The 144,179-nt window shown below is 40.7% G+C and overlaps 1 protein-coding gene across 2 annotated transcripts; it reads right to left on the bottom strand.

Annotated features, from left to right (window-relative positions):
* Window positions 1-35,896: 35,896 nt before the first annotated feature.
* Window positions 35,897-108,521, bottom strand: PTCHD4 (patched domain containing 4). 2 transcript variants are annotated; one of them, XM_070737940.1, is made up of 3 exons: window positions 107,958-108,521; window positions 76,257-76,737; window positions 35,897-37,772 (listed from the first exon to the last, which is right to left on the bottom strand). In XM_070737940.1, the coding sequence occupies exons 1-3, from the start codon at window positions 108,504-108,506 to the stop codon at window positions 36,139-36,141; spliced, it is 2,664 nt and encodes an 887-aa protein (XP_070594041.1). In that variant the 5' UTR covers window positions 108,507-108,521; the 3' UTR covers window positions 35,897-36,138. The 2 variants fall into 2 exon arrangements, with proteins under 2 accessions (XP_070594041.1, XP_070594050.1); XM_070737949.1 differs by having other exon boundaries at window positions 108,132-108,521.
* Window positions 108,522-144,179: the final 35,658 nt, after the last annotated feature.

Here is a 144,179-nt window from a genome sequence, read left to right as displayed (position 1 = left end):
TAATTTAGCTAATTTAATTTAGCTGAGCTAATCAATTAAAGACTTAATTAAATATTAATTATTAACTAAATATTAATTAAATAATTAATCAATCGAGAATTAACTCCACAAAATGTCCCAAATTAATATTAATATTAATATTAAATATTAATTATTAATTAAATATTAATTAAATAATTAATCGATTAATTAAAGAATTAACTCCACAAAATGCCTACTGGGTGAAGCCCCTTGGGCCTCTCTATACCCTATACCTTTGGGAAAGTGAGGGGGGTGTTAAACTCCCCCTAAACGCATGGGGGGGGCTGTCTTACTAACCCCTGACGCAAACAAAATCCCGTTCCTCGATGAAATTTTTAAAAATTAAATTAATTACAAAATAAATGAATAAATTAAAGAATCAGAGGCCAAAAGGTCTCTGACTCCCCAAAATGCCTACCGGGCGAGGCCTCCTAGGCCCCGCTACGATCTACACCCCCACACCCGTCGAGAGAGTAGGCTGCCCTACCCTCTCATTCCCAAAGTAAAAGAAATAAATAGTAGAAAAGAGTCAGAGGCCTGCAAGCCCCTGACCCAGACAAGCCTGAAAAGGGAGGCCTCGATAGGCCCCCACCACGTGGTCCGAAGATCGAGCAGCCAGCCTCTGGACGCTCTCCTGCTGTTCGCTGCAAAGCGCAATGGAGGTCCCTTCCGGATCGCCCTTTAAATAGGGCGATCAGGGATCCGGCAGAGCAAGCCGGCAGCGCGCTTTTATTGACACGCTGCCAGAAGCCGAACTTCCGGGTTCCGAATGAACCCGGAAGTGCTGAGCCCTGAGAAGAGCTGGCTCAGCGTCGCCCCCCGCCCTGTGGCAATTTCAGCTGGCGGCTTTAAGAACCGCCGGCTGGGCATTTCTTTTGCTAAGCAAAACAGTTGGGTGAGTTTTGCCCCATTTTACAAACGTTTCTTGCCGGAGTTGTTCAGTGAATCACTGCAGTTGTTGGGTTGTTGAGTTGATTTGGCTTCCCCTTTGCCTTTGCTTCTCAGAGGGTCTGAAAGGCTGATCACATGACCTGACATTAAATTATAAATACATGCCAATTGCCAAGCATCTGAATGTTGAGCACGTGACCACGGGAATGCTGCAATGGACATAAAGGTGATAAACAATCATGGGTAACTATTTTCAGTGCTGTGGTAGCTTCAAATGGTCCCTAAAAGAAGGACTATCAGGATTATCTATACCCAGTCCGGAGAGAAACTACAAGTCCAACTTCTCTCATTCAACAACATGAAATTTAATGTAAAGAAATCAAAGTTTTACATCTAGGCAGGAAAACAAAGGTACAAGTACAGGTTAGGCGAAATTTGACTCAAAAACAGTAACTGTGTAAGAGAGATTGGAATCCTAGTGGACGATCGCTTAAACATGAGTCAGCAGTGCACAGCAGCAGCCAAAAAAGCTAATATAATCCTTGGTTATACAAACAGAGGCATAGAATCAAAGTCACAGGAAGTATTAGTACCAATTTATAAAGCCTTAGTAAGACCATACCTGAAATACTGCATCCAGGTTTGGTCACCACATTACAAAAAAGGTTTTGTGACTTTGGAAAAAGTGCAGAGAAGAGCAACTAAGATTATTAAAGGCCTGCAGACAAAAACATATGAAGAGCGGTTGTAGGAATTGGGTATGGCTAGCCTAGAGAAAAGAAGTACTAGGAGTGACATCATAACAGTATTCCTAAGGACTACCACAAAGAAAAGGGGGTCAATTTACTTTCCAGGCACTGGAAGGAAGACAAGAAACAAAGTATGGAAACTAATCAGGGAAGAAGCAAACTGGAATTAAGGAGAAACTTCCTAATAATGAGGACAATTAACCAGTGGAACAGCTTGCCTTCAGAGGTTTTGGGTGCTTCACAGGCGGGGGTTCCAACTTACTGCGACTAACGGTGCTGATCTGTGCACAGCTCTGGGTAACCAGCAAGCATGTGCATCCAGTGGGCACATGCATGCCTCAGAGTGAGATTTGGCTTCTGCTCATGCGCAGGAAGCAAATCTCGCAAGAAGACATGCAGGCATGTGAGATTTCAGTTATTTTTTTGCTTCTGAGCATGCACGGAAGCAGAAAATGAACAAAAATTGCCAAAATTTCTTGCACATATCCTCTCGCAAGATTTTGCTTCCTGCAGATGTTCAGAAGCTAAATCTTGCTCCGATGCCTATGCCCGCCGATCCCTTTCTGCTACCAGTGCAGCGTCCCCCCCTTCTGGTAGGAACCTAATGCTGGTGCTTCATTACTGGAGGCTTTTAAGAAGAGACTGGACAACAACTTGTCTGAAATGGTGTAGGATCTCCTGCTTGTGCAGGGGGGGGGGGGGCTGGATTAGAAGACCTCCAAGGTCACTTTCAGCTCTATTCTAATTGATTAATCAACTGATTCCATTAGATCTGGCAGAGAGGGTATATGTGGTCCCTGTCTGCTCACAGCTTACATTTAGCAGTTCCCAGGAGGTGGGCCTTCCCTGCTGTAGCTCACACTATATGGGATTTTCTCTTCCCCCCACCCTTGGAGTGAGGCTCACTCCACCCGTTTCTGTTCTGGAAGTGTCTCAAGAACTGGCTTTGTCATCAGGTCTGTACAGTGAAGAGCTACCAAAATATTTACTACCACACTGTGGGCGTGGCTTATGCAGGATGCCCTACATTTTCTTTCAACATCTTTCAGTGCAAATTGGATGAACTGGGGTGGAGCTCCATTTTTGCTACCCCATTGTGCTCCCCCCCAGTCTGGTCAGCAGCCCACCCCTGGGTCTGTAGCTCCCGGGCAGGTGGTGACATGTAAGTTGGCTCCACTATTGCAGTTAACATTCACCCTCCCCTGTGGTTTATTTTCTTTATTTTAATCATTGTTGTTATATTTTAATATCAAATATTAAATTAATATAAAACATTTTAATATATGTATTGCTCTACTTTATTGTTGTATACTGCCCAGAGTGACTTTTTGTGAGATGGGTGGCCATGTAAATTTGGTAAATAAATAAATGTTGGATGAAACAAATCTAACTTGCAGTCAGCCTCAGAGACCTGGTTTTGCTGAGTAAATAAAACCTCTTCACCTTTTCTTGCAGAATTTACAGTGACTTTCATTTCAGTACTGTCAATTTGTAATGTCTATATGTGCAGAGTATTATTTTAGATTGTTAGAGAAGAGTTTTAGATATACAGTGATACCTCAAGATACGAACCCCTCGTCTTACGAACAACTCGTGATACGAACTTTTTTCAAGTTACGAACCAGCACCCCCCGAACCCCGAACCCAGGTTCGGGGGGGTGCTGGGAAGCCCCCCAGGCCGGCTGCGACCTTTTAAAACAGCCGCGCCGCTTCCCATCTGTCTCCTGAAGCCGAACGGCAAAGCCGAACTTCCGCGTTCGGCTTCAGGAGACAGATGGCCGGCAGAAGATCGCTCTTGCCCGGCTTCCCCGCGAGGCATCAGGTCAGCATTCTGGACGGGCGGGCGGCGGGCGAGGATGGGGGAAGCCTCGTGGGGAAGCCGGGCAAGAGCGATCTTCTGCCGGCCATGGGCGAGCGGTGGGGAGTCGCCCATGGCCGGCAGAAGATCGCTCTTGCTGACCTGCTGCCTCGCGGGGAAGCCGGGCAAGAGCGATCTTCTGCCGGCCATGGGCGACTCCCTGCCGCTCACCCATGGCCGGCAGAAGATCGCTCTTGCCCGGCTTCCCCACGAGGCAGCACGTCAGCATCCTCGGCGGGCGAGCGGCGGGGAAGCCGGCGGCTGTGGCAGCTGCTGCAAGAGGCTTCCCCGCCTCCTCAAAGCAGCCTCCCAAACCCGAACTTTCGCTGAGAAGCCCTGCCGCCCATCTGTCACCTTTTAAAACAGCCGGGGGGCTTCTCAGCAGCCTCCCAACGCCGAAGCCCCCAGGCTGTTTTAAAAGGTGACAGCCGGGCAGCAGCGTTTTTTTGCGGGGTTTTTTTGTTGTTGCACGGATTAATTGACTTTACATTGTTTCCTATGGGAAACAATGTTTCATCTTACGAACCTTTCGTCTTACGAACCTCCTCCTTGCACCAATTAAGTTCGTATCATGAGGTATTACTGTAAAAGCTAGGTCCGTCTACTCCTTCATTTTATACATTGTGATCATTTCCCTCCCTTATTCCTGGTACTATTTTACTTCCAAGTTTAGTGTTCCAGTTTCCTATAGTCAGCGCAACATTATTTTAAATTGTTGGTCTAAAAGGTATTGCAAATTGTTGCAGAACTGTTCAGTTTCCCTGGAATCTGTGATCAGAGTACAGTGGCACCTCTACCTAAGAACGCCTCTACTTATTAACTTTTCTAGATAAGAATTGGGTGTTCAAGATTTTTTTTACCTCTTCTCAAGAACCATTTTCCACAACGGAGACTCTGAAACTGTAACCAGAAAAGGCAGGGAGAAGCCTCCGTGGAGCCTCTCTAGGAATCTCCTGGGAGGAAACAGGGCCAGAAAAGATGGGGAGAAGCCTCTGTGGGGCCTCTCTAGGAACCTCCTGGGAGGAAACAGGGCCAGAAAAGGCAGGGAGAAACCTCCGTGGGGCCTCTCTAGGAATCTCCTGGGAGAAAACAGGGCCGGAAACAGGGTAGATCACTGTGTGACACAGTGGCCCACCAATTGTACATGGGGATCTTGAGCAGAAAGAGAAAGCAAAACCCTCCCTTTCCCTTGACCCCCAACAAATGGTACTTAAGGGAATCCTGCCTTCCTTAACCAACATAGAGGCGGCACATGGACATCCGTTTCAATAACCACCGATACACTTGGCATCCATGAATCTGTCTAATCCTGCCTTAAAGCTATCAAGGCTGACAGCTGTCACAATCTCTTCTGGAAGTGAATTCCATAAACCAACGACCCTCTGGTTGTTATGAAATATTTGTAAACTGTTTTACATTGATATAATATGTAGTACATTTGTATTTATAAGGAAGGGGAAAATTAAATTCAATTGTTTTTGTCATCTCATCCCAACAGAGAAAATTCTTTTTGAGGTCTATTAGATAACACCTGATTTATTATAGAATGTTATATAATACTTAAGGAATGTAACTGGTATGGAAATAGCTCTATCATTAGGGAAAATATCTCTTCCTTTTTTTCCTGGGTTTTTACCATAATTCTTAATGATACTTTCTATATCAGAAAGCATGTAATTATTATAAAATGGTGGATGGTTCAATAAAGGCAATTTAGCTTTGGGCTTTCTGGTTTGAATATTTTTCTTATGGCCCCTTGTAAAGCTAAAGCTAAATTTCTAATTTGTTAAACTCATAATATAATACATGCTCAACTCTTTGGTAAAATAAAAAGTGATATATAAACATTTAAATAAGCAAATAAATGTTGAAATTATCACGATTTCTTCGAAGACTGCATGGGGTTGCATTTTGAAGACAGCTGAAAGTGTTAGAACTTACATAAATATTGTGTAAATATGGAACAAAATTGAATATGAAGCCAGTTTAAGTCTTTTGATCTATAATGCAATCACACTGTATGTATATGTATATTTTCTATTTCTTTTATTTATTTATTAAACTTATACAGTTGTGAATGCTCCAACACTGGAAGTCTTAAGAAAGGCTGGACAACTATTTGTCCAAAATGGTACAGTATAGGGTTTGCTCCAGAGGCAAATATTATAACAGTAGAGGTTGTCCTGCGGGGAGTCACCAGATGACACTCCCCAATAGACAGGAGGTGGACATGTACCTCTATGCATGTATTCATGTATGTATAAATATAATATGCTGAAGAGATCTCATCCTGCAATGGATAGACAATGGCAAAAGAAGGAGAAGGGGAAGGGGAAGAGGAAGAGGAAGAGGAGAAGAAGAAGAAGAAGAAGAAGAAGAAGAAGAAGAAGAAGAAGAAGAAGAAGAAGAAGAAGAAGAAGAAGAAATGTATCTCCATTATATATTATGCAAGCCCATTTCATAGCAGCAAGATATTTATATCAATGAAATGCACTTCCCACAGTAGTTTTGGAGGTTACAAAAAATACCATATGAGCTTGAGACTGTGCCCCAGTGGACAAGGAACCATTAAAACTACAGCTGACATTCTCTATGCTTCATCTTCTATAATTTATAACACCTCACCTAATAAAATGTCCAGGAAATACTGGTCTTTTTATGTGCAACTATTGTTATCAGATCAGTATGGAGTAGTTTCTCTGAATGTGGCCAAATTTTGCTATGCTGTATATAAAATTAGGCAAACTTTAACTGCCCAGTGCCTACTATTAATCCACCACCATTTGCAGTATATTATTCTGTTTTTGATTTTTATTCTTTGCTATAATTATTGCTTTTAATGGTTTAACTTGCTGGCCTGTGACTGTAATAAAAATTGATTGATTGAATTTCCATTTATTTATTTATTTGAAAGCAAAAGCTTGGGCTGATAACATCACCCATTTTCTGTCTCTATTTATAGTCTCTCATTTCATTGTCCATGATTACAGGGACTATATTACAAAATACTATTTTACAAACCATTAAGTTTCATTCAAGCATTTTAAAGCATAGAACTGTTGATTAAATTCTATTATGAACACAATGAAGCTCTGAATCATTGTCATAGTTCCCCTGGGATAGTGTAAGAAGGACATCGTAGTAATATTGATGATCTGCTTTAGCAGCATAGGCTTAACTCATTGTTATTCCCTTATTATCATTTAAATTTAATCTTTAATGAAATGTGATATATCTTCTTTTTGCAGATCAGTAGAAAAGCTTTCCGTGGTCCTCAACAAGAGGTGCTCCAGATGTGCTCAATGGTATCGACTGGAAATTATAATTTTCAAAATATTGAGCGGACTAAATTGGGAAAGGCTATGCTATATATATACTAGAATGCATCAACATCTTCTATAGATGGATTTGTATCTGCTTCTTGTTCTTTTTCCCAAAGCAAGCCGCTTAAGTTTGAATATACTTGGAAAGGTGTACTTTGTGAAAAGATAAAGATACATGCCTACTAAGCTAATATTAGCATATGTGTTTCTTTAAACATTTTCTCACAAAGTTAAAAAAAAAAAGGTTAATGTAAAATTGAGATCTTCTGAATCAATTCCTGAAATCAGTCATCCTGGGTTGATTCAATTGTGACCTGGCTGTTCTTTATATAATTAATCTCTTTTTTTGTAATATCTTTATATATTAATCAGGTTTGTTGTTTCTTGTCAGTACCCATGGTGGTGCAGTGCCTAGAATACAGTATTGCAGTTTCTGTCTACTGCCAGTTGAATCCTGACCAACTCAAGACTGACTCATCCTTCTATCCTTCTGAGGTTGGTAAAATGAGGACCCAGATTGTTGGGGACAATATGCTGACTCTGTTAAAGGACTTAGAAAGGGTTGTAAAGCATTGTAGAGTGATACATAAATTTAAGTGCTATTGTTATTGTTATTTTGTACCAACGCTGTGATCTGCTGAGAGTGTTTTTTCTTCTTATATAAAACTAATGCTCTACTTGGATGCCATCTTCCTGATATTCCCAGTTAAAGATCTGAAAACCTTGTCCCTGTTACCTGTGCAAATATTACATCTGCAGATGACATATTGTGAAAAGCTGCAATTGACTATTATAACTCTATGGTGAGCATAGCAAGTAAGAATCAGAAGAGATTCTTACTCAAACATCACTGACCTCTTAGGCAAGTGCCCATATTTGGTTACTGAAGTATGGCACTAAGAAATGCAGTTTCTGCAAATAACAGCCATGTTTTTAACTGTCTTAAAAACCCATAGGATAATCCATATAGTAAAAATTAAATTACGCAAGAACATGTTATATTCCTACTCATCGCTCTCTGCTTCTCTAAACAAAGGCACTTTGTCACAATGTATTTTTTGTTCTTTGCAAAGCTTCAGAGGTAGAGCTCTTGTTGACTTAAACTAATGTGAATGGCTCACTCATTCAAACAATGAAGATATATAACTTGCCAAATATAAATAATAAAAGATTGCATTTTTAGGAGTTCATCACAGAAGGCAATTTACAACTTCAAGCATAAAAATATTTTTTCTCCAGATATGTGGTAATAGTACAATTAAATCTTCTGTAGATTGTAATCTACAAATGATTAATGCAAAGTTCAAGGAACAAGCAAGTATTCAAAGTTCTCCTGAATAGAGACAGATAAGTGAACTGTAATTCGAATGTGATATAATAATTGAAATATTTAATGGACTTTTCTCCCTCTTCCCATAACTTTATAACTTCATTATGTGGTTGGGGCTACAGTTGTCAGCACCCAAGTAGCTAAATAATTAACATCCACTCAGAATGTTCTCAGCATTAAGACAGAGGAGACATGGAAAAGAAATTAAGCAGAATCAGAAGTACCCAAAGCATAGAATAAGCACTCCATCTGTAAAACATAATCACTTCTACTATTTATTTGTTTTTGTTTTTCTCCTATTACATCTGGAAGCCCACAATATGGATCAACAGATATATACTGTGTTAGCAAATACTTCAAAAGAAAAGGATTTAGGGGTAGTGATTTCTGACAGTCTCAAAATGGGTGAACAGTGCAGTCAGGTGGTAGGGAAAGCAAGTAGGATGCTTGGCTGCATAGCTAGAGGTATAACAAGCAGGAAGAGGGAGATTATGATCCCGCTATATAGAATGCTGGTGAGACCACATTTGGAATACTGTGTTCAGTTCTGGAGACCTCACCTACAAAAAGATATTGACAAAATTGAACAGGTCCAAAGACGGGCTACAAGAATGGTGGAAGGTCTTAAGCATAAAACGTATCAGGAAAGACTTAATGAACTCAATCTGTATAGTCTGGAGGACAGAAGGAAAAGGGGGGACATGATCGAAACATTTAAATATATTAAAGGGTTAAACAAGGTCCAGGAGGGAAGTGTTTTTAAAAGGAAAGTGAACACAAGAACAAGGGGACACAATCTGAAGTTAGTTGGGGGAAAGATCAAAAGCAACATGAGAAAATATTATTTTACTGAAAGAGTAGTAGATCCTTGGAACAAACTTCCAGCAGACGTTGTAGATAAATCCACAGTAACTGAATTTAAACATGCCTGGGATAAACATATATCCATCCTAAGATAAAATACAGAAAATAGTATAAGGGCAGACTAGATGGACCAGGAGGTCTTTTTCTGCCGTCAGACTTCTATGTTTCTATGTTTCTATACCAATGGATTAGAGGAGACATTTTCACCTGGCCACGATAGCAAAAATGGATGAAGAATTCCAATGTACTATTTATTATTCAGATTTCCCCATATTTCAAGATTTGGAAACCAACACTATTATTCTGGGAAGAATTTGAGGTTACTATCCAAGATGAGAGAACTAGAATTTCCCAACATAAAACGATACAAAACATTGGCTTAATACTTCAGAATGGTAGAAGAAACAATACAAACATATGCATTTTGTTATTTTAAAAACCAGTTTATTGTTTTCATACAAAATTATGCAAACTAATAAATCCTGGCAAGATATAGAGAATAATTTTTATTTTAAATAACACAAATATAATAAAAAAAATAAAATAATTGACAATATTCATTATATTATCATTTCTCCCCAGCCTAATCAGTTCTGATACAAAATACATATTGGTTAACCACATCTACTGCTAATAATAGCTTATGTATGCTTATATTAATATTTTAAAAGTCAATGGTCATATTTTACACTTACTAATAATTTTCAATGTATCAGACAACTAATTATTACAAAACCCCAAAAGCACTAGTAAGAATGATAATATTGTTATTATGACCCACATAAAATAATATAAAGACATGTGTGTCAAATAGGATTAAAATCAATGAAATTCAATATTTTTCAAATGGGGATGTTACACTGAAATGTCTCCTGGTTCTTGGCTGGGCTGTAACTGAAGAGAACGCTATGTTTTGAAAGATAAAGTTAAACCTAAGTGTGTCTATCTTCCTTTTTATTCACAAAATTATCCTGTAAAAATTATGAATACTGTTTCAGGAATCCCATTCTTGGATGGAATGGATAGAGTTAGCCTATAAATTGCGTGGAAATGATGACTCTGAAGGATCACACCAATGATTTGAAAAACACAATTTTCTTTTAGGAATACTGTACCTTTAAATATTATATTAAGTTAGATATTAACCTTAATGTCCCCCATCATTCTATAATTCTTCAATAATCTCTATGGTTTGGATTCCCAAAATTACAAGTGACAAATTGGGGACGACAGTAGATTAAAGAAGACAGAAGAACTTGTTAATTGTATATTATTCAGTGCTTCCTCAAGTATAGCCTAACAACTGTGCTGATTATAGTTTCTAAATCTTAACCAAGAATCCATCTGTCTGTCTATCATCTGTATAACCCCCCCCCCAACATATTTTATTTCATTCATAGCAATAGCATCTAATTTATACAGCCAGATGAAATATGAATCTTGTTTTGCACAGCACTTTTGAGAATTTTGAAAAGAACAACTGGGTGAAAATTTTATAAATATGTTTTTAATGCATTGTGTCACACTTAATTGCAGACATCTGGCAAATGGAAGATGTATTAAGGAGCTGCACAAAGATGCCTAAAGAATGTCAATAAGAACTGATTGCTCTGATGAAGCAGACTCATTTAAGGATTGGAATTTAGTTATTGTTGAGTTTTGAACACACTTCCATAATGATTTTAAAAGGGGGGGGGGTTCAAAATGCATATTTTGAAAAAACATACATCTAAATATTGTACTAGTACACATTTTAAAAGAAGAAAAAGAAATTAGTGCAGGAAATGGATGAGTGAAAATAAGCAAAAGTGACAGCATGTTGAAAGGTAGATTTCTCCCTACCAAACTAGGTTGCAGTGCCACCAGGCAGCAGCTTTCATATTATCAGGTATTCAAAGCATATAGTTAGACTTTTGCTTCTGCTTGCTTGATCCTTATAGCTCCCTTCTATCATAGTTACTACAAACAGACGGCCTTTCATCCTGAATTTAACTGAGTTTAGCTGAAAATAATAATTGCGGCTGCCTTTAGGGAATGAGTTAGTAATACATTTAAAGGTGATGTGACTTGCTTCCCATATAAAGTATTTGTGTTTTCTATGTGTTCCCATCTAAATGTTGTTTAATGTTATTCTAAATATACCTTCTGGTTTTTACAGTATTTTGGCACTGACCTGTGATGAAGAACAGAATTTGATTCTTGCATTTTTTTAAAAAGCTAGGAGCTGCCGAGGCAGTTTATAAATAAAAAATAGAACACAAGTGAGAGAATGGCATAATATGCAACATTATATAATTAGCATCAAAGCAGGGTCCAGCTTTCTGTTCTTTAAAGGAAAATAAGATGAAAAAAGGAAGCCAGGGATAATCCTTCCACAAGGGCTTTTTCAGAACCAAGGCACTGTAGCTGAAATGCTAGGATTTCTACTCAGGAACTTCACAGCTAAGGGGCTAAAGAGCAGAACCTTAGCTGTTGAGCATAACCCATGATGAAAAATGTTTTAGATTACCCACCAAAACATACATAGCATAACTCCTGCCACTTGAATTGAATCCAGAAACAACATTCTCAACCATTTAAACTAGAATCTGGTTGGAATTTTAGCTAGTAAACAGGAAGTCAAAACTCTGTTTCTGAACCTTTTCCAGGTGATGCAGTGTAGCAGTGCTGACCTGAAACTAGAGGAAGCCTTAAACTGAGTCCAAGTCTCCACTTAAGTGCAACATACATTTGGTGACCCTAAGCTAGTCAGCAGCATAGGATATTGGGCCACTATGGAGCTGAAGAGGACAGAAGAAGAGTTTTACTACCCAGGAAAAAAAAAGATTGGGCAGGATGTGTTCTGCCGGCTCCTGGCACGAGCCTTCAATTAAATGTAAAAGTAGCAAAAACAGAAACACACACACAGGACAAGGCAACAATAGTTTCTTTATCCAAAGAAAAATAGAAGAAAAAACCCTCTTTTGAATTCAAAGGGCTCACTTGTAAAAACAAACAAATTGAATGCAGTGAAAAAACAAAAACAACAAACTTAAGTCCATTAACCAGTAGCTGTGATTTCGTCACAGCTATTCCTTTTCAGACGTTGTAAACTCACTATGATTTATAGTCAGAGTCCTGAAATCCAAACACAAGGTCCTGGGAAAATCCAGAACGGCAATGCAAACTCCACAAGCACGATCAGATAATCTTCCACATTGCGAGGCCAGCATGCTGCTCATTTAACAGCAGCACTAATTACTTGAACCCCACCCAACCACAGGTGGACTCTATTATCTTCTGTAATACCTGCGAAGCTGTTCTCTTCTATGCATAGCTCTACACATGCATGGGTCTATCACAGTTTCCTCATCAGAGTCTATCGAAGATAAGGAAGATGATTGCACCCAGCCGGCAGACTTCCTCCTCCTCAACTTCGCTGCCGACCTCCTTTTCCGCAGCGGCTTTCGGGTTCTCTGGCACCGCTGGCACTTTGGCCGTTGCGTTCACCGAGCTATCCATGGCTGCCAGAGATTGTGTGGAAAGCTCAAAAGCACGAGCTTCAGCTAAAGCTGTCTGAAAAGTCAAATCCCGGGTGGCCAGCAAGCGGCGTTTAAGGCGGCCATCCCGGACTCCGAACACTAGCCTGTCCAGCAAGTAATCATTCAAATCCGTAAACTCGCAATATAATGCAGCCCGGCGGAGAGCGGCTGAAATGAATGAGACTCAGACAGGAGTACAAGATGGTTCCGTTTATTCAGCTCTCTCGAAAGTGACTTCAGCAAGGAACGCATCTGAGCTGTCAGTGTCAGAACAGCCCTTTTTATACCTTTAAGGCTCGCGCCTAAAAGAAACGGCCGTGCGTCTTAGCCAATCAGACGCGGCCAAGGTTTATTCATAGTTTAAACAGTATTTACAAGGCATTTTCTTTTACAGATTTTACATTGGTTATATACAGACTTAACACCCCTCCCTCATTAGTTGAGACAACTGTCACTCAGTGAGCCAAGTGACGTAGTCCTCCAATCGATTGGGCCGGCGTGACGTGCGCTCAGACCTGCGCAGATCATTACCGGCTGGTATGTCTATGGTGGAGGTTGGCTCGTCGTTGTCTCCTGTCCGCGGCTGGGCCCAAGTTGGGGCTCTGGCCTGCGGAGATAAGTATGCTGATGGTGCACCGTGCCCAGAAGAGGAGGAAGGCTCGGCGTCGCTGGAGGAGGCATCTGGCCGTGGTAAGTCCTTTTGTAATTCCAAAAGTTCGAGTTGCGAATTAATGTCTGCTTGGGGGGAAGAATTTCCGTTAGCGGCCGGCACTTCATTTGATGTTATGCGCCCCCTTAAATGATCGATGTGCCGCCTCCATGTGCGGCCATCTTCCAGTTGTACCACATAAGACTTTGGGGCTGTTTGTTGCAATATTTTTCCTTTCAGCCAACTCAACCCCCCATCAAAATTTCTAGCAAAAACAAGTTGCCCTAAGTACATATTTCTTTCAGGTGTTATACATGTTTCATTATTTACATTTTGAGTACAATATCGAGGGTGCAACCTGTCCAGGGGGGACCTTATTTTTCGACCCATTAAAATCTCTGCTGGGCTTTTATTTGTGATAGAATTTGGGGTGATGTGCTGCATCAATAAAAACTGATCTAATTTGTGTTGTATTTCCCCTGGGCCTGCCCTGCGCAAGGCTTCTTTGGCCACACGTACATAACGTTCTGCAAGGCCATTAACCCATGGCGAGTAAGGGGATGTGAGTGCGTGTCTGACCCCCAAGTTGCTCAAAAAACACTCAAATTGTCTGGCAGTCAATTGTGGCCCGTTATCTGAAACTAGGATGTCTGGGCACCCATGTGTGGCAAACAAATGGTATAGTGCCTTGATGGTGGCACAAGTAGTAATGTTTTGCATAGCAATGATCTCCACCCATCTGGAGAACGCGTCTACCACAATTAGAAAGTTTTGGGTTCCAATAGGCCCTGCGAAGTCAATATGAATGCGGGACCATGGCCCAGTGGGTCTTTCCCATTCCAGAGGTGTTGTTTTCGGGGGATTGGGCCGTGACTCCTGGCAAGGGTCACAGTTTGCTACCCATTGCTCAATGTCCCTATCTAAACCTGGCCACCACAAATAGCCCCTGGCCAACCCTTTCATTCTGACAATGCCTGGGTGGCCTGCATGCAACATACTTAGTACCTTCTGTTTTAAGGTATTGGGAATGACCACCCTGTCACCCCATAACACGCATCCCTTCAAGTAGGATAATTCCAACCTTTTAGATTTGAATTCTGACAGCCCAGTTTCCTCAGAGTCTCCCAACCATCCTTTTAGAATACAATTGATTACTTTTAACAATAGTAAATCCTTCTTGGTGTGCTCAGCCACCTCTTTGGCAGTGGTCAGGCAGTTTTCCTCAAGGTCAATTAGTAAGACATCCTCTGTGGGGGTTGGATCTGAGACTAACTCGGGCATGGGGCATCTACTTAACCCGTCAGCATGATTTATTGATTTTCCCCCCTTATGTGTTAGATGGTATTGGTATCCTGACAGGAAAAGGGCCCATCTTATTAATCTGGGGGACATGAAGGGAGGAGTTGGTTTATTGGCAGCTAGAAGACCAAGCAGGGGTTTGTGATCTGTTATTAGTTCAAAACTCCTCCCACAGAGATAATAATGGAATTTCTTAACGCTAGAGACTAGGGCCAATGCCTCTTTGTCTAATTGGCTGTAGTTTCTCTCTGCCATGGACAATGTTTTAGAAAAGAAGGCGATTGGGGCCTCTGTATTGTTTGGCATTATGTGAGCTAATACCCCACCAACCCCATACGCCGAAGCATCGCACGTGAGCCTTATTGGCAAAGTTGAGCTATATTGAACCACTACGCTTTTAGAGGTCAATAACTGTTTTATTTTATGAAAAGCTTCGCGCTCCATTGTGCCCCAGGTCCAGGGAACTCCCTTCTGCAGCAGTCGGTGTAGTGGTTCTGCTGCCGTTGCCTTCTGTTTAAGGAAGACAGAATAAAAATTAAGGAGGCCCAGAAATGCTTGGAGTTCTGTCTTATTATTTGGCTCGGGTGCTTTGGTTATGGCCTCTAGTTTGTCTGCTGTGGGGTGTATTCCCTCACTGTCTATTCTATAGCCCAGAAATTCTATGCTACTTGCTCCCCACACACACTTGTCTGGTTTTACTTTTAACCCCTTAGCTTGCAGTCTAGCCAATACTTCTCTGATGCGCATGTTTAATTCTGTTTGGTTTTTTCCTGATATAAATATATCGTCAAAATATGGGGAGGTTCCTTTTATACCTGCCAATAATCATTCCATGAAACTTTGGAAAATACCTGGGGCGGTACTGACCCCAAATTGCAGGCGGGTGCACCTAAAAGCACCCCTATGGGTCACTATGGTCTGGGCCAGGGATGTGGCCTCATCGACCGGAAGCTGTTGGTATGCCTGTGCCAGGTCGATTTTCGAAAATACTCTCCCTTCCCCCAAAGAATGAAGCAATTGTTGGACCACTGGGATCGGGTATGGATGGTGTTGAAGGGCCTTGTTGATAGTGGCTTTGTAGTCTGCACAGACCCTTAAGGAGCCATCAGGTTTAACTGGAGTGACAATGGGGGTTTCCCATGGCGCTTGTTCTACAGGGACTAAGATGCCCTGGGCAATCAATTTGTCCAATTGGATATCTAGTTTAGGCAATAGTGGTAGGGGCACCCTGCGAGGCTTAAGTCTGACTGGGGGTACCTTGGGATCTAGAGAGAAGGAGATAGGGGCCCCATTATAGGTGCCCAAAGTAGGGCTGAAAACCTCAGGAAATTCTTGGATAAAGTTAGGAATATCAGGTTCAGCATTTACATGACAAAGACCCAGTATTTCAATTCCCAAAGGAGACATCCATGTTAACCCCAGGAGGGAGTGTTTGGCTCCCTCAACCACAATCAGAGGAAGAAAATATTCACAATTTTTAAATTTCACAGGCACATCTACTTTCCCCAAAACAGGTATGACATTACCTTGAAAATCCCTTATTATTAAAGTTGAGTTAACAAAATCAGTTTTAAGAAAATTTGGCATATACATTTTGAATTTGTCCCAAGGCATAATAGAATGCTTAGAGCCTGTATCTAATTCTAGGTTACAAGGCTTGTTATTTAAAAGTAGTGAGATGATAATCTTGTTCCCTCCTTTAGCAGTTGCGCAATTTACGTAAGTTTGTGCTTTACCTCGTGCGTAGTCACGGTTAGCGGTAGAGTCGTTTCTGCGATTGAAGCCTCTGGAAAATTTGTTGTCTCGCGGTTGTTGTGCCTGGTTGTTGAAACGTTGTTGGCGGGGTGTAGAGAAGGACTCCTCTGGAAGGGGCGCTCTGCAAGCCTCGGCGATGTGCCCGCGTCGATTGCAGCGGCGGCAAACGGCGTCTCTGAAGGGGCAACGCTGTCGTGGGTGATTTCCTCGGCAACCGGGGCATGGGTTGGAGGGGCGTTGGTATCTGGGTTGTCTGGCTTGCTCGGAAGGCAGCAGGAGACAGGTGTCGTCGTCCGTGGCAGCTGGGCTGAGGTCATCTGTGGTTTCGGCGCGGGAAACAGCAACGGAGATTTTGGAGACGGTGTCTTTCTTTTCGCGTTCCTTGAGTTCTTTGGCGGCCGCGTCAGCTACTTCGGCTGTTTGAGCCAGCTTGATGACTGACTGAAGCGTTGGGTCGTCCTCTGTTAGGATTTTGTTCCGGACGGTCGCATTCTTCATCCCAAAGATCAGAGCGTCTGTGAGGCGAGCTTCTGGGCTGTCAAATTTGCACTTTGACAGCACCGTGCGAAGTCTCGTGGCGAATTGATTGATTGTCTCAGACTCACGCTGGGTCATCCTGGAAAATTGATGTCTGTAGACTACGGCAGGCTTCGTTGGCTTGAAGTGGTTTGCCAGTCTTGCTTGGAGGTCGTCCCACGGAACGGATTTAGCTGGAAGCGGGTCGGTAAGCGTTTGGACGAGGTCAAAAATCTCAGTCCCGCAATAGTTCAAGAAGATCGCCCGCTTCCTGTCGTCTTCAGCTTCTCCCATTCCTGCCGCTTCCAGGAAGATTTCAAATTTCGCCATGTAGGCGTCCCAAGACGACTTCTCGGGGTCGAAGTAGTCGGGAGCCCGGCCGATCTGGAGGTGATTCATGCTTGACTCGTGGATTCTTCGTTCTCTCGTCGCCAGTGAAATGAATGAGACTCAGACAGGAGTACAAGATGGTTCCGTTTATTCAGCTCTCTCGAAAGTGACTTCAGCAAGGAACGCATCTGAGCTGTCAGTGTCAGAACAGCCCTTTTTATACCTTTAAGGCTCGCGCCTAAAAGAAACGGCCGTGCGTCTTAGCCAATCAGACGCGGCCAAGGTTTATTCATAGTTTAAACAGTATTTACAAGGCATTTTCTTTTACAGATTTTACATTGGTTATATACAGACTTAACAGCGGCCACAAACTCATTAATGGATTCACCCTCTGCCTGGTTTCTCTGACAAAAAACGTAGCGCCGGGCACAACGGGACGGGGCTGGGGCATAATGATCTTGGAGAGTTGACAGGAAAGTCTCCCAAGGCACATCGTGGATAGAGACTGGAGCGAATAAAGCTCTGGCCGTCTCGAACATTTCGGGGCCGCAGAAACCGAGAAAATAAGACCTTTTACGGTCCCCAGAAATCTCGGTATACCCGTTTGAGATTAGGAAGCAGTCGAAGCGGGCAACGTAGGAATCCCAGGTCTCCCCTTGTGGGTTGAAAGGGGGAAAAGTAAGCTGTACAGACATTGTCACTTACTGCAGACACAGATGCGAAATGGAAATGCAGGGCTGAAATCTCGTCGCCAGTATAATAACTGAGGCCTTTAACCAGAACATGTGAGTTTAATCAGAACGTGCCAACTGGGCAGGTACAGGCTTAAGAACCAAACAAGAGTACACAGACTTATATACAGGGCGCCTTCTGAGGCAGCTACCAATCACATACAGAGGAAAGTTCCCGCTTACAAGTAACTGGGCTTACGCGCCCAATCAGCACCCTGGAGAGGGATACGCGAGCTAGATTCTGACAGCCGGCCAAGGCTTCGGTGGCAGAGCCGTTGCATAGGCTTCTGGACAAGCGGTCTGCTTGGCACTGGGGGGAGCGGGAAGAAGCTTCTTTCAGAGGGGTCAAAGGAATACTCACCTCAAACAGTGTCCTGGCTCAGTATTCCCCTAGTCTGCCATTAGTTCTCACCTGTGACGCTTCCAGGTACGGAGTGGGGGCAGTCCTCAGCCACAGATTGCCAAATGGCTCGGAAGCCCCTTTGGCGTTTTTTTCTCGGACTTTGGCCACGGCAGAAAGAAACTATGGGCAAATAGATAAGGAGGCATTGGCCCTAGTGGCGGGAGTTCGCCGTTTCCACGAGTATTTGTATGGCAGAAGGTTCGAGTTAGTAACGGACCACCAGCCCTTGTTAGGGTTACTCTCAGGTAACCGCCAGAGTCCAGCTGTGTTGTCTCCGCGTATGACACGCTGGATTGTCTTTTTGGCCAATTACACCTACACGTTAACATATAAACCGGGTCGTCACATAGCACATGCCGACGCACTCAGCAGGTGCCCAGTACATGAGGAATTAACAGACCCTGCACCCGCCAGCTCCGTTTTTGCTCTGACAGACGGGCCATTAGTATTGGCTGCCCCCGAGGTATCTAGAGAGACAGGGAAAGACCGCATTCTGGCCCAGGTAAGGCAATGGGTTTTGAGGGGGTGGCCACTCTCTACCCCAGCTGACCAGTTCATTCCGTTTTTCCGCTGTCACACGGAGTTCTCAGTAGAGAGAGGAGTTCTTTTAAGGGGTGGCAGAGTGGTTATACCAGGCAAGCTGAGGAACCAGGTATTGTCCCTGCTGCACAAGGGGCACCCTGGAATAGTTAGAATGAAGGGTCTGGCCAGGGATTACGTGTGGTGGCCAGCATTAGATAAGGAAGTAGAGCAGTGTGTGGCTAACTGTGCTGTTTGCCAGGAGAGCAGGTCTTTACCCCCACGGGCTGAACCTTTAACATGGGAACCACCAGCTAGCCCCTGGACACGCTTGCACATAGATTTGGCCGGTCCCTTCATGGGGCAAACATTTTTAATCACCGTGGATGCATACTCCAAGTGGGTAGAGGTGGCCCACTTGCAGTCCACTCAGTCACAGGCCATCATAGAATCTTTGATGACCCTATTTGCCACACATGGATTTCCGGACCTGCTAGTCTCGGATAATGGCCCGCAGTTCACATCAGTCCTATTTGAATCATTTTTGGCTACTGCTGGCATTAGACATGCCTTAACCTCGCCTTGGCATCCGGCCAGTAATGGCCAGGCGGAACGGGCAGTTAGGTCGATTAAAGAGTCCCTCAAAAGGTTGCCCCAGAACTCTTGGAAGGCTAGATTTGTTGATGTGCTCATGGCCCAACATACCACCCCATGTGTAACCACGGGAAGGACGCCAGCGGAGCTTTTAATGGGTCGCAAATTGCGGATTATACTTGACAGGCTGCACCCAGGGTATGCGGGAACAGTACAATGGCCAGAAGCTGCCAGACGTGAGGTGTCTGTAGGAGACGCGGTATTTGCCCGTGCCTATTCGGGCCAAAAGAATTGGGAGAAAGGTACAGTATGCAGGGAACTGGGGCCTCGTTCGTTCGAGGTAGAGCTAAGGGACGGGCGAATTTGGAAAAGACACCTGGATCAGATTAGACTTAATAGGGAGGATCGGCATGGAGATCGGGAAGCCAATGAGTTCCAAGGGGAGTGTTTTCAGGAACCGCCCACGGCAGCAGAAACTTCAGGAAATCCTTTCTCGATGTATAGCAGGGAAGAGGAGGTGGGCCAGGCTCCCAAACCGATCCATCCGGCCGAGATCGATGGTTCAGAGCATTCCACAGAGCCCCGGCGCTCCGAGAGAATCTGTTGCAGACCGGTGTATTTAAAAGATTATGTCTGTGTCAGCCGAAGGGGCAGGAGTGCTGTGTCTGCATAGTAACAGCCGGCTGTCAGAATCTAGCTCGCGTATCCCTCTCCAGGGTGCTGATTGGGCGCGTAAGCCCAGTTACTTGTAAGCGGGAACTTTCCTCTGTATGTGATTGGTAGCTGCCTCAGAAGGCGCCCTGTATATAAGTCTGTGTACTCTTGTTTGGTTCTTAAGCCTGTACCTGCCCAGTTGGCACGTTCTGATTAAACTCACATGTTCTGGTTAAAGGCCTCAGTTATTATAATGATGACTGGCTTCTTCCTGGGCTGCCTGCCAGGCCCCCCTCTGAAGGTCCCATCTCACAGACACTCCCTTCTTCAGAGGATAATTTGCTGCCCGAAGCTGTCAGCAGCAAAACAGGCCTGTGAGATTTGGATGTTTCACCCATATCCACCCCCACAGTCCTTGGGGCAGGAGCTGGCCCAGAGCTAACCACAAAACGATGATGTGAGTGGGAGAGAGAATGACATCAATTTGGGTAAACTCTTAACTGCAAGCTAAGAAATAATTTAAACTAGGAAATGGGTAGAATAGGGCATATACAGTATATTAAGCTCAGATCCTAATCTACATATACAGTAAATGGCAGACAGTCACGGCCCTACTGGAATGTTCGGGATGGGGGAGGGGGAGGGGCTGCGTGTACACACACATTTATTTATTGGATTTGTATGCCGCCCCTCTCTTCAATTTCTGACCAAAGCCGTTCCGCCCAGGAGATACCAGCGGGAAGAAATCCTGTAGGAAGGAAAGGATTTCTTCCCGCTGGCAGCTCCTGTGTGGGATGGACTGCCACCGCTGCCACCGCCATGCAGGAACCAAGCCCCATGGCTGATGGCAAAGGCACTCCATTTAGTTCTGTGGGGGAGCTGCCAGAAGGAAGAAATCTGGGACTAAATGGGGTACTTTTGCCTTTGCCGGCAGCCACGGAGCTGGGTTCCTGCATGGCGGTGGTGGCGATTTCTTCCCACTGGCAGCTCCCGGGTGGGATGGACCACCACCGCTGCCGCCCGCCACACACACCCCTCCAGGCCCACCCTGGAGCATTTTTTCTGCTGACAGCCACCTCTCTGAGCTGCTTTATGCGCTGGCTCAGCTAGGAGATGCACCCGGTTCTCTGCCTGCTCAAGCTGCCTTGGTCCCACGCTGGCTGTGGTGGGGCAGCAGTCGTATCTCCTGGCTGAGCCAGTTTGAGATGCAGCTCAAAGAGGTGGCGGCCGCCTACCCACCAGGCCAACCCTGTAGCATTTTTTCCTGCTGGCAACTCTGGGGTGGAACTGACAGGCCGCCGCTGCAGAGGTCAGCAGGAAAAAATGCTCCAGGGTGAGCTTGGCGGGTGGACATGGTGGGCGGCGGCCACCTCTCCAAGCTACTTCTCGAGCTGGCTCAGCAGGAGACACGCCCGGTTCTCTGCTGCTCAAGCCGCCCCGGTCCCACACTGGCTGCGGTGGGGCGGTAGATGCATCTCCTAACTGAGCCAGTGCTGAGCCAGGCAGCTCAAGACTTCTCTCCAAATGGCCCCAGCAGCAGCGGCAGAAATGCCCCATGCCCACTAAGCAAGCATTGCGTTCTCTGGTCCCACCTAGCAGTAGGTGCTGTCACTGCTGGCTGGCGCGGCAAGATTTGGCTTCTGCACATGTGCAGAAGCCTAATCTCACATGCATCACAGGTGCATGGTGGGTGGCGATGGATAACAGTGGTGGAACAGTGTTCCACGCCGTCCTGCCAGCAGCCCACCTCTGGATATATGCAGATGATGTAGATTTGCAGATGCTCAGAGTTGGTTTAGCTGAGGTTTTAAGGATAGGTAAAGGATGTCTTCGGAGAGGGGCGGCATACAAATCTAAGTAATAAATAAATAATAAATGTCTTCTCTGACAATTTAAAAAGCAAATGGCTGGGCTGGGAGGAACCGACAATGAGATGGGGTGCAGTTAATTTCCTAGCCTCAAGTGAGGCTAGGAAAACATTATTTTTGCTACTTACCTTATTATGGTTCCTAGTAAAAAGAGGGGAAAACTCAGTACACTTAATTGCTCATGGCTATTCTGCAAGCATTGATAGAGATTATTCCCACATAAATGTTTAGGCAGCAAAGCAATTCTTTCAGGGCCCTTAGGCTGTAGCAATCACAACAGCTATCAAAATTGTAGCTGCAGAACAGGCCCATTCACGTCAAGCTGTTTAAGGTTTTTCAGAGTTCAAAATTGTAGATCTTAACCTGATTGTGAACAAATTACTTGGAGGGCCTCTTTTACCCATATCAATGAGGTCCTTCTTGATTGTTTGTCTTTAAGGAATAGTTGGGAATGAAAGAGGGGTTTGGTTTTTTTGCAAAGCATCACTGCATCTTTCTGCAGGTATTCAGAAAGAAACTGAAGATCTATTTCTTTTCTTTTAATTTTGTTTTGAGCTATATTTTACTAGATGATTTCTATCTGCATTTTAGCATTTCTTTGAGCTCAGATTTGTTTACTTGTTATTTCTTGCTGTTATCCTTTTATCAGATTTTACTTCCCCTTACAGTCATTTATTCATAAGCATGGCCTAAAATAGTTGAAATAAATTACTGTACATTAAACTGATGAAAATATATACCAGTTTAAGCCCTATTGAATTAAGTGGGATTTTTCCATCTGAAAAGGCATAGAACCCTGTGATTACAGTATACTAAAATCCCAGGTATTTATTGCTAATTGAAAATATGTCAGAAGAAAGAACTGTCTGTCCTATATTCTTGCATACATAATTGTTTCCTCCTCATTTTTATTTTCAGAGGACTCTAATATTTCAGCTCACTACTCTAAGGTAGAAAGACTGATTTATGGTGAAATATAGCAACCCACTATTAAGTCCTAAATCTATAAAAAGAGAAGTTAAATATGGATGTTAAAATTATTTTATCACATCCTGTCTATTGCAATAATTATGTCATATAAATTATATTATAAGGCTGTTTAGAGGTCTGGAATTGAAGGGCAAATGTGATTTAGAGCATAACTAGGATGCATGTCAGGAACATCTTAAAGCAACTTTGATTTTTTTTTCCTGGGCTTGCTCGGCTACTCTCTGCAATTGCCTCCCAATCTTGAACATCCTGGCTGTTCTTTATTATGGTCACTTGACCAAAATTCTGTAAATCCAGAAAGTAGAGAAATAATGTCTGTGTAAAAGAAATTTAATTATATTATTAAGGTGATTGATGCATGAAGGGTTTAACTGATAGGATGACAAAATATTGCCAAAAATGACGCCAAAAATCAATTTCTCATTCTACAGTATTTTAATTATCAGGATTGGTGATAAGCAATTGGAAAGAGGGAGAGGGAGGGAGGGAGGGAGACACACACACATACACACAGAGAGAAAGAGAGAGAGAGAGCACTTGGGAATCATGACAGAGACTGGTAGCAGCTGCTTATTTAAAGAACCTTTCTGGAGACCTGTAGCTTTGCTTATTTTGAACAATGTTTCATATTCCTCCACTCCTGTATCACCTGGCATTCAGAAAAGCATTTTGCTGCCCTACGTGCACAGACTGAGGAATCGTTTCCAGCTCTGGAGTTGGGCACCATCTCTTCAGCCACATGATCTCTGTTCTGAAATCAAAGACATGCTTTAACCATCCAGGCTAAGGAAGGCTCCTGATCCAAATTATATGATTTATGCAACTGTAACAGTAAATTGAACTGGTGGGCACTTGTACTAGTATCCTCATTTATGGCCATTGATAATTCCATCAAACTATCAAAGGATTGGACTTGGTTCTCATAACTCCAATCTATAAGAGCAGCAAAAGGGTTGATATTGCCAATTTCTGTCCTCTCAATCCATTGAGCCAAGTCAATAAAATGTATATTAAAAATCTGAAAGTTGAATTGCTAGATTGCATTGACTCTGAATACATCTTGAGAGACAAACAGGAAGAAGTTGAAGCATGCACAATTACATTACATTGTTCTATAATGCTGCAACATCTGTTAAAAATATTTATTTAGTCATGTTTATTCCTATTTGCAGTTTTCACTTACAGTACTTTAAATCTGCAATCAGTTAAATTTCTAGGACAAACTTCTAGGGTGCAGCCTAATGACTGCGCAATTGATGAGCTTCTGATTCTTCTACAAATATTTAAATACATGAAAATATGAGTAAACATAGATATAATTCTCAAGGACATCTAATCAAACGAATACCAAAGTTATGACCTACATCTTTGCTTCAAAACTGTTTAATTTATATATAAATTTACATTCAGTAGGCTAGCATAAACATCTTAAATTTCCACCCCCTAATCTAATTCAACAGCATATCAATTCATTCTTATAGCTGACAATGTAGTTCCTTTGTCTTTGACTTCTATTGGCCTTAAAAATAGCTTTGCATGCTGTTTTATTTCACTGCAGTAACAAGGACATAGTCGTAGATATTCTAAGATTCTCATATTTTCCAAACTTCCAAAACTATTGAACTAGCTTTCTTTCTGCTGTGAAATTATATTATTTGTAGCTAAGACTCATGCCCAGTTATTGTACAGGAGAGAATTAGGATATTCATATTCATACAGTATCTCATATCCTGAGATGGCAATGTTAAAGAAAATCCAATCTAATTTCCTGAAAAATATTTTCCTGTTCTCTCATTGAGTCCAAGTTATGCTGCTTCAGTGACAAGCAGGGATCACAAAGGTCAAATAAGGCATCTGGATTATTTCTGGTTGCCATTATTATACAACATAGATGGATTGATCACATAGAAAATAATTTTGAGTCCTCTTGGAAAAAAGCCATTTCTAGGAGATTACATTTTTATGGCTTTTCCTTGGATACTATTCTGTCATTGAGTTGCAGCTTAAATTTAAAATAAAACATTTCTAAATGTAGAACATCAGTTGGATTACGGGATATATTTATTTAATAATGAGTTCCCAAATTTTAAATCAACTAGTTTCCAAACAGGATCACTGTTTCAAAAGCCAGAAGACCCTTATCGTTGGACCATTTTGATGCTTTCCCACAGTTGGAAGAGACGTGTAGGAAAATTCCTCCATGCTAAATGACATTATCTCTGCGATGCAGTGGTAAAGCTCAGTTCTAAAGTTATTCTTGTTTGCAGCTGATTACCCTTCTTTCTAAATTCTGAAGCCAGTCCGATTTGCTTCATTTTTATTTATTTATTTTTATTTTATTTACTTGAATCCCACCTTTATTATTTTCACAAACAACCCAAGGCGGTAAACATATGCATCTTCTTTCTTTACTTTTCCCTACAGCAACCACCCTGTGAGATGGGTTGGGCTCAGAGGGGTGACTGGCCCAAAGTTACCTAGTTGGCTTTCATGGCTAAAATGGGATTAGAACTCACAATCTCCTGCTTTCTAGCCTTGTGCTTTAACCATTAGATCAAACTGGTTCTCTTTTTCATTTATTATATTTTATTTTACATTATGTATTAGACAAAATGACAATTTTAGGCATAAAAAGGTGCTTTTTAAAATTGGCTGCGTCTTATACATTGAATGCTGCTGAGGCCACCCTGCAGCCCTTGGCGGTAGTCTGGCAGCCCTTGGTGGTAGGCTGGCAGCTCAGCCCCAGAGATGGGTGAGGTGCCGGGTATTCAGAGCAGAGGGCGGAGCAAAGACACACCTTTCCCAGACCAGCAGGCATTGGCTGAGGAGCCCTCCCAGCAGGCCGAAAAGAGGCTCGGGCAAGTGGCTCTGCACCACACCAGGTTAAGCATTCTAGCAAAGTGTCACTTTCCAGGGCTTCCAGCTGGCAGGGACAAGGCGGGCATGCCACCCGAATTAGCTGGTCCTGGCATGCCCCAAGCCCCTGCTGCCACTGCGGCCACCAAATCGCAATGCTGAGGAGATCAACGAACAGGCACTGAAGGGACAGAGCCATCATCTGCACCGGCACTGCATTGTTGGGTTGTGGGGTCGTTCCGGGCATGTGGCTGTGGCTGGGATCGAGCGATCAGGGCCACCTAAGGCAGCTTCCCTCTGGCCAGAAACACTCCCAGTTGACAGCCAGACACAGAGTAGTAGGCGTGGAGTCCCCAGGGAGCCGAACCATCATGGTGCCAGCTTCCCCAGAGGAGGAAAAATTGTCTCCCAAGGGCAAAGGCTCCTCCAGCCCCAGCGCCCACAAAGGAAAAGGGCAGATTGAGAAAAGGAAGCTGAGGGAGAAAAGATGCTTGACAGGGGTCATGAAATATCCCGGCCACTGAGGTGAGTCAGCGCTGGGTCAGCAGGGCCAGCACTGAGGAGGAAGGAGTGGCCTAGCCTGAGAGGGGAGCCATGCCTTTCCTTCGGCTGCACCTGGGGAGTCTGGTGGCTTGCGAGGCGGAGGCCCCTCCCTGTCTCTCGGACTTGCCTGGGCTGCCTCAGTAGTGCTTGAGACTGGTTGCCCTAGAAATTGCTTTGCGGCAGCGTGAGGCCGCTGGAATGAAATTGCCCAAGGCGCAAAGTGCTTCATTCATATCTTTGGTTGTGTTCTTGTGGCTTGAGATTTGCCATCAAATCCACCTTAAATGGATAGAACTGGACTTAGCACGCTGTAAAGTTGGGGCTATTAAAGAAGGGAACCTTGGGTTTTTATTCTGTTGATATGAAGTGACTTAAACTGCTTGAATCTCGAACAGCCTTAATTTTCCTCTTGCAGGTTTCACAGGCTTTTCCATTTAAAGAGTTATTGCCACATGTTCATAACTTTTGCAGCATTGTCTTGAAGCTGTCAAGTTTGAAGACCCCTGCAAGACCAGGCAATTTTCTGTTTGCTGCAAGGAGGCAAATTGCTGGGAGGCAGAGGGAGATTTTTTTCTTGTTTTCCTCCCCAAAAACTAAGTGTGTCTTATATTCCAGATCATCTTATAGTTGGAAAACACGGAAATTTGTTCTGAAACATTAGCTCATTAATGAGACTCTGTCCCCCTTAAGTTTCTTAAATGTCTAGTTGCCTGATGCAGTGTTTCCCAACCTTTTTTGAGCCGCAGCACATTATTCACATTTACAAAATCCTGGGGAACATTGAGCGGGGGGGGGGGGTTAAAAAGTTTGGACAAAAAAACCTCTCTTCCTCCCTTTCACCCTATTTCTCCCTCCCTCCCTCTTTCTTTCCCCCTCTCTCTCCATCCCTCTTTCTTTCTTCCTTCCTTCCTCTCTTTTTTGCTCTTTCTCTCTCCCTCCTTCCCTCCCTCTTTCTTTCTTGCTTTCTCTTGCTTTCTCTCTCTCTCTTGCTCTTTTATTCTCTCTTTCTCTCTCCCTTGCTTTCTCTCTCTCTCCCTTGCTTTCTCTCTTTCTCTCTCTCTTGCTTTCCTTCCCTTTCTCTTTCTCTCTTGCTTTCTCTCTCTCTCTTTCTTTCTCTTTCTGTTTCTCTTTCTTGCTTTCTTTCTCACACACACTCTTTCTCTTTCTCTCTCTCTTGCTTTCTTTTTCTCTCCCTCTCTTTCTTTCTTTCTCTCCTGCTTTCTCTCTCACACACACTCTTTCTCTCTCTCTCTTCCTTGCTTTCTCTCTCCCTGTTGATTTCTCTCTTGCTTTTACTTCTCTCTCTTTCTCTCTTACTTCCTCTCCTCCTTTTTCTCTCTCTCTCTTTCTCTATCGTGCACCACACCAGCAACAGAGAGAGAAAGAGAGAGAGAGCGGAGACAGAGTGGAGGGCGGCTTGCTGGTCCGCGATCCCCTGGATCAGCAGCCCCGCATGGCCCCAGCACGGATTCCACCGTCGCCTTCGCCTCCGCCTAAGAGGCAGCAGCCACATTCACCCCTTCGCCCTCCCAGGTGTCCATGGTGCTCAGCGCCCGGCCATGTGCCACCTCCGCCTCCTGGTACCTCGCCTGACTGCTACCTCCAGGAACGGGTGGTGGGGCGCCATGAAGGACGGCACTTGAAAGCCACCACGGCACCATTGTTGTCATCATGGCGCAAAGCCACACAGTCCCGGATCACTTGCTTCTCCGGCCAGCAAACCAGCTGCCTGGGAAAGCGGCGCGCTTTTAAAACGCGTGTTTTTCAAATGCGCCGCTTTCCTAGGCAGCAGACTTTGCTGGCCGGAGAAGGGAGCGATTCAGGACTGCGTGGCTTTGCGCCACTTCAAAAATTTCTGCGGGGGGGTTTCGTAATGGCTGTGCGGGCGCCCGCCCACGCAGCTTAGAAGCAACAGTGGCCGGTGCCCTCCCACCGGGCCCCAAAAGCTCACGCCGTCACTGCTAGGGAAGCTCCAGCCAGGCTGGGCTCGCGGCACACCTGACCATGTCCCGCGGCACACTAGTGTGCCGCGGCACACTGGTTGGGAAACACTGGCCTGATGTATATTTGTAATGTTCTGTCTCACATGGCAACTGACCAGTAATTAATTTCCAATTAATTCTCAGACACAAGGTTTCAAAATGAAATGATCAATTTACAATAAGGTTTGTTGAGAAGCACAAACTAGAACCAAATAATGTCTTTCCATTGCCAAAGTTCAAGTGGGAGGCAGAGTTGATAAGACAGATTCCCAAACAAATGGTTTCACAGCCAAGAATTAATCATAAGATTCTTTAACCCTATAATTGTCTAGAACTGCAGCAATGTTTGTTTAAACAACAGGCAAAAACTCTTCACGTGCTCTCTTCCTTCAAAGGATCAAATGTTGGTTTTCTACAAAGGGAACCTCCCAACTCCTCCCCCTTGTATACACCCTGGGAGTACAGACTGCACACAGCTGTGCTCAAGTTCTCCTTCTGAGCATGCGTAACTGCATTCTTCTGACCCTTGCATCCAGGATAGGATCTCTCATCTCCTCTTACTCATCAGACCCAGGCAAAACCCCAGTTGGGGGTTGCAAAGCCCAGTTGGGGTTTCTATAGCCTCTGCTGGACTCTCGCCCTCTATCTCTCCCTCCTCTTCACTGTCTGACTACTCTGACAGTCTCACAGGCTTACCATGCCCAGATGGACCTGGGTCATCTGACTCGGAATCTATTGCCAGAGGACCTGGCTGCGATCCAATCACAACAGTAAATATCATGCATGTAGGTATCTTAGCTGAACATGAATATACTGAGAAACACGTATTATTGCATGCATTCAAGTAAGCAGAAGTCTATTTCATTTGCTCAGACATGTTTGATGGCCCAGTCAATAACTGTGGTTCATTCCAAGTATCTCTGATCTCAAGGCCAGACTAGATATAACAGCAAATACAACACTTTAAATTGTACAAACATTGCCAAATTATATGAATGTTTAAGAAAAAAGTCAAAATCAGGACAGTAAGATTCAAAGAAAGGAAATTAACCCTTTCCTTCCCTGTTACTACTTCAATAAAAATTTTCTTCAAGTTCCAAGATGCTAATTTTATTGAGAAAGCAAATCCAGGGAATTTTTTAAAAGAATATATGTTGTTTTACATTTAGGTACATCACAGAAACCTTATTTTTTAACCCTGACTTTACCATGACAAAACATTAACAACAATAATTCTATTGACGATCTGAAGGTTTCATGTTTTTTCTCACATGACCATAAGGTCAAAATGAAACACTGATTTGCAATTTATAAGACTTGAAATACTACAAAGAATTTTCAGATACAAATCAACCAAACCTTCTACTAAATTAAAATTTCAATTTTAATATGAATATCATTGCAGATGAGTGTCAACATAGTCCTGTCCTTGTAATACAGTTTTAAAAGAAGCTTATGACACACAGTAGTTAGAGGACTTAAAGGACAGGAATGAAAAAAAAAAGAATAGACATGAGCAGTTTGACATAAGTCTATGAACATCATTTTTGAAATTGTAGCTGACCATTCTCCTATAGCAGTGATGGCAAATCTTCTTTTCTTCAGGTGCCAAAAGAGCATTCATGTGCACTATCTGCATGTGTAAGTGCCCACACCCATAATTCAGTGCCTGGGAAGGGCGAAAACAGCTTCCCCCAGCCCCCAAAGGCCCTCTGCAGGCTGGAAATGGTCTGTTTCCCAACTTCTGCTGGGACCAATAGACTCGTGTTTCATGCTCCCCAGGCTCCAAAGGCTTTCCTGGAGACAGGGAGAGGATAAAAATGCCCTCCACCAAAAGCATCCTCCCAGAGCCTCTGTGAGAGCCAAAAATCAGCTGGCCAACATTACACATGCACAATGGAGCTGAGCTAGGGCAATGGCTCGTGTTGCCATCCATGCCATAGGTTCACCATCACTGTCCTATAGTATGTATGCAATAAATCATAACATTTGTAGCAATAGCACTTAGATTTATATACCGCTTCACATTGTTTTACAGCCTTCTCTACAGAATCAGCCTATTGCTCCCAACAATCTGGGTCCTCATTTTACCCACCTCGGAGGGAGGAAGGCTGAGTCAACCTTGAGCCTAATTAGATTCGATCTGCCAAAGTGCTGGCAGCCAGTGATCAGCAGAAGTAGCCTGAAGTACTGCACTCTAACTATTGTGCCATCATGGCTCTTTATACCCCCACAGCATATATTAAACTATAGTTTGGAGGTAAAATAAAACCATTGATAATATTAAAAAGTCTGTTGGGTTTTTGGCACTATAAAACAAGGCATCGTTTTTAAAAAAATACTATGATAATTGTTTATTAGCAAATGCAAAAACATGCAAAAAGCATTGTCACAGTTATTACGTGATTGTAAATGGCTCAAAATACATAACTTACAGTCATCTGCAAACTATGCACATGCAACATTGAACACTTGACATTTATTCTACCACATGTACATTTGTCTAGCTTTTAGACAGTCACAAATTTTAAGCCATTGAATGGGAAAACACAACAGGGGCATTGTGGGTGCATGGATTCATATTTAAAAATGCATGACTGAGCCAACTGAAAAGTTCCATCCTGCAGGATTATACAGTATCATAACACACGCAAGCAATATATGAGACTTTGTTGAGGGGTCTACATTGTTGGAAATTGAAGCACTTGAAATGTGTTGCTTTGTTTACGCCCACCCCCATTCAAAAGTCTTTCATATTTCTCCTGTCTACAGTATTTATGTGGCCAGTCTTTCATTCATAATCTTCCTCTTTTTTGGCCCTCTTCTACATGGAAGAGAGATGAGACTACCTGAGTTTCAATTTTCTGAAGCTACTTTCCTAATTTTACAGCGATGTACTTTAGATGACATCAACGTATCTTTTGCCTTCACTTGTATTAGCAAGGTGGGATAATTGCCAAGCGATTTGATGCATTTTGGGAATTGTTCTGACATATCCCTGATCCATGATCCTGGCAGATGGAGCCCTTCTAGACATACGTGGCACATCTTTGCTTTCATTCCTCGTCCTAGCGAATCACAAACTTCTTCAACTCTTTCCTTTGTATTCTCTCACATTCAGCTGCATGCACCTGCTCTTCCCTAATGGTAAATATATGTAGATTAGTTTTTATTGTTCATTTCAGCTGACATCCTTCCCATTTAGGGGTGGAGTATTATCAATCTTTCATCTTATCAAAATTAGTATTAATCTCCAAACCATATTTCTCTTCGAAATATCTGAAACTGCACAGGAATGGTGGTGTCACATTCAAAGGCCATTAAATGTAAGGAATCAGATAAAGTCATCTCTGTCTTTCATGTTCTTGATGAATTTTTCAGTACATCTCTAAAAATGAAGTTTGCTGCTCAAATGTGAGTATAATCCTGCCATATACTTTGAAAGGCATATCTGTCTTTTTAGCCTCCTAGTAATGGGCAATTAGTATATTGGAAGTAGAGACATACTTGCAAGGAAACAGTTCTTACAGAAAGGATTTTAAGTCACCACAAATAAATCGGCAATCAATCGGCATTCATATTAAGAATGTCTACAACAGAATCCCCTCTTATTGTAATGTCAATTACTCTTGTTTCAAAACTTCTAACCAAGCTCATTGTGTGATGGAAGAAATATATGACCTGAAAGAGCAATTTCAATTTCTTGAATGGGTGAGGGCTTCATGCTTTGTTTTGTTATGTGCATGTCATTTCTGAATTTAACATAATCTCCACTTTTTATGAAATCTAAGAATCTTAATGATGCTGTTGGATCTCCTTCCTTTTCTCATACTCCTTCAGCAACTATGACTTATCAAAACATTTTATGGACAGCTGCACTCCTTTTAATCCAATTTCATAGCAGAAGGCACTGCATCGAAAAGTCCCTGGCTTTACTATATACTGTAACATCATCAAAATGTCTTCTTTTAATCTTTCAGTAACAGTTTGGGTTGCATTTTCCCCATGCACCATCGTATGTTGATGAAAAATTGAAGAATGTTCTGCAATGTTTGAAGGAAATATTCTGTTTTCTACCAGCAAGGATTTCTGTATCAGTTGAAGATCAGGAAATGTATTTTAATGGGCATGTCGTTATGATTTCTTTTCACAGTTATTCAAGCATTCTTGGAAGTCATGTTTTAGTTCCCAGACTATAAAACGATTACATCAAACTGTGGCTAATACTGTATAGAACAGCTTTCTTTCATTGAATACCTAACTGTATGGAGAACATGTTTGTCCCTGACCAAAATGTAGCCATTTGTTTGGTTTCTCCAGCTAGGATTAGCATTCTAACAGGTACTGTAATCTATAGATCCACTGTTAAATATGACAAAAGCTTCTTAAACTCCCCATCCCAGGAATATCTTTTTATAGAGTGCAGAATCTTGATTGCTTTCAAAGTTATTTGTCACAAAGGTTAAGCCATCTCATTTTTCTAGATGATTTAAAATAACATTTTAAAAAGGCAAAGATCACACAGCAGAAAGAAAATACAGATTAGGATATGACAAAAGAGATTAGCCATAAAATTATATATGGAACATAAGATGTAGTATAACACATATTATTGGAACTCTGGTATGTAGATTGACTGTGCAAAGTCTAATTCATGATGATTCAGTCGGCAACTCAGGCTATTGTCTCTTAATGCAATGCAGATTATGTACAGTTTAGGCAAAGCAAATCTTCCTCGGTTTAATGTATGCTGATCAATTAGAACAGGTTTTAAGACAACAAAATATCTTGAGTATATGTCACTCATAATCAACTATGGGCCTGATTTGAAGAATAGTATACCTTACAAGAATTCCATTTTGGAAAGCCAAATGCTTAATGATGTAATTGTATACAGGTTACACATATTTATAATCCTGTATAGTTGCATCATAAACTCATTTGTGAATTTGTTGGGGGGGAATACTAGTAATTATTTTATATTTATTTTCTAAGCATTGGTTAATTTCAGAGTGTAAACAGATAATGTTTTGGGGATGTTATCATTTGTTTCATTATTCAATGAAGCTCAAAATGTTTGTTAAGTGAGAAATTTGTTAAGTGACTTTTGCCCCATTTTACAACTTTTCTTGCCACATTTGTTAAGTGGATCCCTGCAGTTGTTAAATTAGTAACATGGTTGTTAAATGAATCTGGCTTCCCCATTGACTTTGCTTGACAGAAGGTTGCAAAAGGGATCACGATTTAAATATGAGTCAGTTATCAAACATCCAAATATAAATCATGCGACCATGGGAATGCTGTTACAGTCTTAAGTGTGAAAAATGGTCCCCTTTTACAGTGCCATTGTAACTGTGAATGTACACTAAATGAACTGTCAAGGACTGTATAAAAAAACATGGCCCACATTTTATGGATGTGGCATAGGATGTGGCATATGTTCCTGAGGGTGGTGTTATAAAAGGCTGTCTTGCAGTCATGTTGAAAAATGTCTTCTAGAAGTATGCCAATCTGCTCATACTATCTTTTTTTTTTACATTCCAACTATATCTTCCATATGACCAAATACAAATTGTCTTCAATAATAATTGTCTTAACAATGGAATATTATAAGGACAAAATTCTTATGGCAAGTAATGCATTCATGGGGATTTCAGTCCAGGTACATGTTTAGTTCCCCCAAACACATTTAAAGAGAAGAACAATTATTTTGTAATGCAGCATATACTTTCTATATAGAATATATCAGATTAAAATATTTAATATTTCTTCTAGGTTTGTTTTAAAGATGTCTGCATGGATTGGCACAGCTACAAAAATATGAAGTAAATAAAATGGTTTGGCCTTGATTCACTATGGCATTACATGTTATTGGAGAATATGGCTTTAGGTTAAATAATTAAGAAATCAGAATCTCTTTACAGCATTAATACCTAGAAACAGTTCACCAAGTACAAGTACGGAGCATGGAAGAAAGGCCAGCATTGAGTTTTGTGGAAGCCTCTTCCCTCCCTGACTGAGGAATGGGCAAATGGACAGTCCATAAGGGTTGTTGTTTTCAGTGGGAGGATTATGAGCTCCTCCCATATTCACTTTATCCACCCTCTCCTTTGTGTAGTATTGCTTACAGTTTACTCCTCTCTGGTCATTTACATGCCACTTAGGGAAGGTGAGGAGAACTAAGGTGAGGAGGAAGGTGAGGCAGCAAAGAGAGTTTTATCTCTCTGTTTCCATCTAATGATTGTCCAGATATTTGCAGCCCATATATAGTAGCTGTAGCTCTGTATAAATCCATAAATCTTCAATGCACAGCCAGCTGGTATAGTATCGACGACTAGAGTCTGTTAAATGAATAGGCTTCATTTTCAAAAGAATTAATAATTTTAATCCCTCCCCACATTCCCCTTGACACTAGTTGTCGACAGTGATAATAATATACAAAATATATTTTTCAGGAAGACATTGCTCATTTATGCAAAGCAACAATGCATGAAGCAAGCCCTTTCCAAAATGTATTTGGGAGAGAAATACGTGGCTTAATTCAGGGTAAAATTTCACCCAATCTATGTTTTTTTGGTTCATTCTTTTTTCATTCCTTCTCTTGCACTTGTATTTACTCGTAGAACAGGCAGTATCATTTTGCTGTGGTTTAATTCTAAAGTCATGCAGTAAGAGACACGTTTACTGCTTTCATCTATAATTCTCAACAGCCACAAAGCTTTGTTTTATCATAGCTATTCTATCAGATATTTAATAGTAATGCTTTATAAAGAACTATTTCTCAAGCAGCCTCATCTCTTGTGCTTGCTATCTCTCACTGAAACATGTACGTTTTCTCAATTTCTTACGGCAAAAGACATATTTAACTTATCCATTTGCCAAAGGAGATTTGAAATACTTAGCATCTGGAACATATTTCAAAGGAAAATCTTGAATTACATCACATTAAGATGCCTCAATGGTGCTTACATTGCTATGTATCCAACGTGATTCAGGCACAAAATGATTCCCATGCTGTATCTATGGAATGCGATCTATCATTATAGCTGACACGGTGGCCTGATTAGTATGCTGTGCCTAATGTTGGTACAGAGTATGTGTAGGAAGCAAAAGGACAGCACTGCAGTAATTATAGGTAGCACTGCAGTGTTTCAACCCTGGGATTCTTGACAGAATTCAAGGAGAGTCTGCTGTGACTCTCATTACTTGTAGTTCTGAGGGGCATTCTATTCATAAAGGAGAACATTGTCGAATGCCACCTTTGGAGAAGCTAACTTTCTTTGAATAATTTCTTTCACACACTATACATACAGAACTTATATTTTAGGAGGGGATATATTGGCTATCATAAGTAGTAAAACAATTGTGACTTGCAGACACATAAAGATATATAAAAATAAGGAAGTACTTGGCTCCTGTTGGAATGAATATCTACTTTCCCAATTGCATAGGTTTTATTTGGGCCAACTTTTAAAATACATGATTGCTATTATGGCCATACCTATGTTTTCCTGTAACTGTTTCTTTTCTTCCTGTTTTGAAACTATGTGGCCTTCTAAAATCAGTAACTTAGGACAATCTTAATAATTTCATTTGTAAGACACCATTTTTTATTTTTTTTGCTAAAACTGCTAATAAGCATTCCCCTCATTGAAGTCATGGGATTAAAAGGAGAAACGTTTAGGGGGGATTTTTACCCCCTCTCTCATTTCTTTTCTTTTTTAAATGGTTATTACTTTAACAACACGTTCACCTCCATGGATCATATATGCTCCTTCCTTGGGCTTCCTTTGTCTTGCTTCGCAGGGGCCAGCACAAGCATCTTTACTTTCCTTGCAGCTCCGTGTAACATTTTTTCAGTACTAAAAAACCCACATATTTTAATTTGACTTTCAGACTGCTGTCACATGTTCAGGATTTTCTTGAATTTCAATACATTCAATTTCTTCTCGCTCCTTTCTTTTGGCTCGTTTCTTTTTCTTGTGGTGTTTTTTGGACGGTGGGAAGAATGTTAGGAAGACAGGTAAAATAACAAAACAGTGCAGAAGTGTGCAACTGCCGGTGAGCAGCAAGCATTTGAACAGTGTGAAGGTCAAGTTTGAAGGCACAAAAAGGAGGGGGACCAACCCAATAAGAAAAGATGTAACATTTTGCAAAATTGCTGTTCCGTGTTCTTGGAGTGAACTTTTTATACACTGAGTTCTGGTATGCTCAGTTGCTAGTACAAATGTGTAAAGCAGAGGTGCACAGTGATCTATGGAAAAATTCAAAGTGTAAATAAGGCACAATATAGAAATGCAATCCATGTCTACATTCCATAAAGTCATCAAGCCCAGGACACCCAACTCTATTGAGGTGACAGTGAGAATTAACCAGAAATTCCCCAGAGGGTGAATAACAAGGAAGAACGTAAGTAACAAGACCAGCAGGATGCCAAAACTTGAGATCAAGACAGGCATAATTACTGAGAGGCTGTACTGGTCCATGAAGACAAAAGTAGGGTTAAAGACAATGAACTTGATGCTCTGTTTCAGGGACAACGGCCTGAGTTTCTCCAATAATTCTATAACATCGCTTTGTGTTTTTTCACTAGTCCTAGCTACAAGATACATACAGGAAGCAATAATGTTATTTCCATTCCCAGTCTTGGAGAAAATGATGTCATTTTTAAAGTGTTGAAACTCAGCCTTTCTTAAAAAGGAAGTTTGGAGGATGCTAAGGAAGTCACTTTTATTGGTTGCAGTGATATTCCCAGCTCTCAGATACTGGTAGTATTGTTGAAGCCAGGACAGTGTGTTGAAGCCTTCAGTCAGTTTCTTTAGATCATCTTGGACAGTGCCATTCCAGTACTCAAGAGGTTCATAGATATAAAATCCTATCACTGGGCTGTAATTGCTGAAGTACTTCTGTTGAATAACAGCATAGGACACACTCGGAGAATCACTGGAAAGCAAATTGATAATATTGACCCCATCACTGATTTGCAGGCAGCCCATAAAGGAGAAAGAAGCATAAATGAGATACAGTATCACTACAAATGGCTTAACATAGATATTAGTAATCCATTCATTGTAATGCTCCCTTACAAAATGCTGGATAAAGTGGTTCTGGTATGGGTCAGTTTCATGATGAGAAGACTGCTGGTGCCCATCACTCATCATGGTTTGGAACCAAACGGGTTTCCTTTCCAGATACTCTGCAGAGGGGATTTTACAGCAGAAGATACTGTGGTAACGATTCTGCTCCAGCTGCCCAGCAAACACCAGGCAGGAGCCAAAGAAAGAGAAGATGTAGAAGTAGTTCAACAGGATGGAGATGCACATGTTCTGGCAGAAGACTTTCACAGCCTCAATGTTGGTAAAAGGACTGGCACCCATGCCAAATGCTATGAAGTACAAGGAGCTTGTCATGGTGTAGGAAACCATTACATCTGAATAGGCATCTGCAACCCGGTCTTTAAACGGCAAATTTTCTCTGGTTCGACGCCAACCCGACAAAAGCTCAAATACTCCTTTGGTTCCATGACCTAAATAAACAAGGACAACAAGGAAATACATTAATTTGTTTTCACTGAACATCACATTTTATTTTTTAATTCTATTTAACAAAATAACTGAGTTGGAAAGGACCTTGGAGATCCAACCCCCTGTACCGTTTCAAATATATAAATGTTTGATTTATAACATAACTTTTAACTTTTTATTACCTTTAAAGTTAAATTGTTAACTTTTGACAATTAACTGATTACTGTATAAATTAAATATGCGGCCTAGATTGCAGTTAGTTATATTTAATCCAGTTAATCCCCCCACATCTCATTTTCTTGTCAAAGGTTTGGTCAACAGAAACTAAAAACCAATATTTTAGCTGCTAATATAAGACAATATTGATGTCCTTATCCTCTTATTAGCACTTTGTGGTCCAGTTCTTTAAGCAGGATTCTACAAAAGTCCATGGTCTCTGTTGCTTCCTGCCATCAGATAAAAATCTCTATCTTCTCTTTGAGGCAAATGAATGAACTGATAAACTAGAGGTGTGGAATTGTAGTCTTTCTGATAGTGCCCAATCTAGCTCTCAGAAGCCTTCACTTCCAATCAGCCAAATTTGCTGGGGCTGGCAAGAGCTACTATTCAGCAACTTCCCAAGAGCTCCCAGTCCCTTGGAATACAAAAGTCTATGGTTTGTAAAGTTTTTTGTGAAATTGATGGAGTTTAAAGGATTTGGACATGTAGGAATCTATATGTCAGAGTTCTGGCACTTCTAATGGCCATGCCAGAAAAGCAACTTTATGCATTTTTTCTTCATGAGGCTAGGCCTGTTGCAAATGGATCATCACTATATCTTCCCACCTGAGCAAGGGGAAAAGAATAACAAGCTTTGTATGGCTTGTCCTCTTTTTCTATCTATGTCAGGAAAAACAATTTGTAGCAACAGGAGGAGATGTGAATCAGTGAATACAAAAAATATAAGAAACCTTAATTTTCCTTCAGTATCTTATGTATGAAGCTTGACCAATCCTGCAAGCACTCTCACTAATATTTTTAGCATAATAGTTGTGTACCAGAAGCATATGTACCAGTGCAAGAAAGGGCACTGCTCATTTTAAATCAACAGCAGCTTTCCCATTGATTTCAATGGAAGCTAAACAAAATAGGTAGCACTACAACATAGTTCTGTCTTCCTACATTTTAGTTTATTAAATGGTATATTAATTGTTTTTTGAGAGGTAGGTTAATTAAGTTTAGATTTTTAAAAACCAGGTTATTGGGCACAGCTGGATGGGGGGAAACAGCTGGAAAGTAAAATGAGCTGATTTTGATTGTCCGAGAAAAGAAATAAAGTAAATTATCTAAATAACTGCAAGGTTAATTAATCAGAAAAGTAATAGATTTCTTGGTTTATAAAACATAATTCCAATTAAGTATCATTCATCACAAATTTGCTAAATTGCTTGGGCAAGGTTATCAAAACTCAGTTTGCTGAAACTTTGTTGCTGCATTGCAACGCTTAAAAAATTAAACTGAAAATACTGAAGATTAAGCACGAACAATAGCCAACTTTCATTCAAGGATTTTCAAACCAAAGTATAAAAACAGATGCCTAACTTCCTGAATATATTGAGGATGTGATGAAAGTGTTTCAGGATTGTTTCTCTCATATACTAATTGTAATAGAAACATCACGGTACATACATAATTCATTTAAATATGCACATATCAAACATGAAATAGTAAATGTTATCCAGAAATAAATTTCTGCAAATGCTAAACCAGGACTAGCTTCCTTAATAGAAACAAACTATTTCATCTCTGAAATCCAATCCTAACCAAAAAAATTGGATTGATGTTTTAGCCTATCCATTAAAAAAAAGAGTGAGTTAGATAAGACTAAAATGCAGAAACATTAAGAAGAGTATATATTTTGTCAAAACGACTTTACTTAGTAAAATGTTAACATTAATACCCATCAATTAACTCAGCTGCAATTTAAATCACAATGGATTTCTTGTATGTCATTACTCCCATGATTATCCCTGAACCATGCTGACAGGCTTCTCTATCAGTAGCCCAACATTCTAGAATATTCTCTAATCAAGTTGAAAAAAAGCAAGGATGTTGCCCCCTTCCAATTCCCTATATATTGTTGATGGAAGAACAGCAAGGTTACTTAAAGGTAAAAAGAAGAAATGCCCAAGCTTTCTCTAAAAGGCGCGGGGTGGAAACCCACTCATCTCTGGCCCTGACATCCAGACCACAGTGTTTCATAAGAACAGATGAAGTAGACTGCCTGGCTTCTTTGGAAGTGTCCTGAAGAGGAAGGTCTCTAAATCAGGCAATGGCTTTAATAGAGTGTCCTTTAATTTAAGTTTGGAACTGAGAAAGAGGCAAGCTTAACTTGTAACACCAAAAACATTCACAGACCAGTGGGAGAAACAGAGCCCACATTGTTTTCCAAAGTGACAAATGTATAACTTATCAGACCTGAGAAGAGGCGTATATTCCTTTTAACATTATAAGTCAAAAGGATGGAATGGATTTCAGTGTCAGGTTAGGTTGGAAAGAAATACTGCCAGAACAATGTATTGGGGTGTATTGAAGACAGAAACAAACTAGGGAACAAGGGAGGCATTACAGAACTGATAAAATTGGATCCATCAATGATTATGGGCAACTTAGTGGACTGATGTAGTTTGACACAAAGTGCAAAGTCTTTCAAGTGAGAACATCAAGAATACAAGAAGCCATACTGCAGATTCAAACAGTTTAGTACATAATTGGGAAAACACTCCCAAAAGGCTCCAAGGAGGACACCAATTGCAGAGGACAATACAGTGGTACCTCTACTTGCTTCTAATTGCTTCTATTTAAGAACGTTTCTACTTAAGAATCTGGTCACGGAAGAAATTAAGTTCTTAATTTCTTCTGTGACCAGATTCTTAAGTAGAAACGTTCTTAAGTAGAAGCAATTTTTCCCATAGGAATCAATGTAAAAGCAAATAATGCGTGCAAATCCATTAGGAAAGATTAAAAAAGCTTGGAATTTGAGTGGGAGGAGGAGGAGGAAGAGGAGGAGGAGGACATTTGCTGCCAAAGGAAGAAGGTGAGGTGAGCGCCCCCTTTTCCCTTTCCGTGCCCAGACGCTCTGGGAGTAACCTTGTGCTGGGTATATGGTAGGCAGCACGAGGGAGTCACCACAGCGAAGTGGTTTATTCCCTCTCCAAGTGCCCAGAGAAAGGAAAAAGCTCCGTTCGCTCTAGGTTGCCAAAGCCTCCTTAATCCTTCTTTTCTGGGCTCCTCTGGCAGACCAGAAAAGCCCGAGGTGGCTGGGATTAAAGGGGGAATGGCAGGAAACTGGCTGGGCCTTCATGTCCCTCTCAAATTTCCTGGGAAATTTTTCTGGGCTCGAGTTCTTAAGTAGAAAATGGTTCTTAAGTAAAGGCAAAAAATCTTGAGCACCAGGTTCTTATCTAGAAAAGTTCTTAAGTAGAGGTGTTCTTAAGTAGAGGTACCACTGTATATGATTTTTTAAATAGTTAGGCTATATTAGCGGTGGGTTCCTCCCAGTTTGGACTAGATTGCTCAACCAGTTAGTGACCCACTGGTGATGTAATTTGGGGGTCTAGTTCTGTCTGTGTTGGTCCGTGCTCGCCACCATCTTTTTGACTGAATTTTCTGCTGATTTTCCTGTGTTTTGATTGCTTCTCATTCTGTGCTTTGATAAAAGCCCTCCTGCCTGTCCCTGGGTTAATACTGACCTTTATTTATTCACCCAAAACATAGCTGATCAGCTCCTCATCTGTGTTTCAGGCTGAATCCATCTTCTGAGCATGCGTGGAAGTGAAATTGCACGAGGGGACACCTGCATATGCGAAACATTGCAATGCAAGCCAGTGGTGAAGGTAAGTTGAACCCATCCTGGGCTAAACTATACCCCTCCTATCCAAATCAAATATGTCATCCTAATTTACCATGTTTCGTCCAAAATAAGACCCTGTCTTATATTGTTTTTGAACCCCAAATAAGCACTTGGCCTTATTGCCATGCACTTAAAAGCCAAGATTTATGGCAAAGAAATTGAAAATTAACACTGGCTACCTCTTATAAAGAAAACCTTTATAAAATGTTTTATAGGTGGCATCTCCCTCCAGTAAGACTGGCCAAAATGAATCAAAATATATCAGGAACATGTTGGAAGTGTCAAAACCACCAGAACATATCACATGTGGTGGGAATGTTACAAAGCTAGGGATTATTGGGAGAAAATTAGACAATGGCTGGAACTGGAAGAGATCCTAAATATGAAAATTAATTTAAAACCCGAATTATTTTTGTTGGGAATTACCATCAACAAATACAAGAAAAATAAAGTATATTTAATGTTGCATATTTTAACTGCGACAAGGATAGCATTTGCCCAGAAATGGAAAAATAAAGATACTCCTAGAGAAGAAGAGATCTTATTTAAAATTTTAACATGCTCAGAGATGGACAGACTGATGTTAGAGTTAAAGGACAAATTAGATACAGACTACTTTGAAACCTGGAACAAATTATATAATTGGATAGAGAGGAGAAACAAGATTAAAGGCTAGAAAGTATGAAGGAGAACCTTTAAATCAACTGAAATTTAAATAGATATTGCAAAATTAATAGAGAGGGGGAAAAGAGAATAACCAATGTGAATACTGAATGGACTATTATGTACTTTTTTCCCTTTTTGTTATCTCTCGGTATTGTATTATATTGTGATGTATATACTGTATTATGTTTTTAAAATGTTTTATAAATAAAAAACTTTTTAAATAATAATAATAAAAAGCCTAATTTTGAGGCTTATTATTATCAGAGGACGTCTTATTTGGGGGAAAACAAAGTAACTCCTATATCACTTTAAGTTTTCTATGCATCTAATGAAATGAAATGTAGTTCACTAAAACAATGTCTTTTAATATATTTGTTAGTGAGAAAAAAATACTACTCTGCATTAACACAGCTCTCTTCTTACATGGTCTAGATCAGTGTTTCCCAACCTTGGCAATTTGAAGATATTTGGACTTCAACTCCCAGAATTCCCCAGCCAGCAAATGCTGGCTGGGGAATTCTGGGAGTTGAAGTCCAAATATCTTCAAGTTACCAAGGTTGGGAAACACTGGTCTAGATAACTCTGGTGAGCCAAAAGTGCCACAATAGTCCAGGGGTGGGCAATTAATTTTGTCATGGGGCTGCATGAGAAATTGGGATGGTTTTAGAGGGTCAGACAATTATTATTATTATTATTATTATTATTATTATTATTATTATTATTATTATTATAGACTTGTATGCCACCCCTCTTCGGAGACTCGGAGCGGCTTACAACAACAATACATAGTACAAATCTAATGGTTAAAAAAGGACAGTTTAAAACCCTTATTATAAATCAACCATGCATCCCAAACAAACTATACATAAAATGAAACGGCCCGGGGGAATCGATTTTCCCATGCCTAATGGCAGAGATGGATTTTTAGGAGTTTGCGAAAGGCAAGGAGGGTGGGGGCAGTTCTGATCTCTGGAGGGAGTTGGTTCCAGAGGGTCAGGGCCACCACAGAGAAGGCTGTTTCCCTGGGCCCTGCCAGACAACATTGTTTCGTCGATGGGACCCGGAGAAGGCCAACTCTGTGGGACCTAATCGGTCACTGGGATTCGTGTAGCAGAAGGCGGTCCCGGAGATATTTTGGTCCGATGTCATGAAATGATCGGCAACCAATGCAGACTGTGGAGTGTTGGTGTGACATGGGCATATCTGGGAAAGCCCATGATTGCTCTTGCAGCTGCATTCTGCACGATCTGAAGTTTCTGAACACTCTTCAAAGGTAGCCCCATGTAGAGAACATTACAGTAGTCGAACCTCGAGGCGATGAGGGCATGAGTGACTGTGAGCAGTGACTAATTAACTCAGTTCTACACAATACTGTAAAGACCCAGACCCTGGCCTGACCGAAACACCCAGACCCACTCTACAGACCCCTAATTGTTTGCTTTATAGCAACACGGTGCACCATAGTCACTGCGCTGGAGTGCTTGCATAGTTTCTGTGCTTGGCCGCTCTCGGTAGGAGGTCGGGGTCAGCTCCAGTGTGAGGATGAAAGAGCTCACCGCGTCTGCCGGGACTCCTCCAGTTCCTGCTTTCCTCATGATTCACCAGGAAAGCAGGAACCGGAGGAGTCCTGGCAGACGCAGTGAGCTCTTTCAACCTCGCACTGGAGTGGACCCCGCCCCCGCGTACCGGTCACAGACAGTGGGCGGGCCAGATGCGGGCCGTGAGCCGCCCCTTGCCCAGGTCTGCTCTAGTCTACAGTCTTAGACTATTAGATTCTTTAGTATCAGCTGGCTGAAGGAAGCTAAAGATCTCCTGGAATAGTTTTGCATGATCAACAATCTGTTTTTTCATGGAGATTCTGAATAATATAATCAAATATATGGTGATTATATAACAGAATATTTTGATTTTCTAGTAATGAATCTTCCAGATAAAGCAGGACACTTGCCAACTAAATCTTTCCATGGACTTCCCCCCCCCCTAAACTTCAATCCAGATTAAAAGCTATATCTCATTCCTACTATAAGCCTGTCACTGTTCTTGGGAAGTACTTTTGATTCTAATTTTGACTCTTTCAGTTCCATTGCAATTTCAAACAGTAACTAAATGAAAGGCAACTAAAGTCAAGGACTACCTGTCCTGAAATAGTTTACTTTGCTCTCCAATTCATTTGTTATGAAATCAATGACCTAGTCATTACTTATGAAAAAGAGAATTCCTCAGCATGAGATGTAAAAAGTCAATGTGCTGCAGTCAGCTTTCTTACTATCAGAACAGAGAGTTCTACAGTCCTATCAATCTCCAGCCAACTTTGTTTTCACTTTCTACAATAGAGATGCAAGTGGAGAGCAGGAGTTGGTGATATATAATAAAGCCAAGGACTTCAGTTCCAATATAGAAACTGGTTATATTTGGAAATCAGGCCAAAGATTCTGGTGTAAGGACAGGCATCATCTCACTTTGGACTTACTGTGCTTCTTGAGAGCCAATCAAACATTTGGTTTTGAGTCAAGTTTGAAATTGATTAGCATCAAAGTTTTACATAAACCTGAAGTAAGAAATCTCAGATCTTGGGTAGCCATATAAGGACCTGCTTTTAAGAGAGCATAAAGATGAAAGGAGAAGCAATTTCACCAAATATATGGCATGAAATTCTGGCAATGAGTTAGCATCTTGACCTTCTCTGAAGCAAGATCTTTCTCCCAGAATTATGCCATGATATTTTATTACTACAAAGGGCTCCAAGAGAAACAAGAAGAGAAAAATATGTTAAGTTACTAACTTAATTATAGAACTAAAGAAAAATAACAATGAGGAAACAAAAATGGATAACCACAAATAATCCTTTTTGTAAAATTATCATGACAGAAAAAAGCAAATAAAAAACTGTATATAAACTGCTACAAAATTCTAGAATACTGGTATCTATATTGCTCTGTATAGAGAGACTATATAAAACAATTTTAAATTTTGTTTAAATAGTTTTTTTATTCTGTTCTATTTCTATTCTATTCTATTCTATTCTAAATGCAATGTATTGTATTTTTTGGTGTATAAGACGAACCTTTTTACCACAAAAAGGTGAGTCAAAAAACGGGTGCGTCTTATACACCGAATGCTGGGTGGCGGTCAGCAGCGGAGGCGGCTATCCATGAGGCCACCTGGCAGTCCGGTAGCTGGAATGGGCAGCTCAGCCCCGGGGATGAGTGGGGCGTGTGGCAGCAGCTTTGGAGAAGTGGGTGGGTGGGCGTCCCCTCAAGATATCAAGCCAGCAGAGGAGCCTGCGGGGCAGCTTTCATCATCCGGCAGGACGGGGCTCACCTGGAAAAGGGCAGCGCTGCAGCCAAAACTCAACCTTGGAGGAAGTTCAGTATGCAAAATGGAGGAGGGTGGGGAAGGCAGCATTTTTTCAGTGTCGTCAGTGTTCCATAATAAATCCATCCTGGTCTTTAATGCTAAAAGATCCAGGACAACAAGTTTTCATGAGCATGGGAACACTCTGCCTCAGGGAGAGTGATATTTTATTTTCGGTTTGCACAACTGCCGAATATGGATCAGCTGGAATTTCTACTCAGTCTAGTCAGAATTTTTATCAAATGACTTTCTAGTACCCAGTCAATAACAAGAGAAAAAGTACACATGGTTTTTAAAAGTATACATAGTTATAAAAAGTATTCTGCTACACTGGTATTTTATTAAACAATATAATACTACCAGGGGTAGGCAAAGTTGGCTCTTCTATGACGTGGACTTCAACTCCCAGAATTCCTGAACTAGCATGATTGGCACAGAAATTCTGGGAGTTGAAGTCCACAAGTCATAGAAGAGCCAACTTTGCCTACCCCTGTACTACACCACTGGTTCAGAATACTTTTTTTCTTGTTTTCCTCCTCTAAAATCTAGATATGTCTTATACACCGAAAAATACGGTAATTTCTTCTCAACCTGTTTGGCACCAAAATATGTCCTGCTTCCTAGTCCTACAAAAGGTGGATGAACTTGTCAATTTCCTTAAAAAACTTTTCTCATTTATTCTAATATAACTCTAAGTATGATCAGAAAAATGAACTGATTTTCTCTACCTTCTGCACTAGCAAAGTCAACAGCTACCTCAGCAGAAAGACTAGTGTGCCATGAGCTTCTCCAGAAGATGAGACTGTCATAAAAAAAGAAATGGAAAATCCAATTCATCATCGCCATGGTTGAATACACAGAAACTCCATCAGATTTTTTAAAATCTAAGAGCTCAAGCTTTGATGGATAGGTCTGTCAGTTTCTCTTATTCCCACTTGTTATAAGATCACTTGTTATTTCTATTTTGAAGAAATTTATGAATTTCAGTAAAGTCTTATAAAAAAAACAAAGGGAATAAAAAATTTGCCTATCCCCTATTCCTGGAAATACTCTTGCTGGAAATAGCAGCAAAACTGTCATAGGAAGTGCACCACGAATCCATTCCCACGGACTTCCAAACTGCATATTATCTATGTCGTATTTATTTATTTACAGGATTTTTAAGGCTGTCTGTCCCAGTGGCTCTGGGCCACTCACAACAATCCATAAAAATTTAATTAAAAACAAAAGTAACCTTTCCCCCAGGTGCCTGAACAATTGTCCTCATATTTCCACCCCCATCCCTGCCTGATGCTTGGGGTGGGAATGGGGACCAAGTATTCACAGCCCTCTGAATGAGGCTGCAGAAGTCAGGAACAAGTATTTTTGTGGGAAAGGCATAGTTTGCAATAGAGTAACAGGATATGATATGTTGCTGGAATATTAGAGGTATCATTCCAATTTGGAATTATGTACACATTTCTTTTTGGACATCTTACAATTAGGATTTAGGCTATTTTTTCATTTAATTAATTCATACCATCTACTAGCAGTATACAAAATGAATAAATAGAAATAGGAAGTTAATAGCCTAGCACAAAGGTCCAGAGTTGATTGAGTCTTCATTGTTAAAATGCTATTTACTTTATTCTTAGTTGATTACAGGGAAGTATAGTGTAGGATAAAGCTCTTAGTTAATTTGGTCTGGGACAATTTTCTGAGGGAAATGGTAGACTCTGCATACATTCCTATTTTGAACTATCATGACTCTACTCTCTTCTGTCAGCCTCACTCTATGTGTGTGGGGGTGGGGGGGGAGAGACTCTTCCGAAATTACACAATCAGCACAAACACATATTGTAAATTATAGACAGATCAAATGATAGGATTCTTGCTTGATAGGTCTGTTGATTTCTTGTCTGTTCAATATTTCAGTATAAAGAGAAAAAGAACAGATGTCTACTCTAATGTAGAGAAAGCCAAAGTGGCCATGAAGAATAGTATTCAGAGGAGGATGGGTCACTGGTATCTATGTGGGGGCTCAAAAATAGGCAAGACACTATCACAGCAGCAAGACCAGAAATTTTTGATTGTGCTGTTGCAATCACCCTCTTGTCTTTTCTGACACTCCCATCAATACTTCTCATAGACACTGGTGGAAGGAGTATTTTTGCACAGACTGATTGGCCTAATAGAGTTGGGAAGATCACAATTTCCAATTGTATTATCTCCAGGCTTGTCCTGGGTACTCTAGATTGTCTACATGGGACATTTTCTGATAGAAGAAGAAAAACACTACTTTCAAACTGGAACAACTGAGGACTATCTAAGGGATGAGGTGAAGGCAACGTCCTGAGGACATGTCCCTCAAAAATGCTTAGCGTATTGCCTTTATGTTTGCATTAAGCAGGACACAAAGCCAAGCCCTTAGTATCACCTTGATGAGGCTCTGCCAAACTTTCTAAGCCTTCTGTTGCTTGCAGCTTCCCCCCACCCTCCGAATCAGCATTTTTCCAGCACAGCTAACCATATTGCTTCTTGTACCATCCAAAATTAAGTCATGAGCTAATTTATTTTGACCTATTCATTTTGGACAGACTAATCTTAACCTGATTTACTTGATTAGACATGACTCAGAGCAACCCAAATGGCTCAACCTGATTTATTTGCTTGGCCTGATTTACTTCACTGGGATCTGTCCAATATAGGCTTCATCTTTCTCTGAAGCATCTTAAGTTCCAATTATTGCATAACTGAATATTTAAAGAGAAATATCAGCAGCAGCAGCCTTTTAAACATTACTACTTCAACTGTAGAAAAATGTGTACCATCCTTTAAATACTGTTATATAACAGTGATGGCAATCCTTTTTTTTTTTTTTTGCATGGATGCCAAAAGGGCACACATGCACATATAATAGTGCATGTGCCTATAATGCAATGCCCTTCCCACATGCACGTATGCATCCCCCGTAATGCCACCACATGCATTCATGCAGACCTCACTGAAGCCTTCGGATTTCCAGTAGGCCCATTGTGCCATTCCCCCCCTACCCCAGATTTCAGGAAAGCCTCCAGAGCCCATGAATGATGAAAAATAGGCCCAATGTGTCTACCAAAAGTTTGTAAATGAACTTCCAGTTGGCCTATTGGCCATTTTTCGCCCTGCCCAGGCTTCAGGAAAGCCTTCTGAAGAGACTTTCCTGAAGCCTTACCCTACACCCCAGAAGATTGAAAATCAGCTGGCCAGCGTGCTAGATCTGACATAGGGCAATGTCTTACATGCCTTCAGATATGGCTCTTCGTGCCACCTGTAGCACACAGGCCACAGGTTCACCATAATGGCTATATAAGATATTTAAAATCCATGATGCATTAGAAATTACAGGTAGTCCTGGACTCATGGCCATTCATTTAATTAACATGAAAACTTATGATAGCATTGAAAAAAATGATGTATTGTTGATTCTTGACTATTGTAGCATTTCTATGGGCACATCATCAAAATGTGGATGCTTGGAAGCTGGCATGTATTTATGATGTTAGAAGCATCCCAATATTATGTTATGGTTATTAGCAATCATCACAAGGGGTTTCTCACAAGCAAAGTCAATGGAGGAATCTGGATTCACTTAATGACTGAGGCAAAAAAGCTCATAAAATCAGATTCACTTGATGTAATTACTGCATTGGTTAGCAGTGGAAACTCTGGTCCAAGTTGTAGTCATAAGTCAAGGACTAACTGTAGGTTAAAACTTTAAAGCACCAAAAATATAATTCAATAGTAAATGATTCAGCTGAATGTTCAGAAAGTTTCTAATTTTAAATAAGTAGGCCCAAATATCAGGAGTGGTATCTATTCATCACCAAAGGATAAGATTTGAGGATGGATCAAAGCAAGCACATAATAGAGTCAAACTCAATGTAAACTGCTCGAAACTCGACTGCAGAAAATACAACGTCAGCAACAGAGTAATCAATGCCTGGAATATAGTACCTGACTCTGTGGTTTCTTCTCCAAACCTGAAAAATGTTAACCTTAGACTGTCTACAATTGACCTCACATCATTCCTAAGAGGCCTGTAAGGGGCATGCATAAATGCACCCTCATGCCTACCATCCCTGTCCTCCTGACCTATTGTCTAAATTTGCCTATACAGTGTTCCCTCGATTTTCGCGGGTTCAAACTTCATGAAATTAAAAAATACTTCGCGGTTTTTCCCCCTACACCACAGTTTTTCCCACACAATGATGTCATATGTCATTGCCAAACTTTCATCCGCCTTTAATAAATATTTATTTTAATAAACTTTAATAATTAAAAACATGGTGAGTCTAAATGGTTGCTAAGAGAATGGGAAATTGCAATTTAGGGGTTTAAAGTGTTAAGGGAAGGCTTGTGGTACTGTTCATAGCCAAAAATAGTATATTTACTTCCGCATCTCTACTTTGCGGAAATTTGAATTTCGCGGGCGGTCCCGAATCGCATTCCCCACGAAAATTGAGGGAACACTGTACCTACTTTGCTTTTGTTTATGTTTATTCCTGTTATCTTGTACACATTTTAACAAATAAATAAATAAATAAATAAATAAAAATAAAATATATAAATAAAGTGGTTTATTATATGTTTGTGGAAACCCTGAGTATACCAGGCCACTCTCTAACAAGATCAAATATATTCCGCACATCTTCCTCCAGGTCTAAAGGACTCGGTGCAGTAAGAGTGGAAAAGGCTTATTTGCAGGTGATCAGAAATTAAGCCTTTCCACCTTGCAGTGGTGGGACTCAGGAGTGGGTTCCAATTACTTTTGCCAATGTTTCACATTGCAATGTTTCTTGCACATGCATGAGCAAAGCATGCATCTCTTCATGCAATTCTGCTTCCATGCATGCTCAATAGCTATAATTAGCCTGAAACACAGCTGAGGAGTTGATCAGCTGTGCTTCAGGCAAACGAATAAAGATAAATATAAACCCAGGGGCAGGGAAATGGCCCTTCAGTGAAGGGCTACCAAAATTTTTACTACCACACTGTGCCCATGGCTTATGCAGGACGCCCTGCATTTTCTTTCAACAGCTTTCAGTGCAAATTGGGTGCTCTGGGGTGGAGCTCCATTTTCGCTACCCCACTGTATTGCCCGCCCCCCCATCCAGGCAGTAGCCCACTCCTGGGGCCCTTTCATAGCTTGCAGTTGCTTAACAAAAGGAAAATGTAAATTCCAATCTCATCTTAATTTTGACTGCTGAAATGAAGAAACCTTAAAACACGTTTAAACGTTAAAGGATCTTGAATTCTTCCACTTCTTTCTCCAAATTCTTAGATTCAAGATTCTTTAATTGCTGCTCTGTCTTATGCAACATTGTTGAATCTCAGTATTTTAGTAAACAGAAAGATTGTACATGTTTAATCTTGCAGTTTTGGTTTTGGAATTCTGATACAATACACAGCTGCTAGGGGAAAAGGGAGTGGGTTAGGAATATGTCCCCCTATCTATCCTCTAAACTGTGAACTTTTCTTTAGAAGCTACATGTGTACTTACAGAGCCCAAATGAAGCCAACAGAAATATATACAGTATACGCTATAAGTCCCATTTCAGGGGGGGGGGGAGAAGTAAGGCTTTGCTGTTCAAAGTTGGCTGTATCTTGCGCAAATAATGAGATGCTTTGCAATGCATCCCTTTCTTAATGATACTCTGTGCTAGAATACATCACATTCTCATTTATTGAAATTGAATCTTTAAAAGTGTTTTGGTTCCTGCTGTATTTATCTTTAAGATGCAGTGAAGCAGAATTGATGTTTTCAGTTACAAATTGATGTCATAGCAAAATGACTAATTTAAAAGGTTAGCTTTTAGCATAGGAACATTAAATGAGATGGAGTAAAATCACATCCAGCAAAAGTACACATCCTTAGTGAAAAAAATCTCTGGGGAAATCTGGAAATCAGCCATAGAACATTGGAATGGTTTTTGTTTAGCCAACCAAATAGACACTAAGAATCAGAAGAAACTCAAGCAAATAGTATACTTAGGAGAAATACAACTGATAAATCCTTTGGACTTTAAAAATTCCACACTGTTTAGTGGTATTTTATAGTTGGATACTACAGCATTACATACTCAAAGAGAACGTGACTTTTTGTGGTTCAAGTGATCTGGATTCTGCTCCTTACTCCTTAAATCCTATAGTAGCCATCTCTGTCTCCAGTTTTGGTACCTGTCCCCTCAGACTTGGTATGAATTGTGTGCCTTTAAGCAAAAAATAATAATTCAGATAATTTTTGCATCTTTATTATATGCAATACTGTATCTGTATTACAGTACAGAAGTGCTGTAATTAAAAACTTGTTCTGTGAGGGAAACCATTTACTAAGCTCATCATTATTTGCTAGTTGATGGTGTGCAATTTCAATTCTTAAACTAGGATATCTTGTCTGTAGGATGAAATAACGTATAAAAAATTATCCACTGTTTTAGTTTTTTAAAAAATTAATGAATTGTTTTTCCATCTTGAAAAAAATGCTATAGTTTTCTGCAGCTTTTTAATATATTGCATGTTTTTATTTTGAATACTCACGTTTGCACTGAGAAAATACTGAAGCTGATACATGTTCATAAAAGCTGAATTACCCATGATTTTTTCATAATAGGAAAATCCGTTCTGGGTCAATCATAGAAACCCCAACAAATAGAGTCATTGTGAAATGTCTGCATACTGTGTCATTTGTACACAGTATGCAGACATTTGTACACAGACAGTTATAAATACAACCTAAAGCAACCTTCAACTTCTTCTATGCTCACAGGGTGTTTTTACATCTGCTGCAATCATGGGAACAGCTGGCCTTTGCCAGTTGGGAAATGTTTTTCAAAACGGAATAATTAAAATTTCTATATGGGAATCATCCTGGCAATGAATCACACTAAACTGGATGTTTCTCAACATGAAATTATACACAGGGATGGGATGATAATGATGCCCAAAAAAGAAGTTGCTAAGGATGTGCTTAGTTATATAATTTTAAAAAGAAAACAACAATAATATATGTTAGAAATAATGAATATGCTACCACAGTACAAGCACTTACTAAATATACATGTGACTTTTCGTGTTCGTGTTTGGGAGGTCACCGAGAAGCGCCGCCACCCGCCTGTCACCTTTTAAAACAGCCGGAGGGTTGCTCGGCGTTCCCCCGAACCCGAACCCGGAAGTTTCGGCCGACCAGGAAGGAGGTCTTCGTGACGTCAAAACTCCACCCATGGAATTCCCTATTGGGATTCCCCACCTCCTTTCCAGCCTCCAGATCGGCCGAAAACGCCACTGCCGATCCCAAAAATGGCACTCCGCCGAGCGGCACCACACAACTGTAAGCTTCTGAAACAGCCGGGCGCTTCTCGGCGGCCTCCGGAACCCGAACCTGAATCCGAACTTCCAGGTTCGGGTTCGGGAGAACGCCGAGAAGCCCCCCGGCTGTTTAAGAAGGTGACAGGTGGGTGGCGGCGCTTCTCGGTGACCTCCTGAACACAAACACGAAAAGTTCGGGTTCGGGAGAATGCCAAGAAGCCCCCCGGCCAGTGTTCCCTCTAATTTTTTTGGGGGGTGAGCAGAAAAATATAGTGTCTGAGTGGCAGTCCATTTGGGACTGAGCGGCATATAAGTATAAATAAATAAATAAATAAATAAATAAATAAATAAAGTAAGTGTGGGCGTGCGCTATCACACATGAGCGAGTTCTTGCATCCATAATTCTATCCTTTCTATGTCTCCCTCCCTCTTTCCTCCCTCCCTCTTTCCTTTCTATCTCTCCCTCCCTCTTTCCTTTCTATCTCTCCCTCCCTCTTCCCTCCCTCCCTCTTTCCTTTCTATCTCTCCCTCCCTTTCCTCCCTCCCTCCCTCTTTTCTTTCTATCTCTCCCTCCCTCTTTCCTTTCTATCTTTCTCTCCCCCTGCCTTTCTCCAAGCCCTTCCTTTTCCCTCTCCCTATCCTACTACCCCCCTCTCCCTCCTTTCTATCTCTCCCTCCCACTTTCCTTTCTATCTCTCCCTCCCTCTTTCCTCCCTCCCTCTTTCCTTCATATCTCTCCCTCCCTCTTTCCTTTGTATGTCTCCCTGCCTCTTTCCTTTGTGTCTCCCTCCTTCTTTCCCTTCTATCTCTCCCTGCCTCTTTCCTTTGTATCTGTCCCTCCCTCTTTCCTTTCTATCTCTCCCTCCCTCTTTCCTTTCTATCTTTCTCTCCCCCTGCCTTTCTCCAAGCCCTTCCTTTTCCCTCTCCCTATCTAACTACCCCTCTCCCACCTTTCTATCTCTCCCTCCCCCTTTCTCTCTCCCTTCCTTCATCTTTCTTTCCCTCTCTCTCTCCAACCCTCTTCCTTTCTCTCTTCCTTCCTTCCTCTCTTTTTTGTTCTTTCTCTCTCCCTCCTTCCCTCCCTCTATGTCTTTCCCTCTCCCTCCTTCCCCCTCTCTTTCTCTCTCTCTTGCTTTCTTTCCCTCTCTTTCTCTCTTGCTTTCTTTCTCTCTCATTCTCTCTCCCTTCCTTTTTCTCTCTCTCTCTTTCTCTCTCGTTCACCACGCTGGCAACAGAGAGAAAAAGAAAGAGAGAGAGAGAGCCGGAGAGAGAGTGGAGGGCGCCATTGTCTTTGCCTCCGCCTGCCAGCTCTGCAGCTAAGAGGCAGCAGTCATCAACCCCCTCGCCCTCCCAGGTGTCCCCAGTGCCCGGCCACGCGCTGCCTCCCGTTAGCCCAGCCGACTTTTCCCTGCTGCCGGAGCTGTTTTCTCTTCATGGCGCAAAGCCACACAGTCCCGAACTCCCGGATCGCTCACTTCTCCGGCCAGCAAGCCGGCTGCCCAGAAAAGCATCGCGCTTTTTCAATATGTGGCGCTTTCCTGGGCAGATGGCTTTGCTGACCGGAGAAGCGAGCGATCCGGGAGTCCGGGACTGTGTGTCTTTGCGCCATGAAGAGAAAACGGCTCTGGCAGCAGGGAAAAGTTGGCCGTTTTCTCTTCATGGCGCAAAGCCACACAGTCCCGGACTCCCGGATTGCTCGCCCCAAGGCAGGAGGTGGCGGAGGAGGAGAGGGGGCAGATTGCACCCCAAGGCAGAAGGCGGCGGAGGAGGAGAGGGGGAGGATCGCGCCCCAAGGCAGGAGGCGGCGGAGGAGGAGAGGGGGAGGATCATGCCCCAAGGCAGGAGGCGGCGGAGGAGGAGAGGGGGTGGATTGGGCGGGCGAGGGGCAGGGCAGAGAAGCCAGGGGCGCGTTTGGCCGGAGGCACCGTGGGGAGGCAGGGGCGGCCGCGGCTCCCTTTCCTCCTACTGCCGCACCTCCCCGCCCCCCCCCCATGGGCTGGCAGGGGGATGGGGAGCGCGCGCCCATGGAAAAGGGCACGTGCAGGGGTATTTGGGGGTGCGCGCCTGCTCACTGGTGCAGTTTACAGGGAACGGTGCCCCCGGCTGTTTTAAAAGGTGACAGCTATGTGGCGGCGCCCAGCAGAGCACCATTTTGGGATTTTTTCTCCCCTTGCATGCATTAATCGCTTTTACATTGTTTCCAATGGGAAACATTGTTTCGTGTTACGAACTTTTCGCCTTACGAACCTCCTTCCGGAACCAATTAGGTTCGTAAGATGAGGTATTACTGTAAATGTTCTTTGTCATCTGCCACCCACTGGCAATATTTATAATTACATTTATTGACATCTTAATTTGGACTTTAATATTTTCGACCTCAGAGACATGATCCCAGAGAAGAGATCATTAACTCCTTTCAGACCAAAAGATCGTACTTGATCTTTATAAAAATCTGATGCCAATAAATCATTAAAGCTGACATGCAACTTGAGAGAAAGATTGAATCAAATAAAAAACTAGAAACTCCCATGATAGATTATGGCACAAAACAAAAAACAAAACAAAACAAAAGAAAACAAAAACTTATTTGACTCTACTGAGGAAAAAAAAGTAATTTATTCCACTGTTGGAGATGCAACCTGCTAAATTCTTCATTAAAATATGCGTTTTTGCAATGTCTTAAAGTTGTTACATTTGGGAAAGCACTAAGTTACAAACAACAAAAAACAAGACAAAAGAAAACAAAAGAAAACAAAAACTTATTTGACTCTACTGAGGAAAAAAAAGTAATTTATTCCACTGTTGGAGATGCAACCTGCTAAATTCTTCATTAAAATATGCGTTTTTGCAATGTCTTAAAGTTGTTACATTTGGGAAAGCAGTAAGTTACAAAGTTTAATATTTAATATTTTCTAGTGCCATACATTCTTTTGAACCACTAGTATATTATGTTAAAATTGACAGCTGGATCATGGAAACTGACTCTTCAACATTACAAATAAAATGTGTAGCCCAACTAAACAGCGGATTGAAGAGCTGGCATTTTTTGTATCTTATAAATTAATTGAATAAAGTTTTACATTTGGCATGGATAATTAAAATGATTATTTTTAAAAAATTGAAACTGTTATGTAAAAATTTTAAATTACATACACCTATATTTTCATGAGATGCAAATAATTTTGTAATTTATTTATCTTACATTGTTTTCCTGCCCACTCTTTTCTCTTTCAAAATATTTTTGAATTCCAAATACAGATTATGCTAGAATGTGGAATCTATTAAAGCTAATGGATCTGCCACAACATCAGAATATTCTTTGGAAGAATCTTTGCAATAAAGGAAAAGCTAATGTTACAACTGAGGTTGGAGAAGCAAATTGATTCTACATGGGAAGAAGACTGAACTAGTATGAATATTTCCCCTATAATTTTTTTTTACCTTATGCACATTATAAAAATGGCAGGTTTGGAAGATAACAAGTAACAAGATTAACAATAGGCAATGTTCAGATAGTATCACTTTATTGGAAGTAAATAAGATGTCCTCAATGTAAAAAATAAAACAAAAAGTGCTAAATATTAAACAGGATAAAGATAATGTCAACCAACTAATATGTATACTCAAGAACTAACAGTGGAGCTCAAGAATAAAGAGTTGGGCAATTAGTTGAACAAATAAAGAAAAAATTACTTTTTGAGGAAAAGCAATAAAATCATGAAAAATAAAAATACTTCAATAACAAAGAGCTAAATAATTAAAGCAATGGTTTCTCCTGTGGTGATATTGTGCCTATGAAAGCTGAACACAAAAAATGAAAGAAATAAAATATTTTTGTAGAATACATCTGAAGTGTTACTAGGGGTATCATGAACTGCAAGAGCTAATCATTTGGCTCTGGATAAAATAAAGACTATTGTATTTCATAAGGTAAGTATCAGAAAACACAAATGCACATAGTTGGGCATATCATTTGAGCACATAATGGATCAGGAACAAAACATTATGTCCAGCAAGTTTGGAAGAGGTAGAAAAATTGAGAAACAAAAAAAGGTAGATGAAAACATCAATAAAAATAATGGATTATCTTTACTAGATGGAGCTCAGGAGGGGAGGTATCTGTCCATATGATAAGTAATTGTTTAGCCCAACGTGATGGCATCCAACTCATTATATAAGTACTGATCATATGCACAATGCTATAAAATGCAAGGAATCACAATAGATTAATTAATAGATGTATTTCTACCTTCAAAACACACACTTAAAACCTTGAAAGGTTATGAATTATCCAAAAAGTTCATCAAAGTACACATTATACATAAATCTGTATGTTCCTCAGAGGCACCACTTTAGATTCATAGGTCTCTTCCAGAATATAGTCAAGGTTAAATTGAAAGGTAGAGATATGTTTTAATATAATTTATTTTTAATCATGTTTAGAAAACTGTGAAATCTTAGATATACTTACACACTTTCTTCATATGGTATTTCTAACTGATTACCAATAACCCTCATTATCATTATTAGTGACAAAACTGATTTAACCATTATTGACAACATATTCTTAAAGTTGTACCAACTCTAAATGGGACTTTGCAATACCATTGACTGAAATAAGCTTATTTTAGTTGGCAATAGTTCAGTGGTATGAATTTTAACCACTAGTTTTTTATCTCATTAGAAGACAGTAGAGTTAGAATATCATTCATGTTGAGGAAGGCATTGATGCTCTTGGTAGGAGTGGGAATGGTGAGAGCTGCTTGCAAAATGAAGACAAATGTCTAGAAGGAAGAATCCTAACCTCTTGAGAATGTTCACTATTGTAAGTATCCCTTCTTGACTGCTCAACAATGTCCTAGTTGGGTTGTCCTGACAGATATATCACATTTGCAGATGGTCTGTAAAAGAGAGCAGTCTGGAGGAGCATATACAGGAACCCTTTAAGGAATAGCTTGCATTATTCAGAAAATTCTGAAGGTAAACAGAAACAGACTTTAGATATACTACTACTATACTACCTTGAGTCACAAATTACAGGCCACTATCATTGTAAAATGACAATGACAACTGAACCAAAATGGTCTAAGAAAACATCATGTGCAATGTATGCAATTGCCTATTCCTAGTCCAGTACTGAAGCATGGGTAATTTTTCACAAAATAGAAATAAAGTGGAGGGCAATTAACAAAACTGAGTAATTTATGGAAACAAAAAACAAAAGCAATTTGTGATTTAGGGGAATTCTATTACTTGCTTTGCTTTTTGAGGAACAGTCTAAAATTCACAGCATCATTAAACAAAATAATGATTTAGCTGGAACTGTAACGGTAAGTGGAAATTGTATTTTCAGACTTGCAAGATTCTGTTAATGTAGCTTTAAAATGAAGTAGAATTCGTTTCTCTGGTCATGTATCCTCTATCTTCTATCTGGTAAGGTAAGGCTGACATCAATCTTGCAAGTCTCCAAGCACAGTTGTCCAACAATCTCTTTTACAGCCAAATAACTTAGGGAGGATTCCCCTCCTTCCCCTCCCCTTCCCCCTCCCAAACCTCTAGGTCTGACCACTAGGCAGCTGTGGGCTATGCTGTCCCTGATCTGACTGTTCCTTAGTAGGCAGCATTTCTTTGTTCAGTCTGCCAAGGTCACTCCCAAATACCATTAAAGGAATTAAGCATTTTTGCTGATGGGCAATTCGTCTGACGTAATGCATTGTTTCCATGTAACGGTAAATGAAAGATGACCTTGTCTCCAAAGGAAGATTCAGAATTTCTAAATCCAAGGAAACGCAAATTTTAAAAAATATTGGAAGCATGATAGTAATTTCATATCATATTACAGAGTTTTGCCTTGCTTGGCTGTTTCCTACGTTTTCCCTCAAGGTTTTCTTTAGCATTTTCCCTCCATTTTACACTTTCTAAATCCTTGACTTTTGCCGACTCTCTCAATGGCTTTTATTTAACAATGTTCTTAAAAAAAAAAAACACTTTTCAGAAACTAATGAACAAGAAATAATCTCTTCCATTTAATGTAGCAAAAGTCATTCATTCAATAATTGCCATTTGTTGTACTTTGCCTATTAATCTTTTATTGAGTATTTTTTATTCTCTGCATTAATAATTAGTAGCAACTATATGGTTCTAAGACATAAGCACATGATTAAAAGAAGCAACTAGTCTTGCAAACTAATACTTTTCTTCATAAACTGCATTTTTAATACTTTGTTAGGAAGTAGAAATATTCCCTATTATCTGTGCATACTTCTATGCCTTGATTTTTTTCCCCTCTTAAACTGTTACATGATAATATGAAACAGTCCAAGATAATTTTCTGCCAACCTCAAAGTGTGTAACAGCAGCAAAAATGATTAGCCCATCAGTACTCACCCTCTGGTTGTCTAATACAAGAATACAAACATGTTATTCAATTCGTGTCCTGTTCCTTGAACCGTGTGTAGTAAAGACACTGAAGGATGACATGTTTTGGTATTCTCATGTTAATCAATTGGAGAGTGAGCAACGACTGTCTCATAGTTGCATATATTTGATCATTGGCACACACACAAAAAACAGCTAAGCTGTTGTTATAAAGGAAACATTCATATCTGCCAAAATGCTATTTTTTCTGTGTTGTATCTAAAAGACCCCAGTGTGATATAGCCTGCCAGCAAGTTTGCAATCAAGTACTTTTCCCAGTATTTCTGTCCATAGTTTCATGTTGCAATGGTGGCTGGAGGAGAAAAGAAGGATATCTAAGTTCAACTCCCCCCCCCTAAAAAAACCCCGATGTAGGCAGATTCTAAAAACAAGCTTGAAATCTCAATGGGAAAAGAACGGCAATAACTGTAGATGCTGGGAAAGGAGAGGAGGCAAGTGTTCCCACTAGTAAAAAACTAAGCTTCCCACAAAGTTCATACAGCAGAGCAATTCAAAAGAAAATATCACCTCTATTACAGTTTCAGGTACATTAGAGCTGTCAGAAATAAATTGAACCAGAACCTCCAAAACAACTGACATTGTGACATCAGACAGCTCCTGACCTTATCTAAAGTGACAATGGGCAGATGTGGACTGAGGTATTTAAATATCTGAGATAAACAATTGTGCCACTAAAACCAAGTCATTTTGCCAGAAAACTTCACTGGCATATTCTGGCAGCATTGGGAACTGTTAATTCAGTGCTTGGATACATACTGTGTCCCACAGATTGATGAATTACTCAGTAAAGATAGGGTGGGGAGAATAATAACCCTATGTTAAGAGTGAAAGCTACATTTTTTGCCCAGCATCAAATATCAAATTTATGTGAAAGCAATGATAAATATAAGATGGCAAAACTTTACCTATATTTTGATCTGTGCATCTTCTGTTCTCTGGTATATAACCAAAATGAAGAGTCCGGAGACAGGCTAAGTAAAGACGGTTCCTTTATTCAGCTCTTAAAAGGGGAAGTGACAATCAGCGGAACACGTCTGCTCTACCTGGGGAGAAACCGCTTCTTTTATACATTTGCGGCTCCCGCCAAAAGAGAGCAGCCCGCGTCTGAGCCAATCAGGCTTGACTTCCTGTTTCCCGCTCAGACAGCGTTTCACATGGAACAAACTATTTACAAGGATACAACACCCCTCCCTCCTTAGTCAGAATACATCACTCAAGAAAGCCACGTGACGAAGTCCTCCAATCTGCTCGGTCTTCGCAGGGCTCGCTCCGACCTGCGCAGTTCATTTGAGTCCTCGCTTCCAACGGTGGAGGTCGGTTTGCCTGTACTTCCCCAGTGCGGCTGGGGCCTAGTTTGGGCTCCGGCCTGCTGAGTCGATTGGGCAGGCACAACACCGACCTCTGAGGATGAAGATGGCTCGGCGTCACTGGAGGACCCTTCCTGACTGGATAAGTCCATTTGAATGTCCATTAATGTGGGTTGCGCGTTACAGTCTATTAGAGTGAGAGAGTCTGTTTTAGCGGTTTGTTCAGGGGAGGTTTCAATGCGCTTTCGTACATGGTCAATGTGCCGCTTCCACATTCGACCATCATCCAATTTTACAATGTATGTTTTAGGAGCAGTTTGTTGTACAATTATTCCCTTCATCCAATTCAAACCCCCATCAAAATTCTTTGCAAAAACACTTTGACCCAAATACAATTGTCTTTCAGGGTTCACATACATAGGATTCTGAGTACAAAACCTTGGGTGTAACCTATCCAGTGGGGATCTAAGTTTCCTTCCCATTAGTATTTCAGCAGGGCTTATGTGTGTGGGGGAATTTGGTGTAATATGTTGTGTTAACAAAAATTGGTCCAGATGCTGTTGTACATCTCCAGGGCCTGACCTGCGCAATGCCTCTTTTGCAACCCGAACGTATCGTTCTGCCAAACCATTAGCCCAGAGCGAGTAAGGTGAGATGAGAGCATGTCTGACCCCCAAGTTATCTAAAAATAATTCAAATTGCCTGGCTGTCAATTGGGGTCCATTGTCTGACACTAAGATGTCAGGACAGCCATGGGTGGCAAACAAATGGCGCAGAACCTTAATTGTGGCACTCGTGGTTATATTATTCATTGCAATGATTTCCACCCACTTGGAAAATGCATCTACCACTACTAAGAAATATTGTGACCCCACTGGCCCTGCAAAATCAATATGGACCCTGGACCAAGGCCCTGCAGGTTGTTCCCACTCTGCTGGAGTTGTTTTGGGGGGGTTAGGCCGAAACTCTTGGCATGGATCACACTTGGCTACCCACTTTTCAATATCAGTATCCAGACCTGGCCACCATAAGTGCCCCCTAGCTAGGCCCTTCATCCTGACAATACCAGGATGGCCCACATGTAACATTGTGAGTACTTTGGTCTTTAGACTCTCAGGAATGATTACCCGATCACCCCACAACAGGCAACCTTTAACATATGACAATTCCAATCTTTTGGTTTTAAAGTCACTTAAATCAGATTCTACAGAGTCATTCTGCCACCCCTTAAGTACACAGTTTACCACCTTTTTCAAAATTGGGTCTTGCTGCGTGTGTGCAGCCACCTCCCTTGCTGTTGTTAGTGGGTTATCTTCGAGCTCTATCATTAAAACATCAGCAGATGGGGCAGGGTCCTCTACTAACTCTGCCATTGGGCACCTACTGAGACCATCTGCGTGGTTGATGGTTTTACCCCCTTTGTGAATGAGCTCATACTGGTATCCTGAGAGGAACAAGGCCCACCTGATTAATCTTGGAGACATAAATGGGGGAGTTGGTTTGTTGGGGGCTAATAGGCCTAGTAAAGGCTTGTGGTGGGTAACCAATTCAAAACTCCTGCCAAAGAGATAATTATGAAACTTCTTCACCCCGGCCACTAACGCTAGAGCCTCCTTATCTAGTTGGCTGTAATTTCTCTCCGTATTGGTCATTGTCCTTGAAAAGAAAGCAATTGGGGCCTCTGTATTATTTGGCAACACATGTGCCAATACCCCTCCCACGCCCTATGGGGACGCATCGCACGTAAGCCTGACGGGTAGTAAAGTGCTATACTGGACTACTACACTTGCGGAAGTTAACAACTGCTTAATTTGTAAGAAGGCTTCGTGCTCAGTTCTCCCCCATGTCCAAAGGGTTCCTTTCTGAAGTAGCCGGTGTAGAGGCTCTGCTGCTGTTGCCTTCTGTTTTAAGAAGACAGAGTAAAAGTTTAGAAGGCCTAAGAATGCCTGCAATTCTGTTCTATTCTGTGGCTCTGGGGCTGCCCTGATGGCTTTTAATTTTTCAGTAGTGGGGTGTATGCCTTCCCCATCGATTCTATATCCTAAGAATTCTACACTGTTGGTTCCCCACACACATTTATCAGGTTTGATTCTTAACCCTTTATCTTGTAGTCTATGTAATACTTCTCTTATTCTTCTGTTGAGTTGAGATTGGTTTTCTCCTGAAATTAAAATGTCATCAAAATAGGGAATGGTCCCTTTAATTCCTGACAACAAACGTTCCATTATGCTTTGAAAAATCCCGGGAGCTATGCTTACCCCAAATTGTAATCTGGTACATTTAAATGCACCCCTGTGGGTGACAATTGTCTGTGCGAGTGCTGTTGGTTCATCGACAGGGAGCTGCTGGTAGGCTTGGGCTAAATCGATTTTTGCGAACACTTTCCCTTCCCCCAGGGAGTGAAGGAGCTGTTGTACCACTGGAATGGGGTAAGGGTGATGTTGGAGGGCTTTGTTGAGCGTAGACTTATAGTCAGCGCAAACCCTCAAAGAGCCATCCGGTTTAAGAGGCGTAACTATGGGTGTTTCCCATGGCCCCTGCTCTACAGGAACTAAAATGCCCTGGCTTATGAGCTTATCTAGCTGTAGGTCAAGCTTGGGAAGGAGCGGAAGAGGTACCCTGCGAGGTTTGAGCCGGACAGGAGGGACCTTGGGGTCAATAGAAAAGGAGATAGGGGGCCCTTTATACGATCCCAAGGTGGGGCTAAACACTTCTGGGAATTCCTGTAAGAAGTTAGGCATGCTATCAGAGTTAACAGTACAGATACCAGAAATTTCAATTCCCAATGGTTCCATCCAAGCCAAACCCAGGAGAGAGTGTCTAGCCCCTGTAACAACAATCATAGGAAGGGTACATTTAACAGTCTTAAACATAATAGGTACATTCACTTGGCCTAGAACAGGTATTATTCCCCCTTGAAAATCTCTAATTACCAATCAGGTTTGTAAAAGGTCAGACTTTGAGAGGCTAGGCATGTACATTATAAGCTTTTCCCATGGCATAATGGTGTATTTAGACCCCGTATCAAGTTACATAGAGCATGGCTTGTTGTTTAGGAGCAGTGAGATTACAATCCTGCCCCCATTTTTTGTTGCCGTGCTATTCACGGAAAATTGATTGTTACCTCTTGAGTAGTCGCGGTTAGCGGTTGAGTAGTTCTTGCAGCCGGAAAACCGGGGAAACCGGTTTTTGCGCGGTTGAGGTGTTTGATTCTGGAAACGAGGAGGACGAGGAGTGGAGAAAGATTCCTCAGGCAAAGGTGCTCTGCAGGCTTCGGCGATATGGCCGCGTCGGTTGCAGCGGCGGCAAATGGCGTCCCGGTAGGGGCAGCGTTGGCGCGGATGGTTTCCTCGGCAGCCGGCGCAGGGGGCAACGGGGCGAGGGTATCTGGGTTGTCTCGGTTGGTCCTGTTGCAGCAGGAAACAGCTGTCCTCGTTGAGGGCTGGTGGGCTGAGGTCGTCTGGGGCCTCAGCGCAGGAAAACATGGAGTCGATCTTGGCGATGACTTCTCGCTTGTCGTGCTCCTTCAGCTCTTTGGCAGCAGCGTCGGCGACCTCTGTGGTTTGTGCCAGCTTGATTACTGCTTGGAGAGACGGCTCGTCTTCGGTGAGGAGTTTGTTCCGGACCATGACATTTCTCATGCCGAAAATTAAGGCATCAGTGAGGCGAGCTTCCGGGCTATCAAACTTGCATTTTGAAAGCACCGTTCGAAGACGCGTAGCGAACTGATTAATGGATTCGGATTCGAGCTGGGCCATTCTTGAAAACTGGTGCCGGAAAACGACGGCTGGTTTCGTAGGCTTGAAATGGCTCGCGAGCTTGGTTTGCAGGATGTCCCAAGCAACGGATTTGGCTGGGAGCGGATCGGTGAGAGTCTGGGCGAGATCGAATATTTCTGGGCCGCAGTAGTTCAGGAAGATTGCCCGCTTTCGTTCGGCGTCGGCGTCCCTTATTCCCGCGGCTTCGAGGAAGATCTCGAACTTGGCTATGTAGGCGTCCCAGGAGGATTTCTCCGGATCGAAGAACTCAGGAGCCCGGCCGATTTGAAGGTTGTTCATTTTGCACGCGTGGTTCTTCCGTCCGTCGTCGCCAGTGAAGAGTCCGGAGACAGGCTAAGTAAAGACGGTTCCTTTATTCAGCTCTTAAAAGGGGAAGTGACAATCAGCGGAACACGTCTGCTCTACCTGGGGAGAAACCGCTTCTTTTATACATTTGTGGCTCCCGCCAAAAGAGAGCAGTCCGCGTCTGAGCCAATCAGGCGCGACTTCCTGTTTCCCGCTCAGACAGCGTTTCACATGGAACAAACTATTTACAAGGATACAACACAAAATATATTGAAAATGTATTGCATCCAAATGGAGAATTGAAAACAAGACAAGAACTTGAATAACAAAATTATAAACTGGACTGGTGTATATATTTACAGATTAAATCCAGATATAATAAAGTTAGAGAAGTTCCTGGAATTAACATTTCGGCCCACAACTTAGATAAAATACTCACAGGACAAGAGGATAAATTAATAACCAAAATATACCAATATATGTTAGAAACTGACAAAATAGAGGACACGTTGTTTGTCAGACGCTTGCAAAAAGTGATCACAAAAATATTTTGTTTACTGATTTGGTAAGCTTTTAAAATTAATCTGCCAATTGAATTGAAGACATGTCAGAGGTGGGTTCTAATTTACCTCACCGCCGGTTCACTTCCTCCTGTGCTGTGTGGCTGCATGCCGAAAACTCAGCTCCAGTACATGTGCAGAAGCCAAAACAAGATGATGGTGCCCACAGAGCGGCACTGACAAAACTGGCTCTGAGACATCACTACCTGTTTACTAACAGTTCTAAAGAACTGGTTAGAACCAGTAGAAACCCACTTCTGAGTCATGTCCACCATAATATCCTCATTATGCAGAGAGATTGCATGCAGTTCTGTGTTATTGTCTATAGAGAATCTCAGTCATGGTTGTCCCAAAAGTGGTGGGTGTTTTTCACGTTTCCTCCAATAAGCTTCTTGCAAATGGAAAATCTTCAAGGAAATAAAGTCCAGTTGCCTTTTGGGTGGGGGAAGCACTTTGGGGAGTTTTGTGCTGTTATACAATCTAAATAATATTAGTTATTGGGAATGCACTTGGGAGGGTGGGAAGAAATGTAGACATTCAGATTAGTATATGAAGATATGCAGCAAGTTTGTTGTTCTGAAATAAAAGATACAAAATACAGGGGCTCAAAGTATTTGCCTGCCTTTCCTACAGAACATCGTTTCTCCAGAAGCAATAAACCTGTAGGACCTATATACTGCACGAGCAGGGGTGGGCTACTGCTCAGACGGGGGGGGGGGGATGCAGTGGGGTAGCGAAAATGGAGCTCCACCCCAAAGCACCCAATTTGCACTGAAAGATGTTGAAAGAAAATGCAGGGCGTCCTGCATAAGCCACGCCCACGGTGTGGTAGTAAAAATTTTGGTAGCCCTTCACTGTGCACGAGTCAAAAAGAAGGCAGTGAAAATATTTACTGACTCCTCGCATTCTGGACATAAACTGTTTCAACTCCTCCCTTGAAACATCGCTACAGAGCACTGCACACCAAGACAACTAGGCACAAGGACAGTTTTTTTCTGAATGCCATCACTCTGCTAAACAAACAATTCCCTCAACACTGTCAAACTATTTACTAAGTCTGCACTATTACTACTAGTTTTTTCTCATTATTCCTATCATCCTTTTCCTACGACTTATGACTGTATGACTGTAACTTGTTGCTTGTATTACTTGTTGATTTTTATTAATATTGATTGTTTCCTCATTGCCTATTTGACCCCTATGACAATCATTAAGTGTTGTACCCCATGATTCTTGACAAATGTATCTTTTTCTTTTATGTACACTGAGAGCATATGCACCAAAGACAAATTTCTTGTGTGTGCAATCACATTTGGCCAATAAAAGAATTCCAAATTCTAAAAACTAGACTGCAGATCTGCTGAGGATCTGAAAATACTTCTGCATATTCTCCTACTCTCCTAAATTTCATAATCCCTTTGGAACTAGCATAAAAGAGAAAAAAGGAGGAAAAGATAAAAGAGGGTTTTACAAGCCTTAATTACTCAGGGCATTCTTGTTCTAGATCTTTTGTGGCTCATGCATAACTTCAATTTAGACATGCACAAGTTGATTGTTTTGTGCACTCACCTAAAAGCAAAGTAAGTGACATTTTAGCTCTTCTAGAAAAAATAAAAATAAAAATGACAGCATTAGCTTTATGATCATTATGAATGATAATACCTAGCATACTATTTCACGGAAGATATTTTTTAATTTCATTAACAGCAGAACAGAAATATAAAATTCATCACTTTTGCTGTAACTTCTATATGGAAACAGGCTGAATTAAACTGTGAAATGTCAGTTTTAGAAAGACATCCACCCTGCATAGTAAGGATCAGGGATGAAAAGTGAAGGTATCACACAGAAAGCTCCTTAATGTCATTTCAATTCATATTACTGATTTAGAGGTAGACACTGACTGGTTCAATTATTTCAAGAGATTTTTTTTTTTCAGATGCTCTTAAATCTCAAAAGAAACTGCTTCTCTCTTTCCTAGACTGCAGAATAACAATGGGTGTTATCTACTTTCTTCTATGTGATTCTTATCATTTCACTGATCTAGAAACAATCAGACTCTTCAAACATCATTACATGCTATTGGTACATGGGGAGCAGCCACATCAGAAGCTCACCTTTTATATCCTTGCTTGAAAGTTTATCTCCAGCACAAGATATCATGTGGACCTCTGGCCAAACTAGCTTTGTACAAAGGGAGAATTTTCTTCTGACATGTTCAGAACTGCATATCTATAATTCACTAGATGTTCTTTTAAAAATATGATAGAATATTTAGGTCAAGAGCTAAAATAAAGCAGCAGGGTTTGTATGAAACAGAGAAAGAGAGAGAGAGGGAGAGGGAGGGGGAGAGAGAGAGAGGGAGAGGGAGGGAGAGAGAGAGAGACCTCCTAACAATTTTGCTGGAACACCTAGCTGATTAAAGATTACACCCAAGACTCATTGAAACAAACACTTACTTACTTACTTACTTACTTACTTACTTACTTACTTACTTACTTACTTACTTACTTACTTACTTACTTACTTACTTATTTGATTTGTATGCCGCCCCTCTCCGTGAACTCGGGGCGGCTAACAACAGTGTTTTATCTTATATGGTTTCTTCATTGAAATATTGCATTGCTTGTAAAGAACCATTTTAACTGATGTAACATTCACCATACATTTAACTGTATAACATTCACCATGGATAGAAGAGGCTGAGAAAATGCCAGAGAGATTGTGGGTTTTCTGCCTTCCTCTTAATTAAATTACAAGTCACAAACAACTACTGATATGACCTGAATTTCTATCTTAACTGTACTTCCACGAGAAGTAAAAGGAAGGCAAAGAAAGAATTGAAAAGGGCTACATTAAGATGACTACTGAAGCCTTCAAATACATTAATGCCCGGCCAACGGTTTTTAAACTGTCGGTCGAAATTGCCTCAGGGCCGGGGGCGACGGTGAGTCAGCTTTTTGAGCTGCAAACTTCCGGGTTCCTTGGAACCTGGAAGTTCGGCTTCTGGCAGCGCGCCAATGAGAGCGCGCTGCCGGTTTGGCTGAGGCGGGTCCTAGATCGCCCTATTAAAGGGCGATCTGTATTTGGACCCGACATTGCTTTTGCAAGCGAACAGGCTGCTGCACAGGGCAGGCTGTTCCTGGGCGGCGAGAGCGACCAGCGGCGGCAGTTCGCTCTTTTGGCGAGGAACGGGGTCTATCGAGGCCCCATCAGGCTTGTGGGGTCAGGGGCTTGCGGGTCTCTGACTCTTTTTCTTTATTTTACCCTGCCAGCGGAGAGTAGGGCAGCCTACTCTCCAGGGGGGGGATTAGCTCGCAGCGGGGCCCGGCAGGCCTCGCCCGGTAGGCAATTTTGCTGGATCAGGGGCTTTTGCCCTCTGATCCTTTACTTTGTTGCTTAGTTTACTTTCCAAAATTTTATTGGGCAGTTAGGGTAGTGTGCCTGGGCAATTGGGTTTAGGGGTAGCCTCCCTCCCCTCCCCCCACCACCCGGGGGGAAAAGCTAACTTCCCCCCCACCTCGAACCCTCCCGACTCTCTGCCCCCTTCCCCCCCTACTTTGGGGCTTTTCAGTAGGGGAGCTGGTGAGGGGTCAAGGGGTAGATAGCCCCCTCTTTTTAAGGGCATAGGAGTTTGGCATTGTGAGTCTAGTGGGGCCTTTCCAGGGTGGTGGAATTAGGTAGTGGGACCTAGTGGTTCCCTACAGTCCCAAGGGCCCCAGTTGTGTGTTGACCTGGTGGTGTGTTTTAGGGCTTCCCCGTAGGGGTCTGCCAGGGTCTTTTACAACCTCAGGACCTCCCATCCGGGTGGCTGGGGGTGAGTAGGCCTTTTTGGGCCTACTAATTTAAGTGGCTTGGGTTGAGGGCTTGCTTAGTATCGGCCCCAGGAAGCGTTTGGCTACTCAGGCCCCCCAGGGCCCTCGCCCTCGGAGGGCGAGGGCCCCCTCTTTACGGGCTAGGGAGGCGGGGACAGGAGTTCCTACCCCCAGGGTGCAAACCCCTCCGGTCATCCAGGCCCCTCAGGGCCCGGAACCTGTTATCTCTGCTCAATCTTTTTCTGTTTTATTAGATCGCCTGGACCGCATGGACGCCCGCTGGGAAGCCGCCTTCGGGGCATGCAGCGGATCCAGGCCCTCAGCGGCATCAGGAGCCCCTCCTGTGGCCGGGGATACACCAGAAACTCCGTAGCAGAGCACTCCTGTGGCACGGGATACCAGTTCTGTGGCCCGGGCCCTCGGGGCCCCATTGGATGGCAGGGGTGAGTCCCTTTCCATTGCACCCACACCGGTTGTACAGGGGTTACCCACCTTAACCCCCCCGGCAGGACCGGCCGGCCTGGGCCCTCCTTTGGGGTCCAGCACGCCCATGATATGCTCCCAGGTTTGGGGTGCGACCGCACAGCCGGCTCTGGTCCCAGCCGGGGCGCCAGTGGTGAACACGGGGTCGTTGCTTGGCACGACTGGGGCGACAGGGACCCAAGTAGTTCCAGCAGGGGCAGGTGGAACAATGGCGGTGCCGGGATTGGCCACCCTCATGGCGGCCTTTTCTTCTGCGGGGTCGGCCAGTACCAGTGTGGCCACCTCGACCAACCCCATGGTGGCTGCCATGGGGGTGGTGCCTGTAGGCCTTCCCTCGACTCCTTTAGGATACCATTTGCACCCCTCGATTAGAGACAAGATTTGGAGGGGGGAATACATCGACTTTTACATCCTATTAAATAGGGAAGTTCCCAAAAAGGAGAGGGATGAGGAGGCCTGGACCGATTGGGCCAAAAAGGTCAAGGTACCTAGGTGTTTTCGGTCTTGGCTTTACGCCTTCCTGACCTATGCCACCGTCATCATACAGAAGGAGCCGGGCAGGGCCACGGCGCTCCTTAAATACATAGACCTCATCGCCATGGCGTACTTTGAGGTCAAGGGGGATGCCTGGCAGACCTACGATGAGGCATTCCGGATGAAGGTGGCGTATGACCCTTCTTTGCCCTGGGATCGGGAGGTGCCCGATCTATGGTTTCAGGCGACCCGTAAGAGCAGGTCAGGTCAAAGGACCGATAGTGGTCATTTGATGGAGGAGGAGCCGGCAGCACCCCGCACTGCGGCGGGGCAGGGTTTTCGACCCGCCCAGCTCTGTTTTGAGTACAGCGCCAAGGGCTCCTGCGCTCGCTCCTCCTGTCAGTTTCGACACGCTTGCGGTAAGTGCGGGGGTTCCCACGCCACCCACATTTGCCCACGTCCCGGTAAAAACAGGAACGGCGGGGACAAAAACGAGCCGCCGTTCCTGCGACGCAAGGGCCCTAGTCCGGTCAGGCTTGAGCACTTGGCTGAACTCTTGTGAGGATATCGCCCGCCCGAGAGGGCGGCTGTTATCCTGCAGGGCTTTAGCGAAGGCTTTAGGATCCCGTATCAGGGTCCCCATAATAGCTTTTATGTCAAAGAATTTAAGGTCACTTCAGGGTAATGAGATTTTAGTTAGGATTAAGATTACAAAAGAGGTGGCTCCAGCCGGAGGAGGTGTCCAGCCTTAAGAAGGTGACTCTCAAACAACTCCAGGAGCTTACAGGGCTGCTTAACTTCGCATGCCGGGTAATTGCTCCCAGTAGAGCGTTTTTACGCAGACTGTTTCCTTCCATGCAGGGTTTGAGCTTGCCCCATCACCATGTGCGGCTCAGCGTTCAGGCCAGGGAAGACTTGCAGGTTTGGCAGACTTTCCTGGCCCGCTTTAATGGGATTTCCTTCTGGCGGCAAGATTTGCTTCTCCAAGCAGACTTGCAATTACACTCTGACGCCTCAGGTTCCCTTGGCTTAGGGGGGATGCTAGGAGGAAGGTGGGGCCATTTAGCTTGGCCGGCCGAGTGGGCGGTGGCCGGCATTGGTAGGGATCTCACATTTTGTTTTTGAATTTTTCCCTTAGTGGTGGCGGTTAAAATTTGGGCAAGTTGGCAGGTCTGGCGTTCATCGCCAAAGCTCAAGGGTTCCCTGACACGTGTAGTGAATTTCGGGTTAAGTGAATGTTAGAAGGGTGGTCCCGGGAATGGCCGCCACCAGCGGCCGATGCCCGGCAGCCCTTATCCATATCACAGCTGTCGGCCTTAAGCCACACGTGATTTAGGCGGTGTACTTCACATTATGAAGCCTGCCTTTTCCACGCGACAGCGACTACACTCTTTTTGGGGCTTTTCGGGTGAGCGAGGTTCTGGCCAATTCTGTTCGGGACACTAGCATGCGCGCGCTCCAGCGGAGCGACATGCAGCTCCGACCTAGTGGGGTCTCCATACGCTGCGATGGTCCAAGGCGGACTGGCTGGTCACGGTGTGGAGATGGCTGTAGCACCAACAACGGATGGTGCCGTTTGCCCTGTGGCGGCTTTGGCCCTCCAGGTTCGGCACACATTATTTCGTATAGGCGCGGCTACCGCAGCCGCCACTGCTGGTTTCGCGGATCGCCCAATTATGGCCATCGGCCGTTGGAGGTCTGCGGCCTTTCGTTCATACGTCAGCTCCCCCCCCCCCCCGATTGGGACCCGGTTTTGGCCATTTTAATTTTCTGTTTGTTATTTCAGCTGTTGCTGGTTCCCGGCCAGTAGTTTGGCTTATAGGCCACAGTTTCATGTTTTGGGCCAGCTGTTTTGCTTCAAGGTTTCCTGTCGGGTCACAGTTTTTCCTGGGCTCGAAGATGGACATCGTATGGATGGGCCGCAGGGGAATGCGCTGGGAGGGGCTTCGCCCCCTGTTTTTTTTTGAGCGATGTTGATCCGAGGGAGCCCCTGAGTTGCTGGTGATCCACCTCGAGGGCAACGATCTCGGTGTTTTGAGTGGTTTGTCTGGAGCAGGCCAGGTTGTGGGTCAACCAGGCCATTGGGAAAGTGGTTAGGGAGTTAGGGAGGGTGTAGGAAGCATCCCCTTATAAAATATGGGACCCCCTAGCTCTACCGAGCCGACGGCGTTCACCTATCAGAGGAGGGGAATGCCATTTTCCTGTCGGACCTGCAGAGGTGCCTCCAGGAATTGGTTTAGGAGGCTGGGTGGGGATCGCAGGGGCCAAGATTGAGATCTGACCCCCCCCCCCTCCGTGGCAGGTTTGGGGCGGAAATGGGCAATTAGAAGCAACTGCGCATGCTCCTTTCGGGCATTCTTAAAGGGTGATGGACCGCCTCTCTCCAGGAACTAGAGGTTCGAGCAACGTCGGGGATTGGAGAGAGGATGTCCATGGGAGTCACCAGATCCAATGTCCCACGGGGATTGGAGGGTGAACTCCTCCCACACGATGAAGGGGCGTGGCTACAATCCAGGTGAAGGTGGTACCTTCACCTGGTTCAGCAAGGAGTTATTGCCCAATGTTGCCAAGGAATTTTATGGTAGGAATTTCCGCCCCGTTAGTTTTGGCTCTGCAGGTCCTTAGTGGTTTTGAATTAAATATTCAAATTTATGTATTCAAATTTATTTAAAGTTATTTAAATATGTTAATTAATAAATGACTCTTAATTAATCCACAATCCATGTCTCAGCGTCTTTACTCCTCCTCTGGGGGCAAATGCCCAGCCAACGGTTTTTAAACCATCGGCCGAAATTGCCTCAGGGGCGGGGGGCGACGGTGAGTCAGCTCTTTGAGCTGCGAACTTCCGGGTTCCTTGGAACCCGGAAGTTCGGCTTCTGGCAGCGCGCCAATGAGAGCGCGCTGCCGGTTTGGCTGAGGCGGGTCCTAGATCGCCCTATTAAAGGGCGATCTGTATTTGGACCCGACATTGCTTTTGCAAGCGAACACCCGCCCACCCTCCGCTATCACCAGTGTGTCCTAAGGAGGTCGCCTCGGGGCCGAATAGGAATTTTTTGCGGCCTCCCCTTTAGAGGCGGCCGTTTTTTTCGCCTATTCCACACTGACAGGTGCGGATTGGATTGGTTAGGGGGTGTGGCGCATTTAGATCATAAATAGGCCTCCCTTTGGTCATTGGGGTTTGGCAGGTTTGGGGCAGAAATGGGCAATTAGAAGCAACTGCGCATGCTCCTTTCGGGCATTCTTAAAGGGTGATGGACCGCCTCTCTCCAGGAACTAGAGGTTCGAGCAACGTCGGGGATTGGAGAGAGGATGTCCATGGGAGTCACCAGATCCAATGTCCCACGGGGTTTGGAGGGTGAACTCCTCCCACACGACGAAGGGGCGTGGCTACGATCCAGGTGAAGGTGGTACCTTCACCTGGTTCAGCAAGGAGTTATTGCCCAATGTTGCCAAGGAATTTTATGGTAGGAATTTCCGCCCCGTTAGTTTTGGCTCTGCAGGTTCTTAGTGGTTTTGAATTAAATATTCAAATTTACGTATTCAAATTTATTTAAAGTTATTTAAATATGTTAATTAATAAATGACTCTTAATTAATCCACAATCCATGTCTCAGCATCTTTACTCCGCCTCCGGGTGAAAAGACCTATTGGTTTCAAGCCTTAAAAAAACAAATGTTTAAAAGGAGTAAACAATAAATTAATATACTTTGTTTTTCTGGAATGAGAGCAGTGATGGGCTGCTGCCCAGATTGGGGAAAACGCAGTAGGGTCACAAAAATGGAGCTCCACCCCAAAGCACCCAATTTGCACTGAACGGTGTTGAAAGAAAATGCAGGACATCCTGCATAAGCCATGCCCACAGTGGTAGTAAAAAATTTGGTAGCCCTTCACTGAATGGGAACCATTATTCCCATGATGAAAGAACTGATCACAATTCACCTAGTATTGCTAGCATTTGAACGTATTCAAAATTCAGTTTGGCACTATCCTATTAAGGATGATATATAGATCACACCAGCTCATCTCTGCCATGAAGCATGGTCCTTTCAACCTTAATGAGCTGGTGCTTGATGTGGTATACATTGCTATATTTCAGGGACAAGCAGTGAGTTTTCTTAAATTAAACCATTTTACAATTCCTTATATATAGAAAGCTGCATGGATTCATATCTCTGAATATCCTAAATAATGAAAAAGTTTATACATGCACAGCAAAGAGCTTTTAACTACTGCAGAAAGAATATAGGAATTTTTGACTGCTGTGTAAATTTATCTTACAATGATTCTGAAATATTTGCCCTGTAGTTTTATTTCATTTGTTTGTTTGTGTGTGTGTGTGTGTGTGAGTGAGTGAGTGAGTGAGTGAGTGAGTGTCTTTGTGTCAGTGCTAAATTGTGGCAATTGACTAGTTCCTGCAATTTTCTTAGCAAGATTTTTGGAGGTTTTTGCCCTTGCCTAATTCCTAGGGGAAACAGGTGGTTTTCATGCCTAAAGCAGAATTAGAATTTACAGTCTCCTGATCTCTAGGCCAGGACCTTCACCAGTTCACCAAACCGGCTCTCTTTCTTTCTCTAGCTACCTGGAAATTCTGCCAACAACTTTGAAGAGAAAGATACGTGTCTCAAAATTAAAATAAGAGTATTTGGTCCCCATTGGCAGTAGATTTCACCACATTTCTAAAAATGGGGAAATAGTCTTCTTTGCCCATGGTGCTCTCTAAAGGTGTCACGTATAATTAAATGAAAAGAACCTGAAAATCAAATGGAAAATGTATTCCTATTGAAAATAAAACACCTAAAGGCCAAATAAACATCCCATCTCTACAGAATAAGATCAGTTATTTCAATCTAAAGCCGCAAATTTTGATCTGCTGTTCATGTCAGTTCATTCATTTAAGCTTGCCCAAATACATGTTATTTGCTTTAAAGGTGGGATGGTTTCATGATATTTGTTATTTAATTGAAATAAATGGCATCATAATATCTTATTGGAAACATCTTGGCAATTACCTTAACTTCAGAAAGGTAAAGATTATGGAAAATGTATCATGTCACAGTTGAAAAAAAACCCTGGAAAATATCTGATGTTTAATTATGTTGAGAATAATTAATTATGGCCAAAGGTTCAGCTTCTGTGTGTGAGAGAGAGACGTGGGGAAAAGGAGGGAAAACATTTACCTGCAATACTTTGTACAGGTAGCCTTCAACTTACAACCATAATTGAGATCAAAATTTCTGTTACTATGTGAGACAGTTCTTCAGTGAGTTTTGCTCCATTTTACAATCTTTCTTGCCACAATCGTTAAGTGATTCACTGCAGTTGTTAAATTAGTAACACAGTGATTAAGTCAATAGCTCCCCTATTGACTTGGCTTGTCAGAAGGTCACAAAAGGCGATCACATTATCCCAGAACACTGTGACTGTTATAAATAGGAGTCAATCTCCAAGAGTCTCAGTTTTGATCGTGTGACTATGAGAATTCTGCAATAGTGTGAAAAACGGTCATAAATAACTTTCAATGCTGTTGTAACTTTGAATGGTCACTAAATGAATTGTTGTAAGTCAAAGTCTACCTTGTACTTTATTTATGAGTAAACAGACATAGTATCACATTGTAAAAGCTTAAATCACATTTCATACAAGAATACTTTATACTGTATCAATAAACATGCAAGGGGTCAGAATGTTTACTTCCTTTGTAAATTATACCCTTTTTGTCCCAATTTCGGACACTTTACCTTCTAGATTTGTTTTAATATTCTCCCTGCTCTCTTCCTTGATGTTCTGATTGAACCTTTTCCAAAACCAATTTTTCTTCATTTTATAACTGAGATCAATGAAAGCTCTGCCTCTTGGTTGAGATTTGGTTCCAATCATTTTACCCTCTCAGTTCCTCTCCACCTCTTTTCTTCAAATGAAGAGATATGTTAGTTTAAAAGTTATTTATTTATTTAATTCATTCATTTGACCTCTACGCCGCCCAATCCTGATGGATTAAGTTGCAGGTAAATCAATCAAGAGATACCTGTATTTATACAACATAGGAGCCATTTATAATTCTATCATTCAGCGACTCTAATCCTATTATTAAGAAGATAAATAATTACCCATTGCGAAGAAAGGGATTCCCAGCAGAGTCGAATTGTATTTTCCATCAGTTATGAAAAATATCCCTGCAGCAGTAACACTGGAGATACAGATTGTGAGTACTCCTAAGAGCCCAAGAAATGGCTTACTGCGAAGGCAATCTTTCATGGAGCTGGAGAAGATGGCCACCAACAGAACAAGCATGAGGCTCACTAAGATCTTGCCCTTGGCTAGGAAGCTGGTCTTGTGAAAGTCCCTCCACAAACTAAAGGAGGCCAGAGAATGCAACTGTAAATCCTTGTGATGGAGCTGCAGCTTGTGTATCAGTTTGCAGAATTCATTCTCCCACTTCTCACCAATGAGGTCCTGGGCTGCAGAATGGTAAGTCTGGAGGTAGTAAGTGATTTGGACAGCTCTGGCTGACTTGACCCTTTGGTCCTTGCTGTTTGGTAGCTCCATGACTCCACCAAGCTGATGGCCAATAAAGCTGCTTCTCCCATCCTGAGGAGAAAAACCAAGAGTCATATACGTTAGGATGAAGCTTCTTCTTAAGGTACAAATAACAGCACTTCCAAATTTCTCCTACAAAGAGCTTTCTAGAAGATAAACCCAGCTATCCTGCTTTTCTGTGATGATCAAAAATATAAACAATTTGAATTTAATTTTGAAGACCGTAAAACAAAGGAGGTCTTTGTGGGTGAAGAAAACCTCAAGGAGGACCTCAGTCAACTGGAGGAATTGCAAGGATGGCAAGGCACCCCAATTCAATCAGCAATGTGTTGTGTATATTAATTTAACTATGACATGTTCTTGCAAACTAGCAGGGAAAACCAACAAAACTTTCATAAAATTCACAAATTTTGCTGCCCCCTCCTTTTCTTTATAAAAATACTATATAACTGAGAAGGAGGGAAATAAACCAGCCTGACAAACAAATGAATAGCAGAAATGAAACAATTTGAATTTATTTTTACTTCCATTTATATTTTGGGTTATTTCATTTCCAAACAGTGAATGAGAATGCATTTGTTTTGCTTTTCAGCCGCATTAAAAATTAATGTTAATTTGATAGGAACAAACAGGTTTAAAGCAAAGTGCAAACAAAACTGGAACCAATTATGATCCTGTATGCATGAGGCAACATTCACAATAGTCATTTTTCTAACAGAAATTATGGACAGAGCCCATGACTAGTGTTGGGCGAACCGAACTTGCACAGTTCGGGTTCATACTGAACTTTGCAGTATTCGGCATGTTTGCAGCACTGCTGTGGTGTCCTTTTCCATAAAAGGGATGCCACAGCAGCGCTGCACCAAAAGGAGGTGGGGAATCCCACAATGGAATTCCGGGGGCGGAGCTTTGACGTCACAGATACTTCTTCCTGGCCAGCCAAAATAAAGCCACGCGCCAGGAAGAAGTCTCCCTGTCATCAAAGTTCTGCCCCCGGAATCCCATCATGGGATTCCCCACCTCCTTTTGGTGCAGTGCTGCTGTGGCATCCTTCCCGTAAAAATATTTTTTTTATTTTTACGGAAAAGGGCACCGCAGCAGCGCTGCAAGGAAAAGAATCCCACAATGGGATTCCGGGGGCAGAGCTTTGACAACACGGAGACTTCTTCCTGGCGCGTGGCTTTATTTCCAGAAATGTTCGGGTTCGGGTTCGGCGAACTTACCCGAATTCCGCCACCAAGTTCAGATAGGTTGGCCGAACCCGAACTTCATTGGGTTCGTCCAACACTACCCATGACTATAGGTGTTCAATTGACTAAACTATCAATCTATCAACAACCATTTGAAATTATAACATAAAGAATTATCCTCAAATTATATATTTCTCACCTCATAAGGACAATCAATGGCAAATAAATTTAATAAATAAATTGATCTGTAATGATTACCACCAGTTATTCTATGGTCAAGGTCATTAGGTTATTGTTGACCTGAATGGTAATACAGTGAAATAATTCTTTTTGTAACCCTAATAATATAATGATTTACATATAGATCTTGAAGTAAAGCATCAGTCCTATATGCAGTTATTTGGAAGGAAGCCATATGGAATTCAATGGGATATACGTGTAGAATAGATAGTGGTTTCATTCCAAATGTGTGCATAGGCTTCTCTATTAAGATGAAGTTGCCACATTAAATCTCCTTGTTGTAATTGTACTTGGTCAAGGTTAAATAAGACATTCAAATCTTGCTAAATCAGAGCTCTTATTTTCAGTTTGCAAAGCAATTGTAATGTGGAATTTCATGAATACAAAACATTACAGGTACATTTTGCTGTTGGCAAAATCACCTGTTTTAAATCAGAATAGAGAAATTTCCTAGTTTAAGAAATTCAGGTCTTTTTAAAACCAAACTAATTAAACTGTTTCTCTAATATACAACTCATACAGAATTCATGCACAGTGCTGACTTTTGGGATTTTTAAGAATACTAAATGATGCAATATCCTTCTTTGAAAACTACTTCGCTGAGTTAATACTTTATCTGTTCCACCATACTGTTGGAATACAGTAGGCAAGTACCATTAGCATCTGTGGCTCTACAAGGCATGAAGCTATGTCTTTTGATTCTCCTGCCATATATATTTGGACAGGCAAGTTGTGAGCACTTCAAGGCAGGCAACAGAAAAGTTGGAAGGGAGAGACAACTGCTTCTCACAAATGTTTCATGCATATAGTCATCCACACAGAGAAATCCATGAAGTATTGCAATTATTAGCCATTGATCTCAGATACTTTTTGAAAAACATAAACTTGGCCTCACATAAGTAGAAATCGTATGCCTAAAAAGTTGGTCAACATTTTTTTCCTGCACAATTACATGGTATTTATAGGAAGGAAAATATACATTCCTTTTTGATTCATTTTCAGTTCCTGTGGATTGGTCAATGTATGACTCATACTTGTGTTGGACATGATCCTTTCAACTATGAAAGGAAGCTGAAGCTTTAGATAGACAATATACACTCATTCCATTCATGATCCTCTTATCCAAGCTATCCCTTTCAAACACTAATGTAATATGCTAATACTGCAATAGTGAGAGCTACCTTCCATTCCCAGGAGATGCTGAGTATCCAATGAATGCAAAAATATATATAGATAGTTAAATCATGTATCTATCAGTAAATCTGCCAGCTTGCATGCCTGCCTTTGTTTAACTGGAACAAATAACTGCTGACTGGATATTTTCATAAAAGTTAATATGCCACTGATCGTTTAGCCGTAGATTGATTAAAAAATAGCAATTGTATCATTATAGAAACTCATGTCAATTCTAAAATAATGCAGGAAGGATTATACTGCATTCAGTAATGAAACAAGAAGGAACGATTCATGATACTACTGATAATATCTGTTAATCACTTTAAAGCGTGATATTTGGTTTGAAATTAATTTCTAAATGTGCCACTGAGTCAAGACGCATGAGGCTGAACTTGGCAATTCACAGGCAGAAAGAAAGGGCAGCCTTCAGGCAAGGAAGAGCTATCTATCATATCTTCATTAAGCCAATGAAAACACAAACACATATACACAAACATGGACAAAACTTCAAAGAGTTCTCATTGTTTAAAAGGATCAGTAATCCTAAAAAACTGAGTGGGATTATATTTTGTACACCTTTGTTTTGGAGCTATAGAAATAATGAATTGCAGAGCAATTGTGATTATGGTAATAGTGCTGCAAATCTAGTGCTGTTGATCATATCCCTTGAACAAAATGCTTGCCCAGACACATGTAACGTTTATAATGGACCAATTTGCTGAGTGAAAATTTTAGACTTGGCATTCCTAGTATTTCCTCTACAGAAAGCAACTGCTAAGCATACATTTATTTTAAATAGCATCCAGAAAATTTTTAATAAGCTATGGGACCACTCCGCCAACAGAGAGACAATATAACTTTTAGAATATTTTACTAGGAAAACATCTCATGACATACCCTAGCTTACTTTTGAGAAATTCTACTCTCTTCTGAAACTGAAATCAAGAGTGAGTTTTATTCCATATTCAAATCCCTCCAAAGTAGCAACAAAAATGCCTACTTATGGTATTTATTCCCTATGTACGTATATCTAAAATGCTTTTCAGGCATATTCTAGCCCCTGAAATGACCTCGGAAAGAAGAAAAAATATGCAAGCTAAAACTCATATGCTCTGTATTTATTACTGTTTCTCTATTCTGCCCAAAGCAGAAGGCTCTGGGTGAATTACAAGTCAGTAATATATAGAAGGCCACAGGAAAAAAAAAGACTGAATGCAAATAGATAGCTACTACATCAAATGCAATCACTTTTGTAATATATTCCTGCAGCTTGGGAGAAAAAAACGTTGCCTGGACTTGCTTAGGCTTACATATTGTATATTTCTTCCTGTCAATAAAGTATTTCTTCAAGTTACAGAATAAACCCTTCCAGAATGCAAAGATTGATGTGTGTGAGATGTGTGAATGTGTAGAAATATAGCTCAGAAGAATTAAAGGAACTTTCCATCACAGCTCTATAGCTATTAGATGGTAGAGGATACAGTTGGTTCACAAGACTGGCCCAGAAATTAGCATGTTTTCCACATTTAAGAAGTATGATGTGAATAATTTGACCGAAGAAGAGAGAGCCCTTTGGTAAGTTATTTAGAAGATGAGTAGTGTTTTTTTAAAAGGAAAGCTGACAAAAAAGCAAATTAATGGTTAACTATTGGACCTTAAATCACAAGCAGAAGAAACAGAGATGGAGAAGGGTAAGTAATGTTGCAAGTAGCAAGAGGCAAAGATGAAAGAGAAAGAAGTGGAAGAATTTAGTTCTTTATTTTATTTATTTATTTGTTTGTTTGTTTGCTTGCTTGTTTGTTTATTATTTAATTAAATTTGTATGCTGCCCACTCCCAAAGGACTCAGGGGCTGCAATTTACAACAATAAAACAATATAAAATCAATTTAAAACACTAGTAATAATATTAAAAAATCCTAGCATACCCTATCATACATCCCAATCAAATCTTATTTAGGCTGGAATTAAGAGATGTCAGTTCTCACGGCCCCCTGGCCTGCTGTCAAAGCCAGGTTTATAGGCTTTCTAGAAAGCCAGTATTGTGGGGGCAGTACGGACCTCTGGGGGTAGTTGGTTCCCGAGAGCCAGGGCCACCACAGAGAAGGCCCTCCCCTACAGGCCCGCCAACCAACACTGCTTAGTCAACGAGACCCGAAGAAGGCCAAATCTGTGGGCTCTAAAATCGGTTGTTGGGAGGTATGCGGCAGGAGACGGTTCCTCATTTTCATATACTGTTTCAAAATATAGGAAAGAACTGATAGATTCCTCAATTCTTGTTTAATTCTAAAGCAGGTTTAAAAAATGTGAGTGGGGGAAGCAACCTTACGTTGACCTGAGGAAGATTTTCTTCGGGTGAGACAGTCTTAGTATGCCAAACTCTGCTAGCCTATTTATTCCAGAAGAACTTCTCCTGCAGTCTCCTAGAGTTTACTTGTTCTGGGCTGCCACAGTACTGCAGACATCTGGCCCGCCATTTCTGACTTAATTAGGCAAAGTATTTGTTAGTAATGCTGCTTCTGGAATCATATTCCTTTTTGCACTCCCTCCAACCCCCATCACTCATGGACTATAAGGTAGAGGGACAATTGAAGTTACAATCCCATAACATCTGGATAGACATAAAAGGCTCATTAATACTCTCCAACTATGTCCTAGGACCTAAGCCAATCATAACTTCTGATTAATAATGTTGCAAAGAGTCAAGGGGGCCATGAAAGGATGAGCTTTAGGAGTGCCAAACAACAATCCCTATAGAAAAGAAGGGCATCTAGAAAAACATTAAGGTGCTACTCGTAAGGACACTCAAAATCTCACAGATCTTCATAGCCAATTAATAGGCTCTGATTAAATCGAAACAGGTGTTCAATTGAGTGTTTAATGATGTCAATGTATCACCCACTAGAGTATAGTAGTTCACAGCCCATTTCAAGAGGAGGCATTTCAATTGTATTTTGTTTTGCTTAATCTCTTTAGAAAAAAGTGAGCCAAGGTCCTTTTGGGTGGATACAGAACAGTGGAGTAGAGTGGAGACAACCGGAACTGAAATTAGAGTTTGCTAAGAAAAAAATTTCTTTTTCTCCTGGCTACTGCTTGTTATGCTGCTCCAGCTCAGCTCAGATAAAAGAAGAAACTGTAGTGTAGTCAGTGCCCTTTTCCCCTAATCCCGCAACCCCAACCCCACCCTGGGCCTGAATTTATTTTATTTATTTGTTTATTTTATTTATATATTTATCATACAAGTATAGAATTATAGTTTGCATTAACATAACAAAGTATAAAGAGGTAATTAAAAAGGATAATAGGACAGAAGGACAGGGACGGTAGGCGCAATAGTGCGCTTATGCACACCCCTTACAGACCTCTTAGAAAAGGAGAGATGTTAACAGTAGATAATTTAAGGTTGAAGATCTTGAAGTTAGGGGAAGAAACAACAGAGTCAGGTAGTGAGTTCCAAGCACTGATCACTCTGTCGCTGAAGTCATATTTTCTGCAGTCAAGTTTGGAGCGATTTCCATTTACAGTAGTTTATATCTATTACGTGCTCTTGTTTTGTTTTTCTTGAAGGTGAAGTAGTCACTAACAGGAAGGACGTTATGGTGTATGATCTTATGAACAACAGTTAAATCAGTTTGGAGTTCTCCACAGCTTTCAAATGTTCTTTTGTCTCCAAGTAGAAAGTCAGCAAACTCACTTCTGTTGTGACATGACCATAGCATAACCATAACCAGGGTTTCTCCATATATGCCCATAGCTGCTTAGTAATGGGAACCCTTTATAAGCTTGGGTGCCTCCTGCAACTATTTGAAGCTGCCTTAGAAGGGAAGACACTAAGGTTTTAAAATGTATTTATTTCTTTTATTTAGATTTGTGGAAATTTTCTTAGCCTCTGAGTAATAAACTCAGCATGAACAGACAGGCGCCCTGTCTTGAACGCCTGTGCCATGTAGAAAGTCCCACAATAAATCTCAGATATATTAAGCAAGTACTGTAATAGGAAAAATTATTTGGTTTGGGTGAGTGATTGATATAGTGGTTGAGGCACTAGGCTAGAAACCAGGAGGCTGTGAGTTCTAGTCTCACCTTAGGCATGAAGCCATCTGAGTGACTTTATGGCCATCACTTTCTTTCAGCTCTGAAAAGGGTTCAAGGGCAAACCATTTTCAAGAAAACTACCGGGACTTGTCTGGGCAATCATCAGGAGTCAAGAATGACTCAAAGCAGGGGTCCCCAAACTTTTTACACATGGGGCCAGTTCAATGTCCCTCGGACTGTTGGAGGGCCAGACTATAAAAAAACCCTATGAACAAACCCCTATGCACACTGCACATACCTTATTTTAAAATAAAAAACAAAATGGTAACGTACTATTTAGAGGGGGGGAAGAAGTCTGAAATTCATACATGTTTATGTTTTGTTTTTAATTTTCTTTTGTTAACATCTGATTGGCTATACAAGGTTTTCTTGGCTTATAGAAAAATGTATAAAGAAAGAAGGAAGCACTTTGGCATAATGGTTAATAAGTTAGAAATATAATTGGTGTTGTACTTTTTTGAGGAGGGAATTTAATTAACTGGATGACAAAATTAGAAAAAAAAACTTTTGCAACTTTTTTGATGATTGATATTAGTTACTAACAAAATACCGCATTTTATTCATGGAAAATTAGATGTGCTCCTGTCACTCACCCAAGGGCCGGATAAATGGCCTCAGTGGGCCACATGCGGCCCGCGGGCCATAGTTTGGGGACCGCTGACTCAAAGGAACAAAAGGGAAAATCAAATGTCTCAGAAAGATTGTAATGTATAAGATTCCTTCATAGCTCCTAGAGACAATGCTAGATAGTGGATGCATATTCAGGACATGATATTGTGAAAAGATTTCCTAGGTTTAAAGCAGAGAGAGAAATACTAAGGATATATAAGACACTGGTGTGAATTGAAGTCATGACTAATTATTTTCAATTAGATTTAAAATTTAAGAAGTTCCAAAGTATAACTGCATAATAAAACAGTGAAAAAAGTAAGGTTCTGCATTTAGACAAGAAAATCAAATGAATAGGTATAGTATAGGTGATACTTGGCTCAATAGTAGTAAATGTGAGAGGGATCTTGGACCTTGGACAATCATTTAAATATGAGTCAGCAGTGGACTATAGTTGTGAAAAAAAGCCAACAAATCTACATAAACAGAGGTATAGAATCAAGATCCTGTATTAATACCACTTTATAATAGCTTGGTAAGGCCACCTTTGGAATACTGCATTCAGTTTTGGTCGCCACAATGTAAAAAGACTCTAGAAAGAGCACAGAGAAGAGCAACAAAGATGATTACCGGACTGGAGGCTAGAACTTATGAAGAATGGTTGCAGGAACTGGGTATGTCTAGTTTAATGAAAAGGACTCAGGTATGACATGATAGCAGTCTTCCAATATCTCAGGGGTTGCCACAAAGTAAAGAGAGTCAAGCTGGTCAAGCTTCTCAAAGCACCTGAGGGCAGGACAAGAAGCAATGGACAGAAATTAATCAAGGAGAGAAGCAATCTAGAACTTAGAGGAAATTTCCTGGTGGAACAATTAATCAGTGGAAGAACTTCCCTCCAGAAGTTGTGAATGCTCCAATACTGGAAGTTTTAAAGAAAAGATTGGACAACCATCTGAAATGGTATAGTTTCCTGCTGAACAAAGGACTGGACTAGAAGACCTCCAATGTCCCTTCCATTATTCTAATTATTCTATTCTATTATAAAAAATCAAGCAGAATATAGTGCTGTTTGCATTCAGTTGGCTTTAGTTGTGAGAAAGTGATAAATGTGACAGTTTAATTAGATTTATCCTTGTATTTTTATTGTTTCCACTCTCTCCCCCCCCCCCCAAATATATAAGTCCTTGAGACAGAATTATCAGGTAGGAGCTACAGTATATCATCAGTTGCAATGATATTACCCACTTTAACAGCCTTGATTACTGTATAATACATTGGTTGTAGTGGGTTATATATTCTCTGCATGACAATAAGATTGGATTTAAAAAACTCTCTCTTCAGCATTTTGGGGATGATAATAGGATACTAGCTCTGTTTCACTAGATCTTGAAGAGCAATACAGTCCAAATTCAAATGGGCCTGCTGAATATGTAGTCTGAGTCCCAGGATCACTGGAAAACCCGAAAGATATTTGATGTCACTCTTGGAATTCTTAAAAAAAACTCCATGAATGAATTATAAAATTTAAAGCAGCACGAATTACAAATATATATATATATACAAATTGCACATAGTTATATGAAGTGTAATTAATTTATATTCAAACACAGCATGAAAATAAAATATAATCAAATTACATTTTTCCCTGCCTTATCAGAGTCCTCAGAATGAAAAATATTGTGTCTCTCTGGACGACAGTAGGGTCCCCAAACTTTTTTGAGTAAATGGTTGTCCAATTATCTCTTGAAAACTTCCAGCAGTGGAGAACCCATAACTCCAGGAGGCAAACTCCAGGAGGCAAATGTCATGGAGTGAGGTATCTGCAGTATGCTGATTATAATAGTCAGAGGCCTTAGTAGTAACGAGAACCTTTATTGACAAACAACATGCCAGAGGCAGCAGGTACAGGCTTAAACAGAAAAACAGAACCAGCCTTTAAATACTCCAGGCTGGCTGAGTTAAACACCAATCCACATCAAGTAACTTTCCCGCTTTACATTGTATCTGGGTATATGCATCCAATCAGCACCCTGGATAGAGATACCAATCCGCGCGGCTCTAAGCAGCCGGCGGTTGTCAAGCAGATACTTCACTCCTTTCCCTTTCGTTGGAACACTCATAATCATTTAAATAGGCGGGCCTATGACAAATTCTTCCGGAGTGCCGAGGCGCTGGGGTTTCTTCAGCCAATAACTCTGAAGGCGGTACACTGAATTCTTTACCCGGAGCCGGAACAACCTCCGGCTGGGAATTAGGTAGGGACAATTCCTTGGGACCCCCAGCTAGCAGAGATGGTTTAATTAATTCCTGGTGGGCGACCTCAGGGTGGTCGTGGTTCATAACCACCCCGGAATTTTCAGCTTTATTAAGACGTATCTGATCCAGATGTCTCCGCCATATGCGGCCGTCACCTAACACAATCTCGAATGAACGGGGGCCTAACTCCCAGCTTACCATTGCTCTTTCCCATTTCTGCCCCCCCCCAAGTATGATCGTACAAACACTGAAGCATCCACCTCAATCCTCCTGGCCGGAGGCTCCGGCCATGGAATGGCTGGTGAATACAAGGGATGTAGTCTGTCCAGGATGATCCTCAGCATTCGACCCATCAACAACTCGGCCGGGGTTTCCCCTGTGGCCACGCAGGGGGTGGAGTGTTGGGCCAGTAATAAATCTGCTAATTTTTGTTGCCACGATCCCTGTGGCATTTTCTTGAGGGCATCCTTAACCGAGCGAACCATACGTTCCTCCTGACCATTACTGGCAGGGTGCCAAGGCGATGCCAACGCGTGCCTAATGCCCACAGCCACTAAGAACGATTCAAAAAGCACAGAAGTGAACTGCGGACCGTTGTCCGACACCAAAAGGTCAGGGAACCCATGCGTGGCAAACAAGGTACCTAAAGCGTCTATAACAGCCTGGGACTGGGTAGACCTAAGGTGGGCAACTTCCAACCACTTAGAGTGGGCATCCACCACTATCAAGAAAGTTTGCCCCATGAAGGGGCCAGCTAGATCTATGTGCAGACAAGCCCAAGGTCCAGCAGGAGGCTCTCAGGCTAATGGCTCCGCCCAGGGAGGAAAAGGCCGATTCTCCTGGCATAAAGCACATTCAGCCACCCTCTGCTCAACTTCTCTGTCAATACCAGGCCACCAAACATAATCCCGGGCCAGCCCCTTCATGCGCACAATGCCGGGGTGACCCTTATGCAGAAGGGCTAAAACCCGACAGCGCAGACTAGAGGGAATCACCACTCTACTTCCCCGAAGCAGGGACCCCTTCTCCACTAAGAATTCATTACGGCAGCGGGAAAACGGAGCAAACACTTCAGCCGGCGCGGCGACAGGCCACCCCCTGAGTACCCATTGTTTCACCCTCACTAAGATTTGATCGCGACCCGTCTCCCTTGCCACATCAGGCGCTGACAAAATTAGGGGCCCTTCAGATAAGGCCAAGACAGAACAAGCTGGAGCTGGGTCTACTAACAGGTCGGACAGAGGACACCTACTCAGCGCATCAGCATGCGCTATATGCCGACCTGGTCTATAAGACAGAGTATAATTATAATTCGCTAGAAACACAATCCAGCATGACATTCGAGGTGACAAAACCACCGGGCTCTGGCGGTTTCCAGCTAACAATCCCAACAATGGTTGGTGATCTGTCACCAATTCAAAATTCCTGCCATATAAATAACTGTGGAAACAGCGGACACCCGCTATTAGGGCCAAAGCCTCCTTATCAATATGGCCATAATTCCGTTCTGCTTTAGCCAGGGTGCGCGAAAAAAACACCAATGGAGCCTCCGACCCGTTGGGTAACCTATGACTTAACACCGCGCCCACCCCATACTGGGAAGCATCGCAAGTCAGAACCAAAGGCAGTGCAGGTGAGTATTGAGTCAATACACTATTTGAGGTAAGTATCTCCTTAACCGCTACAAACGCGACCTCCTCTCTTTCCCCCCAATGCCATAAAGCCCGTTTATCAAGCAATCTGTGCAGAGGTTCTGCCACTATCGCTTTGTGCGGAATAAATACCGCATAAAAATTTAAAAGACCTAAGAAGGCTTGGAGCTCAGCCTTAGATTGTGGCCTCGGGGCATCCCTAATCGCCCGAGTCTTCTCTGGGGTGGGATGGATTCCGTCGCCGTTCACTGTAAAACCTAGAAACTCTACCCTTGGGACTCCGAACACACATTTTTTTGACTTCAGTTTCAAACTCGCGTCCCAGAATTTAGCCAAAACTTTCCTGACCCTTATCCCTAACTCCTCCTCGGTACTTCCTGATATCAGAACGTCGTCGAAGTAGGGCACCGTTCCTTCAATTCCATATAATAACCTTTCCATGAGACCCTGAAAAATTCCTGGGGCAATTGACACCCCAAATTGTAACCGATGACACTTAAAAAAACCCCTATGAGTGATGATGGACTGAGCCTCCGCAGTCTGGGGGTTGACAGGGAGCTGTTGATAAGCCTGCGAGAGATCAAGCTTGGCAAATACCCACCCATTGCCCAGGATATGAAGTAGATGCTGCACCACTGGCAGTGGATATGAGTGGTGGGCCAGAGCTTTGTTAACGGTACACTTATAGTCCCCACATAAACCGATTCCCCCATCCCCTTTTATAGCAATAACTACAGGGGTCTCCCAAACCGCTTGATCTACCAGCTCTAAAACCCCTTGAGCAATCAAACGGTCAAGCTCTGCATCCACTTTTGGCCAGAGGGGAATTGGGACTCGGCGAGCCTTTAAACGCACCGCCGGAACTTGGGGATCCAAACTAAATGAAATAGGGGAACCTGTGTAACAACCCAAATTATCATTGAATACAGTAGGGAATTCCCTGGCCAGTTGATCAAAACCCGAGTTGCCCCTCACAGAATTCACCCCAGTAACGGAGAGACCTAGAGATTTGAACCAGTCCAGCCCCAACAAGTTTGAGAAGGGTCCATTCACCACAATCAATGGCAATCTTCCCACAAAAGTCTTGAAGCGGACTGCAAACCGTCCCTCTCCCAGAACTGGAATAGGAGCTCCCTGGTAGTCCCTCAAGTTCAGGTGGCATGGCTGAAGACGAGACTTCATCAGGTTCGGGAAACAGCGCTTCACGGTGGACCACGAAACCAAGGAGTGAGCCGAGCCAGTGTCCACCTGCATGGAGCAAACTGCTCTTCCTAGGAAAACCTCGACTGAAATTTTCTCCGACGAACCCAATGTCTCACGAACGTACGTGGGTACAGGACGCGGAAAACTGAAAATGGCATTACAATCTTCCCAGCGAGCTGAGGAGGACTTCCGTTGCCAGCGGGAGTTGAAAACTGGAAAATCCCTCTGATCTCTGGTAGTCATTGGTGGAGATCTGCAAAAATGGCAGACCCTAGCAATGTGGCCCTTTGCACCACAGCGCCGACAAGCGGCATCTCGAAAAGGGCAACTCAGCCTGTAATGGTTTCCCCCACATCCACGACACAGTGATAGCGGGGGATGGGGACGGGCGGCGGGCGGATCGCAGCTTCACCCCGCTGCCAATCGACAAACTTCTTCCTCCTCTCCCCCCAGGGTGTCTTCTACTTCTTGGGGAACCTTAGGCTTGTCAGGAATGGGTGGCCCCTTTTGGGTGATATTAACACCCATGACTGCGTTGATAATTCAAAAGCACGAGCCTCAGCTAACGCCGCCTGAAATGTTAAATCTTGAATGGCAAGGAGACGGCGCTTGAGGCGGCTGTCTCTCACCCCAAAAACCAGTCTGTCCAGCAAGTAGTCGTTCAAATTATCGAACTCACAATATAACGCCGCTCGGCGGAGAGCAGCCACAAACTCATTAATCGACTCTCCCTCAGCCTGGTTCCTATGATAAAACTTGTACCGGCATGCACAACAGGAGGGGGTTGGGGCATAATGATCCTGCAGCGTAGATAAAAAATGTTGCCATGGAACACCACCCGTTCCTGCAGACGCACTGCCTTCCGCCTCGTTTCCTCTTCCCGCCGCCGCATTCGGAGCCCGAGAGGGGGAAAGAGAAGAATGGAGAGAGAGCCGCGTGCCGGAGGCGGATGCCGCTGCCGCCTCAACAGCAGCCACGGGAGGGGAGTCGCTGGAGCTGCCCCCGGACTTTCCACAAGCCCAATGCCGCCAGCCCACATGCCCGCCTCTCCCCGCGGCGGCGGCGGTGGTAGTGCTGCCCAGCGCTCCGGCGTTGTCCGGGCTTCTCCCGCCACGCGCAGCCCAGCAGCTCGCTCCGGCTGGCGGCGGCGGAGGAAGGTGAATGCGGCTTGGAAGCTGGGAGGGGGGCGGAACGTCTTTGGCCACTTAGCTCTTCCTCCGAAAGGAAAGCGTGGAGGCTGCCTCTCTCCTCCCATATTCCGCCCCCCTCCCAGCTTCCAAGCCGCATTTACCTTCCTCCGCCGCCGCCAGCATCCAGTTCTTCCTCCGCTTCTTGCTTCTCTACAAAATGACAGCCGGGCGGAGCCTGGCGGCTGCGGAAGGAACGCTCATACCCCGAATTTGGGCTCGTAAGTAGAATCAAAATATCTCTCCCCTCCTAGCTCGCATCTCGAAATGCTCGTATATAGAGCAGCTCGTATGTCGAGGTTCTACTGTAATGTGGTTTGTTTTGTCAATAAGTCAGCCAGTTTATTGCAATCTTAGGTTAGTAAAGTATATCCATGAGTGATCTGTGAGCACCCATAAATATAAGATTTCAATAAATAATATTTCATACAAAATTAAAATACATCTATAAAATAACATGGTCCCTATTTTTCTACCTGCAATTTTACATGCTTTTGAACTGCAAGGTTGTCAGAAGCTGGGACAAGTAACAGGATCTCCTTCCATTACACACACTAAGGATTTGAACCACTAAACTGCCAACCTATTTTGACCAAGTGGTCAAAATAGGCAGTGCTCTATCTAATCCCGTTCCTATTAACAGCAGTGTACTCCAAGACAGCCTACCAGGATCAACATTCTTTATACTCTATATAAATGACCTTTACGATCACATTACAAGCGTCTGCATTTTCGGCAATGATGTAAAATTCTTCAGCACACCGACAACACTGCTACCTGCCCAAAAGACCTTGACTATGTGTCAGAATGGTCAAACATCTGGCAACTCCAAATCTCAACCAACAAATGCTCTGTCCTGCACATTTGCAAAAAGAATCTGAACACCAAATAAAGTGGAATAAACAAGATCTTGCAGTTGACCCTTACTCTGTCAAAGATCTTGGAATACTCATATCAAATGACCAAAGCCCACTGCAACAATATCAGCAAAAAGGATTTAAGAGTTGTTAATCTTACATAGCTTTTTCTCCAGTAATATCACACTACTAACCAGAATATACAAAATATTTGCCAGACCAATCCTCAAATACAGCTCATCTGTCTGGAACCCACGCCGCATATCAGACACAAATACATTAGAAAGTGTCCAGAGATACAGTACTTTAGTAGAAGAGCCCTCCATTCCTCTACTTGCAACAGAATACCTTATGCAAACCAGACTTGAAATCCTGGGCTTAGAAAGCTTAGAACTACGTTGCCTTCAGCCCAACCTACGCATAGCTCATAAAATTATCTGCTACAATATCTTACTTGTCAATGACTACTTCCATTTGTTTGTTGTGCTTCAACCACAACAAAACACGAAGAACAACAGATACAAACTCAAAGTGAACCACCTCAAACGTAACTATAGAAAATATGACTTTGGCAACAGAGTGGTTAACGCTTGGTTTTATCACCAAACCCCCAAAACTTTACTCTTAAGACTGTCCACTGTTGACCTCACCTGATTTATTTATTTATTTATTTATTTATTTATTATTTGGATTTGTATGCCGCCCCTCTGCGAAGACTCGGGGCGGTTCACAACAAGTGAAAACAAATCATAAATAATCCAATTAATTAAAATATTTAAAGATTTAAAAAACCCCATATACTAACAGACACACACACAAGTATACCATGTATAAATTAAATGTGCCCAGGGGGAGATGTTTAATTTCCCCATGCCTGACGGCAAAGGTGGGTTTTGAGGAGTTTACGGAAGGCAGGAAGAGTAGGGGCAGTTCTGATCTCCAGGGGGAGTTGGTTCCAGAGAGCCGGTGCCGCCACAGAGAAGGCTCTTCCCCTGGGGCCCGCCAACCAACATTGTTTAGTTGACGGGACCCGGAGAAGGCCCACTCTGTGGGACCTAATCGGTCGCTGGGATTCGTGCGGCAGGAGGCGGCCTCGGAGATATTCTGGTCCGATGCCATGAAGGTCTTTAAAGGTCATAACCAACACTTTGAATTGTGACCAGAAACTGATCGGTAGCCAATGCAGACTGCGAAGTGATGGTGAAACATGGGCATACCTGGGTAAGCCCATGACTGCTCTCGCAGCTGCATTCTGCACGATCTGAAGTTTCCGAACACTTTTCAAAGGTAGCCCCATGTAGAGAGCATTACAGTAGTCGAACCTCCTAAGAGGTCAGTAAAGGGGAAGGCATAAGTGCACCAGCATATCTACTGTCCCTGTTCAATTGTTCCCTCTTATCAGTACCCATCTTATGAACATAAACAATGCTATATCTATGTATATTGCGAATATGTACTTGTCAAATTAAATAAATAAATAAATAAATAAACCTTGTGATAGACAAGTTCAGCATCTTAGCCACTGATCCACCACGTCGCTTAGTTATGTGATAGCATTCCATAAATTACATTAAATAGGATATCTAAAATTACAAAAATGGGATATTATATCTAAGGTTACATAGAACTGGATCATATCTAAAATGACATAAAATGCATCTATATAGAGTAGAAGGATCCCTATCAGGGTCCAGCAGATCTTACATACTGCTGCACAAAACCTAGTCTTGTGCAATGTAATAAATGACAGTTTTGTAGTTTTGTTTTATGCATTCAATTAATAAAAGTGTTTTGAAAAGAAAAGAAACAGAAAATGCTGGGTTATCTGGACAGTCACAAGGGGACAGCAATTTTTCTTTGTTACCCTTGTGGCTTCCCTCTAGTGGTTTGCAGCCATATCTTATAGCCTAGAAAACACTACAGTCCGCAACCAGATAACCCATCCATGTTTTTAAAAAGCAGTCAAGAAAGCATACAAGTAATAATAAACAATTCAGGCTCATAAAGAGTATCACAGTTCCCTAGATATTTTCTACTCCAGAGTCAGAGTCCACATCTTTCTGACTATATAAGGCTATTTCCCAATAAAGCACTGCATGGCAATCACCAAATGTCAGTTTTTAAACTGCTCCTGGCACTTATGTCAAGCTCAGCGGCATGCTCAAAAATAAATGCTGTATTTAGAGCCCACTGCTTTGCAACAATACAGCTTTCCATTTGAATAATGCTTAAAATTAACAAACTTTAAAAGTGGTTTTTTTCCTCTTGGTGTAGCAGTTTTTGCCAAGCAGCAAAGGAAGTGTCCATGGGCACAGATTCTACAATATATTTAAACTTGTTTACAGGGCAATGGAAAGAAAGAGAAGTAATTATTGTGGAACTTACTGTTCCCATCATGAGATAATAGTATTTAGTAAGTATTGGAATATCTGTCTTGGATCCCATGAAAGTCACTTCATCATGGCAAAGGTCTCCAAATTTTGAAAGCTGGTAAAATCAAGCAATATCTTTTGCTTGATTTTAAATTAAAAGCTGGCTTTTAATTTCTTTTCCTTTTGAAAATTCCAGCTTTTGATATGTGTGCTAAATTAGATGTGATAAAATTGTCCCAGAGTAGCTGAAGATAAAATATCAAACAAGTTCATTTATTACAGATTCATGCTGCAATTTGTTAGTTCAATGATCAAGGAAAACAAGACTCTGGAATCCATGAAATAGAATTAAACAATTCTTGAAAGGACATCACAAACAGTGGCAGTTCTGCAATATTGACCAGATGAGGGAAACCTGCAGCTCACATGCTACATTTTGAGGCCCACAGAATTTGGATAGCAAACCCACGTAAAATAAGGTTTACGTACATAGAAACCTTTGCCTACAACTTCAGTGACATCATGGGCTTTGACTATTTGGCTGCCCCCAACAGAAACATAGAGTATGAGCTCCAGCTATCCCTAAAATTGCCTCTATCAGCTGAATAACAGTGCTGGAAATAGACCTTCCTATGTATCTTTTTTGGAATGCCCATTTTAAATAGAGTTGCCTAGCTGTTTGAGGGAACTAGCCAAGTTTCCGTAATATTTTTCCTCTCCCAAATTTACTGAAGTTGCCCAATACTAGTTCCATGAAAGGCAGAACAGCGATGGAGTCTTCCCAGTGCAGATGCCAGAGGCATTTGATGCTAAACAGAAGTGCTTTAGATGTTAATCACAAGTAACAGCAAGAACAAAGAGTCTTCTATCTAGAGAGGTGTCCCTGTCAGATCTTAGCAGAAAAACTACAGACTAACCCAGTTAATCTATTTCATATGAGTTTTCTTATTTTTTTAAAAAAAGCAATATGGTTTTTCAAAAAAAACACAAAACAAAACCTCAAAGCACCAACTCAGCTGTTTGCAAGAGAAAAATAGTGAATAAAAATTAAAATATAATGTTGCTTTGCAAATGACTAGATATATCCCTAAAGAGCAATTCTTATGTTCTTGTATGGAACATAATCCTGTTTCTAAACATAACAGAGCCTAAATGATGAGATATGCATTGTGTCACAATGCAAGTACATTCATAGATGCGTTGTGATTTACAAAGAAGAAATGCTGTAAAACATGGGTGTATATTTCGTAACTTACCCTTCTCCCCAGCCCCTTTCCTGCAAATGCCAATGGCACTGCATGATAAGTTAACAGCATAATATATGAAGAAGTTCTGGTCAGTGCTTTAATCCATGAACAATCTTATTAAATCTTCAAATAAATGTCAGCTCATCACCTTCAAACAACTGGCATTGGCAGGGCTTTCCACCTTCTAAACCCTTTGAATCAAAGGTGGCTTCTTTATTCAACATTAGAATGAAAAAATAGAACACCACAATAATATAAACTAAAAAATGGAAAGTATAGAAAATTAAAAATAGAAGGCAAAATGGTAAGAAAACAAGTAAAGGCAAGAATATAAATACATATATAAAATGATTTTCTCTTCATCACAACAAATAATGTATAAGCAGTTTAACTTATCACAAGTGATGAATGAATGAATCTTTCCCCATATCTCATACCTACCTATAAACAAATTCTTAAAGCTTGGTAGTCCTAGTCAGTAGAAATCCATTAAGAATGACCACAGATAACAACATAGCTATTTTAACCTTGAACAAACCCCCCATCTTTAGATTCCTTCCTTTTACTTTAGCAATATTGATCTATATTCTCTTCAATGAATGTCCTAGAACTTGATTTTTTAAATTTTACATCCCTTTTAATTATTGATATAATTATTAAGACATTAGCTGATATTATTTAGATATCTAGTGTAACATCTTTTCCCATATCATTTTTGTACCTATCATTTTTAAACCTATTTTCAAATCAGTCTCAATCTTGTCTAGTAATGCTTGTTCCACTTCCATGACATATTTTTTTTATTTTTTTTTATCTTTTTAAATTTTTTATTACAAATATATACACATTTACATACAATATATGTTTTATATTAATACAAGGCTATTTTAAACAGCCTATGTATAATGGTAGACCCCCTTAAAATTAACTTCTGGCTCTATTATTCACAGACACCCCTCAATATGTCCAAAGTTAAGATATTTTACTTATGTATTAGTAAATCAAAATTAAGTTCTTCTTTTCATTATAATCTTTAATACCTTCTGATTCACTCTAATATCCAATCTTCAAAGTGCAACAGCATTTTCCCATAGGATGGATTCTTATAATTAATATCATAATCTCATTTCAAATCCATCAGTACCCTTAGCCCTTTTCAAATCAATATTCTGATCAAGCTTCTGTTGCATATTCAAAAAAATTGTCCTTAAATGTATTTATTTATTTATTGCAATTGATTGAAGAAAACTCACCTGATATTGTAAAAATAAAGTCATTCAAAAGTTCTTAACGGCTGAAGGATAGTTAGAAATATATGAACCCAGTGTCCATAAAGGCACTGACTGTGGTTTGAGCAAAGATGGTGTTCCCTCGTCTCCTAGAGTCCTTGACCACTGGAAATCACTGTTGCCGTCTCCTCATAAGGAGCAACTACCTGAAGTACTGTACTTGTGGACAATCCCAAGTCATCTCCTTATCCAGAGAGGAATCCTGGACTAGTCCATTTGCTGATTCTTCATTCTAATTGTTGCCTCTGCTTTTGATGTGCCTGTCTTCAATTCACAATTTTCCCTAGAAAGTACTGAATAAAAAGTGACTTCTGATTGCCTTCATTTCTGCTAACTTGAATGCTGTGAACAAGGAGCAAAATTCCGAACTTGCTCCAAGTTATGCAACACAAATATTTCCCTACTGCTCTACCACAGGTTCTTTGAAAGATGAGGGTGAAATCTGGCCCCTGAAGTTAACTGGAAAATAGTTAAATGATGCACCGTTGGAGGGAGGGAGGGAAAAAGCAGGAAAAATAATTAAAATCATGCAGGATTTGAAGAATATTTTTCACAAGAGTTATAATCAAGAGCTACTACCATTGTGGTATTAGAGCATTCCCATATCCCCATAACTTGTTTGTTTGTTTAATTATTTAGAGACTTTAAATAACTCTGGATAGCTCACACAAAAAGGAAGAAACAATAAAACAGAAAAACAAATCATACACATCCAGAAGAGGTAACCCTACTCCCTACCATACATCAAGCAAAATAAACCTTCAGGGTTCACAACCACCCTACGCCAGGCCTGTTACAATTGTACATATCTCAGGGTGGAAGAAATTACTATTCCAGAGGGCAGGCCCCATAACAGAATGAAACAAGTCAATAAGAAAAGATTTTTCAGCTGCTTGTTGTATCTGCATGTACGTGCATTTTGACACTTTGACACTTTGAAATATATGTGTGAATGCATATAAATATAAACCTAAATATATGCACACATCAAAATATCTATACCCAAGAAGACCCACCCAAGGGAAGGGTAGAGATTTTCTAGAAAAATGAGAGACACAGTAGCCTGCAATCTGAAATAAAATCCTTTGCAATCTGTTACGAAAGCATTTCATTCCAGCTGGAAATTTCTTAAACCAATTTACATTAAAAACAGCTTGAGCAAAAACAAAAACAGCTTACACATTAAATATGAATGCATCTTTTTATTTCCAATAACAAATTGCTAGTATTTTGACCCACAGTTTTGATTTTGTCTCAACTTGATAATATTATTGTTTATTTAACAAATCAGGGGGACAATGTGACATACTCTTTCCTATTCTCATCCTTTTTCCTCCAAATTCATTTTACCTTACCTTATTATTCATGCCCCCTGTCCTAATGCTCTCCTATATCTCCTATACCTTTCTTCTATTCCTATATCTCTTATTCTATTCTTAATTAATATGTTCTATTACTATATCTTATTTTCTATTCTTTCTTAGATATATTTTACTATCAGTATCTCCTCTATAACCTTCATCATGTATTTTACTATGTGTATATAGATATATACCCACTAAAACCCTCATTGTGTATTGGACAAAATAAATAAATAAATAAAAATAAATAAATAAATAAAATTCCTGAAAATAATAATCAGATATTCTGGCACATATTTATCAGCATTAATATATTCTGAATCCTGGCATGATCTATACCAGTGTTTCTCATCCTTGACAGCTTGAAGGCGTGTAGACTCCTGGAATTCTTCAGCCAACTCCCATTGTGGGACTTCAGGTCCTCCCACCGCTAAAAGACCCAACAACAAAGAATGCTATGATGAAACAGTCAAAGCTAACCTCTTCAACACATTGTGTTGGTTCTGTTAAAAAGTGCTATTGCTAACATGTTGTAAGCCACCCTGAGTCTAAGGAGAAACATAGTTTATAGGTAGAGGATAATGGATTGGTAGATTCGGTTTCGGGGGGAAATTATCCTGCAATCTACAACTACTACACTGCAAAAATATATGGACAACAAAACCTGACCAAGGCAAAACAATAGATGCAATTTATATAGATTTCTGTAAAACCTTTGACAGTGGTTCATGATAAACTACTTCTGAAATTGAAATCCTATGGCATCTCTGGACCCCTACATGACTAGATAACTATTTTCCTGTCAAACAGACAACAAGTGGTCAAAATAGGACATACCCTATCTAATCCTGTTCCTGTTAACAGTGGTGTACCCCAAGGCAGTGTACTAGGACCTACATACTTTATACTCTATATAAATGACTTTTGCAATCACATTAAAAGTGACTCGGTTCTCTTCACTGATAGATAGACAGACAGACAGACAGACAGACAGACAGACAGACAGACAGACAGACAGACAAATAGAATAGAATAGAATAGAATAGAATAGAATACCAAATACAAGCTGAATAAACAAGACCTTGCAGATTACCCTCATTCTGGCAAAGACCTTGGACTACTCATGACCTCATGCCAAAATCCACTGCAACATCACCAAAAAGGCTTCAAAAGTTATTAACCTAATCTTACGTAGCTTCTTCTCTGGTAATATCACACTACTAACCAGAGTACACAAAACATTTGCCAGATTTCTTGCCACGGTTGTGAAACTCTATTTACACAATCAAAATCCATCAAAGGTAAACTGCCTGCTTATGTTCTTTGGATCTTTCCCTTGGCTATCTTGCATGAAACATCTGATCTGATAAGTCCTGACTCCTGAGAGAATCAGCTCTGCTGGTAAGGTCAAAGGAAAAATGGGGGAGCAAAGGGCACAGTGGGAACTTAGCTAGGGTTCCCCAGGTACATGGGAGACTGACAAACTAGAAGATAGAACTCCAAATTCAGAAGAGAAGAAAGCAAGACTAAATCACTCATTTTCTCACCTAGAGAGGTGTATATCGACATGGCTATAATGTTTGGACAGCTGTATTTTAATGCTTAGTGTGGACTAAGCATTAAAATGAGCATATATGTGATTAAAAGGAAGGAGAGGCCTTTCCCCTAGCATAATTATGTACCTATCTGAAACTGCCCTCGCTCCAAGATATGCATTGGGTATTGGTGTTCAGAGAGAAACTGAAATAGACATTTCTGTCTTTAACTTGAAGTGTTTGGCAAGATCCTTTTAGGGGGGGAAATGCAAGTGAAAATACTGGCATGATTGAGTTTGGGTCCCTTACGTTTTCATAACAAAATGAAAATCTAGCAAAAAGACTAAGATTGCTTGCATTGGGGCAAGGTGATTTATGCTTTCCTTTTGGAAAGTTTGACAGCTAGTTTTGCCCTACCAATAGAAATTGGCAAGGTTTATTTTTCATTTGAAGATGAGAAAGCTGTTAATCAGCTTCTTCATTGCAGCATTACCTAGGAGTCTTCTCTGGCTACATTTCCCACAAGAATATTGGAGTATCCTCTTAAATTGTCATATAATGTCTCTGCCTTCTGTTCTTAGTCAGCCTTCACCATTGTGAATGTAACATTAGATTGTAATAAAGGACTCCTATAAGCCGAACTTTCTCCATCACATCCATTGTAGATATGAACATCTATTTTCCCCATTGTTGCTCTTTCACGAATATACATACAGATCCTTCCCTCTTCCACAAATGATTAGGTTTAGGAAGAAAGCCTGCAAGATCCTGATCAAAATTGTTGGTTCTTCACTGCTGATGAACTTATTTGCAATAGGATCCTTATCAGTTAACAAAGTTGAAATTTCCCCTCCACTCAACCCACTCAGTGATCCTGCTAAAGTGTACCTTTCCTCTTGCTAGATGGGAGTTAGTAGGTCCAGACTCTGGCAGAGAAGAAAGAAACAGCCTATTTTGTGCAACCAGGTTTTTGAGACCATGCAAGACATTAAATGATCAGTTACTGGTTTTATGCCAATATTATTGTATTTTTATTAGATTTCCTGCCTCAGGCACCAATCTCTCTTAGCCCATATCTAATGTCATCCTATTTTATCTATATATCTAACTTCTGACACAGAGCTTGGTGATGGTTGAAAGAATATAACTAAGGATTTTCTGGCCCAGGTCCATCAACTATGTATATCCCACTGATTCTTAATCTCACATCACGCTTCATGTGATTTGTAAGAATTTAGGAGGAAGAAAATGTTTCCTATTTCAGCATGTTGCATTAATATTCTGAACTACCTGCACACATGATAACATCAGAAGCAATAAACTTGATTTGTTTTACAGTCTTCTTTGCAAATGGGCTTTTCATGAGGCACAAAAATGGCAGAGACCTTTATAGACATTTGAGGAAACTGATACCAAAAGCAATAGAAAATACCTCCATACAACACCTTATGCTACTATGGTTTCTTTCTCCTATATTTGTCCATCAATAAATCTCTGGTTCTGGTGTCTCCAGAGATCAGGTTGACCTTCATTCTGTGTGTCTTCAAATAGACAGGAGATTCAGTTTTGGGCTCAAGTCTGAGGGCTCACATATGTGAAGAAATCCATTTTCTGGTTGTATGAATAGATATTTTAGAAAATTCTCTTGCTTCTTTGGGCCTTATGCTTTTGTATATGTATATATATTGACACTTTGATATCTTGCCCCGCCCAGTGAATGAATGTAGGATGTATGTGGTATGAATCTGTTTGTCTAATTTTTAACTATGAGGATTTTTAGAATGTAATTTTATTTAGATTTCTAACATGTTGTAAGCCGCCCTGAGTCTCAGGAGAAGGGCAGCATAGAAATCAGATAGATAGATAGATAGATAGATAGATAGATAGATAGATAGATAGATAGATAGATAGATAGATAGATAGATAGATATCCATCCTAAGATAAAATACAAAAAATAGTATAAGGGCAGACTAGGTCTTTTTCTGCCGTCAGTCTTCTATGTTTCTATGTTTCTATGATGACTAGATTTCTGTAAGGAGCATTTCAAATTGCTGTGAGATTTTGTGGGTTTGTGTTTCTTTAAGTCATTCACTGTTTTCCAATAGGCAGGGATTAGACTGTTGGACTAAGCCAATCACATAATGGTAGATTCAATGTTTTGTCCCAAAGCACTTTACAGAGTGCTAATAAGGTAAAAATAGATGTCTTTTAAGGAAGTTCCTAAGTTTGAGAAGCAAGCTAAAATTTAAAAAAGCAGTATTGTACATAAATAAATATTAAATATGCAACATTTACTAAAAAGAAAAAAATTGATTACTTGTATATAGTTCTAATGGACGAGCTTCCCTCTCTCCTGCCACCTCCCAAGGCCAGGAAGGAGGAAAGAGGATAAAAGAAAGGAGCACACAGCAGCAGCAGTAGGGAAGAAAAGGAGAGCTGAGCCGAGCCGAGTCAAAGCTGTCTGGGCTGCGGTCTTTTTCCCCTTGCAAAGCCCTCGCTCTGCCCACAGCTGAAATGAAAAGGCATCATGCGGCAATATTAACCTTGTAACTCTCCCTCGGCTTTCCGATATTTTTAAACTCCCCCACTTCCATCCTCCTCCTCCTCGGAAAGCAGCAGGAAGACCAGCACTGGCAGGAGTTGCAAGGGCCTTTTTCTTCCCCATGGCTTCCCCTAGCTACCAAGCCTGAGGCAGGGCACGACCCAGGAAGGAGAGCACGGGAAACATGAAGCAAATTGTCACCCCAATGAGCAACACTGGTGAGGTTGTAAATCAAGGACTTAACAGTCCACTTGAATGATGATGATTGTTCAAGCCACTCGTACCTGGTCACATGGACATCAAGCCACACCAAGAAAATAAGCCACACCCATAGTGTGGCAATAAAAATATTGGCTGCCCATTACTGCCTAGGAGCTTATTCTGGGTAATCGGATTAAGATAAACACCTGTTTCATTTTCTGAGGAATGTATTCATTTCTCTAAAACAATAATTAAACATAAATGGAAATATCAAACTATTTTCTAGGTACATTAATCTATTTAGCCATTGTAGTGACTACAAAGTCTGATCACCACAATAATTCCACCCAAATCCGGTGGGTGGAATTATTCAATTCATTTTCATGCTTATGCTCTTAATTATGGGGTGATTTCCTTTTTAATAATAAAATATCATCAACATCATCATCATCATTATTATTATTATTATTATTATTATTTATTAAATTTGTATGCCATCCCTCTCCGCAGACTCGGGGTGGCTCACAGCAACAGTAAAAAGCAATGTAAAATACAAATCTAATATTTAAAAAACTAAAAACCCATAATTTAAAAAACATACACACAACATAACATACATAAACTATATAGGCCTGGGGAAGATGTCTCAATTCCCCCATGCCTGACGGCCGAGATGGGTCTACATTCTTTGCAAGATATCACCAATTCTCTTGCCACCATCTTTTTTTTGGTATTTTTAAAATATTTTTTTATTTTCCTTGGTCTTTGTATCTGTTGTCTTGTCGGTTCCTGTACTGATTCTTCCTCTCCTCTCCTCTCCTCTCCTCTTTCCTTTCCCTCTCCTCTCCTCCTCTTCCCTCCCATCTCCTTCCCTCCCCTTCCTTCACAAAACGTTCTGAATAGATGCCATATTGGCATATTGTGATACTGTATACCACACATCACCATATTCCAGATAAACGTAGCTTCCAAGGCGTCTTTAAGGGAAGTCCCATTTAGCTAGACAGAATATTCTTTTTGGAAGAAAATCCTTTTGGCAACCCCCTAAGATATCTCTTCCTATCCTGAAGGTTATTCCCTTGCCCAAAATAGCAGAGCTGACCATGAAGGTCAGGGAGTGTATCAAGGAACATGGCTTTGGGGTGAAGATGAGTGAACAAAACTTTTATTAATTTTCTGTCTTTTCCTAGTCAGAAAGGAAACAACAGAGGTTATCTTGCCCTAATAATCTTACCCTAAGGTGAAAAGGAGCAATCAGCCAAAGTGTGTCACTGTCCCAGTAAAGCATTAATTATCTTCAGCATGTACAAAAGCACTGAGGGAAGATCCTCTAACATGTACCCACAGAGACATTACAGAGACTTGGGGAATTGCACAGGGTTTTATAATATAAGTTCTTTATACCATTTTTATTCATTTATTATTTTTCTTTTATTGAGTGCAATAGTGATTTAATCACAATAAAGATATACAATGGGGGGGGGAATAGAGTTATTTCCTTAAATATACAGGCAGAGTAGATAAGATGATTATTTCACCTACTGAAACAATAATATGGTCCTTGATCTATTAAATGAACATGTGTATGGTGAATATGTAAATGAAATGAACATGGTATCCAATCACACTTGGCCAATAAAGAATTCTATTCTATTCCATTCCATTCCATTCTATATTGTAAAATATATATATTATCCAAACCCCATTGAGTATACTACTTTAGAATTTAAAGGTAGAGAGGAAAATAATATACTATTATTTTCAATAGTTTAAGAAAGTACAGCCATTCTGAAAGCTTGCACTCCAAGTATCCATGTATGGAGTGTGGCTGTGACACAAAGAGCACAATTGCCTGCAATTACAAGGGACAGGGGTATGCGTTTCGTTTATTTTATACACAAACATCATTCTTTATCCAGTTTCCAGAGTACTGTACTTTATAATTAGAATTTTAGTAGCAGATTTCAGTTTAAATCTCAGAAGTGATAAAACTGGAGAGAACAAAAAAAGACCCAGTCCAAAATATGAGCAAATATTCTATAAGGAAAAATCTATATATGAAATGTCAGCCTTAATGGAATTTTTTCACCTCCATTCACCACATATATCACATTACATGCCAGAAACATTTGAAAGGGACCTTTCCACCAATGATTACAGCATGCTGGAGATGTCGGCAGGAGGGGGAAGAGATTTGTATGTCATACTTAGCTAAAGTCATTCGTTGAGATAGAAATCAAAATAAATAAATCAAATAATTTAACCATGTTTTGACAAAACCACTGTTGGCTGAGTTTAATCACACACTAAGTCATGGTTAATTTGCTTCTGACTTACGGATTGGGAGAATTCAGACACAGTGTTGTAATTATAAGGATAATTAGGTCCCATGCAATCTTAAGCTTTACAATACTGTGTCTGAATTCACACAATATGTAAGTCCAAAGCAAACAAACCATGGCGCAGTATGTGATGTAAACTCAGCCAACAGTGATTTAATCAAAACATGGTTAAACTATTTATTTTGCTTTTTTGATTTCTATAACCGCCCATCTCAACAAATGACTCTAGTTAAGTATGATGTACAAATTAAGTCTCTGAGCACAGACGCAACTCTTGCAGAATTGGAGTAAAATGTTTCCACCTAGTGGTTGTGTTCCAAGCTTTCAATCAGTCTTCCAAAATATATAACATAAAAAACTTATATGATAGCATCACTACAGATATCGTTCTGAATAACGTAAGTCTATTTAATATACTTTTGAGAGACAATTTCTATGTAGTTATAACTACATATAACTATTATAGCAGTGACCATGGCCATGGCATTTCTGTTCAGGAAAGGCCACAGCTGCATATCAGCTCAATTTCAAAAAGAGCACCTGAACTTCTGATAACAACGTTTTCCAGATGCACTTCCAAAGTATGAATCCAATCATTTAGGAATATATAACCCCCATATACAAACAATCTCACTACCTAAATGGACCAATTAATGAGAGCAGGGAATAGATAATCTTTGAGTGCTTTGGAGACAGAACAAGAAACCCCCAAAACTTTACCCTTAGACTATCCACTGTTGACCTCACCTGATTCCTAAAAGGTCAGTATGGAGTGTGCATAAGTGCATCAGCGTGCCTACTGTTCCTGTCCAATTGTTCCCTCTTATCAGTACTGATCTTATGAATATAAACAATGTTATATCTTTGTATACAGTATTACAAATACATTCTTGACAAAAATAAACAAATAAATAAATAAATAAAAGTAACAGATATAGTAGACGAGTATCAAGGAGAGACCCAACATAGAATTAAGGAGACATTTCCTGATGGTGAGAACAATCAATCAGTGAAATGGTTGCCTTCACAAGTTGTGGATGCTAGATGAGATTGAAGATTGATTAAAATGATGTAGTATGAGCAAGGGGTTGGATTAGAAGACCTCCAAAATCCTTTCCAAATTGGTTATTCTGTTACTTATTGGGTACAGATCCAAAACTGATCAAAACACAACACAAAACAAAACATTAACTTCTGGAATAAGGCCATTAAGTAGAAACAGAACCATCACGCTTACTTTTCTCAATTTAAAGAATCTAGTGAAAAAGATATCTCAACTCTAGAATGTTCAACATGATGCTTCCAAGTGCCAATGGTTCCTGGGGCTTAGCTCAGAAGGTTCTTAACCTTGCCTGATTTTTTAAACAAAATATGTTCAACTTTAAGATGGGAAGTTGGTATGCTGCATAACATAGAGCAACTCTCCAGTATAATTTTTATTTCCAAGAATGCCTCTAGGTCTTGTGCAGCAGCCCATGTCTTTGAAAAACCCACCAACCTAGAAAAAAAGAAAAAGAGCCTATCATTGTTCAGCCATTATTCAATTCCAAGTAGGGCTAATTGCTACCATTGTTTATTCCAATCCCCAAGTAAAGTGTTATTTCTAGTTACACCAATCCTTTTCCAGTCACTCAGAATTCTCATCTCTCATAAGGAATAATGTATGGTACTTCTACCTAGCTGGATATTTCCAACTATTACAAGGATAATGATATATGTGGTGTGATAATCCAAATATTTCAAAGTATCTTGTCCACACTTATGGATTTTATTTGCAGTTCTAATGGTTTCATTTCAAAGATTGTTAATCTTTACTATTCCATGTCAAAGATTCATGCTTTAGTGCTCCATATGTTTTGCATTTAATGTGCTTTTGAAAGCTCTTAAACTTCTTCCTATTTGCCAAACTGACGTGGATGATGCTCTAAGGACCCAATGGCGACTGAAGTATTGATTTGCTATCATTACTATAGATTAGATATCAAGGCATTTCGGTGAGACCACATTTCACCAAATGTCACCATTCTTCAGAGACAGAGTTTGCTGGAAGAATAAGGTGTTGCTGTGTTATCCAGCCAAAACGCATATTTATGATCCCATGGGTTAATTGCTCAAGTAATCCAAACTCTGACACTTCATCAGAGGTGCCCCCAACAACAGTCAATCTTTCACCAAAGCCCTCAAAAATCTTTACATCCCCTCACCATGGGAAGTGTCCACTTTTAAACCATTATCTTCTCAATCAATTAAGAATGACAATTGTGATCTGCCATATAGATAGGTTGATGAAATACTGGAACAGTTCTATGGTTCAGGTTCAAATGCAAAAAGTAGTCAGCTTAGCCCTGACCATTTTATAACTATGATCTGAAAAAAAAAAAATTGCCGGAGGATAAAAAAGCAACTGCAATAGCAATCTACTGTATTAGTTTTTGAAGTTAATATTGTCCTGCTTAGCAAAGATGAGTGAGTAAATAATATTCCAGAATCCTCAGTTTTAGCATACAAGAGCAAAAGCCATTTCATATGTTAATTATTCCTCTCAATGGAACTAATTTATGTGAAATAAAATGCACAAATGTTGCCATAACTATAGTGTGACACTTTGCTTCACTTCCTGAGTGAACTTTATTTCCTACCATAAGACAATTTTCTACTTGGAAAAAATAGTAAATGAAATTGTGTTGTCCAGACAAGGTCAATACTGAGAATTACCAAGGGCAATAATGGAGAGAGTTGCACTGTACAATCCTATATGTGTTACTTGTAGTTACACTGTACAATCCTATATGTGTTACTTGTAAGTGAATCCCAATGAGTTTAATGAACTTTATATCCAAGAAAAATATGAATAAGATAAGAACATCTATGACCAAATAGCACCATTAAGGTCAATGACACAAAACCAGAAAATGTCCAGAGACATATCTGATCTTCAACTAGTGGATTCTTAGACTAGTACACTAGTCTTACACTAGTGTATTAGTCTAAGAAAGGACTGCCAAAAAACACACGAGAAAACAAAGTTTGAGCTGCAGATAAAACTAACAGCATAAAGTTATATTATTGTCATTTTTGGTTATTAGCTAAATTATTTGTAAATAAGGCACATCCTATCAATATTGAACATAATTAAAAGTTTGCATTCTTTTCTAGCATTCAAGGTAAAACTACAACACTACCTCACTAATATTGATGGAAAGGCATCTAATAATCGTTAACATTTTGGGTTATACCCAAATTCTGTTTGTTGCACAAAGTATCGGCCTTTGAAATATCTTTCAGGAAGCATCCACTCCAGAGAAATTCTATTGCACCAGGAGGAAACAGCCATCAAGCGTTATTTTTAAAAAATATTAAAAGAAATAACATTGACTAACTTGCTAACTGGACAGAAATAATTCCACCCCTCTTCTCCAACCTGGCTGCACTGGTGGCTCACTCAATCCAAGTTTCGACTCCATCGACTCCTAATTCTCACCCTGGACTTGCTGCTCAGGCATGAGCAGGGAGCTCCTAGAATCACTGCAATTAATTCATTATAGGGTTAGTTTATTATCCGGCATCTGTCAAAAGGCTCCCTTCTAGTCTATGTTAAAGATGCTCTCATGCCAAAGGCAGTTTGTGATGGGAGCAAGAGGTTGCATTTTTCTACACAACTTCTGCACTCCTAGCCCAGGCTGCTGCTCTTGCTTGTACTTCTGAAGTGCTCCATTTCCCTCTCCCAGGCGCCCCCAGCCCCCACTCAATCCTCTCCCACTAGAATCCCCAGTTAAAACCATGCCCTTGCTATCTCTTATTGTTTAAACCACCACCACCACCACAACAAATACAACATCAATGCTTCTCTTTGCTGCTGAGGACAAGAAATGAAGTGCTGTTTCTTTAATCGGCAAAAGCATGCAATTAAGAGCATACCTTTAATTTAGTGTTGGGATAGCTCACTTGCACCCTGGCAGTTGTCTTATTGGAGAGGGCAGCCTGCCTCAGATCCTCTAGCACTGAAATTATATCATCCAGCACGCATTTCTTATCCTGATTTCTCAACACACACAGATGGGAAAAAGTATAATTATAGCCTTTGTGGTTCACCTTCATTTCCAGCACGGTTCGGTGGATCTGCAGCAGCCCTTCAGCCTGGTGCAAAATATTGCCCCCGGGCTTGGCGAGGAGGATCACCCGGCCATACCTCCCCGGGGTGTGCAAGTCCGAATAGAGATGGCTTTTGGAGCGGTCGAGGGGGAAAAGGCTGCTGGCCAAGCTCCTCTCGATCTTGGCCAAACTGTGACTCGGGGCCACCAGGAGCTCCAGGTCCATTTCAGGCTGGAAACGGTTGAGGACGCTGAAGCTGAAGATGATGGTCAGGACTGCGGGCACGGTGAGGAAGAAGACGGGGTGCCGGCTGACGAACAAGCCCAGTTGGTGACAGAACGACCGGAGCCCTCTGTGGATCACCTGCCGCAGCATCCTCCTCCTCCTCCGCCCGAGCCAGCTTGCGGATGCTCCCGGCCGTCTTCTTCTTCGAAAGCACGGGGGACATCGGGAGCTTAAGTGGCCTGACGAGCCCCGCTGCCTTGCCCCGGACTTTCGCGCTCACTCGCTCGCTGGCTCTCCCTTCCTCTCCCTCTACTACCCGCTTAAAACACTGCAGCAAGTTGCAGCAAGATGACCAAATATTGATCAATGGGTGTGCGGAGGGGGGGTGCGCGCGTGCGGGGCTCCGGGGTGAAGGGGGGGCAGAGGAGGGGGTTCCCTCGGGCTTCCCTCTCCCCCCTCCCCTCCTTAGCCTTTCAGCCCCGCTTCACTCGCGATCCTCCGGAGGCAGCTCCGGGCTGCGGCGGCGGCGCCAAGGCCCCCTTGTCCTCACCCCCCGCTCCTTCCTGGCGCGCTCGTGCAAAGCCCTCCGAAGCGAGGTGGGCGGCGGCATGTCAGGAGTGCCGCGGAGCTCTCGGCTGCTTTGAAGTTTAAGCGCCGGGCGAGCCGGCGAGGCTCCTGGAAGGAGGAGGAGGGGGGAGAGGAGGAGGAGGCTGCGCCTGACCCTGCCTTTCCCTTGAAAAGGAGGCGCGGGAACCCCCTGCCTACCTGAGGGTAGCCCGGCCTCTTTGGCTGTCGGGCGGACGGGAAGCAACCGACCAGGAAGGCGGGCACGGGAAAGAAAGATGAGGCTGCGGCGTAACCTAGCCGGCTCATTGTTGTCTCTTGCGCCCGCCCTTCTTCTTGGCGGGAGCGATGCAGCACCCGGGAGCTGCGGCTGCTGCGGCTTCGGGAAGACCCCTCCGCCGCTTCGCCTTCGCCTCCCTTTCTCTCCTGCTTCCCGGGCCTGTGGCTAGCCGAGCAGGTGTCCCCTTCCAGCCGCGCCTTTTGGCCCCGGAAAGAGCTTTTAGGCGAATGGAGCAGGGAAGAGAAGAGAGGAAATGGTAAGAATGTGGAGGCGGCACTCGCCTAAGCTTCGGGCTTGACTACTGTAAGGAGCTGAGGATGGGGCTGCCCTCGATCCTGTGCTGAAGTGCCTCCAAGCGCCCAGGTACGTGTCGACGATCTTCCAGGAGAACGGGCTACCCAGAGGCTTCCAGGTTCAAAGCAGAGCGCTCCTTACTCACTCAGCCGGGAGCCTCCTTTCTCAGCTACCTGCCCACCTCTTGCCAGCTGCTGGTCCATCAAAAGATCCGGAATCCATCTTTGAAGGCTTTTCAGCAGCTTTGCACCAACGCCCTGAGGCGGACATCTCTCTCTCTCTTCTCTCTCTCTCTCTCTCTTCTCTTTTTCACACACACACACCCAGAGAGCACCATGCACAAAAGCAGACACTAAAATGCAAAATACACCTTTTTTTTCTGAGACTGCAATCTTTCTTTCTTTCTTTCTTTCTTTCTTTCTTTCTTTCTTACTTTCTTACTTTCTTACTTTCTTTCTTTCTCTGCCATCATTCTATTCTTTGGCTGTTTCAGTTTGGAACATTTTTTCTATTTTTTTTTAAACTATAGACTATTTCAAGACAGGCAATAAAGAACTACAGTATTTATAACAGTAGCATCTTGAATTGGTCAGGAGTAGATGCACATTGGGTCCCCAAGCCAACCAACAGAACCACGTTTTGCATTAAGGTTACATTAAAAGAGATATTGGCCAAGAGTCTTCAGAGAGTGGCGGCATACAAATCTAATAAACTATAAACTATGTTCCGACAAGTCTTAGGGAGTAGGTAAACCTATGTTGGTTTATACAGGACAATCATAACTTGATTGCAAAAACCTGGATTTTTCCATCTGGATTAGATGGCAATAAAGATATAGTCAATATTGCTGCCATTCATTAGCAGTCTGAAATTTTGTAATCCAGATGTGGTAGCCATAGGACAGCCTCTTGATCTAAAATGATTAGCAATAATAAATAAAGGCATAACATTACATTCTGTATCAAACTCAGTTGCCAAATATTTTCCTATGCAGGTAATGTTCTAACGACAGCTATGCATTAGAGCCATTCAGTCATTGAGAGTTGACTACATTGTATACTGTATAATACAAAATAACTAAGCATGTGAGGGTTTTTTAGCCTATACTTTACATAGCAAAGGTATGTCAAATTATGAAAGAATTAAAACAAATAGTACATGAAAAGGAACTACTGTATTCAAAAACTTCCAGGAAATTATTTTGGCATTGTGATTGAAGATCTTAAAGGTAATTTTTGAGACTAACAAATACAATGAAACAGTAGTGTAATTATCATCCATTGCCTTTAGTGTTTACCTTTTTTTGTTGTTGTTTACAAGTAGTACTGCGTATGGGAGCATTCTATTTATAAAAATGCTTTTATTACTTTATAAGTAATTCAAGGTGGTGAACATTATATTCCTTCCTCCTATTTTCCCCACAAATCCCTTTGAGGTAGGCTGAGACAGAGTGACTGGCCCAACATCACTCCTCTGGCTTTCATGCCTATAGTAGGACTGGAATTCATAGTCTCAGGGTTTCTAGGTCAGTAGCTTCAGCACTACACCAGACTGGCTCTCCATATTTCCTATTTTTGGGGTTCCAGTCTCAATTGTGGTGACTTGCTGTGGCCATCGCTTTCAGGTCAATATGCAAACTATCTGCCAAACTTTAGTTTGGTCTTCAGGATTTACTTGCTACACAAAGCACACATATAACTCTGTGAAGAATTATCCAGGATGGTAGAACATGTGCTTGCAGAGATACACAAAACAACCAGCATGGAAATAGGACTGGTTCCATTTAATCCAAAATTATTAATGTGATTAATTATTACAATTATAAATGAGCAACTGTAGTATCAAATCCTTAGGAAATAGCAACTTCCTAAGTCACCATGACGCAGCTAGAAAATCTGCTGTTTATAGCATGTTAGTGCTGTGAGATGAATTGCATCAGAATGCCAAATGTACTTTCTTCCTTTCATTTCCACAGATAACAAGCTTAGTAGGAAGATAATTAGCTATTTTTATTTTTCACATATGGAAATGGAGGCTGGGAAATCGGGCAGTTTGCTCTGTGATTTAGTGATGACTGAGAAAGGATTTCAAACAGGATTTCAGACCAAGTTTAAAAATGAAATGTTCATAACTTGATTATGGTAATAATAAATGACAATTTATTAACAACAATAAATGCATTGGTGAAACAGCCAATACACATCATAACATCAATGTGCTGAAGTGTACATAGTTTCAGGATGGAAGACCTAGATCCATGATAATGAACCTATGGCATGCCTGCCAGAAATGGCATGCAGAGTCCTCTCTATGGGCACATGCACTGTTGCCAGCTGCTCTTCTGGTTTCCAGCACGCACATGCCAACTGATCTTTGCATGTGCCAGAGCCCCGGAAACCTGAAGACCATCTGGTTGGTGTGCATGCACACCAGCCACCTGGTCTTCGGGTTTCCAGCACTCTGGCACATGTGAAGATATGCGCCAGAAACCAGAGCAGATGGACTTTGAGTTTTCGGGACTCTAGCATGCGCGCACACATTTGTTCTGCTTTGGCCACTCGGTTCCAAAAAAGTTTGCCATTACTGACCTAGACCAATATGCCAGGAAAGAAAACTAAGAGAATCTTGTAGTTTCTTATTAAAAGATTTACCAGTATAATATCCACCTAACAAGAATCATTGAATGAATGCAAGCTTTTAAGACTTTTCCAGAACTCTATTTGGCAAGATGATAGGGCTTAATGGTATACAGTAAGTCCATTTTCAGATTCAACTGCATCTCCTTTTTTAAAATATTACCAACTTTCAACCTCTAATTTTTCCATCTAATTACTTATATTCTTATATAAAAAATTATATCTGCTAATAATCTCCCTATTTCTTATTTCTAACTCTATTCTAACTTCTAGTCAGGCCACCATTACTAATCCTAGTGTTACACTTGCTTATTATATCAAGATATAGTCCTTCATTATTTGGTTGTTCAAGGTCACAGTAAGCCATTCAAGTACTAGTCATCCTATTATTTAAACATACCTAATACTACCAACTTTCAACCTCCAATCTTTCCATCTGACTATTTTTTTATATAAAGATATTCTTATTTCTACCTCTATTCTAGTTTTTAATCAGGCTATCACTATATTAGAAAAAAGAATATCTTGCTTGTTTTAATACTTCAATTCTCTCATTTTTTCGCTTCCCTCCCTTACTCCTCTTTTGGATATTTGTCTCTATCAGCATCTGTGTCTTCCCAATTCAGTCTGAATAATTCTCCCATCTCTAGCCTCCTAAGCTGCCAGGTCTCCCGAGTGTCCACCCAAACACCCAAAGTATTTTATTGCTGTTTATTCCAATTATTATGCTTTGTTGCATAGTCAGATATTCAGACTGAATTTAGCATTTTAACATATCTATTGGTAGATGGTATTAATTCATGGTATTAAATATATCATCAGAGGATGGAAGCTGTTCGAAGTTAAGTTGTGATTTCTAATTGGTTGGTGGTAATGTTGAAGATGTTCAAGTGGTGCTTCAGTTGTTTTGGGGTTGCACCCAAGGTGCCTATTACTCTTGGTACTACCTTTTGCTTTTTTTCTACTTCTATTTGCAGGTCTTTAGATTTTGTTCTTTCTCTTCTGTTCTATCGCTAGGTGTTGTCACATCCCTAGAGATTATCAAAAAATATTCTTTTTCTTATCAACAATTGTTAGGTCAGGGTTGCTATGCAATTATTATTATTGTTATTATTATTATTATTCCAATTTTTCAATTCTGAATAAAATGAATTCTATGTTTAGAAGCTTTATAAACTCTTTTTAATTTAATTAGCAGCAAAGAAGTTTATTGATTAGAAATATAATGCTACCGATCTCACATAAGGTACTTTGAATGGCCAACACAGTGAAAAAATAATTATACCACAAAAAACAACAGTAATATATTTGTCAAAAGTATTAATGCCCTTTTTCCTGTAGAACTTTAATATGTAAAAAGCAAAATATCTTAGCAGTAGATGAGAGCTGCCTGCTGTAAAGGAAGAACTTACTGAATTGATTTATCTTGAGTTATGAGAAAAATTATTTTACCCAGAAAACACTATAGTACTCTGTAAAATGAATAAATATTATAAAGCTGCAAATATTTATAAACACAATTCATTATGTTAACCATCTGAAAATCCTTAATTGTTGTATAAAATTATATTGGATTGTTGGATTTTGTTAAATCTGGAAACCAAAAATGTACTCTCCCCTTGCTAAACACAATTAAAACAGTTATTGTCAAACCAATAGTAAACTTCATAGGAAAACTAAATGCAAAAACCAAACAAAACCAACAAAAAATAAAAAGAGGAAAAACAAACAAACAAAACCCAGCACATAATAGAGTGGAGGGAGGAAAAACTCTTCTATATAGAGACAAGTAAAAGAGGTACACTAGAAGCTACAATATAAAAACAATCCCAGCAACTAAGAATCTCCAGTTTGAAAAAGAAAAAGTGAAACATAATATTTGCAAAGGAAATAGATTGCTATTTCATTTCTCTTTCTGCTCCTAAATGAACAAACTTCATTGCAGTTCCATTTTAGGGAGTTTTTGACTCCAGAATCTAAGGAAGAAGAACAAAAAAAAATTATCTGGACGCATAATAAATGTAATTCCCTTTTGACTTGCTGGAAAACATAACTAAACAGATAATATACTGTAGCTTGACTGCCTGAGGAGATAGATCTGTAAAAAAAAATCTGCTAAATTTATCAGAAAAAAATACTCTAATAATCTAATCTAATCCAGACAAATGCTTCCCATTCTCTTCTTAAAAACCACCAGTGATGGAGCATCCACAATTTCTGAAGGCGAGCCATTCCATTGATTAATTGTTCTCAATGTTAGGAAATTTATCCTTTCTTCTAGATTGCTTAATTTCCATCCATTGTTTCTTGTCTTGTCCTCAGATACTTTGGAGAATAGGTTTCCCCTCTTCTTCATATTAATACTTTTATAACCAACTAATGCTGTACTGTGTATGCTAAAACATCAAATAAAACATTTAAGCATATCATTTTATGGATTTTAGCTATAGAGGGATTTATTAGGAATTAACTAGCAGTTGATTTTACAAATGTATTTTAAATTATTTAGATGCCTACAGTAAAAAAAAAGAGCTTCTTGTGTCTCCTTTGTATGTATACATTGATGAAATGGTGCTATGTTGTTGTGTCACCATAATTAAAGGTTTGATTTGACTAAATAGTAGGGTGTTGAAAAATGCACCAAAGAAGTTGATCCATGAGATTCTGTGCCACAATTAAGTTCCTGGTTTAAGAACAAGTAAATTAACTTTGCCGAATAACTTATCTATTAATAATAATAATAATAATAATAATAATAATAATAATAATAGTAATAATAATAACTGTTTTCAATATTGAACAACATAACATTTAGCTTGTTGTTATTTTTGTTACCATGTACCGGTAGAATTATATCCCTTCTTTCCTTCAGGAGCTAAAGGTAGGCAGCATACATTGGTTCACAAGACCCATTTCCAAAATAACCTGGGAGTAAAATGGTCAAACTCTGGATTTTAATCCTAGACAAAAATCAGGAGGAATAAGTGCTTTCACTTTGGACCAAGCAGGAATATTTAGGATGTTTAGCAAAATTAGAGTAGAAGTCATGTGGGTAGATGGTTCATACCTTTCTTCTGTCATTGTGATCAGTGTTTTGCTTCCTGGAACACACATTCAAAGTAGGATGTGGGGGTGGGGACCTCTGAAGCATATCCAGCCAAATAATAACTGTTCTTGTTGATGCATTTGGGAACAAATAACACAGCCAGAAGACAATAGAATGGAATTCTTATTGTGTAAATTACCTTCTACCCAGAACTAAGAGATAGTGACTAGCCTAAGGTCACACAAATGATTTTGTGCCTAAGGTACAATAGCACTAGAACTCATGGTCCCCTAGCTAGTCTCTAGCCTGGTGCCTTTAACCATTACCCCAAACCAGCTCCTACAATTAACTGTTCAATTAAATATTACGGATATGAACGTGAAAGATAAGGGAAATATAAGCAAGGCTATTTTTACATTTTACATATTTGCAGAATACCCCAAAGTAAAATCAGAAAGAATAGTATGGCCTTTCCTTAACAACTGTCCTGCATTAGACTATTGTTACCTAAATTGTCACTGCTTGTAGGCATGGCAAACTATATTTTAAAATGAAAAGACACACTAAAATCCAGATATAGTATATTACTCCATACTCCATTGTTTTCTTCCACTCCAGCTTAAAAGAAAAAGGTCCAAAACACACTTTCAACTCAGCCTTTCTTAGCTTTGTGATTCAAATAGACTCCTAAGAAGGTTATTTATATAAGAAGTAAGATAAGAACAGAGAGACCAAATTTTAAATGGACGCTAGATGGCACCAGAGAGCCATAGAAAAGTACTTCTTTACTGCCATCTAATGGTTGTTTGGATTTTTGTATCCCATATCTGATAACACAATGGTGAAGAGAATAACACATTCAAACATAATGTTAGTTTTGATTGGAACATGGAAAGTCATTCTGTACATGAAGCTACACATATATTTGTTTCTATATTTAGAAGTAAAGTAGATGATTAAAAAGCATCCACCCATGTGTACTTTTTCTACAGAATAGAATTACAGTGGTACCTCTACCTAAGAATGCTTCTACTTAGGAACTTTTCTAGATAAAAACCAGGCGTTCAAGATTTTTTTGCCTCTTCTCAAGAACCATTTTCTACGGATGGGGTGGCATACAAAGCTAATAAATTATTATTATTATTATTATTATTATTATTATTATTATTATTATTTAATTACTTACTTACAAATCTGAACCTCCAGAACTGTAACCGGAAAAGGTGGAGAGAAGCCTCTGTGGGCCCTCTCTAGGAATCTCCTGGGAGGAAACAGGGCTGGAAAAGGCAGGGAGAAGCCTCCATGGAGCCTTTCCAGGAATCTCCTGGGAGGAAACAGGGCCTCCACCCTCCCTGTGGTTTCCCCAATCACACACATTATTTGCTTTTACATTGATTCCTATGGGAAAAATTACTTCTTCTTGCAAACTTTTTTACTTAGGAACCTGGTCATGGAACGAATTAAGTTCGTAAATAGAGGTACCACCGTATTGGTATCAGCCAGTAATCTTTCCCTGACATTTCCAGTAAGTATAGAAATAGTCCTTCTTTTTTCAATATGCCATCATCAGAACACTCATCAATATGATTCTAATATAAATTTATTGTGGTGAAAGACTCATAATTGTTGTCAATGTGTTATTAAAACAGCAATTAAAGACATAAAAATAATGGTTTAAGCATGCCTTGAACTGTATTTCACTCAGATATGCTCTTCCTAGCAGTATAAAAACCCTGGATGCAATTCAAAAGTTCTTGATGACATAAAGAGGTGGTTTCGGGAACAGATAGAAATTGCTATTTCAATACTGTAAAATGAAAATTGGATTCCAGAAACTGATACTGACAATACACTGATGTGGTTGATAGGTTATTTATATCAGTACTAGGAGCATCACCTCTGCATTTGCATTCCCCATTGCAAAATCATTAACATGCTTTAGTAGTTATGAACTTCTAAGGCTTCTCCATTTGCTATCTTCATGGGGCAAATATGAAATTGTCTCTTTTCTCCTGTTCTCCTGAGTTTCACAGGGATATTGGTGGGATTGAAATCCAGCAACAGGGGCTGTAGTGGGCCAATATAGCCAGCAGATCACTGGCTGAAATTACAAAGAATTATCAGAAAAAGATTCAGGGAGACCAAGAAGTCTAATCTACTTCCCTAGTTCTTGGGAGAGTAAAAGAAGTAGGAGAGAAGAAACACACAAACACAACACACAAAGCATCTCAAGGTGTTTCTGATAATTATTTATTTTTAAAGCATTTTTCTCTCTTGTCACAGTCAAAAATAATGATAGAATGGAATAGAATAGAAGAGAACAGAACAGAATAGAATATAATTCTTTATTGGTCAAGTGTGGACACACAAGAAATTTGTTTTAGGGCATATACTCTCAGTGTACATAAAAAGACAACATACTTAGATAGACTTAGATAGAAAAAGTACAAGGAAGATATCTACATCAGAAAGATAAAAGCAACCAAGAAAAAAGTGCAGAAAGAAAAAGTTAGTAAGACTAGCAGTGATAACACCGCATCAGGGGAAATAAAAGATTAAACATGTAGCAAAGGTAACAAACAGCGTATGGAATCATTTCTTTATGATTTGTTTGGAAATCTACACTCCAGGATGGTGATACGATGCATCATAAGGCAATAAGTTTTGAATCAACCTACCTCAAAAGGGGTAAGTTTACAGAACATTTGCAAAATCAAGGATCTATGACCCATGGGACTGGAATTTGGCACAGTTGTATCTGCTTCAGTGCTGCCATGTCACCACGCTGCTGTGGCCAGCTGCAGATATGGGATCATTATTTCCAGCTCTCCCTGCCAGCTTCCCACATTCAAAATTAATGGGGAAGCCAGCAGGAAGTTGGAAGTTGCTCCCGCTCCCACTGTTTTTTGCCTGCCCATAATTATGCCATTCTCTGTTTATGTAAGTATTGATTTATTATTGACAATAAGCCAGTCTAGTACATTTTTAAATTAGCCAGAAATTTATAAGAAGGTTGAATTAATTCTTTGCACCTTTATTTGCTTTGCTGAAGAACCATAGCATAGGTAATCATGACTTAGCCACGTGATTAAGAATGGATTTATAAAGAACAAAGTCCAGTATTTCAGTCAGTGTAGTAACAAAAACATAATGGCATGTAATATTTTTGAAGATCAAATGTGAAATTGTGGAATGGCAATATACAGCTTGCCATGAACTTATTTTGTTTAGTGGAACTAATATAAAAAGAAAGTCAGGAACAGAGTCTCATGTGATAGGAGGCAGAATTTGCTAAAGCTTATTATTGGCATTTAAAAAATAGGAGTTTGCTCTTATTTCAAGTTCAGATTTATATAAGTAACTTCTTGTGCATACTTCTAAACTCTGTTTTCCTTAGCTACTTTTCTTTTAATTCAGATAACACCTACTTCAGCCTCCCTTCACCATTTGTTCTCTTGGCTTTTGAGTATCTACAGACATCAAAAAGAATATAAACACAAGGAACTTGATTATGTCGAATTCATTAAATATTTTATGTCTAAAATATTAATCACATGCTAAACTGTATACATACCGTAAATATTTTGGAGCTTTGATGCAAATCAATAAATTATTGAATATTAATATTTGTTCTAATCAAATCAATTTAAATAAAAATTTCATTCTTGTTACATTCTTGCAGTCATATACATGAATTTAAGAAATTTATTTTGTAGGCTATGTCTAGAAATTTGAAATGTAAGAGAAATCAGAAGTAGATTTCACAATAGGTTAAAATGAGATTTGTGTGTTTATGTATCTACTCCAACCTCCAGCTCAAGCAAAAGACTCTATACTATTTCAGCTGTCCAGTCTCTTCTTAAAAGCCTCCAGCTATGGAGCACTCACAACTTCTGAAAGCAAGCCATTCTAGATTGTATCTCTCCTTCATTAGTTTCCATCAATTGTTTCTTGTCTTGCCTTCTGGTGATTTATAAAATAAGTTGACCCCCTCTTCATTGTGGCAGCCCCTAAAATATTAGAACACTATTATCATGTCACCCCAATGCTTCTTTTCACTAGAGTAGACATACCCAATTCCTGCAACCGTTCTTCATACATTTTACTCTCCAGCCCCCTAATCATCTCTGTTACTCTGCACTCTTTCCAGAGTCTCAACATCTTTTTTATAATATGGTAACCAAAACTTGATGCAGTATTATAAGTGTGGTCTTAAAATTTTATAAAGTGATACTAATACTTCCTAGGGCCTTGATTCTATCTTTCTGTTGATGCAACCTAGGATTGCATTGGCTTTTTTGACTGGTGCTGCATACTGTTGGCTCATGTATATTAGGACTCTAAGACCCCTGTCAAAGTTACTGTTATTAGGCCAGGTTTCACCTAATCTGTACCTGTACATTTGTTTTTTCTTGCCTAAATGTAAAACTTTACTTTTCTCTGCTTTGAAGTTTGTTAGATAGGGCCCAATGGTCAAGTCTGTTGAGATTCATCTGGACCTTGTGTCCATTTTGTATCCATCTTCTGGTTGAATGTTGACCATTCCTGCCAGTTTAGTATCACTGTATGAATTTAGTACCATCTACATGAGTTCCCTTTCTATTATCTCATGTAAATTGTTTATGGAGATTACTGAGCCTAAGTCATAACCTTGTGGTACCCCACCACTTATTTCCCTCTTTGTAGATATAGTTTCATTAAGGGCTATATATTGAATACAAAGCAGAGCATAAACCTGACCAAATGCTGAGGAAGAGAGTAATGCACCCAAAAGAAACTCTATCAAAGGAGAAAACTTCCTCAATAATTTATCGTATAAAGTGTAGAAATTGCACAAGCCACTACATAGGAGAAACAGCTAAACGATTAAAAACCAGGGTGCATGAACATAAACTAGCAGTCCAATGCCAAGAACAGTGCTCCCAGATTTGGACACATATGGAGGAGACGGGCCATGAACTTAACTTCCAGGAGGCTGAGGTCCTGGCCCACAATGAAACATAGGGAGGCCATTTCCTGAAAGAAGCCTGGTTTTCAAGTAAAAACTCACTCAACAGACACATTGATATACCAGCAGCATATCAGGCATTAAGACACCAGGAAAGGCCTAGGGGGGATGGATCATTAGAGTTAGATGGAGATCAGGGGGGGGGATCACCCCATAGGCATAGGGAATGGCCTAATGAAGGTGTGGCAAACTTAAACTGCATGTACTCTGGAAGAGCACAAATAAGACCTTGTGTGGAGTATGTGTGTGTGTAGAACAATGCAGACCCAATACACGATCATGGGCAAAAAAGACAGGGGAGACAATGTGTGTGCCGGAGGAAGGGAGGACTAACAATAAGGGGGAGAAAGTAGTGGCAAGCACATCCAAAGTAATGCCTCATAACCCTACTCTACCCCCTGGGGAGAGAAAGAGGCAATACGTAAAAGTTAAAGAAGCAACAGCAATTGCACATGTTTACATGACTAAGCTAGCAACAACAAAGCCAATTACAGGAGGGAAGGAAGGGTGTGGGTCTGTGACATGGGCAATGAGCAAATTGAGCAGCATTATATAAGCCAACTATGTCTTCAATGGGGATTTTAATACTCTGATGACATTAGTAGATGACTAACGAAAGCTTAGTAATTTTAGTAGTTTTTAATAAATTTTAAATGTTCCGGAGATCGTGATGGCTGTTGCCTCTTCATTTCTTGGGAGTTTTTTTTTTTTTTTTTACAAAAAATGACCAGTGAGAAGCCAGAATAAATAAAATAATAACAGGATAACAGAGCTGGAAGGACCTTATAGGTCATCTAGACCAGTGTTTCCCAACCTTGGCAGCTTGAAGATATCTGGACTTCAACTCCCAGAATTCCCCAGCCAGCATTTGCTGGCTGGAGAATTCTGGGAGTTGAAGTCCAATTATCTTCAAGTTGCCAAGGTTGTGAAACACTGATCTAGACTAACCCCCTGCCCAAACAGGAGACCCTCCAACCTCCACCAAAAGATCAATCGTGAATTAACACAACCAAAACAGCCAATAAAGACTGGGCACAAAGAAAGAATCAGTCTTAAAACAGCCCTCAACAACACAAAACAAGGTGAAACTATCTTGGCTAAAAACCAGTCAGGATTCTGGACACCTGACTGTAAAGACAGGAGCCCAGTCTGTCCCTCCTCAACTTTGGTCTGAGCAGCAGTGTACAGTAGCTTGCCTCTGAAGACACCAATGATAGTTGTTGGGAAAACATCAGGAAATCTCATATCTAGAACATAGGTACTAAATCCTAAAGCTCAGCATTATTCAATACATACCAGCATTATTCAATACATACACACCAGAATTCAATTGAAGCATTTTTTCATTTTACTTTGGAATGCTAATTTTTTAGGTAAAAATAGTAAATACATCTGTTTGTTTAATAAATAACTTATGGGAGACCATATCCGAGACAGAGAGGGTATCCTTTCCAAGTTCAGAGTCTTTTGGAGTGTCTGGAAGAGAGATGGAAGCATTTCCATCTCTGAGAACCACCTTGAATTGCTTTGGAGTTCTGTAAGGGTCAGCAGGGTAGGCCAATGCCTCTTCCTGGAGTATTTGACACTTGCAAGCTGACTAAATACTGAATGGAATTGAGTGCAGCAATATTTCTGCTTGCGCTTCTTGGTATTGGCAGCTGAAGAACTAGCGAGCATGTTGCATTTGCATAGCTAGCTGGCTGCAAAGAGCTTTTCTGCAGAAGACAGATAAAACCAGTGGAGAGTAATCTTTTTTACTGCTACCCATGCTCAACAAATCCATAATCCTTCATATAGCGAGTGATAAGCTCCATGTTTTGGTATATGATTCAGAAGTCATTCCTATCTCTAAACCATATTGATCTTTGTACTGTAATACCATATCCAAAAATGAATATAAAACCAAAACAAGGCAATAGCAGGAAACCCTATAGGTAAAATTCATCACCAGCTTTTTTCAAAGGATCCCTTAGTTATTTATTTCTTAATACAGAGTTTCCTAGTTGTTTATTTCATAATTCTTGGACATAAGTAATATCCCCCTTAATCCCCCTTCTTTAACTTTTTATTTAAATATACTATAGATTTAGATTCATGCAAAATATATTTAGATAAATTTTAAATTGATACGTTTAGATTTTAAATAGATATATAAGGTGGTGGCGCTCCAGCTCCAGTTCCAGCAGTCCTTGGAAGAAGCTGATTATCTAGGCCCTCAGCAGTCAGGATTCAGGCCCGGCTACAGCACGGAAACTGCTTTGGTCACGTTGATGGATGATCTCTGGTGGGCCCGGGACAGGGGTTTATCCTCTGTCCTGGTGCTTCTTGACCTCTCAGCGGCTTTCAATACCATCGACCATGGTATCCTTCTGCGCCGGCTGGAGGGGTTGGGAGTGGGAGGCACTGTCCTTCAGTGGTTCTCCTCCTACCTCTCCGGTCGGGCATAGTCGGTGTTAGTGGGAGGTCAGAGATCGACCTCTAGGCTTCTCCCTTGTGGGGTGCCTCAAGGGTCGGTCCTCTCCCCCCTGCTATTTAATATCTACATGAAACCGCTGGGCGAGATCATCCAGGGACATGGGGTGAGGTATCAGCAGCATGCTGATGATACACAGTTTTACATCTCCAGCCCATGTTCAGTCAGTGAAGCAATAGAAGTGATGTGCCAGTGCCTGGAGGCTGTTAGGGTCTGGATGGGTGTCAACAGACTCAAAATCAACCCTGATAAGACGGAGTGGCTGTGGGTTTTGCCTCCCAAGGATAATTCCACCTGTCCATCCATTACCCTGGGGGGGGGGATTACTGACCCCCCTCAGAGAGGGTCCGCAACCTGGGCATCCTCTTCGATCCACAGCTTACATTAGAGAACCATCTTTCAGCTGTGGTGAGGGGGGCATTTGCCCAGGTTTGCCTGGTGCACCAGTTGCGGCCCTATCTGGACTGGGAGTCACTGCTCACAGTCACTCATGCCCTCATCACCTCGAGGATCGACTACTGTAATGCTCTCTACATGGGGCTACCTTTGAAGAGTGTTCAGAAACTTCAGATCATGCAGAATGCAGCTGCGAGAGCAATCATGGGCTTCCCTAGGTATGCCCATGTTTCACCAACACTCCGCAGTCTGCATTGGTTGCTGATCAGTTTCCGGTCACAATTCAAAGTGTTGGTTATGACCTATAAAGCCCTTCATGCCATCGGACCAGAATATCTCCGGGACCGCCTTCTGCTGCACAAATCCCAGCGACCAGTTAGGTCCCACAGAGTTGGCCTTCTCCGGGTCCCGTCAACTAAACAATGTCGTCTGGCAGGACCCAGGGGAAGAGCCTTCTCTGTGGCGGCCCTGACCCTCTGGAACCAGCTCCCCCCAGATATTAGGATTGCCCCCACCCTCCTTGCCTTTCGTAAACTCCTTAAGAGCCACCTCTGCCGTCAGGCATGGGGGAACTGAGACATCTTCCCCAGGCCTATATAGTTTATGTATGGTATGTTGTGTGTATGTTTTTTAAATTATGGGTTTTTAGTTTTTTAAATGCTATTAGATTTGTATTTTACATTGTTTTCTACTATTGCTGTGAGCTGCCCCGAGTCTGCGGAGAGGAGCGGCATACAAATTAAATAAATAAGTAAGTAAGTAAGTAAGTAAGTAAGTAAGTAAGTAAGTAAGTAAGTAAGTAAGTAAGTAAGTAAGTAAGTATCATAACTAAGTAATGATCTTAGGACTTAGGATAGGAATAGGAAGTCAAACTATGCATCAAAGACTCTCCAGAAAAATTCCATCTTAAATAATTTCGGGAGTGTTTAAAACAGGAGCAAGCCTTGGTCTAAGGAGAGAGACTAATCTACACAGCTGATTAGTACAAGACTCCTGGTTCTCATTCTTCCTACATTACAGAAGTAAAATATAAGTAAGAATATCTCTCAGGAAGAACATACTTGATGGGCAGTTTTATTATATGTTGTGAGCCTCCCTGAGTCCTCAGAGAGGGGTGGCATAAAAGTCCAATGAATAAATAATAAATAAAATAAATAAATTCAGATAATAATTCAACTCTACTACATTATACAAAAAAGTGTATGCTAATTAATTAAGCTGTACTATACAGCATCAACAGACAAGATCATTACTTAATTTATGAGTGATCCAAAGTTGTAACTTGACCATTCTGCTGTACCAATCAGAAGGGATCCATGCTAAACAAAGTCTAAGCTCTAGAACAACCCCATTTAATTCATTCTGTGAACTACAACCTATAGTGAAGCAGCCCAAGGGGAAAGTGATACAGAGGAGGCAAGACTAAACACCTGATCGGGATTCAGCAGCAACAATAATGAAAATAAATTCCTGGACACAAAGCACTACTGATTCTAAAATATTATGTGTTGTGGGTTTTTAATTTTCTTTGCTACTTGTGATTTATTGTAAATTGCTATATATCAGCCTTGAATTGAAATAACGGTTTCAGATTTTCAAATAACAAGCTTATAATACAGTATTTCACTCCCATAACACTTATTTGTCAGAATTCAAATTGTTATTAATGTCAATGTGGTTTAAGCAGTTATCTTGCTTTTTTTCATTTGGAAAGTTGACATTTTATCAAAACAGACAGATAAATTACTGTTCATATGCATTCAGATCATGTTAACCCTCTTCATGGTTCCAGTGAGAAATTGCCTATTCTTCATGAAATTTTAATATCCACTTTTCTGGCAGGAAGTGGCTTTCAGTTCTGATCCCCGAATCCTACCGCCAACCTCTATGATTCCTTATTCTACAAAGAAACCACCAAGGAATTTAATAGCAGCATTAGATTTCATTTTCATTCAAGATGGATGAATCTTTACAACTCAAACAGATAATGAGAGCTCAGGGTATCAAGATTCAGAATGAATGAATCCATGCAGATTGAATATCAATGGAACAGGCTGCCATCTAAGGAAATTATGATTGCTACAGGGCTTCAGATAGAAGACTTTGATCATTAACTAAAGAGATTCTGTTGGATCCCGCACTCTGCAAAGAATGAGATTAGTTGACCTCTAAGATGCCTTCCCACCATGACTCTGTGATTGCATTTCAGCTCCAGTTTTTAAGGCCTTGTTTCATTTGATCTCTGCTTTTAGAACTTTGGAGATGAATACATGCTGAAGAAAGTCATAAATAAGACAATATCTTTTCTCTCAGATTCCAAGTCTGAATTGACCGATATAAGAATATTCTCTCTTTACCACAGTTGGAACCAGCAGTATTTGCAAGAAGAAGGAAGTGTCTAAAAATTGTGATCACAATAGTAATTCTGCAATCAAAGACTGGCTCTTCGTATGTGCATATGTGAATGATGTGCATATAAGAGGCAGAGATTCAATCACACAATCACAGCCACTATCAGTACACTTTCTGGTTGGTTGCAGTGAAATTGTTAGCTATATTGATACAGATAAATTTATTATCAAAGCATATATGCACATGTAATATATGGCTTAAGGCTAGTTATTTTTTATGTTAAGACACCTGGCTGCCTAATATAAGTATCTTTTTCCCATATCACTGCAGAATGCCAGCTGTCCATCCTCATGACAGTCAGACGAAAGCTTTAGTTTACACTAAAGAGATATGAACCATGTTAGACTTTTACAGAAATAGGAATCATTCCTCAAGGAATATTCCAATCTAATTTAGCAAACTGGATTATACTGTAGGTGACCTTGCACTTAGCACATAATATACTTCCCCTCTTGTCTATCATGGGATTTAGTAACTTAGTTTTTGAAAAGGTCAGCTTTGAACTTTAACCTATTCATCAAAGTGAAGGCAATTCATTGTTGGCTAAGTGACTGTTTCAATTTTCTCTTGAGGACTCGTAGTTCATCCCTTTAAGCTGGTTAAAGTTGTCAGTAATAGAAACAATGAAAGCAATACTAACCAGGGGTGTAATTCAGCAGGTTCTGATCAGGGGTGGGTTCTAACCACTGCCAGTTTGCTTCCTCCCGTGGAACGTGGCTGCGCTGTACTGGCGCATGCACAGTGGCATAAAATCCAAATAAATTCCAAAAAAAAAAAAGCCAAAATCATGATGGCAATTCATGTGCAGTGCTGGAAACTCAGCTTGTGTGCATGTGCAGAAGAAGAAAAACCCAGAAAAAAATTCCCCTCAAAAAAGATGGTGACCCCCATGGGCCAGCACCAACTGAACCTATTCTGTGAGACATCACCAGCAGTTTGCTACTGGTTCAGGCAAACTGATCCAAACTGGGAGGAACCGAGAGTAGTTTGGGAATCAGCAAATACCACCTCTGGCAAGCCCCAGAGTAGGATGGGAATTAAGACTTTGCAATATCCTTCCCCCAGGAGTGGGGAGGGAATGGGGATTTTGCAGTATCCTTCCCCTGCCATGCCCACCAAGCCACGCCCTCAGAATCGGTAGGGAAATATTTGAATTTCATCCCTGACACTAGGGCATCATTGCAGATTCACATAATCAGATGAAGAGAATGAAGAGATGTGTAAAAATCTATGAAGATAAAATAAGATCCTTTCATTTGTAGATCACTTCTAAACAAGTTCCTCCAATAGCTTGCAGGGCTTTAATAAACCCGAGTACAGTGGTTCCTCTACTTAAGAACTTATTTCGTTCCGTGACCAGGTTCTTAAGAAGAAATGTTCTTAAGTAGAAGCAATTTTTCCCAAAGGAATCAATGTAAAAGGAAATAATGCATGCAAACCCATTAGGAAAGAAATAAAAGCTCGGAATTTGGGTGGGAAGAGGAGAAGGAAGAATAGGAGGAGGACAGTCACTGCTGAAGGAAGAAGGTGAGGTGAGTGCCCCCTCTTGCCTTTCCGTGCCCAGACGCTCCGGGAGGCAACCTCGCGCCGGGTGTATGGGAGGCAGCGCGAGGGAGTCACCACAACAAAGGAAAATGCTCTGTTCACTCTGAGCTGCCAAAGCCTCCTTAAGCGCCAACGAAAGGCTCATCTGGCAGCCCAGCAAAGCCCGAGATGGCCGGGATTAAAGAGGGAATGGCAGGAAACTGGCTGGGCCTTCATGCCGCTCTCAAATTTCCTGAGAAATTTTTCTGGGCTCAGGTTCTTAAATAGAAAATGGTTCTTAAGTAGAGGCAAAAAAATCTTGAGCACCGGGTTCTTATCTAGAAAAGTTCTTAAGTAGAAGCGTTCTTAAGTAGAGGTACCACTATAATTTAAATTCTTTGATACCGACAGTGCATTTGGTATCAAATAATTTAAAAGTTTATTGAAACAATAAAGAGTCCCATATCATATTTAGAACTAACATTAGTACCTGTGGTGCCATGAGAAAAGGTCATTTGATTTGATGTACCATGTTTCCCCCAAAATAAGACTGCTCCTGATAATAAACCCAATCGGGTTTTTGAGTGCATGGTAGTAAGGTCAAGCACTTACTTCAGGTTTCAAAAAAATATTAGAGAAGGTCTTATTTTGGGGAAAACATGGTATGGGCCTTTGAAAGAGAAACCTTATACATGTACATCATTGATATCATAGTGAGAAGGCTGATAAAATTCTTAGTAAGAATTGCTTAGTCGTATTGATAATGCCCATTATTATCACTTAGAGAAGGAAAATAGCCATAATTAAATATAATGAAGTTCTCATCATTTGAAGTAAAAACCAAAGCTCTATATACTATATATGTATGGTCCAGCACTATTTCATCTTCTAGAGGGGTGCTTTAAAGTGGTAAAGGAAAGTGTTCCACCCGAATATTGTTTGTTAAAGGCATTGAGGTAAGCTACTTTGAACATGGAAGAATGAGGGATAACATTCTTGAAACTACATTAGAAAAAAGAATAATTATAATATAACACACCATTTATTTTAGAAGATTACATGAAATGGTGGTGGATAGAAAATATTCAAAATTTGGATAATTTGGATAAATTATAAATGACTTCCCTGAGTCTTTGGAGTAGGTCGGCATACAAAGCTAATAATAAATTATTATTATTATTATTATTATTATTATTATTATTATTATTATTATTATTATTAGAGAAGACTTGTTAAGAACTTATACCAAGATTTTGTGATTAAATCAATTAATGTCTTTGATGATACAGACATATTATAATCAGAATGGAATAGCACCTTGAAATTATGGAAAATAAAGGGTCTATGTAGAACAAGAAACTTTTTTAAAGATTTGGAAACTGTCCAGTTTGAAGAAATCACTGATCATTTTGAATAAATCAAATACATAGTTTTAAAAATATTTATATACTAATATTTCTTGGAAATATATAATCTTAAACTAGATTTGAAATAGGTCTAGAAATCAGATTTAGACAAGAAAGTGGATTATGCAGTATGATAATCCCTCTAAGGGTCTGAAGAATTTACTTTAAGCAGGAATTATGTTTTAAGATCATACACTGCTAGCATATTACCCCTATTATGTATAATAGAGAGGCAGTTTGGTGTAGTGGTTAAGGCATCAGGTAGAAACTGGGAGACTGTGAGTTCCAGTCCCAGTTTACACTTTATGCCCAAAGCTAGTTTGGTGGCCTGGGGAAGTCATTCAGTCCTAGGCAATGGAAAACTATTTCTGAAAAAAGATGTCACCAAGAAAATTGCAGGAGCTTGTTCACATAGTCTCTGAGAATAAGACCCAACTGAACAGAAGGGGTGGGGGACCTATAAGTAGTTCACATATTACATAGGTACTACAGGGTTTATAATTTTTTTAAAAAATGACTTTCTTTCATTTTTGGTGGGAATACAGTTTGGTCTCACAATTTTAAACGTGAGGTTTAATGAAAAATTCTAACTAAAACAACCAAATCTTGTACACGAATGAATGCTTATCAAATGCAGACTTATTCCATATATTTGATGAGGTTGCAGAGCAAGAACACTGTGGTTTACTCATTTTTAATAATAAAGTCAGTCATTGTCTACGAATGGAAATATCTGGAAAAAGTTTCATTTGAAGTGAAACAAGTGTTTCACGTAATGAGGTTTGCCTGAGTCCTCTGAGATCTCCAATAAATTTCACGTGTATTAAAAAAGAGAGAAAATGAAAATTCAAGATTTATTTATTTTATTTATTTATCAGGATTGGTAGGATTTTATGTATTTTATAAATGGCATTTAAATGTATTTTTAAATGACAAAAGTAATATTTATCAGCGCTAATTTAGTCAAATCTAAGTCCTGAAAAAATGTAACCATGTAATTTAGCATGGTGTTTCTTAAACTTTTTAGAAAAAACATCAAATTATTTGGTGGGGTTTTTTTAAGAGAGAACACTTAAGACCAATTCTTTTTATAAAAAGTGGACAGATGGGGAAAGTAAAAGAGAGAATATAAACCTGATTTAATGAAGACTCTTTTTCCCCCCCTACATTTGAAACATCTATCATAAAATGTAATGGAATATGCTGTATGAGCATGCATATGGGGAACATTTCACCTCTGTCTGGAATGAAATTTGTTTAAGAAATTCTTACACTGCCATCGTATTCCTTATATTTCGTTATATGATCTTGGATATCATAAATGCTGAAAATTTACTTTTGCATGGATATCTAGAATGAAAAGATAGTAGGACTAACAAAAATTCTTTTTTCTTTAAAAGCTTTGTTTTGTTTTAAAGGCATTATCTTGTATCTTCTTTTTCCTATTGTTCTTGAGGGAATACTAGTTTCTTTAAAAATATGTGGAACACCAGTATTTTCAAAGTATGAAAAATTATGCTGGTAAAATTATGGAGTGGTACAGCCTTGTACTAAAAAAAAAGCTCTTTGGGAGCAAAACTGTCATTTAAAAAAACTGTCAGAGAACAAAATTGTTATTTTTAAAAGTTCTCACAGAACAAAACATTGATTAAAATACTTTGAAGTGGATTTTGAACCAACAATCCTTACATACAAGACAAAACATGTAGATTAGGGCAACTGATCTAAGCAGGGGTAATGTTCATTCCTCTGCAAAGTAGCCAACAAGACCTAGCCTTTAAAGTGTTCCAGCCCAAACAAACAAGGAGATTCAAGGCAACATAAGAGGAAAAGACTACTGGTAGTCCTTGATTAATGACCACTCATTCAGTGACCATTCAAAGTTATGACAGTGCTGAAAAAGTTTTACAATTGGTTCTTGAAGTTGTGGCATCCCCATGGTCCCCCACTGTCACATGATTATGATTTTGGCATTTGACATCAAGTGCACATGTACAATAGCCAGCCCGGTGTTGTCATTTGTGACCTTTCGGTGTGGGCGGAAAAGTATAGTGTCTGAGCAACAGTCCCTTTGGGACTGGGCAGCATAGAAGCATAAATGAATGAATGAATGAATGAATGAATGAATGAATGAATGAATGAATGAATGAATGAATGAATAAACAAATAAACAAACAAACAAACAAATAAACAAATAAGAAAAAAATTCCCTTCTTTTTTTATTAAAATAAATTATTAATAAAACAAAACCAAGTCTATTTTATTACTATCTTTTCCTCTTTTTCCATCCCTGTCTCCTCCCCCCTTGTGTGTGTGTGTGTGTGTGTGTGTGAACTCTTGAACCATTTCCAATAACAGGTAAGCTATTGGAAATGGTTCAAGAGTTCACACACACACACACACACACACACACACACAAACGGCTGGGGGTTTTTTTTTTCTCTGTTATTATTTGGGTGCTTTTTACCATATGCTTTAAATCAAGAGTCATTTATCTCTCTTTTTCTCTCCCCCTCTTGCTCTCTCTCTCTCTTTTTCTCACTTTCTCTCTCTCTTTCTCTCTCTCTCTCTCTCGTTTTCTTTCTCTCTATTGCTTTCTTTCTCACTCTTTCTTTCTATCTCTCCCCCCCCTTTTTCTCTCTCTTTCTCACTTACTTTCTCTCTCCCTCTCTCTCTGTCAGCGAGGGGACTGCAAGAGCGCTTTCTCTGAGCACTTCGGGAATGCCTGCCCTGCTTCTACTGCAGCCCCCTTGCTGGATGTCTGGGACAAAAACGCTCCCAGTGAAGGGGCTGCAAGAGGGGTGGGGCGGGCATTCCTGAAGTGCACGGAGAAAGCCCTCTCTCTTAGCCCCCTGGCTGGGAGCGCTTTCGTCCCGAGGAGAAGCCGCCGCCGCCACCGCCACCACCGTGGGAGAAGTCGCACTCCAAGGCAGGAGGCGGCAGAGGAGGAGAGGGGGTGGATCAGGGGGGCGGGGGCAGGGCCAAGAGGCCAGGGGCGCGAGGGGGCCGGAGGCACCGTGGGGAGGCAGGGGCGGCTGCGGCTCCCTTCCCTTCTATTGCCGGCACTTCCCCGCCCCCCCCCCGCGGGCTGGCAGGGGGATGGGGAGCGCGTGCCCGTGGAACAGGGGAGTATTTTGGGGGCGCGTGCGTGCGCACGCGCAGCTTACAGGGAACACTGGCCAGGACTGATATAATAACAGAGTGACAGAATAACCCAGTAGGTAGATACCTTGGAGGTCTTCTAGTCCAACCCTCTACTCAAGCAGGAGACCTATACCATTTTAGATCTCTTCTTAAAAACTTCCAGTGATTGAACACCCACAACTTCTGAAGGCAAGCTGTTCCTGATTTATTTATTTGTCAATAAATACAAGGAAACAGGACACATGAAAAAATAGCACAGATACTATGGATATAAAGAAGCAAAACATAGCCATAGCCATAAACACATAAAATGGGTACATACAAATGGGTAAAGTAAGACAGGGATGTTAACCATGCTGGTGCCCCCTTAATTGTTAATTTTTCTCACTGTCAGGAAATTTCTCCTTAGCTCTAGGTTGGATCTCTCCTTCATGTGTTTCCATCTGTTGTTTCCTTTTCTGCGTTCAGGTGCTTTGGAGAGTAATTTGACTGACTCCCTCCTCTTTGTAGTAGCCTCTTAGGTATTGTAAGACTGTAATTGTGTCACTCCTAGTCCTTCTCTTCATTAGACTAGACATGCTTAATTCCTGCAACTGTTCTTAGCCCCCAGCCTCCAAATCATCTTTGTTGATCTTCTCTGCACTCTTTCTAGAGTCTCAACACCTTTTTTGTGGTAACCAAAATTGAATGCAGTATCCAAGTCTGATCTTACCAAGGCATTATAAAGTGGGGCTAACACTTCATTTGGGCTGTGTTGGCCTTTTCAGTGGGATGCAGCATACTGCTGACTCATATTTAAGTGTCTATTAGGTCTTTTTTTTTACACTTACTGCTATTGAATCAAATACCACCTATTTTATAACTGTTTGTTTGTTTTTTCTTGCCTAAGTTTAAAGCCTTGCTTTCCTTACCAGTAAATTTTATTTTGTTGGATAGGGCCCAGTAGATTTTGAACCTTCTGGAAAGTCAGCTATTGCCGCCAGCTTGGTGTCATCTGAAAATTTGATGAGATCCTCTTCTATCCCCTCATCTAACCATTTATTAAGATGTTGAAGACTACTAAGTCTAAGACAAAACTTTGTGGTGCTCCACTCTATAATTCCGTTAATGTACGTGCAGTTCTATTGAAGACTTAATGTACGTGCAGTTCTATTGAAGACTCCAAATTCAGTGTGGTTAATTTGTCATTAAGAATGCCTCTGATTGTGATGTTGGTTGTCACTTTAAAAAAAATTACCAGGTAGTAGGTTGTGGTCTACTTTGTCAAATGCCTTACTGAAGTCAAACTAAGTTACCAGTCCCAATTGCAGTTGTTAAGGACTAACTGTACTTTCAATCTGCAGCAGGAAGACATATCCAGAAATTAAATTTGTAGTGAAAAATGAGTATAGGCAATGGAACCAAGGCTGGACACCCCTCTCAGCTATGGTAGGCTCCTAAAAGCTGAGTGCAATGTGTTCATGAACTTGGTTTAAATTAAGTAACACAGATAGAACAGAAAGGTGAGAGTGACCCATCAGACTTCCAAAATATTAGTTCACAGAATAGGCCAGTTAAGAGGGAGAAAATAGTCAGCTGGCAAAATAGAGCTGGTTACTACCTAGATAATAATCTGCAGCTCCACTGCCGATTCCAACTCAGTAAGGACAACATAGTGCATGGGTCTTCAAATTATTGCCCCACGGGCTAGATACAGCCCACTGAAGCCATTAATTCAACCCATGCAGGATCATGAGGCTGCCCTACCTACTCTAACTTCCATGCTCAGTTGCTAGCTTTCTTTAGTTCAGAAGCAGCCACTTGAGGGGGGAGGGGGGAATTTCTCCCTAAGTTTTTAAAAGTGAGATTTTTCTTCCTACTCTACTTGGGAGTGTTGTTTCTCTTCATGTGTTTATTAAGGTTGGTAAACATTTTGCTAAGGATCTTTCCCACTCTGGCTTCCATGCTCCATTGCTAGCTTTCTTTAGTTCAGAAACAGCCATTTGGGGGAGGAGGAGGCTGGGGAAGGCGAGTTTTGTTGTTTCATTGCCTGTGTTCTGGAGCCTAAATTGATTAGCTATGTAATTACCAGAGTAAGCCTATTTATAAAAAGTTTTTCTTGTCGTTCTCCAATACTAAATGAAACTTGAGGTGGACCTGTCCTTTCTGAACTTGTGAAGTTTTAAAGAAGATGTTGGATAACTATTTGTTTGAAATAGTTGTAGGATTTCCTGCCTAAGCAGGAGGTTAGAAACATAGAAGACTGACGGCAGAAAAAGACCTCAGGGTCCATCTAGTCTGCCCTTATACAGACTAGAACTCTGGGGTGGATGCCATCAGAACCCATTGCCTTATTTGTCTTTAATCGTTCAAGTTCTTCTAAGACATCAGCCTCTAAGATCACTGGAGCTGAATCCCTACAGCTGGAAGCAATGCTATATTTATTATTTATTTATTAGATTACATTTGTATGCTGCCCCTCTCCATAGAGTCGGGGCAGCTATCCACCCATAGTATTATATTGTAAACTGCCTTCTGAGAAAACTGAACAGAAGTAGCTATTCAAATGGTCAGTGACCTCCTTATTCCCATCAATGTATGTATTATCTCCGGTACTAAGCTTTGTGATGCTGCTGTTTTTCTTCTTCCTATCACCAATATATCTGAAAAAGGTTTTATCCACCTTCTTCACAGATTTGGCAATTTCTTCCTTTTAGTTGCAGTCTTAATTGGTGCAGTTCTCAGCCTGATTTATTGTGTGATCTTCTGAAAAATATAATCAAGAAAGGAAATCCTGTTTGTTTTATTCTTTTTTAATAGCCTATTTTAAGAAGCCTGAAGCTGCTGTTGTAATGAACTTAGGCAAATGGCAAGAAAGTGTGTGCTCTTTTTCCCTTGAAGCAAGAGGTCTTATTAAATAAATAGATGTGCTTGGGTTCAGCAAGTGTAGCCTAGGAAGGACAGAGGCAAAATGGGCTGCCCACCCAGTCGCATGACCACTTAGCCATGTCCACCTAGCCATGCTCAACCAGTCACCTGGCCATCTAGCCATGCCCATTTAGCCAGTCTGGCTCCTCAACAGTCTAAGGCAGTCTTTCCCAACCTTGGCAACTTGAAGATATTTGGACTTCAACTCCCAGAATTCCCCAGCCAGCAAATACTGGCTGGGGAATTCTGGAAGTTGAAGTCCAGATATCTTCAAGTTGCCAAGGTTGGGAAACACTAGTCTATGAATTGGCACCCTGTTTAAAAAGTTTGAGGACCCCTGACATAGTGATTAACGTAGGATTTCTTCTTATTTTTTCCTGATCTTTTTCCATGTTTAATCTTTTTTAAATTGTTCTTAGTATCATATTGTCACATTAAACCAGTGTTTCTGATCTTAGCGCCTTTAAGCAAAGTGGGTAGGAAATTCTGGGAGTGAAAGTTGTCATTTCTTAAAGTTTCCAAGCATGAGAAACTCTGTCTTAAGAACATGAAATTATAAGGCTGAGAATTTCTATAGTAAGACAGAACAATTCTTTCCATAATTTGTCTTAAAATTTTATTAAAATCTTGAAAACAGCTGGATCCAGATGCTAAATTATAGTTTTATACATTTAAATATTCTAAACCAAGCTGGAGAGCATCAAGGACTCCATAGTTCAAGATTGAGCTACAAATATTCTCTTCAATGGTTGAGTAAAGTTTAATTATGTGCGTGGGAGGGTTTCTCTTTTTATGAAGGTTTTATTATTGATTGGTTTGGTTTTTCTTACAGTGGATGCTTTGTTCTTATTATTGTTTCAAATCCTCTAGAAGGATCTCACTGAAAGCAATGAAGGTGGCACTTTGCTTGGGAGACCAGAGTATTTTTTACAGCACTCTTTTATTCCCCATCCCAACTCAGAAATACATTATTCTTGACTGTTAATTACCAAGAATCCAGCAAAAGAGCATTTTCCTCCACAGCAGGTGAACTCAAATTACTATAAATCTTCAGGAGATTTATACTCTTCTCTAAGCATTCTTAGTTTATGACTGGCATAGCCAATGAAAGCCACTTGCACTGAATTTCCATAGTCTAATTCAAATTTTCCCTCCTATTACTATTCTTATTTCATCTTAATTTCTGAACTATTTCTCTTTGAATCTCCTTTGGGACTTTTCTGATTGAGATTTGTGACTCTATTTTTCTATTTTGGGGGAGAACTTAATAAAAATAGCATTCCTGAGTTCCTTGTCGTATTTATTTTCTAACCTGGCTTCCCTCAAAAGGATGACCAAAATATATTTTGATTTTTTTTTTCAAAATTCAAATATCTCCCTTGTAGATTTCTCCTGCTTCTTCTTTTGCAAAATTTCAATAATTATCAGGAATAAAATGCTTCCACAACATTGTTTCGTAGCTCTGTGTGATCTGTATTGCAAAACTCCAAGAAAGAAATAGACAGCAGTGAAGGGGTGCAGAATATTTGATACTGCCATCTAATTATCACCCACATTTTCACAGTTCAAACTTGATATCTAAGGCAGAAGCTACCACACAAAGAAACCTTGTTCAGAGCACTAACACTTCCTGAAATTTGGCAGCACCCTTTTTCATTTATTTTTTCAGAATGCCTCTACTCTTTGAATTTGAACTTCAGAGTGACCTAAAGCAATTAAATGAAATGAAGCTTTTCATCCCACATTAACTCTCTTTCTGTTTTGGACATACCCCCTGTGAAGGAAAGCCTCTTGGTTTCTTAGAGGCAGGGGGCTCCTCTATGGCCTCTGCATCCTTAGGTTAGCATCTCCCTGTCCCAAATCTGCAGCAGCCCTACAGCACTCTCTGAGTGGGTAAGTTCTGCTTTGGAGCTTAATTTAGAAAAGCCAGCCTTGTCTCTCATTCCAGTTTTATCCCAGAAGGCTTTTTCTAATGGCCAGAATGCCAGTGAGAAAAAAAAGAAGCTGCAGGGCCAAACTTATATTCTCAGAACTGCACTTTTTAAATGAACAGACAGGTGGTGGAAATAGATGATAGATAGATAGACAGATGATAGACATGATATATCATTACATAAAAATACTTTGAAACCTTTTAAAGTCAGGCTTCAAAAATGTTGTTTGGCTGATGCAATAGATGAAATGTGCTGATGCCAAAGCAGCTTGGCAAGAAGAGGAAACAGACTTCTAAAAAAGGATAATTAAGATACAAGCGCGCAATGTACTCTTCTCATATTTCCTGTTTTAATAGAGGAGGGATGATATTCATGCAACAAGAAGCATTCTGCCAATTCCATTATTGCAACCCCAGGAGAATCTGAGGGAACAGCTATTTATCCAGGACAATTTAAAAGAACAATCTGAGAGCCTTAAAAATAAAATTGACCTGGATTCTAGAAGCATTGCCATCTATGCTGTTATTAAATCGCATATTCAGGTTGTTATATACTTTTACACTTTCCTCCCTTTCCCCATTTTTATTTTTGATTTGTTTTCTGTACATTAAGTACACAAATATATGTTTCTAAGTTTTAAGTTTTATATGTCAACATTTTAGGTACATAAAAACAATGAATCTACACAACCTGGGAAGAATCTTAGAAGATTCTTCAACTGTAATCTTCTGGTTCATTCTCTTTCTGTTCTGCCCATCAGCATTCTTTGGCCATAATGGCCTAAACATGGGTACATAATTATATTATTTTAGTTACTGTAAATTAGATACCTCATTGGCTGACCAAAACATTGATTGCTCCTGTGTGAGTTCTATTGAATATGCATTGATATGTGATTAGGACGTGGTGACATCAGTGAAGAATATTGGTCAGAAAAACATTACATTGCAACAGTTTGAGAAGAGTGTTTTCAACTGCGGTCAAAAGATAATTGGTTTTATTGCTTCTTTGTATAGTGGAAAGAGGAAAGCCAAGCTGCAATCTTATAGCAGAACATCTGGCCCGCCATTTTGTTCTTTACAAGGTGACATGATCTCAGGGAAGTTCCCACAGGGGAATTCCACTTGCAGCCTGTCCTAACAAACGGAAAGAAAAATGAGAACACCATCAACAATAAACTAAATCAATCCAAAGTAAGGAGCAGTAGAGCTGCAAAGAGATCTAAATCACAAGTGGTTATTGAACGTCTACTTCAAAAGAAATTGGAAATGATGTAGAAAGAATTCATAACCATAACCATTCATTTTGTCTTTGAAGAATGGCATTTCTGTGTCCTGTAACTGTGCAATCCATATGATAGGCTGCTTTGACTAGAAGAACAAGGCATTTTAAGTGCATAATTTAAGGGTCTTTGTTGAATGGAATTATCCATCTATGACTAAGAATACATTTTGCCTCGTTATAAAACTCAGAAAAAATAGTTTAAATGTATTAGTTTAAAAAGAGAGAAACTCATTTTTCAAATAATACTCATTTGGAATTGTCTGATCTTTGTTTATATACAAGAAAACATATTTTAAAAGTACCCAATTTTTTTAATTAAAAACTAAGCTTATTTAAAGCCCATAATACTATACTGAAGGAGAAAAATATGAATTGATTATGTCAGTGTGTAATACAGAAACAACTATATATTCTTTTTTCAGGAATGATAGCCACAATTATACGTAGGTGTAAGAAATACAGAAAAACACAATGTTACAGAGAGTAATATTTAGCAATAAAAAGAACAAAAGCAGGCTGGTTATGCATCTCGTTCTATTCCTCGAAAACTGCGTTCCCAAGAATCAGGCAAGCCTTCTTACAACCTGACAAATTGCTATTAAAGAAGGTTAATAAAATAGAAACCACAGGGGTGTGTTCCTTTGCCACCAGTTCACATTGTGATGTTTGCACATGTACGTGAGTGGAGCAAGCTCACATGCACACATCCCCTCATGCAATTCTGCTTCTGCACATGCTCAGTAGCTATAATCAGCCTGAAACACAGTTGAGGAGCTCATCAGCTGTGCTTCAAGCAAAGTATAAATGTGGGGCCGAGCAGGGGGGGGGGCTTTTTCAAGCAGCAGCAGAGGGAAAAACTTCCTAACAGTAAAAAATTCCCAAAACAAGATGGTAGGGCCCATGGACCAGCAGTGACTGGATCTGTGATGCCATTTTGATGTCACCAGCCGGTCACTATCAGTTTGGGCAATCCAGTCTGAAATGGAAGAAACCCACCACTGATTATAGGCATGTTTTAGCCAGAGACATTTTGTAGATTTTAAGAATGGAAATAACAATCAGAAGCAGCTTCTGTACACCATTTACAGCCAGATAGCCAGAGGTGGGCTGCTGCCGGTTTGTTCAGGTGAACCAGTAGTTCCAACCACTGGCTGGGCCCAGCCACCTGCCCTGATGCTATTGTGACCTATATATCTCACTCTCTGACTTGCTCATCCCACCCATTCAGTCCAGCTGATTTCCATGCCTCACCCGCTCTACTTACCACGGCTGCCCGAGGAGATGTGTTGGAAGCCATGCGCATTAAATCGACATGTGTTTGAATCTGCATGCAAGTTTAGAAGGCACTTGCTCACATTTTCGGTTCTGCACTAGGCAAACCAGTTGTTAAATAATGTGAAGCCTACTTCTGCAGATAGCCATGTATTTGTTCCCATATTTTCGTAAGCAGAAAACATGCTAGCTTGAACTGTATTGCCCTCATTGTTGATCCCTATTTTACTATAAGAATTAGGCCAGTGTTTTGTTGTTTATAGATTTAATGAAGGACAGGTTAAGGAAAAGAGTTGGTAAATACACCATTGTGTTATCATATTTCCCTACCTAAACAGACAAACAGAAAAAAGTCATGGGAGCATGAGTGACTTTTAACTTCCTGATTGTTTCCCCATTGAATTTCTGGCAAGGAGCTTTAGGAATCCTTCCTTCCTTCCTTCCTCCCTCCCTCCTTTCCTTCTGGATTTTTCATATAGCCACTTATTCATTCGGTAGTAATCTAAATGGACCAAGAAATTTTAGGATTAACAGCATTATTCTCTGCGGGTTGGAAGCATTGCTGTTGAAAAGCAATTTCTCAACAACACTTGCAAATAAGTATGAGAATATTTCAGTTTCTTTGGTTTAGACATTGGAATGTCAGTACAAAAGTTCACTACTAATAGCTGGCTGTACTATCCTAAGATGCCAATTCATTATTATTCTCTTATGTCGGGATACAGGTAGTCCTCGACCTTTGACAATTTAATTTAATAATCATTCAAAATTACAATGGTTCTGAAAAGAGTGACTTGCATTCAATGACCATTGCAAGAAGCCCCATGATCACATGATCAAAAGTTGATGTTGGCAAGCAAGCAGGTAAGCATGACCCATTGAAGTATGGATGGGCATCTTCACCTCAAAAATTGGACTTTTCTCATTTTGTAGCAGAATGTTTACCTTAGGATAAGTTTCAGTGCCTCACCAGTCACTTTCATAAACACACAAGATATCAGCATCAAGGTAGAAGATAATCAAGAGTCCAGTTATTCTTTTATCTAAACTGAAGCTTGGTCACTGAACCAGACAAGGTTAACAATTGAGGAAATCATGCCTAAAACAAATCAGATGAGGGCAAAACAAGCTGATGTTGTTCTGGTAGCTATTGGGTTGCCACCAAGCATACTGATCTAAAACACCATTGCATTTAGAAGGTGGGGCTACATCAGGACTCCCAAACTCTTCAGCTCGTTAACCCTTTTATGAAGGTTTAAATTATTCTTCAATCCCCAAACATTTATTACATGAAAATAATTTAATAAATACTACTTTAATAATATTACCTACTTACTTACTTACTTACTTACTTACTTACTTACTTACTTACTTACTTACTTATTTACTTACTTACTTACTTACTTACTTACTTACTTACTTACTCACTTACTTATAGGCCGCCCAATTCCTTCCGTACTCTGGGCAGCATAAATAAGAATAACAACAAAAATATTCCCATCGATTCTTGGAATTCATATTGACCACTTTGGAATACTTGAGCTGCTTTCACATGTTTCAAACACAGCTGTGGCATATGCATCTCCACAGTCTGCATGTATTGTAATCTGATGTCTTAATAGAATGGCATGTGAAGAAAGGGGGTTAGCTTTTTCCACCCTAATGTCTCTTTCCCCAAAGAAACTATTCATACTTTTAAGATCACAGATATCCATTCATTTCTTGGATGACCAAGATCCACCTGTATATCAACCAATAAAAGGTTGATATACAGGTGGATATCTAAGAGGTCAGTAAGGGGCGTGCATAGATGCACCAGCATGCCTACTGTCCCTGTCCAAACATTCCTTTTTACTTGTACCCTTCTTAAGTATATAAATAATGTTATACCTATGTATATTACCAAACATGTGCTTGAGAAAAAATAAATTTAAAAAATTAAAAATATATCCCTGAGAGCCTTCTAGGAGCAATGTGGCAATGACATTCCCTAGGTAAGGGAAAGTTTCTACATATTCACCAGCATTCTCCTATTGTGTGCTAAAATATTTTGGAGACTCATTTTCTGCCCATTGCATCAGTATGCAACCAATAACTTCTTTCTTGGCTCAATTTAGGATGGCAGGACAGCCCACTGAAAATCATGAACACGTTTATTATAGGCAGAGGTCAAAGGCATAATATGAAATAGTCTTTAAATTGTGCAACATGGAAATAATGAAGAAACAAGGACTGATAGATTGTCAAGAGTGGATCCATCACCCCATACAACAATGCAGAATCACCCTGGAGGCCCTCTGGAAGAACTCATCCTCTGGGACATGAAGTCCAAACCTTTTTTCCTTATATTTGTTGCATTTGTAACTCTATTTGCTATATATGAAAGCGACAAACAAACAAATAAATAAAAAGGAGGGTGTTAGTCATTTAACTCTGGAATTATCCCTTCAGCCTATTACAATACATAAAAATAGTCAGGAAGACCATACCCAGATTTTCTTAGGCAGAAGGAGAATGTATAGAAACATAGAAAGATAGAAGATTGACAGCAGAAAAAGACCTCATGGTCCATCTAGTCTGCCCTTATGGTCCATCTAGTCTGCTCATATAATAATGTCTCATATCAAAAAGAAAATTCAGAAGTAAAAAATTCAGGGAGGAAAGGAGAAATTAAACCCTCTGCGGATGTTTGGCTTGACAGGATATGATACGCATGACAGACATGGGGAGAAAAATCAGCAAGCCACCAGTTGGGAAAGGCAGAAGGATTTAAGTAAAGCTTTTGTCAAATATTGACACAACAGTGTAACAGTAGAATCTTACATCTTCAAATAGGCAAGATAGTATTTTGAGCATCCGTCTAAGTATGACTGCTGCAAGACTTACAGAGATAATGATTATGTTTTCAACCATGTTGAGAGCTTTAAGAATTAAATTGTCATCCATCAATACAGATATTCTGAGCAAACTAAAACTGCACTGGTGTGCAGTTCTGATCTTGGCTACCTGTGAATGCTAGAGTATGGGATGGAAGGAACTGGCTAGCAGGAACTAATAAAAAGCAATCAATAATAGTTATGAATTCCATGTGGAATCATTATAGGTAAACTTCGTAATTTGCCTGCCTTTGGCCTTTCCATACAGTGAGAACAATGAAATGTCCTCTAGAGGTGCAAAACATAAGACAGCATTCCCTGGAGAAATGATGGGAAGCGACAGAGGCTCCAAAGAACAATTTCCTGTAGCTATGACTGACCAAGTTTTTCCCATTCTTCATTTCCATCCTTCTCCACATTCTCATGCTACATGATGGATATATGTATATGTATTTATATAAGTGGGTCACTAGGTAGAGAAGTATGTTTTACTTTATTTATTTATTTATTTATTTATTTGTTTGTTTGTTTGTTTGTTTGTTTATTTATTTATTTATTGATTGATTGATTGATTGATTGATTGATTGATTGATTGATTGATTGGATTTGTATGCCGCCCCTCTCCGGAGATACAGCAGAAGCACATCCATCTTCCCTAGGGTATATAAAGATAATCCCGTCCATATATACACTTACTCTTTAACTGATTCCCCCCACCTCCAATTTACCACCAGATTATCCAACATACTGTACGAACCCTAGTGGCACACAGATTTTGCAATAGCCACTCTCCTTTGGACAGGACAATTTCTTTTCAGCATACAATGTTTCTCTGTTATTGAATCAAGCTGCTACTTTTGCTTCCACTTTGAAGCCAGGTGTACATGTTGCACCCTTATTCCTTCATACATAAATGTGTATTCATGTGCATATTCAAATGCATTTTGAAAAATGAAAAATACATGGTTTCAGAAGTGAAGCTGAATAGTAGTAGTAGTAGTAGTAGTAGTAGTAGTAGTAGTAGTAGTTGTGGTATTCTAAAATCTCAAGTTGAGCACACACAAAAAAATCATCCACAACTTTCTGCTAGCTTGTTAAGAGAAAAATCAAAGTATTACTGCACACTCAACCATAGAGTCATCACAAAACTAGAAGGTCTAGTTTGAAACTTTACTGAATATCCATTAGAGAACAGTAATTTAATCTTAGTTGAATTGTGACTGTCTTCACTTTTTTTTAAAAAAATGATGTTTTGAGTTTATAGGCAATGCAGAAAAACACTGGTGAAGCTTTGAAGAAAGATTTCTATTGTACATGGGGAAAAAAACACCAGGGCTAATAGAAAATGCTAATCTTCCTGACAGTGTCTGGAGCAGATGTTCTTAATGTTTAAAGTACATTACTTTAATGTCTCGTACTGACATTACTTACATTCATGGTCACACACAAAAGAAATAACTTTACAGGCCTATTGAAGAAATTAAAGATTTTCTGTGTGCCATGAATATATAATAGATAAGAATTGCCTTCAAATTACACATACAACGGGAGATTAACTAAAGTATTTGTAACAGAGCTGAAACTAAAGAGTAAGTCTTGTGATGTGGGTATGTTAACCAAATCTTTGAACAAAACCAAATTGTGTGCAACTTAAAAACAAAACAGTGCAAGAACATGTATTTAGAAAGGTGAATTTTCTCTAGAAAATACTACTCATAAATGCCAAGCAGCAGGAGTATTTCAAAAATATGGAGCACGTCAAAGATAATGTTGGCCCTTAATATATGACTTGCCATTACTGGCCATTACTTGAGATAGAGCTATGTTAATCAGAAATATGTATTTGACTCTAACAAAGAAACCAGCAGTAGGCAAAATTAAAACAGAAACAGAAAAATGTGTATGTAAACAATTCAGCAATGTGGTATGAAATATGTCTATAAACAATGTTCACCATATGGACAGAAATATCACAAATGTAGAAAGTATATTACAATATCCACAATTACAGAAACAATTCAACACACTTATTCAGAAATGTAAAAGGAGTATGAGTCCAAAGATTATGTCTTCATTGATTTAACCCTCAGCACAGGGTGAAATAACAGAAAGGAGGCCTGGTTGAGATGATGACCACTAATAGAATCCCTATTCTTACTAAAGAAAGAAAACTAACTTTAAAATAACCTGAGGTACAAGTCAGGGTAATAGGTAAGAGTAACTACAATAGGTTGAAAATAAGCCAGGAACCTCATATAAAGTCATGTACAATATTAAGGGCCAACAGCCACACTAGATGGCTGTGAACTCCCTTTAAAATGAAGAGTCACTTCATATCATATTACAGCAATAATAATAGGAAATCTA

Source organism: Erythrolamprus reginae, chromosome 1 (assembly GCF_031021105.1).
Source record: "Erythrolamprus reginae isolate rEryReg1 chromosome 1, rEryReg1.hap1, whole genome shotgun sequence".
Taxonomy (NCBI): Eukaryota; Metazoa; Chordata; class Lepidosauria; order Squamata; family Dipsadidae; genus Erythrolamprus; species Erythrolamprus reginae.
This window is presented reverse-complemented; position numbering and strand designations above follow the sequence as displayed.

What these genes read in the sequence shown, in the direction of transcription:
- PTCHD4 (XM_070737940.1), bottom strand. Translation starts at nt 108,506, where the DNA reads ATGCTGCGGCAGGTGATCCACAGAGGGCTCCGGTCGTTCTGTCACCAA. An exon ending in ATCCCAACACTAAATTAAAG is followed by an intron (nt 76,738 to 107,957) that starts GTATGCTCTTAA and finishes TTTTCTCCTCAG; the next exon opens with GATGGGAGAAGCAGCTTTAT. An exon ending in AATCCCTTTCTTCGCAATGG is followed by an intron (nt 37,773 to 76,256) that starts GTAATTATTTAT and finishes TTGTTTATTTAG; the next exon opens with GTCATGGAACCAAAGGAGTA.